Source organism: Hyperoodon ampullatus, assembly GCF_949752795.1.
Source record: "Hyperoodon ampullatus genome assembly, chromosome: 9".
Taxonomy (NCBI): domain Eukaryota; kingdom Metazoa; phylum Chordata; class Mammalia; order Artiodactyla; family Ziphiidae; genus Hyperoodon; species Hyperoodon ampullatus.
The window spans coordinates 74,431,970-74,576,148 of NC_136922.1; positions in this window are offsets into that span (position 1 = coordinate 74,431,970).

Here is a 144,179-nt window from a genome sequence, read left to right on the forward strand (position 1 = left end):
TTTGTACCTCTTGATGAAAATCTTGGGCAGTCATGATGTATTTATTCAATGCAGTAACAATCATAGGAAAAAGACTAATAAAAACCTGAATTCTTTGTTAGCTGACTATCTACGGTTCTGTATCCTTTAAAACATAAGTGGTCATTTTAGAGATGTTAAAATAGTCACTTCAGGTGAAAAATACATTAAATTGATCTATTAAACAGATGCACAGAACATAATTAAATTAGCAAAAATGTTAGAAGAACTTATAGTGAACATAAAGCTTTTTTTAATGATGAAATTGTTCTAACTGAATTTTTATAAAGTTTTGATTATGTTTCCTGGTCAAATATCATTAGCATATAATAAAGGTATCATGTGGCATACATCTGTGTCAAAATTACTGTGGGCTTTGGGGTTTCCTCGCTGGGACTAATACATAGTTGAGCTAATTAGTCTTCTATTGTTCTTTTAACAGCAAGGCCAATGAGATATTCTTATTTAAAATGGCAACATAAGAATTCTTTTTTTTCTCCAGTGGTCATATTTCATAGGAGGTATTTTTTTGAGCATGATATTTTAAAATCAGGTATCTTTTAATAAAGCTAATTTGTAGGTAATTGTAGGACTATATATGTACATGGTAAATTATGAATGCTAGAATATTAATGAACAAATTATAACAAGTTTCTCTTCCCTTTATTAAGCATTAAAATGCGAAAAAAATCCATAACAATTGTGATGGTTATGGCTGATGCCCTTTTGACTGTTGCAATTTTGAAGATAACTTTAGTCAGCTGGAAAGCATATGTTAAAAGGGAATAGCTCAAGTGAAACAAATTCTTCTTGCTTTTGTCTCCAGGTGAACTGCACTGTGAAAGGACACAAAATGCGTATGCATTGCCTGAGAGAATTGCAGTATGAGATAAGGTGTATCTGTCGGGTAACTGAAAACCTCTTTCTACTACCAGAAATATTAAAAAATTGGAAAAGCCTGTTAGTTTTTTTTTTTTTTAACAAGTGAAACAAGTCATTTGGTTAAAAAAAAAAAAAAAGCTTCTTTGTAGGCATATACACTTTTCATGTGAGTTGTCCTGGTAGATTTCCTAAAAGCTGATGCTAGAAGGCAAATATTGCTACATGAAGGAATGTATGACTACTCAGGTGTGTGAAATGAAGTGCAGCTAAAGCACATTTTTAAAGAAAAACCGGAATCTAAGAAATGAAGTTCTTCATTATTTTTTATCTTATCTATTAAAAGTTTTCATTACAGAATGAAAATGGTTTATTGCTTCGCTTTTTGCATTGCTTTTCAATGTAGTTTCTCTAACATGATTTGGTGACCCTTCTTCCACCTTCTCCCCTTAGCTTGAAAGATTCTACCTTATATTATATATATATATATATATATGAAATATATACATGTATTTATTAGAGTAGAGACAGGTCACTGCTTTCAATTTGTTAAGAAATGTTGTCATGAATTGAGATATCAAAATATCTGTACATAATGCCAGCTTTCAGCAAAGGTCACATTTTACAGTCAGATTCTGACAGGAAATGTACAGCATAACTTCACATATTATCTGTTTTCACACAGTAGAACGTGATATTATGTTGCTTAGGTAGAAAACACATCTGGTAAAAATTGCTTTTGTTGATGAAAAATGCAATAGTCCAGGAACTTGGGATGTATATGTTTCTTAAATGGATAAGCATTAAAATATGAATTACTGGCTACTGGGGGAAAATGTATTTTGAACATTCTGAATTTTTAAAATTAAAAACAATGCAATAAAGGGCTTCTCCATGTTCGAGGTAGGTAATCATGCTCTGGTTCTGGTGCTTTAAATTTTTAATACTGATTTCCAACATCTGACAACTAAATTTAGTGTTCCTTTCTTATTATCTTTCCTTTCACTGTTCATTTTCCTCTTCCCCTTGGCCATGATTTATTTCTACTCTTCTTCCATCGTATATAGTCTTTCCTCTTTTCCCTCTAACTACATAAACAAAAGCAAGGTTAAAATTGTTTAGGGAAAACTTTGCTTTTACTTCATATTTTCCTACACATGACGTAAACATTTCTAAACAGTTAAAGAGCCTCTTCTGTCCTAAATCCAGAGAAAAACTGGGTCCATTTATGTATTTTAAAGCAGAGTGTATGTACCTAGATTTATTTTGCTACACTGGAATACTGAACAAAGAAACCTATGAATTTTTTTTAGACTATAAATACATATTTCAAATGATTGCCAATGTGATCATAGGGTAAAACTTAATTTGCACAATTTGCTTTCTACCAGTACTTGACTGCCTGGAGGGGTGGGATAGGGAGGGTGTGAGGGAGGGAGACGTAAGAGGGAAGGGATATGGGAACAGATGTATATGTATAACTGACTCACTTTGTTATAAAGCAGAAACTAACACACCATTGTGAAGCAATTATACTCCAATAAAGTTGTAAAAATAATTTAAAAAAAACTCAGAACCACTGTCCTACACTTGTGGATCAGTATCACTGCCTTTTCTTGTGCAAGATGATATATAATCATTAAAGAGAGAAAATTTCATAATTATTTTTCTTGACTGATAGTCTTCCAAATGGTAGTAACTTAATACCATTATATATTAAACACTTTTAACACAGGACATATTTTAGTTTATCTAGTTCTCTGAATTCTAAATCATGATTTGTACACCCACAGGTGACATGTTAACATGAAAATTTCTCATTCATTTTTTTAAGAAAGCAGCCAGAACCACCAAGTAATTTTATAGTCTATCTTGATACCGCTTATTAGCTTTCTGATTTTATCAAAATCAGCCAACTTTCTCAAAAGAAAATATAAGCAGAAAATGTGACATGTCAAATACTAGATGTTCAAGCAGAGAATAAATCCTTTTTAACTTTGAAAAAGGAACTAAACAATGTCAACTAATAAATTAGAGTTCACCTTTTATTAAAAATAAATCAGCTAGAGTAATTTTACAAATTGACATACTGATAATTATAAGGTACATATAGATAGAGAGATGAAGCTTACTTTTCCTTGAAATACTCATGGATATCTCAAAAGTTACTCTCACACCTAACCATCAGCTATTGATATCAATTTTCTACTAGACTCCCACTAAAAACTCTCACTTAAAAAGCCTGAGCTCAGTTGCTAAAAAGCAATAACAACATTGAAAATAAAGTCTGATGGGTGCCCTAAAACCAGATTCTATAAGAGTTTATTATTAATTATAAACAAAGTATCATATAAATCATATTCATCAACCCAGATTGCCTTCACCCTCTGTCTTCCTGGACCGCATCATCTCCACCTGGGGCAGCCAACAAGTCACTGGCCACTTTGTGCAATCCGGTAGACCAGTCTTACATGCCAGACTTTTGGTTTCGCCTGCAATTCCTGGATCTGAATAAAATACACACTTCAGCCATTCTAAGCAGCTGCTAAAGGATCCAGATGATGCAACCTGGAAGTGTGGGACAGTTAATTCTCCCATGAGTAAACTTCGTTCAATGGAAAGTGAAATACAAGGAAGAGTATGCAAATAAACCCCATCTTCTCCCTCCATTTCATGAACTGCTCTGAGGATGTTTGTCCATAAAGCTCTCCTGAGACCTTGAACATGCCCAGCAGAGGCACCTGTTGAGGGGCTGTTGTGAAGCAGTTGTCAGTGTGAGAATGTATGACTTTGCACTACTTGGCCTCCTTCATTACCTCACTTTCCTTATACCTCACTCTTGCTGTCCTGGGTTCATGCAACCCAAATAATCCTTGCCTTGGGCTCTGATTTATAGGAAATCTGGGATGAACCACACATGTGGCTGGATTGAGAAAGACACAATTAGACATTTCTAATTTGATACTCCTGGCTTCATATTATGTAGTAATTTTCTTTTTCTTGAAGAAAAGGTATGTCTACATCCAGATTCAAATATTCAGAAAATATATTAACTGAGTAGTTGGGGAAGTGTTCTGCTTAATGTGGGTCAATCAGACTTAGTATCTACTCTGAATATACATTCTATTGAAGAAGAGAGAAAGAGAGAGCAAATCCATGAATACACCTGGACTGGTGTGGAAGGAGGTAGGAGGGTGAGAAGTACTGATAGTAGCAGTACTGTGGAAAAATCACCACAAGTAAAACTGGAAAGATAGAAGAGGAAACATGAATAACTTTGATAGAAGAACATGCTGGCAGGAAATTCTAAGTTTTCATGTACACTTTACATTCAGCAGGACAGATACCAGGAAGTAGGAATACTGAAATATTTCATCATAGAAGACAACTAGTAGAAATCTTTTTGGAAACTGAGAAATAGACTGGGAGCTGAGAACATAAATTTACCCTTGATATGTAGCAGAGAGAAGGATATTTGTCACAGAAGAAGAAAACAAGAATATTCAAAACAACCCATACACTATATCTAATGGGAGATATGGAATTTGAATATAGTACACTATTTTGGGAGATGTCTTAAAAGAAAATGAAATCTCACTATTGAAATGAGGAACAAGGTAATGAAAATGATACTTATAAGACTTAAAAGCAGAAAATATCTCTGAAAATTATCTAATAAATGGCCAGAAGAAAATTTCAGGAAAAAAGCATGGCATCTGCAACAGATTGCCAGGAGGCATGGCATTTATGAAACAGGAGTTGGGATTCATAAAAAGAAAACTGAATAATATTAAAAGGCAACAAGATAAGAGGGAAAGACAAGTTGTGATCAGGAAGGACTGCAAGGAAATAAAAATGGAATAGCAGCCCTGAGCAGAAGTGATATTGCAGAAAATAGAATCAGTGATATAAAGGATATATTTTAACAGCTCTCCCAGACATCAAAGGAAAAGGAAGAAAATACACAAAATAATAAGAAATAAAATGATAGATATCTAAGAGAAAGACTGGAAAGCCAGCATATAGATAATTGTTGTGTTTGAAGAAGAAACTAGACCAAACAAAAATGATGCAGTAATTGATGACAAAATATGAGAATAAATCTCCAAGCCAAAGAGAAACTGTGGAACAGATTGAAAGAGGGTCACTTCATTCCAAACCAAATGAATGCAGAGACCCCCAGGCATATCCTAGTTAATTTTTTGATCATTAAGAATAAAACCAATTCAATCGCCATTCAAGAGGAAAATGAACTACCTACAAAGAAAAAAAAATTTTAGCCTTCAAACTCTCCTCTACAACACTAAATCCCTGAATATTGTAGAATAACAGCTAAGGAATTTTTAGTAGAAAAACTATATAACCCAAGATTTTTATAAATACTAAAGTTGTAATTTGTTAGCAAAGGCAAGAGAATAGTATTCTTGGAATTCAAATGTACAAAAAAATATGCAAAAATATGATGTTGAAATTATGTGAAGATTAATTCCAACCTACCAGGAGATGAATCAAAATTAAGAGCTTAAGAACTGTGAGAACATTGTGTGCCAAATATTACCCTTGTCTCTCAGCTCTAAGCCCAGCTTTCTATAACCAGCTTTATAATTCTGAAGCTGGGACTCTGCAAACTACATTTCTCCTTTACCAGGTGGCAATGCCCATAGGGGGCGGTTGAGGGAGACTAGGAAGCTGGAGCAAAGAGGAAGGACTTGTTTCTTCCTGTTTGCTTATTGTTCCTGTCAGCGCCTCTCAGAAACATCACTTCACCTCAGAAAGGGCAGTTGGTTCTAGTAGGCTGCTTCATTCCACATTCCCAGACCAGCCTCATTTTGCCACAGAGGGGCCTTCCTCAGAGGTCTGAATCCCATCTTTGGTGGGATCCCTTCTCTGAGAAAATGGAGTGTTGGCAGTAGTCAAGAGTGCCATCTCTTCAGAGGTCAGTGTCCTAGCTCTGCAGGTTCAGATGTTTCCAACATCTTTCTTTCATTCTTCTGGCTTAGAGTTGGTTGCTGCTTCCTGCCATTACTAATTCACATTGCCTCAGTGTTCTTGTTTGCCTTTTTAGTCCTCCAGTGCCTGTGTAACAACTTTTCCTATATTACATTCTTTCAGTTAAAATAGCTAGTGTGATTTCTATGTTCCTGACTTGACTCTGACTAATATAGTACTTGCTATCACATCAGAATGGGATTGGTTTGCTGTATCCTTGATCTTGAATTCAGAGCTGAGCTCCTGCCAACTGGACATAGGTATACCATGCCACCAGGACTAAACAAATTATCACCTATCACTGATGGTAATGGAATTCTTGCTGACAAAGTATTTTGGGGAATCAAATAGCTGCTGAACTTGACTGTTACAGAAATAATATGGCTATAGGACGAAGGAGTTGGAGAGTTCCTTTTGGCTATATTAGAGAACCTACAGAAAGAAAATGTCAATCTCAGAACTTTAAGTTCCCAGTTCAAGCCAACGTCAGAGAACCAAGGAGATTCTGTGATGACCCTAAAAGAAGCTTATTTCTTATAACTCCAAGCCCATCCTCATTGAAAATTAGACTCAAGATTTAATTGGGTATGTTGCATAATTACAACATTGAATGAATTCAAACTTGCTAAGATTTTCATGCAAAGGTTTGGGCAATTATATTTGGAATATCAAAGTTGAGGACACATTGGGGGACTCAGAGGAAGATGAGACTCTTGAACATCCCAAGGCTCTCTCGGTTTCCCTTAACAGTAGAAGCTATCTGTCCTCCTGTATCTTATCTGAGGATACTAGCTTTTGTTGCTTGAAGACCCAGTAATAAGTTCCTTTGGCGAAGTTGCTCTGCAAGGGGAATCATGATTTTCTCAAGATCCATTCCAACCCTCTTTGTTGTTTTTAGATATAAAATTAGAGTCCCATGTTGCTTATTCCAGGGGGAAAAATGCAAAGGTTAACCTGGGGGGATATGGATGGGGATGGATTCTAAGGGTCTTAGACCAAATGGAGGAAGGAATATAATGCTGGATTGGACCAAATTTCTTGATATGGGTGCATTTACTGACATTTTGAATTTAATGGATTAGCTTATGCAGCAGAAAATGGCCTCAACAGTTTACTTGTTTAGATAACCAAGACTTGGATTCAGTACTGACCAAAGACCTAAATGTAAGGCTGGGCACTAAAAAACTCTTAGAGGAAGACATAGGCAGAACACTCTTTGACATAGATCACAGCAATATCTTTTTTGATCCACCTCCTAGAGTAATGAAAATGAAAACAAAAATAAACAAATGGGACCTAATTAAACTTAAAAGCTTCTACACAGGAAAGAAACCATAAATAAAACAAAAAGACAACCTATGGAATGGGAGAAAATATTTGCAAATGAAGCGACAGACAAGGGATTAATCTCTAAGATAAACAAACAGCTTGTGCAGCTCCATGTCAAAAAAACAAACAACCCAAACAAAAAATAAGCAGAAGATCTAAATAGACATTTCTCCAAAGAACCCATACAGATGGCCAAAAAGCACATGAAAAGATGCTCAATATCACTAATTATCAGAGAAATGCAAATCAAAACTACAATGAGGTATCACCTCACACCAGTCAGACTGGCTATCATCAAAAAGTCTACAAACAGTAAATGCTGGAGAGGGTGTGGAGAAAGGGAACCTTCCTACACTGTTAGTGGGAATGTAAATTGGAACAACCACAATGGAGAACTGTATAGAGGTTCCTTAAAAAACTAAAAATAGAACTACCATATGATCCAGCAATCACACTCCTGGGCATATATCCAGAGAAAACCATAATTAGAAAAGATACATGCACCCCAATGTTCATTGCAGTACTATTTACAATAGCCAAGACATGGAAGCAACCTAAATGTCCATCAACAGATGAATGGATAAAGAAGATGTGGTACATATATACAATGCAATGTTACTCAGCTGTAAAAAAAGAACAAAATAATGCCATTTGCAGCAACATGGATGGACCTAGAGATTATCACACTAAGTGAAGTAAGTCAGATAGAGAAAGACAAATATCATATGATATCACTCGTATGTGAAATCTAATTTTAAAATGATACAAATGAACTTATTTACAAAACAGAAATAGACTAACAAATATTGAAAACAAATTTATGGTTACCAAATGTGAAACATGGGGGAAAGGATAAATCAGGGGCTTGGGATTAACATACACACACTACTATATATAAGATAGGTAACCAACAAGGACCTACTGTAGAGCACAGGGAACTCCACTCAATACTCTTGTGATAACCTATATGAAAAATGAATCTGAAAAAGAATGAATATATGTATATGTATAATTGAATCACTTTGCTGTACAACTGAAACTAACACAACATTGTAAATCAACTATACTCCAATAAAATTTAAGAAAACACAAATGTTTAGGGATATAAGAATATTAGAATAAATTCATCATGGGAAAGAGGAGAGGGGAATGGCTAGGAGTGGAAAAGTATTGAGTCAGGGTAAAAAAAATGGCTCAACCAAGATACCCCTCCCCCCATAAGGAGGCCTCCTAACTGTGGCCCTTGTGCTAGGAATACAGATATGCACACGAGAATGTTCTGGTCTTGAGGGGTCTGGGGGCCAGCAACGCCCTCCAGAAAACTGTAATGCACTGACAGTGCACCAAGTCTGGTGTGGGGGAGGAACATTTTCCCCATGTGGTCAGACAGAGCCTTTGTAATTGCCTATGGTTGGGCCTAAAAGATCACATATAAGATTTTGACCTGGAACTGAGCTTCTCAGAGACCAGTGTTGATCCTCCCAATAGAGGTGGGCCAGACACCTGGCTGTAGGTTTATTGTACGCCTTCTGTCTTGGCTGGGGCAGAGATCTGCCCTCATTAGAATACACCCTTATTTTGGATATGGATTTTTTTCCTTGTCCACAAGGCTTCTACAAGCCCCATTATTCATGAGCTTATAAATGCCTTATTCATTGCCATGGCATAAGCAACGTTGCTCCTGGCCAAGGAACTCATTTCGTAGCAAAATAAATGTGGCAATGACTCATGTATATGGAATTCACCAGCATTATCATAAGCCATGTAATCCAAAAGCATCTGGTTAGATAGTCACCCAATGATCAAGTCATGGCACTAAAGGGGTGATAGTAATCTGACATTTTTGAAGATTAATCTTACACGACGTAGTATATACTCAGAAACAAAGACCAATAGCATTGTTTCTCTCAAAGCCATAATATGTGAATCTAGGGATTTAGGGATAGAAGTGAAAGTGGAGCCTCTCATTATTAAAACTAACAACACACTTGCAGAATTTTTGCTTCCTCTTCTCCAATTTTGATCTCTGCTGATTAGAGATCTTAGCTTCAAATGGAGAAATGTTTTTCACCAAAGAACACAGCAAAAGCATTGACTGGAGGTTGGAAATAGTAATGAGTATTAGTAACAATTAAAGGGTTGAAATGATTAGATTATATATAAATCTGGGTTTAAAACTAAATGTAATACAGTAATTACTCTTAAATGAAAATCTATATTATTAAAAATATGTAATACCTATAATCACTATCAGAAATACCCGTAATATTGTCAAAGCTTGAGTAGTGTGTATGTGTGGGGAATTATCAGGAAGGGAGTAAAATTTTCCTGATTAAAGAAGATTCAAACAGGGGCTTCCCTGGTGGCACAGTGGTTAAGAATCCACCTGCCAATGCAGGGGACATGGGTTTGAGCCCTGGTCAGGGAAGATCCCACATGCTGCAGAGCAATTAAGCCCGTGTGCCACAACTACTGAGCCTGCACTCTAGAGCTCGCGAGCCACATCTACTGAGCCCATATGCCGCAACTACTGAAGCCTGCGCGCCTAGAGCCTGTGCTCCACAATAAGAGAAGCCACAGCAATGAGAAGCCCATGCACCGCAACGAAGAATAGCCTCCGCTCGCGGCAACTAGAGAAAGCCCGTGTGCAGCAACGAAGACCCAACGCAGCCAGAAATAAAATAAACAAATCTATTAAATAAAAAAGAAGACTCAAACAATTAAATAAACTTTAAAATGCTCTTGAGAACTTTGATATCTTTTATAAGGGTTATAAACTGTACACATTTTCTAAAGCATTGGAGAAAAATTTTTTTAATGAATGTAAAAGATATATATAATATATACTCATATATATATAATTATTTTCCTCACATAAAATGAGAGAAATAATAGGAAATAAATATATTTACAAATTAAGCATATAAATGATTAACCTAGTAAAGGTATATCCCTTTAAACTACAGATGAAATTGGACTTGACTCATCAAATTGGTTCTAAGATTTGATTTTAAAAATTAAATTCAACTACATGTTGTTCTTGAGACATTCTAAAACAGACACAAAAATTCAAAGCAACACAATAGTCAGATTATGTCAGGCAAGTGTAATAAAAAACATAACATGTATTCATATTACACTGAATGTATAATACATAAAATGAGAAAAAGTCACTTTATCTTATAAGGAGTATAATTCAAAATTATGATATGACTATCATGGACCACTGCATGTGAAAGAAAATTAACATATACATACTATCAATATACATTCTTGTAATGATATATATCATACATCCATTTATATAATATGAACATTATAACAATATTAACATAATATAGTATATTATATCATATTTATTTCAGTCACTTTAGCTGCTTCAAACTCCTATCTTTGCCTCCTCATCTCATAGAGGACCACGATGCTCTGCTTGAACTCAAGTTCCCTACGCTGGTAAATTAGGAAATTACCCCTTATACAAGTGGTCCCCAACCTTTTTGGCACCAGGGACTGGTTTCGTGGAAGACAATTTTTCCATGGACCAGGGTGGATGGATGGTTTGGGGATAGTTCAAGCGCATTACATTTATTGTGCACTTCATTTCTCTTATTATTACATTGTAATATATAATGAAATAATTATACAACTCACCATAAGTAGAATCAGTGGCAGCCCTGAGCTTGTTTTCACTCGCCACTCACTGATAGGGTTTTGATATGAGTCTGTAAGCCATTGATTTATTATGGTCTCTGTGCAGTCAAACCTCTCTGCTAATGATAACCTGTATTTGCAGCCACTCCCCAGTGCTAGCATCACCACCTCAGCTCCAATTCAGATCATCAGGCATTAGATTCTCATAAGGAGCCACAACCTAGATCTGTCGCATGCGTAGTTCACAATAGGGTTTGAGCTCCTGTGAGAATCTAATACCACCACTGATCTGACAGGAGGTGGAGCTCAGGCAGTAACGCGGGCCATGGGGAGCAGCTGTAAATGCAGATGAAGCTTCACTCGCTTGTCCACCACTCACCTCCTGCTGTGCAGCCTGGTTCCTAACAGGCCATGGACTGGTACTGGTCTGTGGCCTGGGGGTTGGGGACACCTGCCTTAGACAGAGAACTGGAACAAGCGTGTGTTCACCTTGTGAATTTCTCTGCCTCAGAGATTGTGTTCTTGTGCTGCCTACTGTCCAGTGCTTAAAGGAGTTGGTTCGTTGATACTTTCTTACTGAATATATATATTTGTAATTATATGTTTTAAATTACCTCAAAAATGTTATGCAAATCAGAAGAAGGAAACAACATCCTACTAAATTTCACAGAAATTAAAAAACACATGTTCTGAGATAATATGGTACTTCATTAGGATATGTTTTTATTTCTCAGCTTTGAATTTTGCTGAACAAGAAAAGAACTAGAAAGGTTATTAAAAAGAAAAAGAAAAAAAACTTGGAAAGGAATAAGGAATATTTCAAATCCCCAGAATAAAATATACTAATGCTTAACCAGTAGCTAATCTATAAAACTTATTTTTCTAACTCCTTGAATTGAGGACTACAGATTTTAAGAATTTGTACATAATGTTAAATATAATCTGAAATACTAATAGGCATAATGATTTCTGTGTTGATATACATCATTCACTTAGTACTTGCCATATGTCAGGCACTGTGCTATATATACTATAGGTGCATCATTTTACTAATCCTCATCACAACTACAAAATGTAGGCAAAATTATACTCATTTTAATCCCATGAGGAAACAAGCATAACACATTTAAGGAAGTTACTAAAAGTCATTTCCTTTGGTAAAGTAATTATGTCCTTCTGGAGATATATTAGAATTAATATCTTTATGTGCACATGCACCTGAGGAGGCTAGTGGGAAGGTTACTTACAAGACCTCTTAACTCCCTCTCCAGATGGTCCTGTTATTCAATGGATTTCAATATTCCAAATAATACTAATGGAAGCTTCTTTATATTTATACTTAGCAAAAGTACAAAAGGGTTCAAAGTGATGCTAAGACTTAGGCATTAAAGTGGTGACTACATCCATTCTCCTATTACGTTATTCTCAATATACTTTACAGGTGGTCTTGATTATTTTATCTGTTACAAGCTACACAGTATGTGACTCTGCCTCAGGATGAAGAACATGCTCTGGATTCTACAACCACATTAGAAACAGAACAGAAGCACCAGTCTTCTGGTGCTAAATTTATTGTCCAGACTATATGGATAAATAACTCCACATGTGCAAAAGTCAACAATTATTTGGACCAGGACAAGTTGAAAAGGAGTTTCAGAGATGATTGTAGAGAAAAAAAAAAAAAAAAAAAAAAAAAGAGAGAGAGATGATTGTAGAGAAACTTGAGTGAGATGATTGTAGAGAAACTTGAGTGAATAAAACCATCGCAGTCAGTGGGAAACCTTAAATATCCAGTTCCCAGATGAAGATTTATTAAAATTCTTTCTGACTTTGGCTGATAGAATGAAAAACAGATTAGAGAAAATAATTGTAGGTACTTTTAGAGCCTAGATTAATTGGACATATTCTCATAACTCTGTGACATACTATTATGGTCAGCCACATTTTGCTGGTGGAAAAAATGAGAATTAAATGGTATATGATGTATCCAGGGTTATACACCTTGTAGGAAATGAAGCTAAAAGCTGGGTCCAGGTAGCATGTAGTACTCTTAACCACTACACTGTATGGCCCTGAAACTCATTAAATACAGGAACTGATACATTAAAATTTTTATATCTTTTTCATTGTTTATGTTATCAACTGAGATAAATTCTAACAATGTTGGGTAGCCACTTTGGTGATAAGCTTTCAACTTGCAGTAAATGTTTTCTTAGGCAATTATTTGCTAATCCTTTCTTCCCCAGTGGTACCCTGCCCTTATTTCTAGCCTCATTTCTTACTACACTGTCCTACTTTGAGCCGTCTGAGAGCTTCCTGGAACCTATTCTCCAAAAAGCATAGAGAGGAACCCTACTTAGTCTTGATTTATTCCTGTTTTAAAGGTGTTTTAGGTTTGAAAACTTTCAATTATGTCATGAATGGGGAAACCTCTCTTAGGACCTAGAAGAGAAAAAATACAGTGATTTTAATTTTTTTGCCTCTTAAAACAAGAAGGAAAGAATAAAATTATTTTTCAATTAAAGGCTCTATCTTGGCCTAAGGAGTTGAGACGTTCAATCTCTGAAGAATTCGGCTTCCCAAGAGTGGGAATGTCAAATTTAGGTTATAGAATTCACTTGAATTAAAGCAAATTAGAAAATGCATAATTTCACTGGATTTATGTCATTTTGTTTTGACAGAAATTTAGTTATATGCAACTGCACGCTTTCTTCACACCACAGTCACACAATCATTTCTCATTAAAGTAACTGGATAGTCAACAATTTTTTTTTTTTGCAACATGGTAACAGTTATTTCAATTAAATTAATCCAATCCCAATCACTGATTCATTTGGGAAACAGTAGAGTCACTTGCCAAACAGAAAACAAAAAAGTGGGGGAAGCATTATATAATTAACTAGGGCATTATGTTAAAAGAAAAACAACAAAAGAGAACTATATTGGGATATCAGAATACATGTTTCTCTGCCTAGGTAGGTGGTCTTTGATCACTTTTTTCCCTCATTCAGCCATAACCTATGCACCTTCTCTCGACTTCTCATGTCTCACCTGTTGTTCCCAAGCCAATTCTGGCAGAGGCGGGTAAAAATTAAGGCTCCTTAGTAATCAGCTTTCCCATTCTCCAAGTCCTGTGACCAAATAATACGTCATTCAAGCTTGGATGTTTTGTCCAGGACAATTCTAAATGGAATGGGACTCTGAGATAAGAGGCAAAACGAGGACAAACCCGGACTGTCCCAGGCAAACCCTGGAGAGAATTTTAGCTGCAATTGTGTATTGTACAATTTTGCATTGCATGGGACCTACCATGTGCTGTTAAAAGTCCCTCACTGCTCCCTCTGGAGTTTGGTTCCTTCAGTCTCAGTGACTAGATATTTATGTCGCTTCCAAGTCTCAGCTCTTTTCATTTCCATTTTGTCAGCGTACGCCATTAATACTGAGTTTTTGCCTTGACCTTTACCCTCAGATTTGGTCCAGGAACATTATGTTCAGTGCGAAAATCTTGCTGGGAACCTCAGCCTAAGAACTTGCCAACTTGCCTTAAACTCAATAATCTGCTTTTGCACTAGAACTTTACACTTAAGTACGAACCCAGAGGCTGAGACCTGTCCCCTCTGACTAGTCACTTGCCTGAGACTTGAAGCACTGTGTATCCTGGTTTCTGTTGTTATTGTACTTTTTTTTTTTTTAACGTCTTTATTGGACTGTAATTGCTTTACAATGGTGTGTAAGTTTCTGCTTTATAACAAAGTGAATTAGCTATACATATACATATATCCTCAATCTTCTCCCTCTTGCGTCTCCCTCCCACCCTCCCCATTCCACCCATCTAGGTGGTCACAAAGCACTGAGCTGATCTCCCTGTACTATGTGGCTGCTTCCCACTAGCTATCTATTTTATATTTGGTAGTGTATATAACTCCATGCCACTCTCTCACTTCGTCCCAGCTTACTCTTCTCCCTTCCCATGTCCTCAAGTCCATTCTCTATGTCTGCATTTTTATTACTTTCCTGCCCCTAGGTTCTTCAGAACCTTTTTTTTTTTTCTGACTTACTTCACTCTGTATGACAGACTCTAGGTCCATCCACCTCACTACAAATAATTCAATTTCGTTTCTTTTTATGGCTGAGTAATACTCCATTGTATATATGTGCCACATCTTCTTTATCCATTCATCTGTCGATGGACATTTACGTTGCTTCTATGTCCTGGCTATTGTAAATAGAGCTGCAATGAATGTGGTGGTACATGACTCTTTTTGAATTATGGTTTTCTCAGGGTATACGCCCAGTAGTGGGATTGCTGTGTCATATGGTAGTTCTATTTTTAGTTATTTAAGGAACCTCCATACTGTTCTCCATAGTGGCTGTATCAATTTACATTCCCACCAAGAATGCAAGAGGGTTCCCTTTTCTCCACAATTTCTCCAGTATTTATTGTTTGTAGTTTTTTTTTTGTTTGTTTTGTTTTGTTTGCAGTACGCAGGCCTCTCACTGTTGTGGCCTCTCCTGCTGTGGAGCACAGGCTCCGGAAGCGCAGGCTCAGTGGCCATGGCTCACGGGCTCAGCCGCTCTGCGATATGTGGGATCTTCCCGGACCGGGGCACGAACCAGTGTCCCCTGCATCGGCAGGCGGACTCTCAACCACTGCGCCACCAGGGAAGCCCTGTTTGTAGATATTTAATGATGGCTATTCTGACTGGTGTCAGGTGATAACTGTAGTTTTGATTTGCATTTTTTAATGATTAGTGAGTGATGCTGAGCATCCTTTCATGTGTTTGTGGGCAATCTGTATATCTTCTTTGGAGAAATGTCTATTTAGATCTTCTGCCCCTTTTTGGATTGGGTTATTTGTTTTTTTGATATGGAGCTGCATGAGCTGCTTGTAAATTTTGGAGATTAATCCTTTGCTTCATTTGCAAATATTTTCTCCCATTCTGAGGGTTGTCTTTTTGTCTTGTTTATGGTTTCCTTTGCTGTGCAAAAGCTTTTAAGTTTCATTAGGTCCCATTTGTTTATTCCTGCTTTTATTTCCATTTCTCTAGGAGGTGGGTCCAAAAGGATCTTGCTGTGATTTATGTCATAGAGTGTTCTGCCTATGTTTTCCTCTAAGAGTTTTATAGTTTATATAGTTTGATAGTTTCTGGCCTTACATTTAGGTCTTTAATCCATTTTGAGCTTATTTTTGTGTATGGTTTTAGGAGTGTTCTAATTTCATTCTTTTACATGCAGCTGTCCTGTTTTCCCAGCACCACTTATTGAAGAGGAGGTTCTCCATTGTATATTCTGCCTCCTTTATCAAAGATAAGGTGACCATAGGTGTGTGGGTTTATCTCTGGGCTTTCTATCCTGTTCCATTGATCTATATTTCTGTTTTTGTGCCAGTACCATACTGTCTTGAATACTGTAGCTTTGCAGTATAGTCTGAAGTCCAGGAGCCTGATTCCTCCAGCTCTGTTTTTCTTTCTCAAGATTGCTTTGGCTATTCAGGGTCTTTTGTGTTTCCATACAAATTGTGAAATTTTTTGTTCTAGTTCTGTGAAAAATGCCACTGGTAATTTGATGGGGATTGCACTGAAGCTCTCGATTGCTTTGGGTAGTATAGTCATTTTCACAATATTGATTCTTCCAATCCAAGAACATGGTATATCTCTCCATCTGTTGGTATCACCTTTAATTCCTTTCATCAGTGTCTTATAGTTTTCTGCATACAGGTCTTTTGTCTCCTTAGGTAGGTTTATTCCTAGTTATTTCATTCTTTTTGTTGCAGTGGTAAATGGCAGTGTTTCCTTAATTTCTCTTTCAGATTTATCATCATTAGTGTATAGGAATGCAAGGGATTTCTGTGCATTAATTTTGTATCCTGCTACTTTACCAAATTCATTGATTAGTTCTAGTAGTTTTCTGGTAGCATATTTAGGATTCTCTATGTATAGTATCATGTCATCTGCAAACAGTGACAGCTTTACTTCTTCTTTTCCGATTTAGATTCCTTTTATTTCTTTTTCTTCTCTGAGTGCTGTGGCTACAACTTCCAAAACTATGTTGAATAATAGTTGTGAGAGTGGACAACCTTTCCTTGTTCCTGATCTTAGAGGAAATGGTTTCAGTCTTTCACCATTGAGAACGATGTAGACTGTGGGTTTGTCATATATGGCCTTTATTATGTTGAGGTAAGTTCCCTCTATGCCTACTTTCTGGAGGGTTTTTATCATAAATGGGTGTTGAATTTTGTCAAAAGCTTTTCTTGCATCTATTGAGGTGATCCTATGGTTTTTCTCCTTCAATTTGTTAATATGGTGTATCACATTGATAGATTTGCATATATTGAAGAATCCTTGTAGTCCTGGGTGATCATGGTGTATGATCCTTTGATCATGGTGTATGATCCTTTTAATGCACTTGATCATGGTGTTATGATCCTTTTAATGTGCTGTTGGATTCTGTTTGCTAGTATTTTGTTGAGGATTTTTGCATCTACGTTCATCAGTGATATTGACCTGTAGTTTTCTTTCTTTGTGACATCTTTGTCTGGTTTTGGTATCAGGGTGATGGTGCCCTTGTAGAATGAGTATGGGAGTGTTCCTCCCTCTGCTATATTTTTGAAGAGTTTGAGAAAGATAGGTGTTAGCTCTTCTCTAAATGTTTGATAGAATTCGCCTGTGAAGACATCTGGTCCTGGGCTTTTGTTTGTTGGAAGATTTTAAATCACAGTCTCAATTTCAGTGCTCATGATTGGTCTGTTTATATTTTCTATTCCTTCCTGGTTCAGTCTTGGACGGTTGTGTTTTTCTAAGAATTTGTCCATTTCTTCCAGGTTGTCCAATTTATTGGCATATAGTTGCTTGGAGTAACCTCTCATGATCCTTTGTATTTCTGCAGTGTCAGTTGTTACTTCTACTTTTTCATTTCTAGTTTTATTCATCTGAGTCTTCTCCCTTTTTTTCTTGATGAGAAAAATGGTTTATCATTTTGTTTATCTTCTCAAGGAAGCAGCTTTTAGCTTTATTGATCTTTGCTATTGTTTCCTTCATTTCTTTTTCATTTATTTCTGATCTGATCTTTATGATTTCTTTCCTTCTGCTAACTCTGGGGTTTTTTTGTTCTTCTTTCTCTAATTGCTTTAGGTGTAAGGTTAGGTTGTTTATTGGAGATGTTTCTTGTTTCTTGAGGTAGGATTGTATTGCTATAAACTTCCGTCTTAGAACTGCTTTTGCTGTATCCCATAGGTTTTGGGTCATGTTTTCATTGTCATTTGTTTCTAGGTGTATTTTGATTTACTCACTGAAATCTTCAGTGATCTCTTGGTTAATTAGTAGTGTATTGTTTAGCCTCCATGTGTTTGTATTGTTTACAGATTTTTTCCTGTAATTGATATCTAGTCTCATAGTGTTGTGGTCAGAAAAGATACTTGATATGATTTCAATTTTCTTGAATTTACCAAGGCTTGATTTGTGACCCAAGATATGGTCTATCCTGGAGAATGTTCCATGAGTACTTGAGAAGAAAGTGTGTTCTGTTGTTTTTGGATGGAATATCCTATAAATAACAATTGTCCATCTTGTTTAATGTGTCATTTAAAGCTTGTGTTTCCTTATTTATTTTCATTTTGGATGATCTGTCCATTGGTGAAAGTGGGGTGTTAAAGTCCCCTAGCATGACTGTGTTACTGTCGATTTCCCCTTTTATGGCTGTTAGCATTTGCCTTATGTATTGTAGTGCTCCTATTTTGGGTGCATAAATATTTATAATTGTTATATCTTCTTCTTGGATTGATCCCTTGATCATTATGTACTGTCTTTCTTTGTCTCTTGTAATAGTCTTTGTTTTAAAGTCTATTTTTTCTGGTATGAGAATTGCTACTCTAGCTTTCTTTTGATTTCCATTTGCATGGAATATCTTTTTTTTTTTTTTTTTTTTTTTTTGTGGTACACGGGCCTCTCACTCTTGTGGACTCTACCGTTGCAGCGCACATGCTCCGGACGCGCAGGCTCAGTGGCCATGGCTCACAGGCCCAGCCACTCCACAGCATGTGTGATCTTCCTGGACTGGGGCACAAACCCATGTCCCCTGCATTAGTAGGCGGACTCTCAACCAGTGCACCACCAGGGAAACCCTGCATGGAATATCTTTTTCCATCCCCTTACTTTCAGTCTGTATGTGTCCCTAGGTCTGAAGTGGGTCTCTTGTAGACAGCACATATAGTGTCTTATTTTTGTATCCATTCAGTCAGTCTATGTCTTTTGGTTGGAGCATTTAATCCATTTACATTTAAGGTACTTATCCATATGTATGTTCCTATTACCATTTTCTTAATTGTTTTGGGTTTGTTATTGTAGGTCTTTTCCTTCTCTCTTCTTTCCTACATAGAGAAATTCCTTTAGCACTTGTTGTAAAGCTGGTTTGGTGGTGCTGAATTCTGTTAGCTTTTTCTTGTCTGTAAAAGTTTTAATTTCTCTGTCGAATCAGCATGAGATCGTTGCTGGGTAGAGTAATCTTGGTTGTAGGTTTTTCCCCTTCATCACTTTTTATATGTCCTACTCTAATTCTTACCCATCATTTTTTTTAGTAAGTTTCTATCAAATATTTCTCTCTCTCTCTCTCTCTGACACACACACACACACACACTTCATCCATGGCATAGGTCTCCTTGAGGGGGCCATCATTTGGCTCACAGAGCGACAACTTTTACTAACAACTTTCTAAGATTATGGTAGGCATAGTTGGGAATATAGAGATAAATACAGATTCACTCATGGCAGGATGAAACTTCCCTGACAACACCCAGAGTCAGTTTTTTTGTTTGTTGATGGTTTCTAAAAGTTTTAACTGGTTAAAGAGCCTGGTTTAACTGCACAAGAGAAGGGCATAAAATCCTTATTGGAAACTTCTGCTTTGAGTTTTCCTAAAGACAAGATTTCTCCCACAGACCTTTCTCAATTTAGATCCAAAGTACAGTGCTTGTGTGTAGAAGGACACTTGGGAGCTAGCGTCTGGATGTCTTTCTTACCCCAATGCTTGCTTGTACTTTCTCTTACAGCACTTTATCTTTTGCCTTTATATTAAGGCCTTACATGAGTATGCTCTGCAGAGTCTGCAAGTTATTTAAAAACCTATAGATGGAAAATCTTTGCATCTTTAATCCTTAAGAAATCTTCCTATATGCAGATCTTAGTCTCAGAGTCTGTTTCACAGGAAACCCTGTCCTATGAATGTAACAAAGTTTGGAAAGTATAGTAATCAGATCAGCTCTGAAGTTTTTGACAACAGAGAAGTGGAGATTGTTTATCTAGGGTTCTCTAATCTTTTTTCATCTTCTTCATCTTTGTTATCGGTTGAACCGTGTATCTCCCCCCAATTCATATGTTGAAGTTCTTACCCCCGGAACCTCAAAATGGGACTGTATTTGGAAACAGGGCCATTGCAGTTATAAGTTAAGATGAGGTCATACGGGAGTAGAGTGGACCCCTAATCCAACATGACTGGTGTTCTTATATAAATGGAAAATTTGGGCACATGCACATGCAATCACACACACACAAACACACATAAATATATACACACAGAATGTTATGTGAAGATAAAAGTAGATATCAGGGTGATGCAGCAGAAGCCAATGAATACCAAAGATTGACAGTAAACCACCAGAAGATAAGAGAGAGGCATGAAACAGATTTCTCCCTCACAGCCCTCAGAAGGAGCTATCCCTGCATGACACTGATCTTGGACATCTAGCCTTTAGAACTCTAAGACAATAAGTTTCTTCTGTTTAAGCCACTCAGTCCATGGTACTTTGTTACAAAAGCCTTAGCAAACTAACACAGTCTTTGCTGAAGATTTGAATTCACAGTAAGGTAATTCTGATTTGTTTACTCGTCACACAAACAAAAAAGTAGCTATACCAGAAGCCAAGGTAGCAAAGTGTCAGAAATGACTTTGGAACACTGGAATTGAAAGAAGTTTTATAGATAACACAAATTTTTGTATATTTGAGTTTGAGGTAGTGATGGGATGCCATTCAGAGGATTCACAATTTAGGTTTAGAGAAGGGCTGAACTTAGAGAGGTACATATGAGAATAATTTTTATAGAGGCAACTTTTGAAGAAATTGGATTGTTAATCATTAACTGTGGGCTGGACCAGGAGCAAGCCCAAATATAATTTAGAGGTAGTTTCTGTGGGTAGTGCTAGAGGAGTTGGGGAGATGCAACCCCTGCCAGTCAGCAGCTATAGTTTTCCAGCCATTAAGGAAGAGAGTGATTTACCCAAAAATGTTCAAGAACCAAATTTCATAGTGAGAAATAATGCAGGTTCTAAGAACTTGGAGCTAAGGCCAAAAGTATAGTATGAAAAGTTCAATAGAAAACTCAGGTTAAAATTAGTTGGCGCCAAGACAGTTCACTGGAGGAAAGAATAATCTTTTCAACAAGTGGTGCTAGAACTGGATATCTATATGCAAAAGAATAAAGTTGGGCCCATATATTACACCATATGTAAGCAGTAACTCAAAATGGATCAAAGACCTAAATATAAAAGCTAAAACTATTAAACTCTTAGAAGAAAATATAGGCATAAATTTTTATGACCTTGGATTAAGCAATTGTCTCTTAAATATGATAGTAAAAGGATAAGCAACAACAACAAAAATAGATAAATAGACAAAAAATTTAAACCTTTTGTAGTTTAAAGTATACCATTAAAAAAGTGAAATGACAACCTACAGAATGGGAAAAAAACCTTTGCAAATCATATATCACATAAGGAACTTGTATCTAGAATATATAGGGAGCTATTACAACTGAGTAATAAAAAGACATAATTAAAATATGGGCAAAAGATCTGAATAGACATTTCTACAACAAAGAGATACAAATGGCTAATAGGCACATAAAAAGATGCTCACATAATGAACCCATATAATTCCCATCAGGGAAATGGAAATCAAAATCAGAAGATACTTTTGCATAAATTAGAATGAATATAATTAAAAAGAAAAGTAATAGTAAGTGTTGTTAAGAATTGGAGATATTAGAACTCCTACACACTGATAGAAAAAAAAGTAAGCTGGTACAGTCACTTTGGAAAACAGTCTGGTTTTACCTCTAAGGGTTAAACATAGAGTTACCATATGACTCAACAATTCTAATACTAAGCATATAACTGAGAGAAACAAAAACATAGTTAACATAAAAACTTACACAAATATTAATAGTAGCATTATTCATAAAAATCCAAAGTGGAAACATCCCAAATGTCCACTAACTGATGAATGGATAAACAAAATGTGGTATATCCTTACAATCAATGCATTTGACAATAAAAAGAAATCAAATACTAATTCTTGCTACAACTTTGATGGACCTTTAAACATTACGGTAAGTGAAAAAGTCATTCAGAAAGGACCACATATTCCATTTATATAAAATGTCCAAAATAAGAAGATATATGGAGACAGAAAGTAGCTTGCTTAGGGTTGGTTGCCTGTGGGGGGCAATGAGGATGGGAAATTATGAGTAAGGAGTGTGGTATTTCTTTTTGGTGTGATGAAAATGTTATAAAATTGCTTGTGCTAACATAAAATTGTACACAACTCTGTGTTATACTAAGAACCACTGAATAATATATTTTGGGTGAATTGTATGGTATGTGAATTATTTCTCAATAAAAACGTTTTTTAAATTCTAGTCAAGAATGGAGTTATAGTGAATGTAGACACAGAGAGCATGTTTCAGGAAGGGGGTCTGCTAAACAACAGGATCAGATAGACACCAAAGACATAGTATTATGCTGCTAATTGACAAGGAATGTGTAAGAAAATATCTCTTCACTAGCAAAGATACACTGCTTGTTTTAGTCCATTCAAGCTGCTATCACAAAAATACCATAGACTGGGTAACTAATAAACAACAGGAATTTATGGGCAGATTTGGGGTCTTGTGAGGGCCACTTCTTTGTTCTCAGACAACTATCTTCTCCCTGTGTCCTCACATGGCGGAAGGGGGAAGAGAGCTCTCCGGGATCTCTTTTAGAAAGGCACTAATTCCTTTCATGAGGGCTCCATCCTCATGACCTAATCACTTCCCAAAGGCCCCATCTCCTAATACCATCACCTTGGGGATGAGGATTTCAACTTATACATTTTAGGGGGACACAAATATTCAGTCCATAGCACTGCTTTAGTGAGTAGTCTCAATAAACATGAAAACTATACCTTTTAAAATAAATGCCAACCGTTCTATATTGAATCTCCTCCCTCTTATCTTTCCTAAACAGGGTTTTAGCCAGATTCTATAACTTTTCTGCAATTTTTGGCTATTAGAACAGTCTATTTCTGGCATTCAAGAATTAGCCACTTAAGTTTAAAATGTAAATCTCACACCCAATGTCAAGCTATTCTCCTCCCTTCTCCCCAGAACAGGCTGGAGCTGGGAAGGAAGAAGCTCTTGTCTGGTTCTCAGAATTTTTCTCTTCCTCTTCCCCTTTGACCTGTTTTCTACCCCCTCCTCACTTCTCCCCTACCTCTTCTCTCCACGTTTTAGTTGTGGCTGTCTCTGGGGTGGTGATGAAGGAAATGAAGGAGGAGCAACTGTGCCATGTTTCAGAGAAGATTCCTAGGTGCAGAAATGAAGAGCCTCAGGAGCTTGCCCTTAGCACCTTGATGAGGACTTGACCTGCAGAAAGGTTGGGTCATTTCCTACCCATGTGAACTGGCCTTTATTTACTTTTTCTCTGGTCTCTTCCCAAATACTGGTATTGGCTTCTATGCCCAAAGGGTCACAATCTTCCTCGCCTGCTGCTGAGACTTCACCCTTATTCCTTATGTTATTTTACTCAACTCTTTGGGAAAAATGTTTTATTTAAGCAATCTCCACTCTACTCCCAATCCTATGACTTAGATATAAGCTGTTAGTTGTTACAGGTTGTTAACTCTAGCAATTTATTGTGAGGTTGTTACATAGAAAGTATTGTACTTGCAGAGTTGACTTTTCCTCTTCCTGTTTTGTCTTAATTTGGGCAGTGTAGAAACTGAATTGTCAAAGACATCAGCAGTTACTGTCACTCTCAACTCCCATCCTCTTCTTTGCTCCTCCTTCTTCTTAATCTGCTGTTTTCTCCTGTTTTTCATTGCTTTCTTCAAAATATCAGATTCCAGCTGAAACCCTATTCAAATCCAATGAAATCATTGGCAGCTGGAAACTGTGTTTCTGTGTGTGTGTATTTTCTGATTAATTGCTTCTTTCAGTAGAGTTCAACCACTTTATCCTGGTGGTGGCATGTTGAATACAAAGGCACGCTAAGTACTAAATAATTTATTTCTAGCTCTTTCAAACACTACCATGTTCTTTGGTGACTTGGGCAGCAGTGGTGATTATATTTGTAGACTTGCCTTCTTTGTCAAAACTGGCAGTGGCTTTTTTGACACAACTAAAAATGACACTGACAGTACAGAGTCCTTGGGGTGGCCCACAAGTGTTTTGTTTTGTTTTTTTAAGAAAATAAATGTCACAGTACTGTGGAAACAATCACACTACTGGCACTTAAAATCATACCTCAAAATGCCAAGGTAAAAATAACTTGGGACAACAGATCAGACTTTAAGAATACTGTGGGAAACAGTGAGATTGAAACTATACATTTGTAAATTCTTCCACCTAATTCTCCCAGGCTACCTATATAGGGTGTAGCTACTCAATTTATGAGCTGGACAGGCATGAAAAATTCTTGTTTCTCTATGCCCTCTTTTAGTAGACAACTTTGGATCCACAATTGGTAACTTCTCCAGATGCCAGCCAACACAGATTTCTGGACAACTTTCAGAGCTACAGAGGAAAAGTGGGAACCCACAAAGTGGGAAGGGACCCTTCAATACCATTTGTCTTGAGATTCTGAAGTATGACTCTCACTTAACTACCAGCCAGAGAAGGCCACATGCTGGAAGAGGCACACAAATGAAAAATGAAAAGACTTTTACTTATTTGCATTCCATATACATTTGGGCAAACACACTTTATTTAACCATTCTTGAGTTTACCTGACCATGATAGACATAACTGGAAGGAGAAATTGAATCTTATTTTTATAATTTAATACTAAATATTTTTACCAAAGTAAAACAAGGAGAATGCCAACCCACATGAAGAAATTACACCACAGCATGAAATATACTAAGCCCTTGAAATTGGGTTGCACCTTCAACTACTGACCATGTTTTCCAACTAACTGCCCTTCTAAGTGCATGAAAAGAACAGGCCTGCATGCACTCTGAGGAAGTAAGGTTAAGAGTGTGGGCATGGTTACAATAAATCTTTTATTTTCCTTAAGGGAAAGTGAGAACACAATCACCCACCACCACAAACTATGTAGTAAAGTTTCCCACATTTGGAGAAATTGCAGGGTTCGGTATATCTGGAATGTAATGCATAAACCTCACCCTGGGAAAATCACCCTCATGATCAGGTAAGTATCAAAAAGTCCTTTTAGTTTTCCAGACTTGAAGTCATACCTTTATATCTTCTCTGGGACAGAAGAAAGTCTACTACCTCACTTTATCCCCAACCCTGGCTCATCATAGCTAAATATCCCAGATGTTTCTAACTCATCTATCTTCTTCCACTTTCTTCTCTCTCAGTCTTTCATTTTCACCCTATGTATCTATGTCAGGTAGACTAGCTTTCCCGAACTCCACCCATCTTAACACTCCTATGCTTAAGAATCAAATATGGCTCTTTGTTGTCCATCACATCAAGTACAGTCATGTTAGCCTGGCACTTTATTTTTCACTGGTCTATCTACCAGCACCCCTTTCCACTCCCATATCTCCACCTTATTCTACACATTTCAAGGTCTTTTCCACTTTCTATCTCTCTCACCTCATCTCCACCAGGAGTGCACCTCTATCTACTTTGCTCCCTCCTCCAGTGTTTCTCAACCATGGTACCAAAATTTCTGTTGCCTGGAGAGATTCTGATATGCCCCTCTTTCCCTCACCCCATTAAGAATCATAGTCTTTGTTTATCCTACTACATAGGGATTTGTAAAGCTTTACTTTCCTTGATTTGCATCATGAAAGCCAAAGTCACTGGTTTTGATCTCTTCTTAAATATAAAATTGTTGTAATATCGAAGATTTTTTTTTCATATAACACCCTTCCTCTTCACTTCGAAGAAGCTGATATTCTCCCTCCTTTGAAAATCACAAACACATTTAAGTCCTTGCATGTCAGCATAATCTCAATCTTCCCTAAATGTCATCTTTATTCTCCCTTCTTTGAACTTTTATGGCACTTATGACATATACTTATTACTTATTTCAGGTGTGTTATTTTTAATTCTTCAATGAAATGAATAAACTTCTTAAGAACAGCAGTCATGTCATATTTCTCAATATTTTCTTCTAGCCTAATGAGAAGCATATGATAAATATTAAATTTCATATTATCGATTATTCCACTCAATAATTGGAAATATCTATCATAAAAATGTGCCTGTCTGAATTATGACTCCTCAGTAGTGTTTGTAAAAACCAAACACACAGATAATCCATGTATTTATGAAAGGAAAATTACAGTCTTCAGGCTCTGGGCAAATTTTTTACACATGAAAAATACTCAGAAAAATAACATTAGGGATAATGAACTGTATGTTTCTGAGTTGGATGAGGTTTTCAAAGTAATCACTACCATATATTTAGTGACAAGTTCTCTCAGTGCCTAACAGTTTCTGGGAATCTGTGGATGGTTTACTCATTAAACTGTTGCTTACAATCTACTCCCAACTTGTTTTTCCTACACTAATTTATCCCTTCACAAATTATCTCTTGTTCAGAAAAAAATGTATATGAGAAATACTTTCCACTCATCTTGCCAAACCTGTTAAGAAACATTCCATTTGTTCTTCCAAAGCTAATGTTTACCTTTTCTAATAGACATGACTTTCATCTGAAGTCTGATATTTTACAAGTTTTCATTTACCATTTTAGAAGTAATATTTTGCCCATGTTATACAGGTATTCACCACCATTACTTTCACTGAATTCTGTATCAAATATGATTATGAAACAGATCACTGGAATATACTGATAAGAAACAAATTATTTTCAAACTACTTTAGCATGCACTTAGAGTACCCTGCGTTTTTACAGGTATGTGGAAAATTCTACACTGTTGGAAGAATGCTTTTTTCTTTTTTTTTGAGAAAACAAGCTTTGTTTTCTAAATAAAGTTTAATAATATATTCAGAAATGATATTCTCCTGTCCTTGGTTTTCAAGTACTTAAGGAAAAACAAATGACTTCTGGAATTTTGTTTACTTACATGGGTTTTGAAATATATTACTCAATAAGGTCTTTTTTCCTTTTTTAGTAAAAAGAGTAAACATTTTTCATTTCTTGATAATTCAAGCACACTTACAACACATTCACTTGTTCTTTCATAGAGCACCAGGTTTGACCTCATATATGTGTAACACATGATCTTCTAAGATAATGAATGTTTTTAAGCATTTTTTTGATTTATGTTGTTGGCTCACCAACCATTCCCAGGGAAAATGAGGTGGAATACCTCCAAATATGACCTTCTCACCTTCCTCCTCACACCTCTCTTTCCTGCCAAAATCTTGTTTTCACAGTTGTATTTTGTTACTGATGTTCACTCTGTGTGGTCCCTTTCTAACAAGAAAATAGAGAAACACCCTGGTTGATTTTCTTTCTTACTGTAATTCGAGACCCTTGGGAATTTGGAGGGCCAGTGATTTGCTCTCCATGGCCCTCTTTCTTTCTTTCTTCCATAGAGCTCAGCTTATTGGATGGATATAGAACATCAGGTGCCCATGACTGGGGGATGGAGCAGATGCTTACCCCAGTGCTTTTCTCTAGGTGTGTCCACATGTGCAGTCCAACCATTATGGATGAATTGTCAGATTAGTCAGTGAAACAATTTGTTCTTTCTAATGAATTAATTGGCTGGTTAGTTAAAATAGCAAGCCACGGTCCTCAACTGTTAGGATAAAATGGTGATTTGTATAAGGATAACCTAAATTATTTATCCAAAAATGTAGAGCAGTGTCATGCTCTGTATGCATCCTGGAAAATACAAACGTAATGTCATCTGGCTCTGCCATTGCACAGAGAGCATGTTAAGTGGACATTCTTGCTTTTAATTTATCATTCATACATACTGTATGAGTGAAGCTTTAAGTGAATACTTCTAAAATATTACTGTGTTGAAATATAGATCAATGGAACAGGATAGAAAGCCCAGAGAAAAACCCATGCACCTATGGTCACCCTATCTTTGATAAAGGAGGCAAGAATATAAAATGGAGAAAAGACAGCCTCTTCAATAAGTGGTGCTGGGAAAAGTGGACAGGTACATGTAAAAGAATGAAATTAGAACACTTCCTAACACCATACACAAATATAAACTCAAAATGGATTAAAGACCTAAATGTAAGGCCAGACAATGTAAAACTCTTGGAGGAAAACATAGGCAGAACACTCTATGACATAAATCACAGCAAGATCCTTTTGGACCCACCTCCTAGAGAAATGGAAATAAAAACAAAAATAAACAAATGAGACCTAATGAAACTTAAAAGCTTTTGCACAGTAAAGGAAACCATACACAAGACAACCCTCAGAATGGGAGAAAACATTTGCAGATGAAGCAACTGTCAAAGGATTAATCTCCAAAATTTACAAGCAGCTCATGCAGGTCAATATCAAAAAAAACAAACAACCCAATCCAAAAATGGGCAGAAGACCTAAATAGACATTTCTCCAAAGAAGATATACAGATTTCTAACAAACACATGAAAGGATGCTCAACATCACTAATCATTAGAGAAATGCAAGTCAAAACTACAATGGGGTATCACCTCACACCGGTCAGAATGGCCAGCATCAAAAAATCTAGAAACAATAAATGCTAGAGAGGGTGTGGAGAAAAGGGAACCCTCTTGCACTGTTGGTGGGAATGTAAATTGGTACAGCCACTATGGAGAACAGTATGGAGGTTCCTTAAAAAACTACAAATAGAACTACCATATGACCCAGCAATCCCACTACTAGGCATATACCCCAAGAAAACCATAATTCAGAAAGAGTCATGTACCACAATGTTCATTGCAGCACTATTTACAATAGCCAGGACATGGAAGCAACCTATATGTCCATTGACAGATGAATGGATAAAGAAGATGTGGCACATATATACAATGGAATATTACTCAGCCATAAAAAGAAATGAAATTGAGTTATTTGTAACTCAACTACAAATTAATTGAGTTAATTGAGGTGGATGGACCTAGAGTCTGTCATACAGAGTGAAGTAAGTCAGAAAGAGAAAGACAAATACTGTACACTAACACATATATATGGAATCTTAAAAAAAAAAAAGGTTCTGAAAAATGTAGGGGTAGGACAGGAATAAAGACACAGATGTAGAGAATGGACTTGAGGACATGGGGAGGGGGACAGGTAAGCTGGGATGAAGTGAGAGAGTGGCATTGACATATATACACTACCAAATGTAAAATAGATAGCTAGTGGGAACCAGCCACATAGCACAGGGAGATCAGCACGGTGCTTTGTGACCACCTAGAGGGGTGGGATAGGGAGGGTGGGAGGGAGACGCAAGAGGGAGGGGATATGGGGATATATGTATATGTATAGCTGATTCACTTTGATATACAGCAGCAACTAACACAAGAGTGTAAAGCAATTATACTCCAATAAAGATGTTAAAAATAAATAAATAAAATAAAATATTACTGTGTTGAATGAGATTCAAATTTGGAAAAAAATCAGTTCTTTTAAAGGAGCAGGAACATTGGAAGTTAAAAAAAACAAAACCCTAGAAATTATGAGTTTAGCTTAAAACTTGGTCATTAACACATCCCTTTGGTATATAACAGAGAACAATACATTCTCACATCGCTACAGTGCCCTTGGTTCTGCAATCCTAGAGCACTTAATAACAAATACAGTTCAAATTAGCAACAGAGCAATAGATTTCCTAAAGGAATTACTGTAGACAAAATAAAGGAAAACAAATCAGCTTAAAGTTTAGATTGAAGAAATGAACCATGGAGCTTTCTTTATTTAATTTGACAATGTCTTCCAAGTCAGAGGCCATGTGACTACAGATACACAACTGAGTTAGAAGCTGGCTGCTAAGAACAACCACAACATAACTGATCTTCATATTATGCACTATGTACAGGCACCAAGAGCTTAGTGTACATTAACTTCTTCAGTCCTCACAACGACCCTGTGACGCAGAGTATTAGTTTCTTTGTGATGCTATAACAACTTGCCACAAGTTGAACGCTTAAAAAACAGAAACCCATTTTCAAAATTTTGGAGGCTAGAGCCCTCAAATCCAGCAAAGATGCACCACCTCTGAAGGCTCTTGGGGAGAATCCCTTCTAAGGATACTTGTCATTGGATTTAGGGCTTACCTTGATATTCCAGGATTATCTCCTCATCTCAAGATCTTTAGCTTAATTATATCTGCAAAGACCGTTTTCCAAATTAAAGTAACATTCACAGGATCCTGGGATTAGGACATGAACATATTTTTTGGAGGCCACCATTGAATGCACTACAGGTAGGTAGTATTACTACCTCCATTTGCAAATGAAGAAAATGAAGCACACTAGCCAACATTTATTGGACTACATGCCAGGCACGATATTGTTTTATATACACTATACTGTCTATTTAATGTTCATAAACATCCCATGAGATAGGTACAATTCTTATTATTGGCATTTTACAGATAAGGAAACTGGAGCTGAAAGAATTTGCTTAATATCTCACAGTTTATAAATGATGAAGCCAGGATTCAAATGCAGGAATGCATGATTCTAGAGCCTACAACACTCCAACACTGAGCAACCCTATTCCTCCAAATTCTACCATGTACATTAGGAGGATCAAAGGGGGTGGGAATATTACAGGGTATTAGATAAATTATGATACTTCAAATTGCTACTCTGCTACTTACTTGCAAGCACAATGACCTTTTGGAATTAGTTTCCTTAAACATAAAACAGAAATGTTCATTATAATAATTTACCTATCTCACAAGTTACTCCTTCCACCCCATGAGTGCTGAATATTTTTTATTAATGTTATTGAGGGATAACTTAGGTACAGTAGACAGCACCCACTTAAATTGAACATATTGTTCAATTCAATATGCTTTGAAAGTTGTATATACTTGTGAAACCACTACCATAGTCTAGACACAGATTTCCACCACTCCTAAAAGATGATTCCTGACCCTTTGAAGTCTATCCCTTTTTCCATCCATGACTCCAGGCAACCACTGATCTGCTGTTCCATTTCATTAAAATTCAATCATATGATCTATATTCTGGGTCTGGCTTCTTTCACTCAGCATAATGTTTTCAAGGCTCATCTGAGTTGTTGCACGTATCAAAAAATCTATGCCCTTTTATTGCTGAGTAGTATTTCATTGTATGGATACAACACATCTTTTTTTATCCATTCACCTGCTGATGGACATTTGGAGTATTTCCAGTTGTTAGCTATTGTGAATAAAGCAGCTAGTTATAAGAATTTGTTTACAAATTTTTGTGAAAACATGTTTTTACTTCTCTTGGGTAAATAGCTAGGAGAAGAGTGTCTGAGTCGTATGATAGGTAGAGGTTTAAATGTTAAAATGCCAAACAGTTTTTCAAATTAACTGCACCAACTTACATTCTGACCTAATTTGTTAAACTTGGCGTCTTTGGCAATCAAGAATGTATAAGGGGCTTCCCTGGTGGCACAGTGGTTGAGAGTCCGCCTGCCGATGCAGGGGACATGGGTTTGTGCCCCGGTCCGGGAAGATCCCACATGCCGCGGAGCAGCTGGTCCCGTGATCCATGGCCGCTGGGCCTGCGCGTCTGGAGCCTGTGCTCCGCAACAGGAAAGGCCACAACAGTGAGAGGCCCGCGTACAGGAAAAAAAAAAAAAAAGAAAGAAAAAAGAATGTATAAGAAGATACCAAAGTAGTCCAGGTAGATGATGGTAAGGGCCAAACTAATATGGAGGTTTTTAAGGGTGGAGGATTTGTCTTTAAGAACTATCTTCCTTGGAGGAAAATATGTATAAAACCTGGTGATTTACTGTTTATTGAATGTATGCCATGAGGAATGAGTAAAGAAGGCTCCCAGTTTGCTAGTAAAGCCTGTGGTCTCAATTTGAGCTTATACTGTATCCATACTTGGTATACATACTTGGCTTTAAGACAAGCCCATGATTGTTTTGTATACAAGTAACTCACCAGAAGTCTATCTGTGGAAGAGACATGGAGACCTCTTACTAGTTAGAGAGTCATAAGGGAAGTACATCGCAGTAAGACCCACAGATTTGATTCACTAACAAAGACTTATTTGTTAGAGAGGGGAAAACAGCTTATTTTCTGTCTCTCAGATTTATATTTGGCTCCTTTTCCTTTGGACTATTCTGTAAATTCTAGGGGGGGAAATCGTTTAAATAAAAACTCTGCAAAATCTGTAAAGGATCAAGAGCCATTGCCATTTGGCCCTCTTTGCTTTGTCTCATCTGATTTTTGTTTCTCTGTTTCCCCTTCCTACCTTCTTTTGAGCTGATAGACTTTGGGAATTCAATGTTAATTCTTCTTCTGACTTTTAGCTATACCTCCATGCATTTTTTAATGGTTGCTCTAGGGATTATATTGTGCATCATCAATTTATCAGAGCCTACTTAGAATTAATATTCTACTTCTCATAAATTATAGGTAACCTGAAATAGCATAGTCCTATTTACCTTCTCTTCTTTGTGCTAGTGTTCTACATATTAACATGTAAAAACCTCACAACATAAGTTACTTTTCCTTTAAAGAGTCTTATGATGTTTAATTTGAGAGAAGAAAAACAGATATGATATTTTGTAATCTCCCACATATATGCCATTACTGGAGGTCTTCATTACTTTCTGAAGATCAGAACTTCCATCTGGTATCTTCACCCTTCTGCCTGAAGAGCTTTAGCATTTCTCATAGTACAGATCTGCTGGTTTCAGATTCTCTCCATTATCTTGAATATTATCTTAAAGTTATCTCAAAATATCTTCATTTACTTTTGATTTTTGAGGGGTATTTTCACTGGAAATAAAATTCTAGGTTAACAGATTTTTACGTTCCTTTCATTACTTTGAAGATCATCCAATTGCTTTCTGGCCTCCTTTTTTTCTTTTCTGATTAGAAGACAGATATCATTTGTATCATTAGCCCCATGTGTGTAATGTGTTTATTTTTCTCTGGATGGTTTCAAATTTTTCTTTTTGTCTTCAGATTCAGCAGTTTGACTATATGTACTCAGTGTGCTTTTCTTGGCAATAATCCTGCCTGGGTCTGTTGAGCTTCTTGAACCTGTAAATTAATGCTTTTCTTCAACTTCAAGAGGTTTTTGGTCATTATTTCTTCAGTCTTTTTTTTTCTCTACTCCATTCTCTCCTCTTCTGGGACTCTAATACCATGTATTTCCAATAACTGCTTGATTTTATCCCACAATTCACTAATACACATTAATTTTTCTTCAATTTTTTCCTGTTCTTCAGATTGTATAATTTCTATTGATCTGTCTTTCTGTTTACTGACTTCCATCTGCTATCACTAATCTGTTGAGTCAATTCAGTATTTTTTAATTACAGTTATTGTACTTTTTCAGTTCTAAAATTTCAATTTCAGTTTGGGTTCTTCTTTATAGTTTTCTTTTCTCTGCCATGATTTACCATCACTTCATTTATTATAGCTATAATTTTAAGTCCTGAACATATTTATACTAGTTGTTTGCCTGCTGATTCCAAATTTAGGTCATCTTGGGTTCAATTTCTATTCACTGCTCTTTTTCCTGAGTATAAATAACTTTTTTCTGTTTCTTCATATTTCTATCAGTTTTTGACTGTGTGCATTTGTCCATGAATACAAGCAGTTTATATTATATATATCGATAACATAATATATAACCATATTATATAACATTTATATAATACATTATAGAAATACTTGATCCTCTTATATTTCTCTGAAGTGTGTTTATTTTGTTCTAGCTGGCAGTTAATTTGGCTGAAGCCAAACTTTGTGGTCTTTCAAGGACTGATTACCTGCTAGCTTTCACCTAACTTTGGTTCTTCTCCAATGTCTTCAAGTATATATATTTTTTAATATTTTGTCTAAATTTTATATTGTTATTTGTGGAAGGATTAGTCCAATTAACCTATGATACCATTACCAAAAGACTGATGATTCATCCAGTACCATTTTAACAGTTTATAACATGAAAGACAGATATTTGCTCCCCATTTGCCCTAGAACCTCATGGAATTTTAGTGCATTTGTAGTACTATTTATGTTGCTACATCAGGATCACCAGCAATGTGATGGTGATCCTGATCACATCCTATTAGCATCTCACAGAACATACTTTGGGAAAAACATGTTATTTTTTTCACTTGAATATTATGTTGTCATTTTTGGGTTTTGGTGTCATCTGTCTACTCCATTAGATCATAAGCCTCTCTTTCTCCTTTTTCCTCTTTAGCAAAGATTAAAGCATCTGACACCTAATAAGACCTTAATAAAAGCTCCTTGAGGCAAGAACTAATCTGCTATAATAGAGATATGATTGAAGTACTAGGAGCCCAAGTGATGTAACTCTCCCTGGAGAAGCTAAGGATTTTTCTGAGGTGATATTGGGTCTTAGAGGAAGAATAGAGTTTGACAGACAATGTGGTAGGGCTGTACCTCTTAGGTAATGATGAACCAACAAAATCTAAAACCTAGAGAGTGACAACTTTAATTTAATTCGCTTTAATTTTAGGAAGTTAGGTCTGCCAACTGTTTATAGGATCGATAAGAGACAGAGGGAGGTACATGAACAGTAGGAGATTATTCCAATTGTTGAAGGAAAACATAATGATTACAGTAGTGATCAAACAAAGAAAAAGTAATAGTGATATTTGAGAATCATTTGTCAGTTACTTTCAAGTAGGATTTGGTGACCAGTCATATCTGGATGGTGAAGGAGAAGAGAGTCAAGATTGAATCAAGGATTTCATCTTGGAGGATTAAGAGAAAGGTGATTTACTCATTCATTCAACAAACATTCAGTGACTACGGCATTCCAGACATCACTGTCCTAGGTCCTGGGGGTGTAGCAGTGAATAAAATGACAAAAATACTTCCTCTCTGAAGGGAAGTTGTTTGACAAAAATAAATAAGGAAAAATGTGTAGTATGTCAGATAGTGTTAGGGATATTGAAAAAAATAAAGGAGGGGAGGAGGATAGGGGATGTTGCTAGTGGATTACATTTTTAATAGGTGGCCAGGGGAGATCTTGCTTAGAAGAGATCAAAAAAAGAGGAAGATGAGAGAGTTAGCCATGTTGATATCTGGGAGGAGAGCATTACAGGCAGGAAAAACAGCAAGTGTAAAGACTTTGAGATGTGTTCAGTAACTGAAGTAAAGAAAAGAGTCTTAGTAACAGATGTCTGTGTGAGTAAGTATATGTGTACAATAATGAGAGATGTTGGCCTCTCTTTTACACAAGCTAGGTGTGGAGTACCTAAAGGAACACTCAAATGTATCCAGACTAACTTATAAGGCTCTATCTAGATCAGGAGCAAGATCTGTGCAGGAGAAAAAATTTGGAAGTCATTGTCAAATACAGTAAGTACTCCAAATCCAGGGCTCATTCCTCCATACCAGGAGGAAGCAATTTAAATAAATAGTACTTTTGTGTGAAAAGTGTCAATTTGTGCCATGTTGACAATTGCACTTAAAAAAAAGGTTTGGATTTTAGAGTTAGTCTTGAGGTTGGCACACTCCATGGACTTCCTAAAATGAAAACACATGGTCACAGAACTATAAAGAAAGCTCATATAAGCCTAACCCTTACATGCTAAAATCATGGGCTCAGATGTGGGTTACGCTCATCATCGAAATGTCACTTGTCCTATGTCATTAGTGTAGTTGACATGAGGGTGCTACTTTAGCTTCAACTGTGGTAGGAAAGCAGGCCTAATGCCCAGGGACATCTGGTTTAGAAGTGCATTGGAACTCCAGAAGGTTCACTCCAGATTTGCACAGCCTAATATGCTCCTAGAACTGGAAATGGGACATTTTTTTTCCACTACCATTTTGACATCTAAGAAAATAGGAACTTGCTAAGAACAGGAACAAAAAAAGTCTTCTCAATTTATTACCTCATTCTTGAGAGTTATAATTATTTGACTATGTGTAATAAACATTCAGTGCAAACAAAACCGAGTGCCTGATGAAACACCATGCAGTTTATTCATTCTTACCCTTTTTTTTCCTGCCATTCATTGAATAGAGACTTTGCTACAGAGAAATTCTTTCAGGGTTTCTGTACACATGCATGTTACAGGAAGAATTGTGTTTGGGGCAGCCCAATAATTGCTTCAGAATCTCATTAAACTTGAATATATATTTATTTGAATCTCTTTCCTGCAGGAGGAGAGTGGGGATAGGGTAGACGAGTGGGTGGCCTACTTTGGAGTCTCCCACAACAGGGTGGGAGAATCACGTTCAGGGCTGAAGCAAAAGCAAAGAGTGTACCTGAGCAAAGATTTGCCAAACCAGCCCTGGATAATGGACAAAACCAAAATCTAAGCAGGGAAATTGAGACTCACACTGCCCAGAGAGACTAGAGGTGGGACAAGGGCAAGTGCAAAACTGGGGCACAGAGTCAAGAGTTTGCATCCTGGGAGAGGAGACAGAGCATGAACAGGTCAGGACCAATGAGGAGTTACTGGGATTGGAATCCAACAATAAAGTAGATATCAGCTGTCACTTGTGATTTTCTATTAGGGAGCATAGCACTTAGACAGGCTGTTAAGGATTTGTTAGTAAATGTGAGCTACTCATTTGTAAGAGACATTGGGATAGTTATGATCTTTTGTATAGATTATTCTTTTCAGTTTTTTTTAGTTTCATCTCAGAACCCTTTGCTCTAGGTTTTTCCTTTATCTAGAATGTCCTTAGCACCTAGCCATCCCATGAATGGCATTCCTACCTTCCATTCAAACCTCACCTAAAATATCACTTCGAGAAGCTAGACTACACAGTAAAAAAGCCATCTAGAACCTCCTGTGTAACATCTCTTTATAGGATCTACCAACACTAGTTGCCTTTTCCTTTTTCTATTAATCTCTTCTTCATTTCCTTCCTTTGTCCACTTCCTCACAGTAGACTGCAAGTTCCATGAGAGTGTGGACCTTGGCTGACTCATTTACTATGGTAGCTTCAGCACACAGAAGAGTATGTGATTTTAGCTAAATTCTGAAAAAAGACAAGGATGTCCACCCTCACCACTTCTATTCAACATAGAAATGTAAGTCCTAGCCACAACAATCAGACAAGAAAAGGAAATAAAATGTATTCAAATTGGAAGGGAAGAGGTAAAATTGTCATTATATGCAGAGGACATGATACTATATATAGAAAACCCTAAAGACTCTGCACAAAAACTTCTAGAACTGATAAATGAATTCAGCAAGGTAACATAATACAAAATTAACATACAGAAATTAGTTACATTTTTTAACACTAACAAAGAAATATCAGAAAGGGAATGTAAAAAAAAAAAAGTCCTTTTAAAATTGCACCAAAAAAAAAACCCCCAAAAAACCAAACCTCTGAAATAAACCTGACCAGGGAGGTGAAAGACTTCTAGGCTGAGAACTATAAAACATTAATAGAAGAAATTAAGGATGATTCAAAAAATGGAAAGATATACCATGCTCTTGGATTGAAAGAATTAATACTGCTAAAGTGGCCATACTACCCAAAGCAATCTACACATTTAATGTGATCCCTATCAAATTACCCATGACATTTTTCACAGAACTAGAGCAAATAATCCTAAAATATATATGGAACCATAAAAGACCTAGAATTGCCAAAGCAATCCTGAGGAAAAAGAACAAAGCAAGAGGCATAATCCTCCTGGACTTCAGACAATACTACAAAGCTACAGTAATCAAAACAGTGTGGCATATGCACAAAAACAGACATATGGATCAATGCAACAGAACAGACAGCCCAGAAATAAACCCACACACCTAAGGTCAATTAATCTTTGACAAAGGAGGCAAGAATATAAAATGGGGAAAAGACAGCCTCTTCAGCAAGTCGTGGTGGGAAAGTTGGACAGCTGCATGTAAATCAATGAAGTTAGAACATACCCTCATACCATGCACAAAAATAAACTCAAATGGCTTAAAGACTTAAACATAAGACATTACAGCATAAAACTCCTGGAAAAGATCATAGGCAAAACATTCTCTGACATAAATCATACCAATGTTGTCTTAGGCCAGTCTCCCAAGGCAATAGAAATAAAAACAAAAATAAATGAATGGGACCTAATCAAACTAACAAGCTTCTGTACATCAAAGGAAACTATAATAAAACGCAAAGTCAACCTATGGAATGGGAGAAAATATTTGCAAACGAGGCAACTGACAAGGGTTTAATTTCCAAAATACACAAACAGTTTATACAACTTAACAACAAAAAACAAACAAGCCAATCGAAAAATGGGCAGAAGACCTAAATAGACATTACTCCAAAGAAGACATACAGATGGCCAGCAGGCACATGAAAAGATGTTCAACGTTGCTAATTGTTAGAGAAATGAAAATCAGAACTACAACGAGGTACAACCTCACACTGGTCAGAATGGCCATCATTAAGAAGTCTACAAAAAACAAATACTGGAGAGGGTGTGGAGAAAAGGGAAACTTCCTGTACTGTTGGTGGGAATGTAAATTCATGTAGCCAGTATGGAAAACAGTATGGAGGTTCCTCAGAAAACTAAAAATAGAATTATCATATGATCCACCAATGTCTCTCCTGGGCATATACCCAGACAAAATTATAATTCAAAAATTTACATGCACACCTATGTTCATAGCAGCACTATTCACAATAGCCAAACACGGAAAAAACCTAAATGTCCATCAACAGATGAATGGGTAAAGAAGATGTGGTACACATATACAATGGAATAGTAATCAGCCATAAAAAAAAGAATGAAATAATGCAGCAATATGGATGCAACTAGAAATTATCATACTACAGTGAAGTAAAACAGAAAGAGAAAGATATCACTTATCTGTGGAATCTAAAATATGTCACAAACGAGCATATCTACAAAACAGGAACAGACTCACAGACATAGAGAACAGACTTGTAGTTGCCAAGGGGGAGAGGGGTTAGAGGAGGGAGGTGTTGGGAATTTGGGGTTAGTAGATGCAAACTATTACATGTAGAATGGATAACAACAAGGTCCTATTGTATAGCATGAGGAAATATATTCAATATCCTGAGATAAACCATAATGGAAAAGAATATTAAAAAGATATACACACATATATGTATAACTGAGTGTCTTTGCTGTACAGCAGAAATTAACATAACATTGTAAATTAACTATACTTCAATTTAAAAAAAAGAAGAGTGATTCTTAATATTCCTCAATAAAGATTTTAATCAAAGCATACATGAATGGATTATTGCTAGACTAACTAATGTTCCTTAAATTTGCTTAAGTTTTTTGCATACTATAAAAAGGAGCTACCAAAGGATCCTGCTGCCCTATCCTAGGAGAATGGACCAATATTAATATTCTGCCAAATTGTCAGTTGTCCCTTAAAGGTATCTATTTTATATCATAGGAAATAAGTTGTGCTAGTCATGCATTTCTTAGTAGTAAAAAGCTACATGAAAGACCACTCCTAACTCTTCTTATTTATTCTAACCCTCCAGCATTATATAACTTTAAGATTCTTCTAAGAAAGGGGAAAGCAGACAACAACTGGACGGTCTTGGGAAAGCATCTCCTTCATTCTCTATCTGATATTTAAGTGGTTGATATGAAGAATACCAAAGAAAGAAATGTTAGTTAGGATTCTCATACACAGAAGAGATTTAATTTTATTTCTAAATAAAAAGGATTAGAATCTTTTAAAAAAATGTATGTGTACCTGACCATTTAAAGAATCTAAACCTAAACTCTTTTCTAGCCTCTGCTTTACCTATTTACAAATTCTCCACCCTAACCCTGAGATTCTCCACTACAATCACCTGGGGGCACTTTTGCATATTTCAGATGCCAGCCCAGGCTCACAGGTTGAACTGATCTGTGTGAGGCTAAGGCATTTACACAGAGCCTTAAATTCTTGACATAGCTAACTTTTAGAAACAATAATTATTGTTTATGATAGGGAGAGATTGAACATTATATAAATATCTTTAAAATGTTGTCACAGCAGATTTAATGATATAAAAAATGTTGATGACATATAGTGTGAAAAGCTTAGGTTCACATTAAAGAACAAAAAGCAAAGGTTAAAATATATGTATTATTTTTAAAGTTTCCATAGCATGTTCTTTACTTTTCACTCAAAAATAAAGTTAGCAGAATTTGACTTCTCTGTGATTCTTAATTGGTTTTAGTTTATGGACTGCGTGTGAACCATAATACAAAAGAGAGAGAGAAAGTTGTCAGGACAAGTATCATTGTCTGGGATTCCTCTTAGGATGGATTTGGATGCTGAATTTGGAGGAAGCTCACCTTAGCCAGCTTTCTTGAGGTGCAGAGCTTTTGGAAGACAGACCCGCTGACTGGAGAGGAAGTGGACAATGGGCATATGTCACCATTATCTTAAACTCTGGGGTACAAAAGTTTTTAAGTTCTAAAACCTCAAATGCTACTAAAAATGGAACAGATGATAATCCAGCACCTCAGGCACCTTGATCCAAGGAAGAACAAGGAGTAATTAAATTTGCCAAATAAAACTGAGGAGATTCTTTCTTCCCATATTTAAGAGGGTACAGGGAGAGAGAAGTCCTCAGTCTTTTGTCATTCTTTCTTGGGCCTGGGTCTGATTCCACAGGATAGGAGGAGTTCTGCTGTTGCCTATTAAGGTCTGTCATCACTTGTGTTTTTAGACTGAATTCAGAGAAAAACAAAACATCACCCCTGGCAATTTAGTAATGATTTGCTCTGACTGACCATATTTTAAAGGTGAAGTAGTTCAGGCCCTGGGAGATTCTGGGACCAAATAGAATCTGATACGGTTCCAGCTGAGCCCATCACCACGACCACGTACTGCGTCCTCACCTCAGACATGTCTCAGAGTAATTGTCTCCCAACCAAGCCAAGTCAAGGGGGGCCAAGTCAAAACACTAAGGGAGGGAACCTATGAACAGAGGACAAACTCTGTCATGTGAGTTCTAGAGAGACCTGTAGTGAGAAGGTCCTGGATGCCAGGCCTTGCTCCCTCAAGGTTGAATACACACTGACCCTAGGCCTGGCCCAGCATAGCTTACTAATGTCCTAAGATTTTTAGGAATCCAGAAAAAAACCTAATCTAATCTAAACTAATCTAAACCACACAGAGCTGATGAGGTTGAACTTTAATTATGTCCATTAGCGTTTTGTCAGGACTCAGAATTTGTGTCATAGTCCCAACTGATGGAAAGCAAGTGTTTGCAAAGACTGAGGCAGGAAGACAAAAGTTTAAATCTTTCATTAAAAAACAAAGACACTTTAAACAGTGCAAGTCCTCAATACTGGGCAGTAGGGTAGTGTATGTTGGGAGAATTTAGACCTTAGAGGGAATAGGAATACATATGAAATAACCAACCCAAGACTTCTCACATCTGCATTTTCTTTGGAAGACTTCTACTCAGTAAAAAACCAGGTATTGCTTTTCTATTCTATTCTAAATTTGGTCAAAGTTTACAAACGGTGAAGCTGCAGTTGAAAATTCATTTTTCCAAGAGTAATGTCATTAGCAGAAAGACTTTCCTATAAGGATAGGAACCAGGAAGCGAACGTTAATTTTAACTTTCTAAATTACAGTTTAAAAAAAAATCCAGAAAGAAAAAGTGGCTGAAACATTAATGCCACATGCAAAACAGAGCAAACAAGAAAGAGAAATTTATTTCCCATTTTGAATGGGTAATAAGACTGAGAGGAGGAGAAAAATAACATTATATGGTAGGTGGCAATTTCTTTCAAACTAGTCATATACTAAGGTGTAAAACTGTACACAGTTTGGAGAAGTCTGCTGATTCTCAGATACTCAACTGGTTATGGGCAAACAGGTTAGTATAAACCGACTGAACAAAAGATGTCATCGTTTTTCCTCATCAAATTAAAGAGGGTTGTAAAAGTAAACTTTTTAAAAAACATCTTGGCAAGCGTGTCTCACCTGCTATCGAGTTGGATCATTGTGATAGAACTTGCAGGTAAACATCATGCTACATTATGTATTTAAATGGATATCACTTCTTTTTTTTCATTTGGCTAGAAGATGGTAATCAGCAGACAAGTGCTCTCCCGATGCTTATAGGAGGGAGCAAAATAGGAGATCAAATGCTTCTCACCCTCTACAAATAACTGTCTGCAAATGTGTGGGTCTGTCAGAATTCCAGAAAATAGTGAACATTTCCCAGCTGGTGAGGCACTGCTCCTTTGACTCTGATGTCTGCCTCTTACCACGGCGTGCAAATTATTTAGCAACTGCCACATTATTTATAGGTATAAATTGCACAAATTAATCTCATAAATAATTCATTTGGGGGGTGTGAATTAACAGTGTAGCACAGTAAAATAAAAATCTATTTTTGCAAAGCAGTTATCGATTGCTATTGTGAGTTAGATATGACTTTTTTCCCCAAACAATACTTTTAGAACACTGCATGTGGCCTTTTAAGGTTTAGAACCAAGATTCTGCAGAATGAGGAGAAGAATACAAGTATCCAGAAAATCCAGGGGAATGTCCTAAAAGATAGAGAATTGTGGCAAAAAAGGGGAATTTCTGGTGAAATTGTCCAGATAACTGCCTCACTTTTCCAATTCACTTTGGGTATATAGGTAGACACTCCCATAATAAGTAGAACTTTTTAATGTGGACAAATAAAAATGTCTTTTTTCTTAGACAGAGCTCTGAAATATACAGACTCATAGGTAGAACTACTTTGGTAGGGAAGAGAGCACAGAGTGACAAGTTGTCAAACTATTTTACCAATCAAAAAATAAGAATCTGACTCAGGTACCCCATAGATCATTTTTAAAACTTGAGACAGAAGGAAGAATCTCACTTCTCCACAGTAAGACATAAGAATGTCACCACGGACCTAAGAGAAAGACAGTCACAAGTTTGTTTGCTAGTAGACTCCTAGGGAGCTGAACACAAAAATCCAATAAATAATTAGCTCTCCTGTGACAGGCTTCTGAATTACTGTGATACATTAATTGGACAAAATTAGCATGAATTAAGGCAAATAAGTATAACATGTAATTTATTACTTACTAAGCATGGTGCTGCAGTGGAAGCTTCGGATTTCCCTTAAGATTGCTTTAACAGCTATAATGCATTCCTTAATTTACTCTGTGGAAAATCAATTTTTTCAGAGTTCATTAAGCACCAATATGTTACAATGCAACTCTCTAGAGCATAGAGCCTCAATACATTATGCAAATCCATGCCAGTGTGGTACCAATATGTAAATAGCAGTAATATTGTCAGCCTCCTATTGATAAGTCTGACCAGAATGAGAAAACTTAGAACTTCTTGAACCTGTTGACTTTGTGTGTGATGGGGCTGTGACATGCTGTCCTTTGCTGACTATCATGCCAATATTTCTCTGCAAGAAGCATCAAAGCTTTTGTCAATGGCTGGTAGCAGTGTCATTTCTTTTTAATTCCATGTCTTCTTGTCTATGCCAAACAACAAGTCAACAAGTGTTTAGTAAGTATATAGTTTGGGCTGAGTGCAGTCATTTTTAAATTTTAATTGATTATATATACATGCCTCATACACCTCATTTGAGCCAGAGAAATAAGTGAGGCTAACAAAGCCACAATTTCCTGGAAATACATATCAATTCCCCAATTTATATACCACTAGTCTATATAGGTTACATTATTAACAATAAAAAAATGCAACACCTGATTTGACTGAAAATAAATTTGTGAAAAACACTATGTTCAAGACAAATGTAATCTAATGCAATTTGCTTGGCTCAAAAAATTATTATAAAAATGCATATCTGCAATGTCTGGTTTTCAAAGGGTTGATGATTTTTGTGCCCCGGTAGATAACAGCTCTATAACCCTTTATGACTTTTTTCAAAAATTTTTTCCAGTTTAATTTCTAATTAATTTCCAATATTTATTTCTCTGGATTATTCATAGCATTTAAAAAGTCAGCTAAATCTCAGTGTTCAGTGGTAGGATGTTACAGACTGAATTATGTCCTTCTGAAATTTGAATGTGGAAGCCCTAACCACCAAAGTGATGATATTTGGAGATGGGGCCTTTGGGAGGTGATTAGGTTTAGATGAGGTCATGAGGGTGGGGCTTTCATGATGCAATTAGTGTCCTTATAAGAATATAAGAGACAATAGAGAGCATACTTGTGCTCTTTCTCTCTCCACCATGTGAGAACACAGTGAAAATGTAGGTATCTGCAAGCCAGGAAGACAGCTTTCACCAGAACCCAACCATGCTGGTACCCTGATCTCAGGTTTCTAGTCTCCAGAACTGAGATAAATAAATTGTTGTTGTTGAAGCCACCCAGTCTATAGTATTTTGTTTTGGCAGACTGAGCAGAACATGATATAGAGTAACATTTGGAACAATCTAAATGCATAAATAAATTATGTTTATTAAAAAATATTATGTAGACTATTATTCCTTTCATTTTTTGTTTGTTGGTTGGGTTTTTTTTTAAATTGAAGTATAGTTGATTTATAATATTCTGTTAGTTTCAGGTGTACATCATAGTGATTTATTTTTTTGCAGATTATATTCTATTATAGGTTATTACAAGATATTGGATATAATTCCCTGTGCTCTACAGTAAATTCTTGCTGCTTCTCTATTTAATGTATAGTAGTTTGTATCTGTTAATCCCATACTCCTAATTTGTTCCCCCCACACCCGCTTTGGTAACCATAAGTTTGTTTTCTATGTTTGTGAGTCTGTTTCTATTTTGTATATAAATTCATTCATATTATTTTTTAGATTCCACATATGAGTGATACCATATAGGATTTGTCTTTCTCTGGCTGACTTATTTCACTAAGCTAATACTCTCTAGGTCCATCTATGTTGCTGCAAATGGCAATATTTTGGTGATTTTTATGGCTAATATTCCATTTTGTGTGTGTGTGTGTGCGCGCGCGTGCGCGCGCACATGTATGGGTGGGTGGCTATGTGTGTATAACATATCTCCACATCTTCTTAAGCCAATCGTCTGTCAATGGGCACTTGGGTTGTTTCCATGTCCTGGCTATCATAAATAGTGCTGCTATGAACATTGGGGTGCATGTATCGTTTTGGATTAGAGTTTTGTTTTCTGGATATATACTCAGGAGTGAGATTGCTGGATAATATGATAGCTCTATTTTTAGTTTTTTGAGGAACCTCCGTACTGTTTTCCACAGTGGCTGCACAAATTTACATTCCAGCAGTATAGGAGGGCTCCCTTTTCTCCACATCCTCTCCAGCATTTGTTTGTAGACTTTTTAATGATGGCCATTCTGACTGGTGTGAGATGATATCTCATTGTGGTTTCGACTTGCATTTCTCTGATGATTAGCAATGTTGAACATCCTTTTTATGTGCCTGTTGGCCATCTGTATGTCTTCCTTGGAAAAAAAAATTTTTTTTTTGGTTGAAGAATACCATACATATACATAGAAAATTTTCACAGAGCACATAAATCTAAGAGTCAGTGTGTGACTGACTCCTTGGTTTTCTGTAATGAACTTGCTTTGTATTATAAGGCCTAAATATTATTTAAACAAAAAGGAATACTATAAGAACATATAGAATTTTTTCCTACTGAATTTATTTCTACTTCCTCCGCTGCTCACTTGTTCCCAGCCAAACTATCCCTGCTCTTTCATGGTACACACCACTCAAGATCAAACACTGAGGCCTTTACACTTGCTGTTCTCTCTGCCTAGAGTTCTCTGTCTCCAGGCAAACTCTTGCCAACTACCTTACCACTTCCATGTCACCTCAATTAAATGTCACCTCAGTTGGGCCCACCCTTCTCCTATTTATAAAATTGAAGCATCTCCCACCGACTGCAACCTCATCTCCTTAACCTGCCCCGATTTTTTCCCCTAACAAACCATACATTTTTCCTTACTATAATGTTACCATGCTACACAATTTACTCTTCATTACCTTTGTTTATTATCTATTTATGTTTACAAGAATGTAAACTCCATGAGGGCAAGGATATTTGTTTGTTTTGTTCACTGATGTATCCCAAAAGTCTAGAATAGTATGTGGCACATAGTAGATGTTTAATACATATTTTTTTTCTGAGTGAATAAATACATTTTTAGTCAAATATGCTGACTCTGGTTGTTTGGTTTTGTGTGTGTGTGTGTGTGTGTGTGTGTGTGTGTACACACTCAGGGAGAAAAGATATTTAAGTCCTGCTAAATCTGTAAAATGAGAGAAATAATACTTGCCATACTGGGGTTGTCATAAAGATCAACTTACATAAGGGATGCAAAGTGGTTAGCACAAAATGTGTAACACAATAAGCATTCAATTAATGTCATTTCAGTTTATTTATCATCTGGTTGTCTATTGTTGGAAGTAGGCTCTTTAGTATTGAGCAAATTACCCACATACCATTTATGCTGAATTTAGTTTTTTGTTTTTTTTTTTCTAATTAATATCCCTTTCTGGACAGTTAAATTGGCCCACTTTTTTACTAATATAAATATCTACATCATTTATACTTGTTATTTTTTCATATGCTCTTTACCTTCACAGCACTTAACAGTTTATAATTATGTATTTATTAAAATGCTGGCGGGGCCTCCCTGGTGGCGCAGTGGTTGAGAGTCCGCCTGCCGATGCAGGGGATACGGGTTCGTGCCCCGGTCCGGGAGGATCCCATATGCCGCGGAGCGGCTGGGCCCGTGAGCCATGGCCGCTGAGCCTGCGCATCCGGAGCCTGCGCATCCGGAGCCTGTGCTCCGCAACGGGAGAGGCCACAACAGTGAGAGGCCCGCGTACCGGGAAAAAAAAAAAAAAAAAAAAAAAAAAAAAAATGCTGGGCTTCCCTGGTGGCGCAGTGGTAGCGAGTCCGCCTGCCGATGCAGGGGACACGGGTTCGTGCCCCGGTCCGGGAAGATCCCACATGCCGCGGAGCTGCTGGGCCCGTGAGCCATGGCCGCTGAGCCTGCACGTCCGGAGCCTGTGCTCCGCAACGAGAGAGACCACAACAGTGAGAGGCCCGCGTACCGCAAAAAAAAAAAAAAAAAAAAAGAAAAATGCTTAATGTTCATTTTCATAGTGCCTATAATTTTAGTGAAGATAGGTACTCATGTAATTTGGTCACCTTTTATGTTTAGAGCCTGGCAGTGTGCTTGGCACATAATAGGTAATATCTTTGAAATAAGAGGAACACTAAAAATCTAAAAATGAATTAGGAAGTACAGGCAGTAAACTCCTTAACATTAGTCTTGGCAGTAATTTTTTGGATGTGACACGAAAAGAAAAAGCAACAAAAGCAAAAATAAATAAGTGAGACTACATAAATGAAAAAGCTTCTTACAGCAAAGAAAACGATGTACAAAATGAAGAGGTAACCTATGGAATAGGAAAGGAAATTTACAAACCATACATCTGATAAGGAGTTAATATCTAACATACATAAAAAACCTCATATAACATGATAGAAAAGAAACAATCTAATTAAAAAATGGGTAGAGGACCTGAACAGACATTTTTCCAAAGAAGGCATAGATGGTCAATAGGTATGTGAAAAGTGCTCAATATCACTAATCATCAGTGAAATGCAAATAAAAACCACAATGAGATACCACCTCATATCTGTTAAAATGGCTATTATCAAAAATAGGAAGTGTTGGCAAGGTTATGGAGAAAAGGGAATGTAAATTATGCACTGTTGGTGAGAATGTAAATTGGTTCAGTCACTATGGAAAACAGTATGGAAGTTTCTCAAAAAATTAAAAAGAGAACTACCATATGATCCAGCAACTCCATTTCTGAGTGTTTATCCAAAGAAAACAAACAACACTACCTGAAAAAATATGCACTCCCATGTTTATTGCAGTATTATTTACAGTCACCAAGATCTAGAAACAGCCAAAGCATCTATCAATGGATGAACAGACAAAGGAAGTGTGATCTATATCTGTATCTTTATCTATATAACAGAATATTATTTAGCCATTAAAAAGAATAAAATATTGTCATTTCAACAACATGGACAGACCTTGAGGGCATTATGCTAAGTGAAATAAATCAGACAAAGGAAAACAAATACTGTGTGATTTGACTTACATGTGAAATCTAAAAAACAAACAGAAAACAAAACCAAGATCATTGATACAGATTGGTGGTTGACAGAGGCAAGAGCTGGGGTTGGACAAAATGTGTGAAGGGGTTCAAAAGGTACAAACCTCCATTTATAGAATAAGTAAGTCCTGGGGATGTAATGTACATCATGGTAACTAGAGTTAATAATACTATATTGTGTATTTGAAAGCTGCTAAAAGAGTAGATCTTAAACATTCTCATCACAAGAAAAAAAATTTTTTGTAACTATATATGGTGACAGAGGTTAACTAAAGTTACTGTGGTGATTACTTTGCCATATATATAAATATCAAATCATTATGCTATACTCCTGAAACTAATGTAATATTGTATGTCAATTGTATGTCAGTAAGTAAAAAAGAAAGCAAAAAGTGAAGAAAAATTTAAAAATCTAAAACTTTGAGAAAATTACTTAAAGATTCTTGAAAGATTATAAAATGTTTTCATGTTATACCATTATAATCAATACTTTCTCCACATATATTATTATTAATTAAAAAAAATAAACTAGCTACTCCACTTAAAGGTGGTGTGGACTTTCTTGTTTTCAGCCAATTTGCTTTCAGCCAATTAGTCTGAAATAAAAAGATTCAAACTCTGTATAATTCATTGGATTGGTAGCAATATTTTCTACACTGCAAAACACTACCTGATTGTAAAGTATACTGAAAGTGATTAGCTACTTAATTGTCCACAAACTGGTCATCATGAGAGTCACCAAAAAAGATCAACATTTTGGGGGAAAAAATCCTTTCCTTATCTTATGTGATAAATAACTTTCCCAACGGTTTTAGTAAATAAGTGCTGGCTGCAGCAGTGAACACGAGGTAAGCTAGTCTATCCTTTAACTGATGGAAAAATTGGGATGAGGACTTCAAAATTGTTGCATTTCTCAGTTAGATAGAGTTCATTAGAGTATGCTATAATTTTAGCTAGAAATGAGGCAAGTTTGGGGGTAGGTGAAATTTTTATTATTGAACAGTTATGTAGCTTTTATTTTATTAATTTTGAAAGGGAAATGATGGCAAGCATGTAGAGATTAAAACTGATGAGAATTAGAAGAAGTTAACTCATAACTCAAAAAATTTTGAAAACAGAAAAAAAAATACTAGACTTAGTAAAAGTAAAAATAATACTGCTAACCAAAAAACAAACAAAACAAACAAAAAACAAGAAAAAACCTCTTCTGAAATAAGAAGTTAAAAACTTCAGAAGTAAAAGTAAAAAAAATTTCTGCTAAATTCCATATAATGTACTTGCCTTCAAGAAACTAGTGGCATCTTATCTCAATGACTAGTAGACATCATGTTTTCATCACTGAATGCTTAGTACCTAAAGGAGGGGTGGGTCAGGAAGCTGGCTGGAGAACTAATCTTTAAAGAGTGTCACAACCCTATTAGGGCACCAAACTATCTATGCAAACACACCAAGATGGTTAAAATTATATCTACATATTTCCTCTCAGGAAGAATATTCTATGAGACAGAAAGAAATATTTATGATGGACTGAAGGATGGAATAAAACATAGTGGATTCTCTTAGGCAGTGAGTATAGCTCTCTTTGGGCTTTGGCTTTGCTGAATGAGATGTTCATCTATGGAACCAAACTGATTCACCTGGACTATGCGGATGAACTGAGCTCCATCTCAGTCTAACCATCCAGAATGATGGTCGCTTTCCCTTTTCCCTCATGAAATTTTCAGCCTCTACTCTAAATAAATGGTGAACAAATGTCTTAAAAATATCACTTTTAAAAGACATCCTAGTGGTAATGACTTGCTCTAGCATCCCACTGCTCTTTTGTCCCCACAACACGTAAACACTGTTAAACTGACGTTTTCTGGTATAGTCACCACCACACTGGAATGACTGAGGCAGTTTTCAAATCATCTGGGAAGAAACCAGGTGTTAAAGAGGCGGAGGGAAATTACATTTGCTTGTGAAAGGTTTGATTCTATGACTTCATGACTTTATATGGACAGAGATTATGTGGGAATATCCTGACACCTCTAGAATGTTTTAACCACAGCTAGTTAAATTTTGACAATAAGAGCCCATAAATATTTATTTTACAATGTAGGCTTTGTGAATGCATTTGGTAAGCAAATATGATGACACGTGTAACAAAGCATGACTCAAAAAGTATTTATAGGACAGACTGTTAGGGTATATCGTATCAGATCTCTGATTTATAAGGAGCAGCTAGAAATGAATTTATATGATAAAATACAGCATTTACTGCCTGTGGAGTATATAAAATACTAACCCAATCTGTACTGGAGAAGTTTATGTGACTTTTATTACAGGTACTTGGTTGTTTCTGTGTGCTTGACAGTTATTTTTTAGGGTCCTTGTAATATTCATTTTAAAAATTAATCCTCTCAGATTGGATTAAAATCTAAGTATCAGGTAAGTTACATATATTGTGAAAGATTACACTGTGAATGAGAATGTTTTTATAAGAGTGTAATAGCTATGAAATCTTTTTATGATTTGTCATCTAAGTAGTGCTGTTAGAATGAAACCTTTTAAAGATGCCTAATTTCTTGCTTTCCAAGCAAACTTTTTCTTTTTATGTAACTATGCATTCTGAAAGTGCTTTGAATAGTAGAATCTTTTGATCTAAGATTAATAACCACATCTGTTATTTGTTTATTTATGTGTTTAATAATAATGTTATATTTGTATAGTACTTTTAACGTGCTTTCACATCTATTATGACACACTGTGCTTACAAAAGTCATACAAATAAATCACTTCTTACTTAGGATCATTTTATATAGGCTTTTAAACATATAAACTTTGAGTCAAATGTCTGGATTCAAATACAGTCTTTGCTTTCCACCTACACAGAAGACATATTAGAATACATAACATTTACTGAGCACTTACAACTCCTAGCCATTGTGCTTTATATAGTTTATTCAATTTAATCCTCATGATGACCCCTGGCATGGGCACCTTTACCGTTTTTTTCTTTATAAGTTAGGAAATTGAAGTTTAAAGAGATTAAGTAATTTGTCCAAGGTTACACAGCTTGTAAATGACAAAGCTAGTGATGGAACCCTGGCCTGCCTGATCCCAACCCTGATTATACTCGAAACACTTGACTACATCTCTTTAACCACAGTGACTAGGGACATGGTTCCCACAGAATCACACTTTGTTGTCAATGATCCTGCCTACCTGAAATCTATGTTGTGGACTTTATGGGAAGCTACATGGGGAGCTTCACATTTAGTTTCTTTCTTATGACCATCACTTGCCTTTGCAAGAAGATTTGCCACAGGGTTTTGTCATGATCTCCATTCTAACAGTACCCAATCAAAGAGAAAGTAAAAGTGCTAAAAAGAAAATTTTCCACTTCTCAGTGTTAATGTTACTGATTTTCACCCCTAGGGATTATTTCTGGTTCTAAATGAGGGAAGTCAGATTCAGACGTATTCGCCCACAGTATGATAAAAGAGGAGTCCTAGGGTAAACTAAATAGGGCAGCCCAAGGAAGCACAGTGTGACAGAGACATTCAAAGGTGCTGGGTGGAGAGCCATGAAGACAGAGCTGACTGTCAAGTCTGAATGGGAAATAAGAAAATTATCAGGACTAGAGGAAAGCTCTGGGAAAAGGGCTTGGATGAGCAATTTAGTTCTAATGAGGCAGTGGTAAATGTGGCGAGGAATGAAGGTGAGCAGAGAGTAATTAACATGACCAGGCCCAACAATGTCCTAGGAACTTTATATGTGTGTCCTGTGTGAGTCACACAATAACCTTGTTAGGTATGAGTAAGCATCCCCTTTTTATAAAGAAGGAATGGACTCAGAGAAACAAAGTCATTATGGCTAGCATGGGGTATTATATTTAGGCCAATGACTGACAAGACCCTACAGCCCATTCCTTTTCCACTGCCCTGAACATAAGACAGTAGTTATATAGTGCCTGTAATTAACAAGTAAGTACATGACTGCTTAAAGGAAACATGCAGGGCTGAACATTAATATAGTTAAATAAATGGTCCAAAATGTTCATGCCTTAATAGAAATAAAAGCAAAAATAAACAAATGAGACCCAATTAAGCTTACAAGCTTTTGTACAGCGAAGGAAACCATAAACGAAATGAAAAGACAACCTATGGAATGGGAGAAAATATTTACAAATGATGTGCCTGACAAGGGCTTAATTTCCAAAATATACAAACAGCTCATACAACACAAAAACATAAAAAACAACTCAATTGAAAAATGGGCAGAAGATCTAAATAGACATTTCTCCAAAGAAGACATACAGATAGCCAGCAGGCACATGAAAAGATGCTCAACGTTGTTAATTGTTAGAGAAATGCAAATCAAAACTACAACGAGGTATCAGTTCACACTGGTCAGAATGGTCATCATTAAGACGTCTACAAATAATAAATGCTGGAGACGGTGTGGAGAAGAAGGAACCCACTAACCAATGTAAGTTGGTGCAGCCAGTATGGAAAACAATATGGAGGTTCCTCAAAAAACTAAAAAGAGAGTTGCCATATGATCCGGTAATCCCACTCCTGGGCATATATCCAGACAAAACTATAATTTAAAAAGATACATGCACCCCTATGTTCATAACACTTCATATTCACAATAGCCAAGACATGGAAACAACCTAAATGTCCATCAACAGATGAATGGACAAAGAAGATGTGATACATATATACAGTGGAATACTACTCAGCCATTAAAAAAAATGAAATAATGCCAGTTGCAGGAACATGGATGGGCCTAGTGATTACCATACTAAGTGAAGTAAGTCAGAAAGAGAAAGATAAATACCATATGATATCACTTATATCTAAGTGAAATTAAAGTAAAACCATAGATCTTAAAGTAGAATCTAAAATATGACACAGATGAATTTATCTACGAAACAGAAATAGATTCACAGACATAGAGAACAGACTTGTGGTTGTCAAGGGGGAGGAGGAGTAGGGGAGGGAATGATTGGGATTTTGGGATTAGCGAATGCAAACGATTATATACAGAATGGATAAACAACACGTTCCTACCATATAGCAGAGGGAACTGTATTCAATATACTGTGAGAAACCAGAATGGAAAAGAATATGAGGAAGAAGGTATATATATGTATAACTGAATCACTTTGCTGTACAGCAGAAATTAACACAACACTGTAAATCAACTATACTTCAATTAAAAAAATGTTCATGCCTTTAAAATTTTAAGCAACTATTTTAAGTCATTCTTCCTATCAATCATTTTCATGAGTTTTAACTTCTGTTCTTTGACCACCATACATTATAAATCCAAATTGTCTGTAAATCTAGACAGACCCAGAACTAAACACTTCATAGTTATACTAGAGTCCTCCTTCATCTCTCACATTCAGTTGGAAGCCAAGTTATATGAGCTTACTTCTAAAATGGCTCTTGAAAGTTTCTGCTCCTTTCCATTCCCATATCTAATATTCTTGGAAATGTCATTGTCATCTCTTATCTAGACTGTCAGATGCCTGCTAACAAGTTTCTGAGCACCAATCTTCCTTTACCCAATCTCTCCTCCTAACTGCCAGTCTACTGAACAATATATTCATGACGCCCTCTTACAGAAAAATTCCAAACACTATAGCATGGAAAATAAGGCTTTTCACAATCCAGCTCTCATCTTTTTTACCAGCCTCATGCCTTGCTCCTTTGTTCCTAAACAGTAATGCTTCTGTCCACCTGGATTTCTGTCAAGAGCTTTGAACTTTTGAGGTTTTACCCTGTTTGTAAGCTAACAAGTTTACCTATAGTAGTTTCATGAGTTTTGTCAAAAGACAAGAGATTCATGGGTCAGAGACAAAGGAGCAGTAGTCAGAATGAGTGTGTTTTTATTTTGTTTCTGTGTTTCTTGCATTGGTTCCCAAAGCCCCAATTACCACATAGTGACACACAGGACCGGGTGACACCTGCACACGCAATGGATTGCATTTATAGGGAAACAAAGCTTACCTCTCTAAAATGTCTCTTTGGCATGAAGATTATTTTGAGCTAAAAATAATCAAGGCCCGAAAGACTCAGGAAGAAACTTTGACCTTCCTCCTAAATGCCTGAAGAATTTAGACAGAGGGCCTATTGCAGGAATATAACAACCACCAGAGATATTTGCACTCAATCTGCACGAGGTGTGGTGGGGTTAACTCGTGGAGATCAGAGTCCACTCTCTGTCCCATTGTCTCTGCATAGCCCAACAAACCTTTGTTTACCAAACATTTGCTTTTCCATCTCCATGGGAATTGCCTCCCTCCCCTTTGAAGTCCCAACCTCCTCTTTTGTCTTTAGCTGAAGATGATATTTAAGGTGAGGGTCTCAGCCACTTTGGCAAGTTACTCAGTTTTCCTGGGTCTCTGTCACATATACATGTTATTAAACTTTTGCTTGTTTTTTTTTCTGGTTATCTGTCTCATGTCAATTTAATTCTTAGACCAGCCACAAGAACCTAGAAGGGGAGAGGAAAGTTTCTTCCTCCATGTCACACTACAGGAGAAAAACTCTGGGCTTAGGGTTATTAGTATTTTATAATGGACAGCTTTTGCTCTGGAGGGAGACATTAATTGCTGTGCGCAGGCTTTCTTTAGTTGTGGCGAGCAGGGGCTGCTTTTTGTTGCAGTGTTTGGGCTTCTCATTGCGGCAGCATCTCTTGTTGCGGAGCATGGGCTCTAGGCGCGCAGGCTTCAGTAGTTGTGGCACATGGGTTTAGTTGCTCCGCGGCATGTGGGATCTTCCCAGACCACAGCTCGACCCCGTGTCCCCTGCACTGGCAGGCGGATTCTTAACCACTGGGCCACCAGGGAAGCCCCCTCACCAGCTTTTTTGACCTGATCATTACTCATGAAACAAATGAGCAGAAAAGATCCCGTTCTGAGACAACCAGCTTCAATGACCAAACTGCCTTGCTAACAGTGTAGACAAAGGCAGTAAAGGGGGCAGAGTTGGAAATTCTTTTGACTTGACATTTGAGGAAGTCTTTCCAATGCTCAGTAATATCAGATCCTGTGGATGAATGGAAGGTCTTTCAAATATCTGGAATATAAGCCCACTGTTGGGTAGTTTTTCTAATAAAAGGTAAAGCACTGTCAAAATGTAAATTGTTTGAAAAGCAAAACATATGACACAGATGATTTCAAAGCCCATAATGGTAGAGGCAGAATCAAGTGATCTGACAAGCACATCAATACCATACCTAAAAAAGCGTCAACAATGGTGAGGTAGCAACAATAGCCCCAAGAGGGCAATCAGAGTTGTGATGAAGTAATCTGCTAGCAATGTGAGCGTGCAATGCCCCTTGCAATGTGTCCTCTCTCACCACGAGACAACTGGATCAACTCTGGGCAAAAGCCACAGTCTGCTATGCTGTGGGAGCACCTGTGTCTGAAAATAGCATCTTTCACTTTGTGCTTAGTCTATGACTATGGACGTTTCCATTCCCATTAAGATGATGGATCCACTGCAGTCATGATAATCTAGGTCTTTCAGGTTCTATCAGCAACTTGATTCCAGTCGGTCTCAGAGAACTAGTACTTCTGGTAAGCATCTATAGGAATGGAACAGACGGTGTGATCAAAAGCCACGATTTTTTCCCACAGTTCACAACCTCAAAGAGGAATTTTTTTTTTTTTTTTGCGGTACGCGGGCCTCTCACTGTTGTGGCCTCTCCCGTTGCGGAGCACAGGCTCCAGATGCGCAGGCTCAGCGGCCATGGCTCACGGGCCCAGCCACTCTGTGGCATGTAGGATCCTCCCGGACCGGGGCACGAACCCGCGTCCCCTACATCGGCAGGCGGACTCTCAACCACTGCGCCACCAGGGAAGCCCCAAAGAGGAGTATCTTTTATCTGCTAGTCTGTAGTTTTCCAACTGGCAGACCAAATATTGGCAACAGCCCAAGAATCAGTAAAAATATATTAACAAGATGCATCAAGGGGGGTAGCGATGAGAGCAGCTTTGCATCGTGCCTGCTGAGCGGAACGACCAAATCTATTTCAGTTCTGCAATCACGGGTGCTGAGCTGAAAAACTCCATCAGTTCGGTGGACAAATGAAGATCCAGGCTAGCCGAACCATCAGGGAAGCAGGCTTAGGCATTTAGGACGATCTCTGTGAATCGAGAGACCCACTGAGTCAGCAGCTGTGGTTCAGGTGGCAGAGTGGGAAAGAAGTGTCCCCCAAGAGAGGGAGAGTTGCCACTGATTCATCTAAAGCTGATCTGCTGTAGCCAGACTGCTCTGTTCTTGGCTACAACATTTCTATTTGACAAAGAAGGCCTGTTGGGTTCTTTCCATCTTGTCAGTCATTGAACCTAAGCTGGCCCACCCCCAAAAGCTAATATCAGACCAGGGAGTTATAAGGCCTCCTCAGGTTAGGCGATCAGTTTCAATAGGAACCTAGTGGAAAGTAATAGCTGATTTTTCACAGGATATACCTGCTAGTCATGTCAGGGAGTTTACCACACTTTGCCAGAGGCTCTCATTGGCTAAATCATCAGTCACAGAGACTTAAAGCTCAAAGAGATCATGAGATCTGCGGGGCTCCAGAGATAACAGCATTTCTCTACTTACAGCTCTTCCTAAGAAGACTCCCCACAGGCACTTTGGGATGGAGAAGCACACGCTTATATCATATCAATTCCTACTCTACGTTCAGATGTAGAAGCAACAGAAATACTGAATTAGCCCAAATGGTCCCACTCACAATGTCATACTTCCCTCCACATCCGTGAAAGCTGCTCAAATCTCATTAGCTTGCAGGTCGTGCATGCAGAAAAGGGAGACCGTGGAAAGTTTTTGCCTGTCACTTACTATTTTCCCCAAACACCATCTACCATCATGCTCTGTGCTATGGTTCATGCGATCCTCTTTTCCTGATCCATCCTTCTCACCTCTCTCCATCTGGCAAGTTTCGTCTCTTTTAGAGCCCAGCTCAGGTGCAGCCTTCTCTGTGAAGGCTTTGCTTACCACATCCACTGGGCTGCGTATACTGTTTTCCCTTGTGTGTCCCCATGGCCCATTTCTGTCATGGTCAGAGTCCCATCGTGTTCTCATTATTTGTTTACATGTCTCTCTGCCCAACTAGCCTGTGAGTTTTCAGAACAGGGGCCACGTGTAACTTATTTTTTTATCTTCAGTGGCTGGTACTGGGTTTTTTTTCACTGAGCACTCTTCTGAATGTTGGGATGAGTACTGAAAAGTCAGTTCACTTCTACTGGAGTAGCACCTAACTTACTACTTTCTACTACTCTTCAACATCAAACAAAAATAGGTCTTGATTCTGTCCTGTTATCCAAATGAATATGTTTCCTGATCAAAGCTGAGTACAATAAAATAATAATACTAGGAAAACAAAGTTAAGGTTTATAGATCAGATTGTTGATACGAGACTGAAAATAACAGGATTTAAGTCAATGCTGCCTGTATTACCTTCCTCACAGTTGTGCTTTAGGATCAATAAGATAATATACATTAAAAACATAAAACGCTATAAAAAGGTTATTAGTACCACTGATACAAATGTTACATAATTAGTGCTCACTTTTCCTGGGTCCCCATCCTGACTCAGTTACATGCCATGTGGTTTTTTGGGGCACGTATTGTTACCAGACACTGTTTTAAGCTCCTTACATGTATTGTACTAACCCATTTAAATTCTTCAAAACAATCTAAGGTGGATGCCATGACTATTCACCCGATAAAGAGGGAAACGCTGAGACAGAGAAGATACCTCGACCATAGCTAATAGGTAATAGAATCAGGAAACAAACTTGGTCTGGCCCTAGATTCAACTCAGTGACTCACAAATACATTCTGCTTATAATATTGTAAATGCTCAATGAATGTTTATACAGCATTGTTATTATTAATTTGCCTATCAGACCTAATTCTTGCCAAATGAGGTCTGCAACAGGTTTGATTTCCAGTTGCAATTTTTGATGCCATTGTCTATACTCATCGCATGTGAGTATCTATCTCCATTTATACCGTCTCCACCAGAATAGGATCACCAGAATAAGTGATCGATGAGCCTGATCCCTGCAGATATGTCACCTTCAAACAATTCCTGAAGCTTTAAGTGGAAAGGAATGATCATTAACTACCTCAATGCACAGACTATTTTAACCAGATTTTACAGCTCAATTTAAAATCTAAAACAAACTACAAATAATTGTGGTAAAATGTATATGTGTTGAATTTTAGTGGCACCAAATCCTTTTGAAAATAGGACATTAGTAAATAGTAAAAATGAATTTTTTAAATCAGTACTTTCTTCCCTGAGTGTTTATAATGTTTTACTAGTTTGGGTCAGTGTGTGTCTCAGTCTATCTTTAATCTCCTTTTGTCTGTTTTCTGTCATCTTCTAAAGTTCCCCAGGCCGTCTATGTTCAAGGTCTAACTTAGCTGCTGCTTATTTGGGGAATAGTTCAGTCCGTGTTGCTTTGCTTATTGCAGAGGCTTCCAGACTTCCTTCAGCAGTAACTCAATGTTTGCTTGTTCCTTTTATTACTAGGGCTTCCTGTACTACTGGAAAACCTGTTCACTCCCTCATATTTCACGATTTTCTAATGGTCTTTTTTTTTTTTTCCACCGCGATTTTTGTGTTTTTTCTGCTGTTTTCAAACAGGATCTCATGGTATATACTTCTCCTTCGTGAGCTTAACTACTTTGTTTCTCTCCTGGCAAAATACTTGGTACTTGCACAAGCTCCACTGGTTGACAGAACCTTCTTTTACTGATTCTACAGCATGGGACAGACTCTCACCCACCCTTCCCTCTGGAAATTGTCAGTTTTGAACTGGAAAAAACTACTGTTGAGCAGAATCCCCAGAAAGTCAGCTGCCCTCAGGAAACAGCAAAACTGAGCCTGCTGGATGCTTCCCTTTCCTTTATTTTGTCAGTACACTCTGGCTAAAATAAAGTGGCTATACATCCAAAGTGTGTGGTGATACATCTAATTTCTTCTATGTGTAACTCTTTGCCATACATTACTATGGTTTAAAAAATATATAAATTCAAATAAATTTATTTTTAAAAATTTACATCATAATAAATGAAACATCTCTGTATGTTATAGACATAAATATGCAGTATGTTTTTATTCCACAGTAGGTATATATTTGTGAAACACAGTGAGGGTCACTTTGGTCTTAAAAGTAGGGAAAGAAGGTAACATGAATGACCTGTCTGTAGTTCTCTTCAGCCCTTCTCCACTTTATTGAGGGAAGTGGAAGGGGAAAATGTATAACTAGAGAAGGGAGCCTGGAATGTTTGCATCTTCTCAAAGATTACAGTAATTATGATCAACAAAGTAGGCTTATTTTATTTGGCCTACATGCACTTTTTTTTTTTTTCCAGTTAGGCTTATCTTCAAAGGATTGTTTTAATAGTTGTGAAAGTTCAAACTCTCACACTTTAAATAAATAAAACATTGAAATTACTGATGCGTACACAATGGTTTTACGGAAAACAAATCTAACCAAAAATTGGCACCAAATACAGAAAGTTCCATCATCTTGAGCACTGCACACGGAGGGTCTGGGAGGGACAGGGCAGGAAAGGGTGGAACTGTGATATCCACAGCTACAGAAATTAGCTCTTTCTAATCTCCACAAGGGGTGGCAAAGATCTGTTCTACTAGTTTCTTCAAACATGCTCCTGAGGCCTTCCCACGTGAGGGTCTAGCCTTCCACTAATTCCCTTTGTCATAATTAAGCCCTGGATATACTACAGAATCAGCTTTTTATTTTCTTTCTTTTCAGTTTCTAAATTACATCCTTATCATTTCAAAGGTCAAGCTTATTTCCCATTAGAATGCAGGCACTGTTGAGACAATAATGACACTTGACAATATCCTTTTGTATGATAACCCTTTGAATAATACTTCCAAATGACAAAAAAATTACAAAAAAAAAGTTAAAAACACAGCTCTTTGTGGGTAGGATGGGGTGCCATCTAGTGTCACCTGTCATGTCTTCTTGTCCAGCAGTAGCCCACAAGCCTAGGTACAAAGACTTTCCATTTATCATAATACTGGCAGAGCCATTGACGAAGAGATTGAGTAATATTCTCCAGGAAATTGGTTGTATAACTGATCAGTGGGGGCTATTACCTTGACTCCCCATTTTTGCTACATCATGCTTGATGGCTTGTACCTCAGGACTGATTCTCAGTGCTGACAGTGCTGAGTTCAAGAACAACTAGCCTCCTTGTCCCTGAGAGCTTTATGGAGCTTTAAACATTTTGAACGGTTGCTTACATTTAAAAGTAGTGATTTTCCAAATGCAAATTCTAAATGTGCATGTTTTCTTGAAAGTCTGGCACATCAGGGCCTCTGAGTTCCAGCTGCCACAAAGGATGGGGCTGAATAATATGTCCCTTTAGATGGGACATTTATTCATTCAAAGGAGGCCAACCCATCCTGCATATGTCTGGACAAGCCACTGTAGGCATTTGAGTTTGACACAATTGACATTAACCATGTTTTTAAGAAAAATTTAACTGAAAAATAATCGAGATAAAATATGCATGCTTTTGTGTACACTGCACTGAATCTTTACACACTAAATAAACCCGTAAAATTGGCATCAAGATTAAAAAAAAAAAAAAGAATGTTGTAAGCACCTAGAGATTCTTGCATGCCCCTTCCAGTGACTACTCATCCCCCGAGAATATTACCTTGGGAACTTACCTCAACCTAATAAAGGTCATATATGACAAATCCGCAGCCAACAGCATTCTCAATGGTGAAAAATTGAAACCATTTCCACTAAGATCAGAAACAAGAAAAGGTTGTCCACTCTCACCACTATTATTCAACAAAGTTTTGGAAATTTTAGCCACAGCAATCAGAAAAGAAACAGAAATAAAAGGAATCCAAATCGGAAAAGAAGAAGTAAAGCTGTCACTGTTTGCAGATGACATGATACTATACATAGAGAATCCTAAAGATGTTACCAGAAAACTGCTAGTGCTAAGCAATGAATTTGGTAAAGTAGCAGGATACAAAATTAATGCACAGAAATCTCTTGCATTCCTATACACTAATGACGAAAAATCTGAAAGAGAAATTAAGGAAACACTCCCATTTACCACTGCAACAAAAAGAATAAAATATCTAGGAATAAACCTACCTAAGGAGACAAAAGACCTGTATGCAGAAAATTATAAGACACTGATGAAAGAAATTAAAGATGATATAAATAGATGGAGAGATATACCATGGTCTTGGATTAGAACAATCAACATTGTGAAAATGATTCCACTACCCAGAGCAATCTACAGATTCAATGCAATCCCTATCAAACTACCACTGGCATTTTTCACAGAACTAGAGCAAAAAATTTCACAATTTGTATGGAAACACAAAAGACCCTGAATAGCCAAGGCAATCTTGAGAACGAAAAACGGAGCTGGAGGAATCAGGCTCCCTGACTTCAGACTATACTCCAAAGCTACAGTAATCAAGACATTATGGTTCTGGCACAAAAACAAAAAGATAGATCAATGGAACAGGATAGAAAGCCCAGAGATAAACCCACGCATATATGGTCACCTTATCTTTGATAAAGGAGGCAGGAATGTACAGTGGAGAAAGGACAACCTCTTCAATAAGTGGTGCTGGGAAAACTGGACAGGGACATGTAAAAGTATGAGATTAGATCACTCCCTAACACCATACACAAAAATAAACTCAAAATGGATTAAAGACCTAAATGTAAGGCCAGAAACTATCAAACTCTTAGAGGAAAACATGGGCAGAACACTCTATGACATAAATCACAGCAAGATCCTTTTGGACCCACCTCCTAGAGAAATGGAACTAAAAACAAAAATAAACAAATGGGACCTAATGAAACTTAAAAGCTTTTGCACAGCAAAGGAAACCATAAACAAGACCAAAAGACAACCCTCAGAATGGGAGAAAATATTTGCAAATGAAGCAACTGACAAAGGATTAATCTCCAAAATTTATAAGCAGCTCATGCAGCTCAATAACAAAAAAACAAACAACCCAATCCAAAAATGGGCAGAAGACCTAAATAGACATTTCTCCAAAGAAGATATACAGATTGCCAACAAACACATGAAAGCATGCTCAACATCATTAATCATTAGAGAAATGCAAATCAAAACTACAATGAGGTATCATCTCACAACAATCAGAATGGCCATCATCAAAAAATTTAGAAACAATAAATGCTGGAGAGGGTGTGGAGAAAAGGGAACACTCTTGCACTGCTGGTGGGAATGTAAATTGATACAGCCACTATGGAGAACAGTATGGAGGTTCCTTAAAAAACTAAAAATAGAACTACCATATGACCCAGCAATCCCACTACTGGGCATATACCCTGAGAAAACCATAATTCAAAAAGAGTCATGTACCAAAATGTTCATTGCAGCTCTGTTTACAATAGCCCGGAGATGGAAACAACCTAAGTGTCCATCATCGGATGAATGGATAAAGAAGATGTGGCACATATTTACATATTTAATGGAATATTACTCAGCCATAAAACGAAGTGAAATTGAGCTATTTTTAATGAGGTGGATGGACCTAGAGTCTGTCATACAGAGTGAAGTAAGTCAGAAAGAGAAAGACAAATACCGTATGCTAACACATATATATGGAATTTAAGAAAAGAAAAATGTCATGATGAACCTAGGGGTAAGACAGGAATAAAGACACAGACCTACTAGAGAATGGACTTGAGGGTATAGGGAGGGGGAAGGGTAAGCTGTGACAAAGCGAGAGAGTGGCATGGACATATATACAGTACCAAACGTAAAATAGATAGTGGGAAGCAGCCGCATAGCACAGGGAGATCAACTCGGTACTTTGTGACCACCTAGAGGCGTGGGATAGGGAGGGTGGGAGGGAGGGAGACACAAGAGGGAAGAGATATGGGAACATATGTATATGTATAACTGATTCACTTTGTTATAAAACAGAAACTAACACACCATTGTAAAGCAATTATACTCCAATAAAGATGTAAAAAAAAAAAAAAAAAAAAAAACATTACTCTGATGTCTAACCAGCTGTGGTTTTGACCATATTTCCAGAATGTTTCCGAAGTGTTTCAGTATATTATTTAATTTGATCCTTACAACACTGGATAGGAGGTAGGTTTGGGTAGTCGACCAGATAAAGAATACTACTTTATTTATTCTGTGCCATCTTTGTTTGCCTTCATCATGACATTCCATATTTTGGGCAGTATATTTTGTGAATAACCTGAATAAAATCCACCTGTAAATCCTCCTCTCTTGCTAAAATAACTAAACTTGAGATGTTATGTAACAGATAATAAAACCCGACCCACTGAAAGTGCCTGTTATTTCAAGCAGTGGGAGATTCCACTGTGGTCGAACTTCTCTTTCCCCTCAAGCTTTTATTCACGTTGCTTGTTTGGAGAGCCCCTGGGTGCTGCTCTGATTAGAAGTGAAGAATACACTTGTTAGAACATTTGCTGCAGCTGTAGGCTTGGCTCTCAAAGTTCATATATTACTGGGGGATTGCCATGCCTCTGAAAATACACAAAGCATTATTGTTATGCTTAGCATGAGCCTTGTAATACTTCCATTTGGGGAATTTATTTTGATGGAAATAGCTCATTAGACCAGAAAATACCTATTTTGTTTTCATTTCATTAAAAAAAAAATCTGTGCATGTTTGCATAGCAGGTAGCGTTAAAAACCCAGTATAGCAAGACGTTAGCTGTTTTCTCTTCCCTTTCAAGAACAATAACAGCAAGGGGAATTTATATATAATATGCTGTAATTTACTTGAATATAATGAATGCATACAATTCTGCATCCTCAAGTATTAATTTCATTTACTGTGTTGTTCATCATTGCTTGTTTCCTCTTTAGTTCTTCTAGGTCCTTGTTAAATGTTTCTTGCATTTTCTCTATTCTATTTCCAAGATTTTGGATCATCTTTACTATCATTATTCTGAATTCTTTTTCAGGTAGACTGCCTATTTCCTCTTCATTTCTTAGGTCTAGTGGGTTTTTACCTTGCTCCTTCATCTGCTGTGTGTTTTTCTGTCTTTTCATTTTCCTTATCTTACTGTGTTTGGGGTCTCCTTTTCGCAGGCTGCAGGTTCGTAGTTCCTATTATTTTTGGTGTCTGTCCCCAGTGGCTAAGGTTGGTTCAGTGGGTTGTGTAGGCTTCCTGGTGGAGGGGACTAGTGCCTGTGTTCTGGTGGATGAGGCTGGATCTTGTCTTTCTGGTGGGCAGGTCCACGTCTGGTGGTGTGTTTTGGGGTGTCTGTGGCCTTATTATGATTTTAGGTAGCCTCTCTGCTAATGGATAGGGCTGTGTTCCTGTCTTGCTAGTTGTTTGGCATAGGGTGTCCAGCACTGTAGCTTGCTGGTCGTTGAGTGAAGCTGGGTCTTGGTGCTGAGATGGAGATCTCTGGGAGATTTTCACCGTTTGATATGACGTGGAGCTGGGAGGTCTCTTGTGGACCAGTGTCCTGAACTTGGCTCTCCCACCTCAGTGGCACAGCCCTGACTCCTGGCTGGAGCACCAAGAGCCTGTCCTCCACATGGCTCAGAATAAAAGGGAGAAAAAATAGAAAGAAAGAAAGAAAGAAAGAAAGGAAGGAAGGATAAAATAAAATAAAGTAAGATAAAATAAAATAGTTATTAAAATAAAAAAATAAAAAATAATTAAGAAAAAAATTTAAAAAGTAAACAAACAAACAAAAAAAAACAGACAAAAAATGGACGGACAGAACACTAGGACAAATGGTGAAAGCAAAGCTATACAGACAAAATCTCACACAGAAGCATACACATACACACTCACGAAAAGCGGAAAAGGGGAAAAAGTAATATATCTTGCTCCCAAAGTCCACCTCCTCAATTTGGGATGATTCGTTGTCTATTCAGGTATTCCACAGATGCAGGGTACGTCAAGTTGATTGTGGGGCTTTAATCCGCTGCTCCTGAGGCTGCTGGGAGAGATTTCCCTTTCTCTTCTTTGTTCGCACAGCTCCCGGGGTTCAGCTTTGGATTTGGCCCTGCCTCTGCGTGTAGGTCGCCTGAGGGCATCTGTTCTTCGCTCAGACAGGACGGGGTTAAAGGAGCAGCTGATTCGGGGGCTCTGGGTCACTCAGTCCAGGGGGAGGGAGGTGTACGGATGTGGGGCGAGTCTGCGGCTGCAGAGGCCAGCGTGACGTTGCAGCAGCCTGAGGCGCGCCGTGCGTTCTCCCAGGGAAGTTGTCCCTGGATCACGGGACCCTGGCAGTGGCGGGTTACACAGGCTCCCGGGAGGGGAGGTGGGGATAGTGACCTGTGCTTGCACACAGGCTTCTTGGTGGCTGCAGCAGCGGCCTTAGCGTCTCATGCCCGTCTCTGGGGTCCGCGCTGATAGCCGCGGCTTGCGTCCGTCTCTGGAGCTCCTTTAAGCAGCGCTCTTAATCCCCTCTCCTTTTGGGAGGTCTGAGGTCTTCTGCCAGCATTCAGCAGGTGTTCTGTAGGAGTTGTTCCACGTGTAGATGTATTTCTGATGTATCTGTGGGGAGGAAGGTGATCTCCGCATCCTACTCTTCCGCCATCTTCTCCTGAATCCTCAAGTATTAATTATAGAGGAGTTTATAGTAATTTATAGTGTATTAGAAGATTATTTTTTTATGAAAACTTGGCCAAAGCCAGTGGTAACTCTACCTCTCATTTATAATAATGGAATAACTGCACTGAAACTTGATTTTTTATTCTAATCAAATAATTGAAAAATAACATTTAACATACCCCAAACATGATGAACTCATTAAAAAGCTTTTTATTTGTTATTTTACAATATTTAAAATAATTACCGTGTTTTAAACAAAATTTTAGCCATTATTTTCCTTAGTTCTTTATAGACTAACAAATAGTACTGGAGTTGTTTCTTCCATTATGTTACTGTATATTTCCAAATAAACTGGAAGTATATTGAATTACAGCGCCCTGGTGTTTCTATTTAAGAAACTTTCTATAATTGTAAACTTACATGGTATTGTGGCTCTAGAAGTAATAGGTATTTTTTCCTTCTATGTAAAAGAAGAAGAAAATTTTCCAGGGTTGGTATAAGGAAACTGAATCAGTTGTTGAATAGGAACAGGTAGATTTTATAGTCTTTTTTTGGGTGGTTTTACCCTATTTATCCCTACCATATTTGTAACTCTCACCCTGATCCTAATTTTGTTCTAAGATGTGGGTGTAGTTCTTTTCTGGCTATTCCACTCTGATCACAGTCTTTACCTTTGTAACCTGCAGTGCAGCTAAAGTCAGACATTCAGACAGGAACTGATTAAAGGAAAACAAAATGGAAATAAATTAGAAGTATTGATAGATAAACTAGACTATTTGGCTTATGGGGTAGAACTTAATTTCAGCTTGTAACATTTTATTACCAGGATACCATAGCCCTTTTCTGGGTCCCCACTTCCCTGTCCTTATAGGACAGAGGCCATGTCTGATCACTGCCCCTTGTAAGCACCTTCAAAAGCACCTGGAAGTCTCAAAGTCAATAGGAAGATCTATAGGGAGAAATAGAGTTGTTTCTTTCTTTCTTTCACATCTCTTATCTAAGGACAAGAAATCACTCTTTTGTGAGTGATTGATAGATGGGCCTCAGGAGAGTCTTCATCTACCAATAGAAGCAGGCCCTTGGCTTGCAGCCTCCACAGGAGAAATATTTAATAATATCACCCCGGGGTCCCTCAGGCAGCCACTTTAGTGGGCACATGCCCAGGAGCTGCTCCTGCCCTGTGCTCCCTACCTCTGCCTTTCACTTCCCAGCTGCCAAGATCTTGGAAGCTTTGAAGCTCAGCAAAGAAGGGAAATCCATTGAGAACAGTCTGTAAAGTGTCAAGCAATATCCAGATATTACCTGTACTCTGCCTGTCCCCTCCCTGAACCTGGGATTCCTTCCACAAAGTGAGTGGTCCTGGGTCCCACATTGGGTTTGCTCATTTGGTTGATGAAGACATATTGACAGAGCTATTGTTGCCGTGTGGCTGACAGGGTCTTGGTGCTCTGGCTGGGTGTCAGGCCTGAGCCTCTGAGGTGTGAGAGCTGAGATCAGGACATTGGTCCACCAGAGGCCTCCCTGCCCCACATAATGTCAAATGGAGAAAACTGTCTCAGAGATCTTCATCTCAACGCAAAGACCCAGCTCCACTCAACGACCAGCAAGCTACAGTGCTGGACACCCTATGCCAAACAACTAGCAAGATAGGAACACAACGCCACCCATTAGCAGAGAGGCTGCTTAAAATCATAATAACTTCACAGACACCCCCAAACACACCACTGGATGTGGTTCTGCTCACCAGAAAGACAAGATCCAGCCTCATCCACCGAGCACAGGCACCAGTCCCCTGCACCAGGAAGCCTACACAACCCACAGAACCAACCTTATCCACTGTGGGTAGACACCAAAAACAACGGGAACTACGAACCTGCAGCCTGCAAAAAGGAGACACCAAACACAGTAAGTTAAGAAAAAAGAGAAGACAGAGAAATACACAGCAGATGAAGGAGCAAGGTAAAAACCCACCAGACCAAACAAATGAAGAGGAAATAGGCAGTCTACCTGAAAAAGAATTCAGAGTAATGATAGTAAAGATGATCAAAAATCATGGAAATACAATGGAGAAAATAGAAGAAAACGTTTAACAAGGACCTAGAGCAACTAAAGAGCAAACAAATAATGATGAAAAACACAATAAATGAAATTAAAAATTCTCTGCAAGGAATCAATAGCAGAATAACTGAGGGAGAAAAATGGATAAGGGGCCAGGAAGATAAAAGAGTGGAAATAGGGCTTCCCTGGTGGCGCAGTGGTTGGGAGTCTGCCTGCCGATGCGGGGGACACGGGTTCATGCCCCGGTCCAGGAAGACCCCACATGCCACGGAGCAGCTGGGCCCGTGAGCCATGGCCACTGAGCCTGCGTGTCCAGAGCCTGTACTCCGCAGCAGGAGAGGCCACAGCAGTGAGAGGCCCGCGTACTGCAAAAAAAAAAAAAAAAAAAAAAAAAAAGAGTGGAAATAACTACCACAGAGCAGAATAAAGAAAAATGAATGAAAAGAATTGAGGACAGTCTCAGAGACCTCTGAGAGAACATTAATAGCACCAACATTCGAATTGTACGGGTCCCAGCAGAAGAAGAGAAAAAGAAAGGAACTGAGAAAATATTTGAAGAGATGATAGTTGAAAACTTCCCTAATATGGGAAAGGAAATAGTCAGTGAAGTCCAGGAAGAACAGAGAGTCCCATATAGGATAAATCCAATGATAAACAATCCAAGACACATAATAATCAAACTATCAAAAATTAAATACAAAGAAAAAATATTAAAAGCAGCAAGGGAAAAGCAACAAATAACATACAAGGGAATCCCCATAAGGTTAAAAGCTGATCTTTCAGGAGAAATTGTGCAATCCAGAAGGGAGTGGCAGGACATACTTAAAGTGATGAAAGAGAAAAACCTACAACCAAGGTTACTCTACCCAGCAAGGATTTCATTCAGATTAGACATAGAAATTAAAACATTTACAGACAAGCAAAAGCTATGAGAATTCAGCACCACCAAACCAGCTTTACAACAAATGTTAAAGGAACTTCTCTAGGCAGGAAACAATGGAGAAGGAAAAGACCTACAATAACAAACCCAAAACAATTAAGAAAATGGTAATAGGAAACTACATATTGATAATTACCTTAAATGTAAATGGATAAAATGGTCCAACCAAAAGACATAGACTGGCTGAATGGATACAAACACAAGAACCATATAGATGCTGTCTACAAGAGACCCATTTCAGACCTAGGAACACATACAGACTGAAAGTGAGGGGATGGAAAAAGATATTCCATGCAAATGGAAATCAAAAGAAAGCTGGAGTAGCAATTCTCATACCAGACAAAGTAGACTTTAAAACAAAGACTATTACAAGAGACAAAGAAGGACACTACATAATGATCAAGGGATCAATCCAGGAAGAAGATATAACAATTGTAAATATTTATGCACTCAACATAGGAGCACATCAATACATAAGGCAAGTGCTTAAAGCCATAAAAGGGGAAATCAACAGTAACACAACCATAGTAGGGGGCTTAAACACCCCACTTTCACCAATGGAAAGATCATCCAAAATGAAAATAAATAAGGAAACACAAGCTTTAAATGACTCATTAAACAAGATGGACTTAATTGATATTTACAGGACATTCCATCCAAAATCAACAGAATACACTTTCTTCTCAAGTGCTCATGGAACATTCTCCAGGATAGATCATTTCTTGGGTCACAAATCAAGCCTAGGTAAATTTAAGAAAATTGAAATTGTATCAAGTATCTTTTCTGACCACAACACTATGAGACTAGATATCAATTACAGGAAAAAACCTGCAAAAAATACAAAGACATGGAGGCTAAACAATACACTACTAAATAACCAAGAGATCACTGAAGAAATCAAAGAGGAAATCAAAAAATACCTAGAAACAAATGACAATGAAAACAGGACCACCCAAAACCTATGGGATGCAGCAAAAGTGGTTCTAAGAGGGAAGTTTATAGCAATACAATCCTACCTGAAGAAACAAGAAAGATCTCAAATAAACAACCTAACCTTACATCTACAGCAATTAGAGAAAGAACAAAAAAAACCCCAAAGTTAGCAGAAGGAAAGAAAGCATAAAGATCAGATCAGAAATAAATGAAAAAGAAATGAAGAAAACAATAGCAAAGATCAATAGCACTAAAAGCTGGTTTTTTGAGAAGATAAACAAAATTGATAAACCATTAACCAGACTCACCAAGAAAAAAAGGGAGAAGACTCAAATCAACAGAATTAGGAATGAAAAAGTAGAAGTAACAACTGACATTGCAGAAATACAAGGGATCATTAGAGATTACTACAAGCAACTATAGGCCAATACAATTGACAACCTGGAAGAAATGGACAAATTCTGAGAAAAACACAGCCTCCCAAGACTGAACAAGGAAGAAATAGAAAATATAAACAGACCAATCACAAGCACTGAAATTGAAACTGTAATTAAAACCCTTCCAACAAATTAAAGCCCAGGAACAGATGGATTCACAGGCGAATTCTATCAAATATTAGAGAAGAGTTAACGCCTATCCTTCTCAAACTCTTCGAAAATATAGCAGAGGGAAGAACACTCCCAAATGCATTCTATGAGGCCACCATCACTCTGATACCAAAACCAGACAAAGTTGTCACAAAAAAAGAAAACTACAGACCAATATCACTGATGAACATAGATGGAAAAATCCTCAACAAAATACTAGTAAACAGAATCTAACAGCACTTTAAAAGGATCATACACCATGATCAACTGGGGTTTATCCCAGGAATGCAAGGATCCTTCAAAATATACAAATCAATCAATGTGATACACCGTATTAAAAAACTGAAGGAGAAAAACCATACTGTCATCTCAATAGATGCAGAAAAAGCTTTTGACAAAATTCAGCACCCATTGTTGATAATAACTCTCCAGAAAGTATGTATAGAGGGAACTTACCTCAACATGATAAAGGCCATAAATGACAAACCCACAGCCAACATCATCCTCAATGGTGAAAAACTGAAACTATTTCCACTAAGATCAGGAACAAGACAAGGTTGCCCACACTCACTACTATTATTCAACATAGTTTTAGAAGTTTTAGCCACAGAAATCAGAGAAGAAAAAGAAATAAAATGAATCCAAATCAGAAAACAAGAAGTAAAACTGTCACTGTCTGCAGATGACATGATACTATATACAGAGAATCCTAAAGATGTTACCAGAAAACTACTAGTGCTAAGCAATGAATTTGGTAAAGTAGCAGGATACAAAATTAATGCACAGAAATCTCTTGCATTCCTATACACAAAGGATGAAAAATCTGAAAGAGAAATTAAGGAAACACTACCATTTACCACTGCAACAAAAAGAATGAAATGCCTAAGAATAAACCTACCTAAGGAGACAAAAGACCTGTATGCAGAAAACTATAAGACACTGATGAAAGAAATTAAACATGATACAAACAGACGGAGAGATATACTATGTTCTTGGATTGGAACAATCATCATTGTGAAAATGACTCTACTACCCAAAGCAATCTACTGCTTCAGTGCAATCCCTATGAAACTACCAATGGCATTTTTCACAGAACTAGAACAAATAATTTCACAATTTGTCTGGAAACACAAAAGACCCCGAATAGCCAAAGCAATCTTGAGAAAGAAAAACGGAGACGGAGGATTCAGGCTCCTGGACTTCGACTATGCTCCAAAGCTACAGTAATCAAGAGAGTATGGTACTGGCACAAAAACAGAAATATAGATCAATGGAACAGGATAGAAATCCCAGAGATAAACCCACACACCTTATCTTGGTCACCTTATCTTTGATAAAGGAGGCAAGAATATACAATGGAGACAAGACAGCCTCTTCAATAAGTGGTGCTGGGAAAACTGGACAGCTACATGTAAAAGAATGAAATTAGAACACTCCCTAACACCATACACAAAAATAAACTCAAAATGGATTAAAGACCTAAATGTAAGGCCAGACACTCTAAAACTCTCAGAGGAAAACATAGGCAGAACACTCTATGACATAAATCACAGCAAGATCCTTTTGGACCCACCTCCTAGAGAAATGGAAATAAAAACAAAAATAAACAAATGGGACCTAATGAAACTTAAATGCTTTTACACAACAAAGGAAACCATAAACAAGACTAAAAGAGGACTTTCAGAGTGGGAGAAAATATTTGCAAATGAAACAACTGACGAAGATTTAACTTCCAAAATATACAGGCAGCTCATGCAGCTCAATATCAAAAAAACAAGCAACCCAATCCAAAAATGGGCAGAAGACCTAAATAGACATTTCTCTGAAGAAGATATACAGATTGCCAACAAACACATGAAAGTATGATCAACATCATTAATCATTAGAGAAATGCAAATCAATACTACAGTGAGGTATCATCTCACACCAGTCAGAATGGCCATCATCAAAAAATCTAGAAACAATAAATGCTGGAGAGGGTGTGGAGAAAAGGGAACACTCTTGCACTGTTGGTGGGAATGTAAACTGATACAGCCACTATGGAGAACAGTATGGAGGTTCCTTAAAAAACTAAAAATAGAACTACCATATGACCCAGCAATCCTACTACTGGGCATATACCCTGAGAAAACCATAATTCAAGAAGAGTCATGTACCACAATGTTCATTGCAGCTCTATTTACAATAGCCAGGATATGGAAGCCAGCTAATTGTCCATCTACAGATGAATGGATAAAGAAGATGTGCCACATATATACAATGGAATATTACTCAGCCATAAAAAGAAATGAAATTGAGTTATTTGTAGTGAGGTGGATGGACCTAGAATCTGTCATACAGAGTGAAGTAAGTCAGAAAGAGAAAAACAAATATTGTATGTTAACACATAGATATGGAATCTAAAAAAAAAATGCTTCTGAAGAACCTAGGGGTAGGACAGGAATAAAGACACAGAATGGAGTTGAGGACAAGGGGAAGGGTAAGGTCAGATGAAGTGAGAGAGTGGCACGGACATATATACACAACCAAATGTAAAATAGATACCTAGTGGGAAGCAGCCACATAGTGCAGAGAAATCAGCTCAGTGCTTTGTGTCCACCTAGAGGGGTGTGATAGGGAGGGCGGGAGAGAGATGCAAGAGGGAGGAGATATGGGGATATATGTATATGTATAGCTGATTCACTTTGTTATACAGCAGAAACTAACACACCATTGTAAAGCAATTATACTCCAATAAAGATGGTATAGTAAGTAAATAAATAACATCACCCCTCCCCTCCACAGTCATGCAAAAGATGCACATATACAGAAAAGGGGGCTTGTTTTGTAATTTTAGCCCCTGTAGGAAAACCTTTCACTTTTATCCTACAGAGATCTACCTGTGTGTTCCTCGCTCTCCTCTGGCAGAGAAGGAACAGATTTAGCTTAGCAAGGGATAAAAACTTCACTGGCTTCCATTAAAGGCTGATTAGCTAAAAATCTTGACAAAATATGTGTACAGCTATGCAACAAAATCAACTCTGGTCCATCCAGATCATGGAAGTTGGTTCTTTGCACCAACTTTCTCTCCTTGCTGGGGAGGGTGCTTGCTTCAGTCTGTGCCCCATGGTAGATGGGGGTATTTCTGTGACCAGGTTTCTACCAACTTTGTAAGGGGTGGGTAGGCTCTGGTTCCTTAGATTAAGGTAGTATGTGTTAATTAGGTCTCTTTTGATTGCAATTTACAGACACCCAATTCAACCAGATGAAGAAAGAGAAAATCCATTGGTTTAGGTAGCTGGGAACAATACAGGGTAGTTCACACTTTCATAGAAGAATATTCAATAATGACTGGAACCTGAGACCCAACCTAACCTTGTTTCTATTAGTCTCTCATTTCTGCAGCTCTCTGCTTGGTTGCATTCTACATACAGTCTCTGTCAGTTCTGCTACTGAAAAAGAGCTCATTTGCCGCTACATCGTTTACTTATTCTAGGACAGGACTGCTGGTTTTCATTATGTCATTTTCAGGAGAAAAAAAATCAAGTACCAATTTATTATTTAATGCTCTCTGAGGGAATGGCCTATCTGGATTTATTAAATGTTCTATTAAAAATAATTACATGTATTCCACATTTGTAGAGATATATAAGTATAACAACATAAAAATACATAATTCTACATCTATATGAGAAAGAATGGACCTTTATTATTTATTTCAAGCTGAGTCAAAAGATGCTGCTGAAATCCCACTCCTGGGCATATACCCAGACAAAACTATAATTCAAAAAGATACATGCACCCCTATGCTCATAGCAGCACTATTTATAATAGCCAAGACATGGAAACAACCTGAATGTCCATCAACAGATGAATGGATACAGAAGATGTGGTATATATATACAGTGGAATATTACTCAGCCATATAAAAGAATGAAATGATGCCATTTGCATCAACATGGATGCAACTAGAGATTATTATACTAAGTGAAGTAAGTCAGACAAAGACAAATACCATGTGATATCACTTATATGTGGAATCTAAAATATGACACGAATGAACCTATCTACAAAACAGAAACAGACTCAAAGATGTAGAGACCAGACTTGGTTGCCAAGGGGGACGGGGTTGGGAGGAAGGACTGGGAGTTTGGGATTAGCACATGCAAACTAGTATATATAGGATGGATAAACAACAAAGTCCTACTTTACAGCATAGGAAACTATACTCAGTATCCTGTGATAAACCACAACGGAAAAGAATATGAAAAAGAATATATATATCTACAACTGAATCAAGTTGCTGTACAACAGAAATTAACACAATATTGTAAATCAACTATACTTCAATAAAATAAAAAGATACAAAAAGGATACTGCTGAGCTTGGAGTCATTGTTCTGATCAAGAGGAGGCTGAATTCAGAATTTACTTAGAACCAAGTTCCAACAGATATTTAGAATACTGAGAGAACAAAGTTATATATTCATTTGACAAGTTGAATCACCCATGAAACAAAATTGTTACTAATAAAATTTTGGGAGAAGCTCCTGGCAGCTGGAGTAGGGTTTATCTTTAGACTAGCAGCTCCTTAACAAAGCGTCATCTTCCATCAGGCAAAGGAGGTAGCTGTCCCTGCCCACAGAGTAAGACTCCCAGATATGTATAGTTCAGTGACCTGAGGTTAGCAGCTAAACTGAGGCTAAGGTGGTATAGATGTAATACGCTGAGGCATCTGTGAGACCAGGCAAACTCATGTCATTTTTTCCCCAGGAAGTACAGTAGGAAAGAAGCAAGTTTCTCTGTTCACATACTCGGATTTAATGCCTTCTCTTTTGCAAGGGCAGATCTTTTCTGACTAAGCATTTATTGGCTCTTTAGGAAAAGAGAGGATTTGAAAAACTCTCTTCTGGAATTTAGGTGGGAAATAGGACCACTGCACTGTACATTGCATTATGTATATTACATTCTGTATACCTTTGCATGAATTAGAAAACGGAGCTCCATCAGGGAAAGGGAAAGCAATCTAGCCTAGATCCAGCTCCCCTACTGCTTTGGCTGAGAGTCTTTGTGCAGTGCACAAACTGCTCAACCATATGTTTTCCTCCCCTAGGCAAAAACTGTGACCAAGAACCACACTAATTACAATTTAGTTTCCCAAATACCACTCTTCAAGTCAATTCCACCTACTCATCAAATATTTTATAATATCATTAAGTTCTAATTACTTTCTAATTCTAATTGCTGGTTGTCTATTCTTTTTTGTTTCTTCTGGTTTAAAGTAAAAGATGTATTTTAAAGAAAGGTCTTTGACATAAAATGGGCCCCATTCTCAAAATAACTATCAAGTAACACTACATATATAAAAAATAACAGTATAGAAAAGGACAAAGAAGAAAGGAAAACCTCTTCCCACTCCTGTCCCATCTTCTAGAAACATCCACTGCAGGACTAGACACTGGAGCTAAATAATTTGTCCAAGCTCTAACCACAGTGAGTAGGGGTTTAACTCCAATAACTTTAACTCAGAAAGTTGCTAAAACTCTACACTCCATTACTTCTTAAGCACTTTCCATCTCTTCATTTTTTCCTTTGGACATTTTTTAAGTTATTGCCTCAGGAAAAAACTCATCTCTCTTACTTTTATTCTCTCTTCCTTTTGCTGATTGAGAATCCCAGATGATACCAGTCAAGTCACGCAAATATAAGAATAAAGCTAATGAAATATCTTCATTAAATAAAATGAAAGTTTTACCTTTTGTAGTGAAATTAGACAATATCAGGAAGAAATGGTATCAACCTTAAAATATATTGAATCCTCTTCAGAATCTATAATGACATCTTCTACTTTCTCTTATAATTAAAATCTTAATTTAATTTACTTAAGCACCAATGTTCAAGGGAAATTTCTTATTAAATTTTATTGTACCTCTTATTTTCCAAATGTATAGCAACTTTTACCTCACTTTGTATGAATGAACTTGAACACTGCTTCAGACTTCTTTCTTAAACCCAAGTAATCTTTTTAGACTACATAAAGTACATAAAGCATGGGACAGAATCATAAAAGCAGCTTTACTTCTATGTAATTGATTGATTTACAGAAGGAGTTTCATTGCATTGTAATCAACATCATTTTCATTTCAGGATTATATTGTACTTATTTAAATGCTTTCTCTCTATGTGCCTTCTTATGCTCTTACGCATTTAATTTTCCTATTGCATATTGAAATTCTCAAGAGCAGAACCTCTTTCTACTTGCTTGGTTTACAATATAGATTATTTTGGCTTATTTTTATACAAGTTTAATAAATTTTAATAAATTTTGTTATAGCATTAGCTATCAATGTGAAGAGCTTTTCTGTAAGACTTATTTTTAATAAAGTGATGTGACATATTAGAGATTTATTTAGGATGAGTATTTAGTAAGTTTTACTAATTTTATTCAAAAAAATTTAGTGATAAATTTTGGGAGGAAGTTGGGTGGAAGCTTCAGTCCAACTCTTAGCATCCTGTTCCTTATTCAGATCGTGGCTAGCCTTTGTTTTCCTGCAGCATGATTAAGAAGAGTGGGACCCAGGAAATCCTGGTCTGCAGAGCGAAGGCTCCTTCCTTGAGGTAGAATGTGCTCTATGAACCAATGTAACTTACTTTTCCACATTCAGCTATGAAGCAAGGATGTCATTCATTGTAAATATTACTAAGTTGTTTTCAGATTAAAGGTGGACTTAACCTCAATATAGTTATGATTTTTAAGTTCTGATATTTTTAAGGTACTTGATCATCCCCATTGGTATCACTTTTTCTCTTTTATACACTGTATTTTATGTATTTATGCATTTTTAACTTGCATAAACACTATGTTACTTTAGATCTTATATTGTTTCCTTTTTTCTTTCTTAACACTGCATTTTTAAGATCTATCCACGTTTGCTCTTTGCATTTCTAGTTCATTGCTTCTAAGCAAGGCAAATTTTTTTCCAGTTTGCATTCACCATATTTTACTTATCTACTCCGTTACTCATGAACATCTTATTTGATGCCAACTCTGCCACTACCACTAATGTGACATGTTCTTCTAAATGTCCCCTTAAGCAATTGTGTAAGAGATCCTCCAGGGATATATCCCACAGAGGGACTGCTGGGCTATTGGTTACAGCACTCAGATTTTCACTAAGTACTGCCAGATTGCTCTTCAGAATGACTGTACTAGTTTTATTTCCATATTTTGGCTAACTCTTGGTATTACTCCACTTTCTAATTTTTACACATCTAATAAATCTGAAGTGGCACTTTAATTTGCATTTTTTCTAGTAATTAGGTTGAGCCTTTACAAACACTTCTTAGCTATTAATGATCCCATCTGTGAATTCCTCTTCCTGTCTTTTGCTCAATTTTTTTCTATCAGGTTTCCTGTCTTTTCTTGCGCTTTTGTAGGAGTTTCTTTTGGAGTGGGGATATTCATCCCTAATTAATTTTTGTTTTTAAAAGGTCTTCAACCTTCTTGGTCTGTCCATCATAAGTCTATGGTAACTGATGAAAAGAAATCCCAAAGTTTAGTTTAGTTTTCTCCTTGCTGAGCTTTTTGGATCTTGATTAAAAAGTCCTTTCTCATTCCAAAGTTACAAAGATTTCCACCTACAATTTCTTTTATTCTCTTTACATTTCCACTAATTTTTCATGTGAAAACATTATTTTATTGAACTTGAGCAGACGCGACAATCTTTCCTCAGAGTGAGCACCTCCATGATGGGGTAAACCAAGTTCTGTCCTTGGGTAAAAAGCCCATCCCGGAGTGAACCAATTTTGCTTATTTAACTTGAATTTAGACTTTAAGAAATGGAAATGTGAGGGCGATTTTTAAAAATATCTGCTCTTTCTTAACATAGGCAAGAAAGCAATTGTGAAAAGAGTTCATAATTCTTGATCTGATTTTGTGCCAGGAGCCAGTAGAGAGAAGACGGTCTTTAGTGCAATCAAACAGCCTCAGAGAAAAGTTCTTAAGGTAAATGTTTGTATTTGCTTGGTTCAGAGGAACCCCATTATGGAGCACGAGTTTAAGTAGATTCCCTGTTGTGTGAAGAGCATTATAGTTTGCAAACACTTTCCATTCTTTCCCAGCCCCTTTTCATTTTGTGCCTTTCAAACAGTAAAACAAGCAAGTATTTCAGAGCTGTTGCAGTATTCAAGTTGTGGCTTCACAGAAACTCTGAGCATATATTTTTGCCCTACATTTTGATTTTCTGTGCATTTGTTGTCTCTTTTGGTTCTTAAATTAACCTAATTTATAAATTGAGTCCTATTTGTCTCTACTTATTTTTTATTGCCTGAAATTTGTGTCAAAAAACTCAGAGGATATGGCCCCAGAGGAAACAACCTATTTCCCAATTTTAGATGTTAATTCACTACGAAATTTCTTGGATTCTTATTTATTTATTTTATTTTCTGGATCCTACAACTCACCTTGGAAGTAAGGTCTGGGAAGAGTGTTTCTCAGGAGTATTAGCCTACGCACTAAAGAAAATATATACATACATGGAAAACTTTCACAGCTCATCTGACATTTGTCTTCTGGGGAGTTTGATTCTTTCATGCACCTGCCACTCGTGATAGAGCCAGAACCCAGGGAGCAGAGCCCAGAAGAGGAATAGGGGTACTGACACAGCGACCTTCCAAGCCAGCTGTGCAGTCACCCCTTATCTTCCAGCTGTGAGGAAGAAGCTCTGTAGCAGCTGCTTGGCACTGAGTGCTGTGTCCAGACTGGCTCGGGCAGGTGGCCTCTTTACTTGTCTGCTCTTTGATTTTTTTCTTTTTCCTTTTGTAAGCACAGATGTGTGCTCAGATGCGAGACAGCTGCTCAAAGGACATCTCCGAATGAAAAGCAACTTTTATTCAGTCATTGGGGTCAGTTCCTCAGATTTCATTAGTCTAGTAAATATTTATGGCATCACTCAAAAAAATCCTTTGTTACTAACCTGGGTATTTTCTCAATAAGGTTACTGTGAACAAGACTTTAAAAAATTAATATCTTAAAACTATTCTTATGTTTAAATATACAGTTTTAATCATCTTCCTCCTGCCAGGGCTGGTCCTATAACTAACTTGTATTAGTTAAGGGGTGTAGAAAGTCCATTCTGTTCATAAATATTTCACCAGCTTGTTATGAAACCTGAAATTCCTTCCAGAGGCACTCTTTTAGTTAAGGTGTGCTTAACAAAATTCACATGCATGGATTTTCTTACCACTTAGTTATCTTATCTCAACCCTGTAATGGGAGAGCATCGTGCTGTGAGCTAAGGGGGCAGGAGCCATGGGTTAAGTAAGGTTCCTGCCCTTGAGATGCTTACTGTCTGGAAAGGAAGGCACATATACTGAAGATAAAATAACGAGGGAAGGGAGCATCTCTGTAGATCATTGCATCTATTTGTGTAAATCATTGCAGCTGTGTAAATCATCACATTTATAGGAGTTTAGAAAAATCTCCCAGGGCTGGTCCTCAGAGAAGGGTTTTTGAATGCCTAGGCGCTGGAGCCTGACCTTGATGGAAGGTAGGGCTTGGATAAAGAGAGAGAAGATAAAGGATATTCTAGGCAAGGAACAAAGGAAGAGGTACAAAAGTTAATAATGTGCCCTGGAAACAGAGGACAGACCAGGGTGACTGGAACGGATGAGTTCACCTAAGAGGTTCCCGACAGGGAGAGCATGCTGCTGAAGACTGTGTAACAGGGTCAAATAAGTGGACATTTCTCATCATCTATTTTAGCTCTAACCTATGAAAGCCTCACTTTTTTAAAATACATGTAAATCAAAGAGAATCATTCTATTTATTATTTGAGCCACAGAAAGAATTAACAAAGCTGTGTATGGATGACAACCAGGGCTGCTCCAAGCAAAACTGTGAACACATCAATCTGTCCTTGATTCCCGGCTACCCTCTTTTCCTAGGAACCCAATTTATGTCTCTATCTGCTGACTCTTCCGCTGGAGATGGTCTGTCTGAATGCCTTTGGGGTTAGCCCACTGTTTGTCCATCCAGAGGGTTTTTAGCAGAGAAATTTTGGGGAAAATTCCTGAGCCCTCACCTTCCTGGTCTTCTCTGCAGCACTGACATTTCTGCCTTCTCCCACTTTTCTGACATAGTGCCCTCCTGTATGGCGATTCCCCTCATAAGAGATTCACCATTGGATGTGGGAACCCTTCAACTCATCAACAAAATCCTCACCCATACATCCACGCTCAAGCTTCCTTCCTCCCTCCTATTGTAAAAGAAGAGGTGTTTCCTTCCTGCCCGAGGCTAATCCTGCCTTCTACAGGTCTGAATCCACTCAGCCAGAAACCCAGGCATCTCCCTTGACTACTCCTCTCTTACCCCTGACATTGTGAGGCATCATGTCCCACTGATTCTGTCCCCCACCTCTTGATGGTCCTCATCCCCACTGTGAATGCTCTGCATCAGTTCACCATTATCACATCCATATTGCTATTCTAGCACCCTTCTCAGAGGCCAATTTATTGCTGAGCTAACTGAAGCTTTAGCTTTAGGGTTCTATACTTCCACAGGTCTTTGCAAATAGCCTCATCTTAGAATGCTGTAGTCTTTGTCTTATAGAGAAGCTACAAAAGGCCTCAGCTTCAGTGCTTACCACACTTGGATCTGACCCCCAGGCCCTACATGCTTTGTCATCTCTGGTATTGCTCTGGATGAACCCATTGTCCACACTGCCGATAGTGTGATTTTTTTGCAAATGAAAATCATATCATGCCACCCTCTTGCTTAAAAACCCTTCAACAGTTTCCTATTGCTTTTAGGTTTCAGGGAAAATTTCCTAAAAATAGCTTTCAGGTCCATTGTGACCTGACCTCTGCTTTTCTCTCTGGTGACACCTTTCATGACACATTTTACACGTTTTGGGGGCATTTTTACATCTACAGTGAGGTAAGCAGGGCAAGTTCTGTCTTTGTTTAAAGATGAGGAAAATAAAACTCAGAGAGGATAAACAATCTTCCCAAGTCTATGGAACAAATGACATACGTCGCTGAGATTTGGGCTGAGTTCTTAAGATTCCATCTGCAATTTATTTTTCCGTTATAACATGTACAGATGTGCTCATTCTGGGACTCGGCTAAAAACAGTGAAGTCTTTATAATTTTGGGGTCACATATTAGTTGATAAGATTGTCACAATTTGAGTTATATGTAAACAAAATTTATTGTTGAATGTGAAAAACTAATCTTCTAATTATTATATTTTCGTTACTACAGTAATCTAAATTTTCATATTAAGTCTTTGCAGGCTGGCATATTTTAGGGCATGTGTTTCCCAAAGAGATGCATTTATAAAGGGGATTGTTCAGCCGGGATGCTTTCAGTTCTGTGTGAAGCCACCCTAATTTCAGAACACTGTACTGACCAAGACAGTCTAAAGCTTGCCTGAACTTTTGCCGTGTTTCTTCTGATAATGGCCCCTGACCGCTCTTTTCTTTTACTTAAAAAAATTGCAATTGTAAATTCTTTTCTCTGCCCCTTTGAGATGTCAATCTTCTCCCCAAATATAATAATCTTGAATAAAGTCTTTCTCACCATTTTTAACAAGTGTTCCATATAGTTTTTCTTTTATAGTGTTCACTTTTAACAGCACTTATAAAAATATGGAAAAATATATCTGCAAATACAACACAGATACTGATCTTGGACCATTTCATTTATGTTCACGTGCCAATATGTTTTTATCCTACTTGCACACAGAAACAAAATTAATGAGTAATTCTCAAAGATCATATACAATATTCCAAAGCACATTGATTTGTTTAGAACCCCTCCTATAAATGGATTCTGACATAGCACATCACTTTGTTCATGCACCTCTTTACCTTCTGCCGAGCATAGATTATTGTCTTGGTGACGTTTTCCTTAGTATAAGAGCAGACAGCATTGTTTTCCTGGCCGATAATGCCTTGAGTTATTTTATGACATGGTTTCATTTGTCTCCATAAAAGCAGGAGAATATTGAGAAGGCTGGAACATAAGAAGAGGCCGTTCAGCCCACCAGGCTCTTTTCCTTTTAATGCACCCTGGAGAACAGTTAATTGCTTCTTGAATGACCCCCAAGGTCTTCCTAGAATGAGCTTGTTGTCTTCTTTGTGGAGGAGACCATCCCCATTTCATTCGAATTCATTGTGACTTAATTATAGGATACATATAATAAATTGGAGGCAATCAGTAATCCTTAATCAAACAGGGTAAATTTGTTTCACATGCAAGACACAATGGGCCCTTGTGAAATAGATGGCACATTTTCATTTACTGAATGATACCCAGATTAATTAACTCACCTGATAGCTGTGGTTCCAATTTCCCAATTGCAACTCGAGTCTAACGCTTGCCCTTCTTTCTTCTCTTTCTTGTTATTCCATAAAACTGCTAGTAATAGACTTTCAGATTCAGAGATTATTTATCATTTCTCTCCACAGATTTTTTTTTGTTATATAAAATAAAGCCTATGTTTATCTATGAATAACACTTAGTATATGTGTATATGTATGTGTGTACATGTATGTATATATGAGCGCACACACACATACACATGCATGCAAATACACGTTAGCTGGAGAAGACGCTGGACTTTATTCTGTTATGGCATTTCTTTAGTTACAGCTCTATTACGAATCTGAGTTCAATGGGTCTACATCCAGAAGGTTACAGTGATTTCCGCAAGCTTCCAGCAGAGCCTAATCACTCTCTAGAGCAGAGCTTTTAGCTGTTTGGTTTCTGGTGGCTGTTTTCCCTGAAAATTACTGTAAGAGATTTAATTGATTTATATTCATTTATCTTGCAAAAGTATGAGGTTTTTATTAGATTTAAGTGTCTGTTTAGTGCCTCTCATTGTGTATCCTGATTACTTTTGGTGACTCAGTGTAACATTTAATAACTATTAGTTTTCTTTTGAAGAGTTCTTAACCAGGAAACAAGAGTTCTTACAACTACATAGATAATTAACTTGAAGCTTGTCTGTCTCCTGAGAGACATCAAATATGTAAATGAGGAAGTTAAGCCTTAACCAGACATGGTAAGGAAATCACTAAAACTTTTATCACATGAAAGCTAAAATCCACAGTTAAAAAATATATCAATATGCTTTGAAGAGCTAATATATGCTTCTTGCTTAGGATTTGTGAAAGTTCCGGGCTTTAAATTCTTTTTCAAAGCCGCAGGAGCTAATCAGATCTATTAACAAAAAACCAAAGCAGTTAATAAGGAAACAAGGGCAGGAACCACATTTAAATGCCTCACAATGCCTGTCAAATTATTGAAGCTCAACACTGAATAAACTTGCACCAAATTTTTCTGTTCTATTTTATAAAATCCTCGTTTGCAATATCTAACACTGTTTCACTCTTATAATGAAAATGCCTCTCAGAGCAAGCCAATACATATCTTTAGTCTGTTCTTATTACTGAAGACTTAAAAAAGAAGGAAGAACAATTCACATTTGATGTTTTAAACTGATTAACCAATCCTCTTCATTTTTCTATACATGCCTGTACTATATAATGTCTCAAGGAAAATATGGAGGAAAAGACCTTTTAAATTTCTCTGCTTATTTTTAATCTGAAGAGAAAACCTTCTATCATTACAAAAACTTTCAGCGACTTGGATAATGTATTTTTTGATATAATTGGTGGATTATGTTTTCTTAAGACAGTTGGAACTAATGAATAGAATGAGTGAAATTGAGAAACTATTTGGAAATTCACAAGAGAATGATTTTCTTGAAAACTGAATAGGTTTTTTTGATTTGGGGGGAAAAGGCAAATCATTTGAAGCTTTTAAAGACATTTACTTGGCTCTCAGTGGGTCCTGCACTTTCAGTGGAATGTGCTTCTAATTCTTTCTTCAAATCTTCAGTTGTGTGTGCAGATTGCATACTGGATAGTTAGAGCTATAGGAATGACATCTAACCTGGGTACAGACCTTTCCCTAACTCACACCTGACTGGATGCTCCTGTGGTTGATGCAGTGGCATGTGTCTCGCTGGAGCAGGTATCTGCTTACATTCACACAGGGCCACTGCTGCTGTGGCTTTTCCCTCTGCAAGTCTGGGCCACGTCACCAGGCTTCACCTGGGCCAGAATCAGGATTAGTATAGAATGTGCATGATTTCCTTAAGGAAATTGTCTAACTCTTATGTAAACACATTAAAATAGCACCTGGTCAGGAATAAAGGGTATTTGTATGCTTGATCAATTCTCTTCAGCCAGAATTTAGTGAGTGCTTCCCATGTCAATGGAGGTGAATCTGATCCAAGGTAAAATGTCCAAGTGAGGAAAGGCAGCATTGAGAAAAGGCCACAATCATGTTTTCTTTAAGATGTGAAAGCCAGATTCACTTCCTTTTTGCCCATCACACTGGTTTGCTACAATGCAGGCATGTGTTTCCCTACATCATAATGTTTCTCCACTTTCCAAGGGATATTACCAGGATTCTAATCATAATATCAATACAAATTTTAATGGCAATTAGTTTGTTTCTTTAAGCTTGTTTCAAGGGTCTCATAAGTACGATGTTCTGAAGAGCTCTGAGTGGCCCCAGGCCTTGCAAGGGTTATCACTGCCATGCCCACTCTAAAGCACTACAGAGGGTGTGAGATGTTTCTCAGCTCACAGGAAGTTTACAGCCTCACCGGGGAGATCAATTTCAAATGATTCATATTTACCAGCTTGTGTGGCATGTATTTAGTTTCCTCTTCCAACCTCTCCTCAATATCTTTTAGATTTCAAATTTTCATAAAAACAACATCCTGCATTGGTATTGTATTTGCCTGTTCATAAAGCTTTGTCATGCTCATAATCTCACTTGATCCATTTGTAGCACAGCTATCTCACTGGCTACTTTTTCTTTTGCCTCATTAGCAGAAGCTAATTTCTAAACCCATTAAATGCACCCTCCTAGAAGTAAGATGAACCAAGCTCATACTAAAAACAACAAAAACGCCATGCTTTTGTAGACAAAAAGAGGACTGCTGCTGTCCTAGAGTGGCAGTTGTGTGATTATTGCATTTTGACTACGTGAGTTGATCTAAGAAAGTTTTGATCGTCCATTCATAAGTTGATTTGTAAAGAACTAGACCCTTTATTTTAATTCTTTCTTCTTTGGATTTCACTTTTCAGGGCCATTCTAGAAAATGCATCATGGAGTGGCTTACTCCCTCTGAAGGGGAAAAAAATCAAATGAATAAAAGATTTGCTAGGCTTACTGCTTAATTCATTCCTTAAAACATTCCTTCCATATTAATGATTTCAAATTTTGCTACAAATATTTCTAATTAAAACTAAACAAGGGATCATTTCAGGGATAGAAAAAGAAGCTTATGGTTCAACATTTGGCCTTTTTTTTTTTTTTTTTGTGGTACACGGGCCTCTCACTGCTGTGGCCTCTACCGTTGCAGAGCACAGGCTCTGGATGCGCAGCCTCAGCGGCCATGGCTCATGGGCCCAGCCACTCCACGGCATGTGTGATCCTCCCGGACTGGGGCACGAACCCGTGTGCCCTGCATCGGCAGGCGGACTCTCAACCACTGCACCACCAGGGAAGCCAAACATTTGGCCTTTTAAAAAGGTAATTTGTTCCCCTTTACAGGAAAGATTTCAAAGCTTTAAATTATTAGAATACTTGGCTTTTGGGAATATAGTAAGGGGATTGTTTTTGGTTAAATTACTGGGACCATCCTTAATAATTCATAACAGCTACATCATTCATGATTTAAGATTGCCTTAGTTAGAGAGGATTTTATCTATCTTACTTTTTAGTTTGAGTACATACTACTGGGTCACAGTTTTCTCTTTGACACTATTGACATCATAACCAGCTTTTCATGTGTCAGATACATAACTCTTATTTATATTTAGATTTATGAGGTTTAGAAAAAACACACAATGCAAACATATAAAATCTAAAAGAAGGCAATAGAAATGAAAACAAAAATAAACAAATGGGACCTAATCAAACTTACAAGCTTTTGGACATTAAAGGAAACCATAAACAAAATGAAAAGACAACATATCGAATGGCAGAAAATATATGCAAACAATGCAACCAAGGGCTTAATTTCCAAAATATACAAATAGCTCATGCAACTCAACAACAAAAAAAACAAACAACCCAATTGAAAAATAGGCAGAAGACCTAAACAGACATTTCTCCAAAGAAGACATACAGGTGGCCCACAGGCACAGGAAAAGATGCTCCACATTCCTAATTATTAGAGAAATCCAAATCAAAACTACAATGAGATACCACCTCACAACGGTCAGAATGGACATCATTAAAAAGTCTACAAATAACAAATGCTGGAGAGGGTGTGAAGAAAAGAAAACCCTCCTACACTATTGGTGGGAATGTAAATTAGTGCAGCCACTATGGAGAACAGTATGGAGGTTCCTTAAAAAACTAAAAATAGGACTACCATATGATCTAGCAATCCCACTTCTGGGCATATATCTGGAGAAAACCATAATTAGAAAAGATACATGCATCCCAATGTTCATTGCAGCACTATTTACAATAGCCAAGACATGGAAGCAACCTAAATGTCCATAGACAGATGAATGGATAAAGAAGATGTGGTACATGTTTACAATGGAATACTACTCAGCCATAAAAAAGAACAAAATAATGCCATTTGCAGCAACATGTTGCAACTAGAGATTATCATACTACGTGAAGTAAGTCAGAAAGAGAAAGACAAATACAGTATGATATCATGTATATGTGGAATTTAAAATAGGGCACAAAAGAACCTACTACAAAACAGAAACAGACTCACAGACATAGAGAAGACTGGTGGTTGCCAAGGGGAAGGGAGGGTGGGGGAGAGATAGACAGCAAGTTTGGAGTTAGTAGATGCAAACTATTATATACAGAATGGATAAACAACAAGGTCCTACTGTATAGCACAGGGAATTATATTCAATATCCTGGGATAAACCATAATATAAAAGAATATTAAAAAGTGTATATATGTGTAAAACTGAGTCACTGCTATACAGCAGAAACTAACACAACATTGTAAATCAACTACACTTCAATAAAAAAATAAAATAAAATATAAAAATGGTATTTTTTCCTGAAATCCACAGAAATGTATCAATTCTAGAATATTGGGGGGGTTGTAATTTAGGTTTTTATTTGGCTATCTAAAGAAGAAGAATGTGCTTTGCAACTATTCTCTTTAATTAAAGAGACACAAAATAATTGATTTGGGAAGAGATATATTTCAGAATATTTCCAGGAAATTTTTAATTTGTAGCTCTTTAGTGAATTGCTTACAATTGTTAGACATAAGGCTAATTAGGCAATAAGTACTAACTCCATCCTTAAGAAAAATTATAGCTGTCATTGGCTATCAGTCTCTTCCCTTGTATTTCTTGCTCAGGATAATCATTTGCAAAGGTATTTGTATTTTGATAAATGGACAAATGAAATATATTTTCCAATATTTTCCTTTTAACATGACCAAGTCAATTGTGAAAAAGGTGAATATAACTATTCACATGGTTGTAAATGATTTTATGATAGAGAACAATAAAGTGCTACAGGTTTCAAATGTTAAATAGATTGCAAAAATTTTAAATGCAACCAAACATATTTTGGCAAACATTTATTTATTGTTGTAGTAACCAAACTAACTATCAGGGAACACACTTGTTTCAGGATTCTAAAAATGGAATAAGGCAAACAGGAACTTAGTAATCAAGTATTGAACACACTGTTTTGGCTACAAAGAGCCAAGGCAACACTGCAATGGATGCCGTACTGTTTTTTAGGGTTGGGTTCTCATGGATGTCTTCTATACACACTCAATGTTGTGTATTAGTCAAACAGTATTGTTTTTAATGCACTATGATTTTAACTGGGGATTTGTTTAATAATTTTGGTTTTAGAGCTTGTTTTGTGTACAAACATACTATCTTTGATTTAATTTTTTCTGACACCATGCCCACTGCACAGTAGGAAAAAAAAGTGTAACTGTAGTTTCGTCCTTTAAAGCACAGGACAAATAAATGTCAAAATCAAATGGTGGTGTCCCCCAAGGGAACACGCACTTCAGTGATGAAATATTCTTCCTTACTTCCCATTGCTATTCCTCTGAACAGGTGAAGCTGCCTCAGGACCTAATCAAATGCTGTTAATTTGCATATAATAAAAACCCTGCCACGAGATTTTAGAATGTACTGAGAAAAAGTGCATAACGTCTCTAAGATGGTAAATTAGGAAGATATGTATACATCTGCTCTGAATCTACAGTTTATAAATACTCAGAATAGTTTGACTGGGCTGAATCTGATATGAGCATCTACTTACGTTGATGATGGGTTAATTGTCAGTTTAAATCTCTGCCTAATAAAGATCCTTGGAAGTGGCTCACTGCTAATTCTTGTGTTCCTTGAAAATACTGCGATATTGATAAAATGTCAGACTCCTTCTTGGGAATGATGATAACAATCAACTTTGCAAAGCAATCATTAAGGCAGCTTTAAAAGATAGCTATAGGAGCAAATGGTTTTCCTGGGAATTACTTGCACTTACATTATAATAGTACTTTTGTTTTTCAAAAAGAAGAATTCACATATAAATACAGGATTTTCTCACCATACTCATCTCCTCCCCAGATTATTTTAAAGAATGTATTTTTCAGGCATATAAATTATTTTTGGAGTAAATTCTTTGAACTTTAGGACCCTGGTTATTTTGATAATTTCTGCAAATTTATCAGGTGGTTTAAAAAAACTCATTTTGCAATATTCTTTTTGAATCTACAGAGTGAAACTGAACCTTTTTTTCATTACAGTTAACATCAAATTCACAAATAAGAAGCATTAAATTCTGTTCCCTAATCCTGACATTATACACAGAATTTTGAAAAATCTCTTCTAGAAACTGTAGAAGCTACCTAGACATTTGAAATACTCTGTTCTCTCTCTATATTTTTTTACATTATGAAAAAGCTAAACCCCCTTTCTATGGAACTGAAATATTCAACTAGTAAAGGAATATACTCGAATTCTGAGGTAATCTCGTTTTTCAGTATTTTAGAGATATTAATTATCATCGCATTTGGCGTGGGCACAGTAAATATTATTTGATTTTATGTAGTCACATAAGTATTATTGTTTTTAAGGACACAATACATTACAGAGAATGATTTGCTGTTCGAAGCCATATGGTCAGAAGGAAGAAGGCTTAACTGAAACACAAGGAGTTGAGGTTAGCCAGAAATTTCCTGTCTAGCTTAGAATTAGCGAAGTTACTCAGGGTCATTTTGGAATTTCTTAAACTGAAATTTTTGAAAGTACAATTGGTTCTCCTTTGCCAATGACACCCTATCTGGAGGGAGAAGAACGGACTAATATTTAACAGTGTGTCAGGGGACTTTCAAGCAAGAAATTTCATGTTACAGGAACTCAGTGTTCTGGAGCTCAAGTTATATCTTCTGTAAAGTAATAATTATGTAGACCAAGATGTTGTGTGAAAGCAAAAATAACAATTATGACAAGAAGAAGAAAGATTTGTCTCTCACCCAATAGCAAGTTTATAAGGACGGTTGGACTATTTTCATTGAATGCCATCATTTGATCACTCTTCTTTAGTCAAAAGAAAAAGAATGCACGGATCTGGGGAATGAAGCCACCGTCTTTGACTGTAACATAGAGAGAACGTAGAGAGAGAAAGGAGTGAAATATGCTGGGGGATTTTTTTTTTTTTTTTTTTTTTTTTTTTTTTTTTTTTTTTTGCGGTACGCGGGCCTCTCACCGCTGTGGCCTCTCCCGCTGCGGAGCACAGGCTCCGGACGCGCAGGCCCAGCGGCCATGGCCCACGGGCCCAGCCGCTCCGCGGCACATGGGATCCTCCCAGACCGGGGCACGAACCCGCATCCCCTGCATCGGCAGGCGGACTCCCAACCACTGCGCCACCAGGGAGGCCCTATGCTGGGGGATTTTAATTCTTAAATTATAGGATTGGCTGGCAAAGACTTATGCTCTGGGGCCTGATGATCCACCAGAGCAGACTAGAGTCCCTATTGGGTAGAGATGATGTCCAACTCAACTTTTTGCTCCCAAAGCCTGCACAGGGCCTGTAGTATATCTGTCCTTTCATTAACACTTGTGGATGAATGAACAAAGTAAACATCAGTTGGTCAGGGTTCCTGATCTTTTGGAGGCTGAGTGCCCTCTTTCAAGGATAGAAGTTGTATTTTTGTTTATTAAGCTACAGAAAGAACTTGGTGTACACATGGATTTAAGGACTTCTTCTCATGATCCTACAGCCATCCAATCTCCTGGATGGAAAGTCCTCTCAGGTGGTCAGAAACCAGATGGTTTTTCTGTGGTTGCCTTCTTCCTTTCATCCTGGAACACTGGCAGGTATTGTACTGCTGATATAGAGAGGAAGGGGCGTTCAGAAGGGACTGATCACCTTTTTCTCCTTTCTCCAAATGAAATGGTGGAGTGTACCTGCTGACAGTACTGGCTTCCCATCAGGATGTGGTTATCTAGCATCTTGATGACCTTCCTTCTCCCTGAGGCTACAAGTAAGCAGTCTCTTGTTCTATGCATCTTGACATGAAGAAAAAGTTTGGAATTCATGAAAGTGCTATTACATAGAGACCAAAAATTAACAGACTCATTTATTTTAAGCCCTTTTTAATAAATCTAACTTCGAGTTTATGCTTTTCTCCCTGCTTCATTATCACTTTCAATCCTTTCTGTCTTCCTCTCTTTCTCATCCCATTTCTACTGTTATCCAGGTTGAAGTAATTTTTTCCTATGATTTAATCTTCTTAAAATATTATTTTACATTTATCTTGACTAATAGAATTCCATGAAAAACCTAGTGAGATGTAAACGACTTATTCTGCTGAAATGTTGCCTTTATATACTATAAACATCTTTGAGTATATTCTTTTGAAATTGGATTTGACATATCTGAGATGTCTACATTTGAAAGACACTACCTGGCTTTGATTCTTTTCCTGATACTTCCATAGTTTCCACCATTGTTTAAGCTTTTATTTTTATTCTGTGGGTTTATTATTTATTTTCTTCCTCTAACTTTTTGATGGAATTGTCTCAAAATTCATGAGGAAAATTTTCTTGGATATTATCAAGGGTTTCAGCTTTTTCCTATTCATGAAAGGTTCTGCCCTTTTTAGAATAACTTAAAATTCTTGACAACTTTAAAATCCATGGTTTTACAATCATTCCTGAGTATATTTTCTCCTTGACACTTTTCTCCATATGGAGGGAAAGTAGGGCAGTAATAAATGATGAGAAAGCTTAACTGCAAACATGCAAGGTTATATTTATTTATTTTATTTATTTTATTTATTAGTATCTGAGGCTTATTATATTTTCTAAACTAACATTTTTAACCAATGCATCTTTTGATTATTTCATTAGTCGATGAATCAATTACCTCTTTAAAATGCCTAAACCCTTTTCCCTAATCTACTCCTTTAAATGTCATGTTCTTTTCCTAGAGATAAAATGTCTGTATCTCATAGTGTTTATACCAAATTAGTCAGGACTCAGTTAACAATGCTCAGTATATATATCCAACCAACAGTTGCTTTACTACACTGCTATTTATTTGGCATTATCTAAACTCTTGAGACAAGTTTCCTTGTGATAAGAACTGAAAAGTGTGTTCTTAAATGTTTCCATATACATTACCAATGCTTTTCAGGACAAGGATTACTCTTAAAGGGAAAAAAATCAAAGGTTTATATTAGACAGTAGTTGTAACTTCCATGTGAATTATTTGAAAAAAAACACATGCTGACAAAGTGGCTTTAATTCAATGATACTTCTAACTTTATTATCACAACAGCATTTACATATATTTGTAAAATGTTAGTATGTAACAATATTTATATACATGTATTTATGTATGCATGTATGTATATATGTATATATACATATATATGTACATGCACGTATATATGTATATACATATATACATACACACACACATAGTGGATCCTTAAACAACATGGGTTTGAACTACGTGGGTCCACTTATAAGTGGATTTTTTTTCAATAAATGCTGCAGTACTACACCCTCTTCAGTTGGTTGAATTGGTGGATGCGGAACAGTGGGTATGGAAGACGAACTGTAAAGTTAGAAGTGGATTTTTGCTTGCGCAATGGGTGGGCATCCCTAACTCCCACATTGTTCAAGGGTCAACTGTGCATACACACACACACACACACACACACACACACACACACGATTACTTTATTATGCTACCTATGGGTCATGCTTGGAAGACTTTTGGCTAAAGGGATCCCTTGCGATCATTTCACAGCTTTCCCCCACTCCAAGAGGATTGTAGCTCACAGGATGGACACTGCAGGTTCAGGAAGCACCAGAGCAGTTAACTCATCCCATCCCACCTCAGTCAAGAGAATAGGCCACTGGGCAGTTTCTTAGTGCCCATTTGATTGGACAAATCCACAGGAAAAAAAAATTAAAAGCAATGGCTTGGAGAAAATCTGGCTATAGGAGAAAATGGTAGCCAGAATTTCTAGACATTATGGAAGATGATTTTCACAATCTTCAGAGGTTTGCTTTTCTCCACAGGGAAAAATCTCATTATTTCTTTTTCCCTTAAACCAGTCCAATTCTGGTATTCAGAATACAAAAGAACTTGTAGCACTTTATATTCTGGTTCAGTAATTATTTAAGAGTTGGACATGAATGTTCTTTATTTGATGAGGATCATGGCAGCAGACACTTCTGGACTTTTGAGACTACTTTCTCTTGTGTTACCACTTGGCAGCTGGGACTGATGCCACTTAACTATTGCTTGGAGGGAGAAATTGTAAGTTGAAAGTGTCACTTGATTTTTGCCATGTGCACTGACAATACAGGAAGAGGGCCTTTTAATTCTTTCACTACATACTTGTTGAGTACATGGCAATGCCAAACATTGTTAGATCATGGAGATTAGGGGTTTTCAAAAGGTATGACACCCTCTTCAAGAAACATAAGTCTAATGGGGATATAGATGTGGAAACAGGCAATTACAATCACTTGGAAGCTTTCAACAGAGAGGTATACAAAATTTGGTGGCAAAATAAAAGAGGTAATCTTATGACTTATTCCATCTACTGACAAACTGAGAAATTAAAGGTGAAGAAATAATTATCTGCCATTTCAGGTCTCTTTCCAGTATATGTAGGTGGCAGGAAGTGCCTGTTGGCTCACTTATAGTGTCCCTTGAGTTGAAAGTTGAGTTTACTCTCCTGCCAAGGACTAAGTGTCAAAAGCATTCCCGAGTCACATCAGTGACTTTTATAGGCTAAAGTTGTCTTTATTACAACATACTGGGTGAAAATATTTACAACTCATACCTCTGATAAAAATACTAGTCTCCAGAATATATAAAAATCTTCAAACTCAGTAAGAAGAAAACAAACAACTCAATTAAAAAAATGGGCAAAAGATTGGAACAGACATTTCATCAAAGAAGATATATAGACAGCAAAAAAGCAGATGAAAAATGCTCAACACAGTCATTAAGGAAATGTAAATTAACACCACACTGGGATACCACTACACAACCTATTAGAGTACCTAAAAATAAAAATCTGACCATACCGAGTATCGGTGAGAATGTAGAGGAACTGAATCTTTCACATACTTCTGGGGAGAACATAAAATATCTCAACCACTTTGGAAAATAGCTCAGCAATTTCTTAAATAGTTAAACACGTACATACCGTATGGTCCAGCTATTCTATGTTTAGACAATTTTCAGAAGGAATATGAAAGCATATGGCTATACAAAGACTTATACATGAATGCACATGGCAGCTTGATTTAGCTGCCCCAAACTGGAAACAACCCAAATGTCTAACAACAGGAGAATGGATAATGTGGTACACCCAGAAAATGGAATACTACACAGCAATAAAAATAATACATTGGTGATATATGCTATGTCATGAATAAGTCTCAAATTATTACACAAAGTGAAAGAAACCAGACAAAAAAGGAACACATATTATATAATTTATATAAAATTTATATAAAATCCTAAGAAATGCAAACTAATATGTAGTGACAGATGTTTGTGCAAAGCATTTTATTTGTGGCATCTAAGAGACACACTTTGGGAATATTTTGCTCCTTAGACCCCTGAGAACAGGGTGGTGTCTGCAGTGAGTGGTGGGAGAGAGAGAGGAACTCTAAGGGGCACAGGGAGACTTTAGGGGCTGATCAGCACATTCATCATCTTGATTGTGATAACGGATTCACCAAACTCTACATATGCAAAAACTTATCAAGTTGTGCCCTTTAAGTATATGCAGTATATTCTATGTCAATTATAACTCACTAAATCTACTTTTTTTAAAGAGCAGTTGGAGCCTTGCTGTATATTGACTGCTAATGTTTGAAAATCAGAAATAAACAAAAAGGATTTTGTAGGAAAAAAATAGATGGAGTTTTCTTTCCTGGCCTCTGTTTTCAGTCTAATATGTCAATGGAATCACATCATTGGTGACATTGGTCGGTTAGATTTATTGAAATGCAGGAGGGTAAATCAGAGATTAATATATTTCTTAAGGGGAGCCTCTATGGTCTTTGGCTGCCTGGGAAATCCATTTTTATGGAAAGTTTCATTGCACTCAATACATCAGAGATTAGAAGCCTTAGCTACCTTTTATTTAAAACATGTTTGCTTAAATTACAACAAGTTATTTCACAGCTAGACATATGAATGCCACGTGCTAAGTAAATTGTACATTATGTAGAAAGTGTTTAAAAATACCCTGAAGTTGTGGAAATATGAGATGCATATAGAGAATGATAATTTGAGCAGTTTCAGTCATATCACTGATGTTAAACCAAGCTTTCTGTAGTTCTTGCAGCAGAAGAGACATATGTCTTAAATGTATTTTAAATATATGCCAAAGCTAACCCTTTTAAGGGCATCATTGAATTGATAATTTCAAACAGTTTGTCAAACTTAGATATGTTCCAGAGAGGGAAGAGAAATCTTGAATTCATCATTTAGTATATTTTATAATGTCATTTTTGAGGATTCATGTTTACTTTGACTGCCTGTCCCACTGTACCCAAAATATTAATAAGTAAAGAGAAACACTTGATTTCTACGTCCTTTTCTTGCACAGCGTTGAATGAGTGTTAAAGCTAATATAGTTCGATACAAGTCATATCCTCCAGTCATCACTTTGTTAATTTGATAATTGCTAAATACTGATCTTAATGAAGTTAATGCGCCTGTTATCTGTAACCATAAAACGTTCCTGATATAAAACAGTTCCACTGTAAATCAAAGAAAAATGATACGGTCACACATATTAACATGTAAGGTGGTGAACAAATTTAGTTGAATTACATGACACTGTCAGCTCTGTACAGAAAATTCTAATTTTGTGTAGAAGGTCTTGATTTCCAAGCTCTTTACTTGAACAAGAAGATTTAATTTATCTGTTATTTTATGAAGCATTTTTATGTGTAGAAAACGTGCTACTTGTTTGCACATTCTGGTTATGTGGCATTCTTACATGATTTCATGCTTTGCTGATAGAAAATTAGACCCTTGTGTATTATAAAAGAATAGAAGATAGCTATAGAATCAGGATGCAATTGCCTGAGGACATTCTGTTGACAGCTAGAAATATATACAGACAAACCAATGTCACTGGATGCTAATGTGAACTATACCACTGATGAGTACTGTAAATCCCTCTAAAAGGAGAAGCCCAAACCCTTTTATTGAACTGGGGCTTTTCCCTTAAACTTTGACTATGAACGTAATTTCTATACTTTTGTACAATGAAACAATAATGAATATTTTATAATTACATTATGTCTGTGAATTCATAAATATGATCCCAGAGGCTGATCTATGCAGATAAAGCCACATATAGATATAATTCATTTCCGTTATTTATGTATTAGACTAATAATATGGTGTCTTTCATGCATACTGAAGATGAATCATTCATTTCTTGGATTAGTTTGTACCATGCAAGTCCTTACATAATAATTTCCTTGTCTGTTAGAAGTTTTCAGTTTTCTCTGATGTGAAATTGAATGAGAGGTATACTGTAATTTAACAATAATATGTATAAGTAATAATATCTCTAATACTACCTTATAAGAAACTCTAGAAAGAGACCTCACAACAGCCCTAGAAGACAGTGTCTCTGTTGGTCTTTTTAACCTTCCAAGTCAACTTTAATAACCAGCACAAACACTCTATAGAGTAAACCTTAGAGCAAAGGTGTGAATCTGAGTCCAGTGAGCCAAATTCTAAAAGAATTTCCTTGCTTCATTCCCATGTGAGACTATTTACCTTACATTTCAGAAAGTATCTTGTTGCCTATCAGCATAGAGTGAGGATAAATTGATTTTGACTGCTTCAGCTCTACTTCCAGAAGCTTGTTATACTCTATAACTTGTGGCTGAAATATTGGAAGAAAAAATGTACAGTAGTCAAGTCTAGAGGTCTCCTCTGGTGCTGTTAACATTCTTGGTGGGTTTGGCACCCGGCGCAATTTTCCATTACAATGCAGCTATAATATGAGCGGAAACATTTTCTTTGACCAAACAACTGTGTAGGCAGTCTGTGTGTAGTGTTCCTTGAAATGAGTCTGGAAAAACAAAACAAAGCCCTTCCTTGTTTCTTCTAATTGTCACACTCTGAAATGAACTGTAAGTGAAACCTGGTAAGTAGAAATGTCAGCACTATTTGGTTTTCCTACAGCAACTGCTTCTCGGTACTCAGTATCAAAGAGCAGTATTCTTCCAGGTTTAAGAATTGACTGAAAAGAATACAGAACAGTCCTTGAAAATCATGGCAATTATTCTGAGCAAAAAGACTCTGGCCTAGAAATCCTGTTGCCAGTAGATGGTTTTGGAATTTTTGTTTGGGGCGTGAGTAAAACGGATGAGCTAGGAGCAGCTCTTCACAAGAAAATTTCTTTGTTGCTATCCTAGGCTGACCCCACTTTGTAAGACCGCCATAGACAACTGCGGGAACACGAATTGAGCAAAATGATCAATGAACCACAAAACCTCCAGGGAAAGAAGATCAAGGGCCCCAGTGAGCATTATTCCCCATTTAAAATCAAATGATGTACTAAAATAGAGTAAGGGCTAAATGTACAAAACATCCTCAATATGACACAGTGGAGTGCTTAAAAGTAAATAAAATTCACATGGTTTGTTTCTATTTCAAATAAATTGCCTTTTCTAGATTGATTCAGCAACTAATCGCCCTAGTTTTAAAGTGGGAAAACAGTTTTACTAAAAGTCATGAAAATAACTTTGTATATAACTAAGCTGGAAGGAATCAGTTTCATTAACAGTTAGGTAGAATGATTTTACCTGTAAAAATATCTTGACATAGAAGGAACATATTTGCAAACAAAAATGAAAGAAAGGTGACACTGAAGACTTAGCACAGTATCTCCCGAATCCCTCAGTACTATTGTTTTTAACTGATGAGGCAGTTAAACAGGCTCAGCTGAAGAAAACTTCTCAGGTTTTCCTTAAATTGAGTCTTTCTATGATTACTGACTCGACCATCTTGTGGGTCTTCTCATCTCATGGCAGTATTATCAGTCTTTAATCCCAAATAGTATCCTGCTTTATTTGAGCTCACCAACTCTTACCCCATTATGTTGTATTCTTCCCTCTTAATTTTCTTAAAAGAGTGTATTATTACGTCAACCTTGTTAAAAACATTCCTATTACCTCCAGGCAAAAGTAAAATCACCTCGTCTAAAGGTCAAAGCCCTCCACAATCAAGCGTAAAGTACCCATCACAAAATCTCTTTTCCTCCTGTTACTGCTTTGATCACTGGAGCTTAAAGCATTTTTCTTGCTTTCTAGTTTTTGATTTAGCCATAGTCTCTTCAAACTGCCTTCCGTCTTCTCTGCCTAAACAAACAGTACTTATTCATTCTTTCAATGAAGAACAATACACACACTGTGTGTCAGGCCCTGCGTGAGGCAGAGAGGAGACAGTAGTGAACAAGACCAACACAGTGCCTACTCTCAAAGAATCACGTTCTCGTGAGTAATTTAAAGGGGCAGAAGATACCCTGCTACTCTTCAAAAAGTGATTGTGACAAGTGCTGTGAAAGAAATAAGACAGATTCATGTATGGTGACCAGTAGAGTTACTTAGACTGGGTGATCAGGGAGATCCTTACTGAAGAAGTGACACTTGAACTGAGAACTGATTGCAAGAACAGCCAGCCACACAGAGCCTGGAAGCAGAGTTTTTCAGGGAATGACAAATGTCCTAAAACAGAGAATAATCTGGAATGTGCATGGAAAGAAGAGAAAACAGTGAAACCCAAGAGGAATGAACTGAACTTCAGAGAACTCTTAATTTTCTGTGTCAGGTGTCTGGAACTTACCCTGAACTCTTGAAATATTCTGGCATGCTACTACTGAACTCTTGTTGCCTTTTATTTGGATGTGTCACTGACTTGATTAGACTTTGAGTTTACCTTATGATAAAATAACGTCACATTATGAATGATTATGCAGCCTCACAGGATATTCCAGAGTATTATACACGGGGTAGGTTTTTAAACATAGTAAAGATGCCAAATCTTCCTAAGCCAATGTACACATTTAACATTATTCCTATCAACATCCAAGCAAGACTTTTTGTAGATATAGAAAAAGTTATTCTAATATTTATGGGGAAAAACAAAGGAACTAGAATAGCCAAAATAAGAAGAGGTTGGGAGGAATCCAATTACCCAATTTTTAAGACATATATCTACAGTAATCAGCACTATGTGGTATTGGTGGAGGGATAGACACATAGATCAATGGGACAGAATAAGAATCTCAGAAATAGACCTACACACATTTGGCCAACTGATTTTTTGACAAAAGTACAAAAGCAAATCAATGTAGGAAGGACAGTCTTTCAACAGATGGTGATGGAGCAATTGGACATCCTAGGCAAAACAAAATGAACCTTGACCTAAACCTCACACCTCCTGCCAAAATTAACTGAAAATAGTGCTTCCCTGGTGGCACAGTGGTTGAGAATCCACCTGCCAATGCAGGGGACACGGGTTCGACCCCTGGTCCGGGAAGATCCCATATGCCGTGGAGTAACTAAGCCTGTGTGCCACAACTACTGAACCTGCACTCTAGAGCCCGTGAGCCACAACTACTGAGCCTCTGTGCCACAACTACTGAAGCCGGTGCTCCTAGAGCCCATGCTCCACAACAAGAGAAGCCACTGCAATGAGAAGCCCACGCACCACAATGAAGAGTAGCCCCTGATCACCACAACTAGAGAAAGCCTGCACACAGCAACAGCAACGAAGACCCAACACAGCCAAAAATAAATAAATAAAACAAATAAATTTATTTTTAAAAAATTAACTGAAAATATATCACAGGCTTAAATGTAAAATATAAAATTATAAAACTTTTAGAAAAAATTGGGGAAAATCTTTAATATCTAGGGCCAGGCAAAGAGTTCTTAGACTTGACACCAAAAGCACAATCCATAAAAGGAAAAACTGATAAATTAGATTTCATTAACACTTAAAGCCTTTGCTCTGTGAAAGACCCTTATAAGAGGATGAAAAAACAAGCTATAGACAAAGAAAATATTGGCAAACTACTTATCCAGTTAAGGGCTAGTATGTAGAATATATAAAGAACACTCTAAACTCAACAGTAAAAGACAACCAATGACCAAAAGGCATTGACAGACATTTCACTGAAGCAGGTATGTAGATGGGAAATAAGCACCTGAGAAGATATTCAACATCATTCGCCATTAAGGAAATTCAAATTAAAACCACAATGAGATATCATTACATACCTATCAGAATAGATAAAATATAAAATAGTATAACACAAAATATGAGAAATGTAGAGAAGCTTAATTATTCATATGGTCCTGGCTGGAATGTAAAATGACACAGGCATTTTGAAAACAGTTTGGCAGCTTCTTAAAGAATGAAGAATGCTACAACCAAATGACCCAGTCCCATAAAATACTCTCCTAGGCATTAATCCCAGAAAAACAAATACTTATGTTCACACAAAAATCTATGTTTATAAAAGGTATATTTTTAATAGCCCCAAACTAAAATCAACCCAGATATCCTTCTAAGGTGAATGGTTAAAAAAAACAAAAAAACAAAACTGTAGTACACTCATACCATGGAGTACTACTCAACAATAAAAAGGAACAAATTATTTATACATGCAACAACTTGGATAAATCTTGAGAGAATTATATGAGTGATAAAAGCCAATCCTGAAAGGCTTATATTTATATAAATGTTATATGTCCTATATTATTCCACTTATATAACCTTGAAATGACAAATTTCTAGAAATAGAGAATATATGGTTATCATGAGTTAAGGAGGGCATGGGGATGGGATGGAAGTGTTTGTATTTATAAAAGGGCAACGTGAGATATCCTTGTGGTGATGGAATTGTTCTGTATCTTGACTGTATCAATGTCAGTATCCTGACTGTGATATTGTTATATTTTGTTCTATCGCCATTTTTCTTTCTACCAATTTGACTTTTCTCCATCCATGTGTGAATATGTCTTCTTCCTGCTTCCTGGATTTTTTTCTCAGCTTGTTTCTCATTTTATGATACATCCTCTGCCTAAACAAGTGCATTCATGCACATGATCAGAGCATGATTGAGAAACAATAAGCATATTCAAAAGGCTTTAACCAGACAGAGTTAAATAAAGGGACGATTTCCAGAGCTTCATCAAGAGTTAAAGGAACCAATGAAAGACAGTGAACAGGTTGCAATCAGAAAATATTACCATCCCTAGGCCTGCAGGTGCAAGAGAAGGAATAATGATACTGAGGCCTAGAGAGAGCTGGAGGTTGTGTCGGTGGACATACTGCAATCAGAGAATGTATAATTGCACATAAAACACGACAAATTACCATCTGCATCTGAAAGAAGAGGTTCAATTCAACCAGCCACTGGGTGGCCAAACTGTCCTCCTTATGCCCAAGAATGGTATAAATCTGTTCAATCAGGGATTTAATTAGTGCTGCCCTTTGTTTTGGGTGGATTCCAGGTGTGCTAGATCAGCCTTTGTGAGGAAAAATCTATGTCGTTGGTATGATACCTAGTTCCCATCCCCGCTGAGATGGACAGCATATGGCCCATTGATGAAGCTTCAGGGTGGATGGGAAAAGAGTTGACTTACATGCAAAGGATGGGTCATGTAAGTCTATACCTGATTATTAAGAGCCTCCTCTACCGTGGATGGCTTCTGCTGAATATTTGGTCAGTCAAAATTCTTCACTCTGCTTACTGTGCAAGGTTTTTCACATGAATCTCCCCCAGATATATGCTGTCAATCTTCCAATCTTGTCAGATCATGGTAGACATTCACTTCTAACTTTAAATTTCAGGTACTATTTTTCTGGGCACCCTTTACCTTAATATTTTCCTCAGCTTTCGGCCTATTATTTTTCTCCTTTGTAAGGTGTCATATTTTTATGAGTACTCTTTCTGACTACTAAAATGCTAAAGGAAGAAAACTGCTTTAGTGCAAGGAAGTGAGTTCAAGCATTTACCAAGAAATACTTGGTTAGGTTAATTTAATGTATAACTCTTATCTATATGATGTTTCTATGCTTTATATATTTCATTCAGTATAGAGAATGGCAAAAGACATTTCAAGGGTCCCAGGGTAATGAGTGGTTCATGCTTTTCATAAAGATGTCTAAATGATATAAAATGCCAAATACATAAATGCTATATTTTTTCAGGAATAAAGGTAGAAGATGAAGACAGAAAATATGTTAATTATGTATTAATTGATATATTCATAATGTTTGCTTTAATCAGTTTGTATTGAGGAAATCATGACAGGCTTGTGATCTCAATATTAAGCTCATTAGCATCTGTCTTTGACTTAGAAGCCTTTGGAGTGATGACTTCTATGATTTCATATGACACATATGATAGTGCTACTGTAGACTCTTGCTGTTTTATTCTCTTCCAGGATTATCTTGCACAGAACTCAGAAACCAAATTTCAGATGGCAAACTGTTTAGTGAGAAGTCTAATTTTTATCCACAAGCATGGAGATAGGTCATTGCTCTACTAGACTGGCCAAATATTGTTGAATTTTATATTGGATCTAAAAATCTTTTAATATTATGTCACTAATCAGCATTAACCCTAACCCTAACTTCAGGGTTAATATCTTAATAATAGTGATTACTTCACAATCCTCTAATACTGATTTATCATTCCATGGTCAATTATTTTCTTTTACACTTACACTGGGTCTTATACAATTAGGAATTGAAAACTTTTGAGCTAGAAAGCTCCAAATCCATCATATAAAATGACTTTTTGGATACTAGACATAGATATGTTTACAAGATGATCTAAATTCACACAATAAAATGCAGGCATTTTTCTTACATTAAACCTATCAGATACAAAAATAAGAAACACTCTGAGAAACAAAATAGAGACATTGTCACTAGCAAACTTCCATATACGTGGTTCCACCTTATCCCTGGTTCTATATCTTTGGATTCAACCGATTGCAAATTGTGTGGTACTATAGTATTTACTATTGGAAAAAATCCAGGTATGAGTGGACCTGTGCTGTTCAAACCCATGTAGTTCAAATGTCACCTGTCACCTGTGACATTTACCAAAATGTGACAGAGGCACAAAGTGAGCAAATGTTGGGAAAATGGCAGACTAGCTTGATAGACTTGCCTGATGCCATAAATCAGCAATTTTTAAAATATGAAATGTCAATGATGTGCAATAAAGTGAAGCACAATAAAATAAGCTATACCTATATTTCCCTTCAGTTCTATCAATGTTTTATATACATAGTTATTATAAAGTTGGGCGCATATATATTTAGAATTGTTATATCTTCCTGTTAAATTGACCCTTTTGTTACTATATAATATCCTTTGTCTCTTATGGATGATCTAGAAAAAATTTGATAAATTCCTAGAAACGTACAGCCCACCAAGATTGAATCCCAAAGAAATAGGAAGTCTGAACAGATCTACATATGGTAAAAAGATTTAATCAATAATAAAAAGCTCCCAACAACAACAAAAAATCTCAGGACCAGATAGCTTCACTTGTGAATTTTACCAAACATTTAAGGAAAAATTAATGCCAATCTTTCTTAAACTCTGCCAAAAAATAAAAGAGGAGGAAACACTTAGCTTTTTTTTTTTTATGAGGCCAGCATAACTCAGACAAAGACACCACAAGAAGGGAAAATTACAGGCCAATATGTTTGATGAATATAGATGCAAAAACTCTCAACAAAATGCTGACAATCCAAATTCAATAGCACATGAAAAGGATCATGCAGCATGACCAAGTGGGATTTACCTGGGGTGCAAATATGGCTCAACATATGAAAATCTATTAATGTGATATATCAGAATGAAGGATAGAAAAACCAAATGATCATCTCAATAGATGCAGAAAAAACATTTGACAAAATTCAACACCTTTTCATGATAAAAGCTCCAACAAACTAGGAATAGAAGAAACTTCCTCAACATAATGAATGCCATCTGTAAAAGTCCACAGCTAGTATATTCAATGGCTAAAAACAGAAAGCTTTTCCTCTAAGATCAAGAAAAAGGTGAGGAGGCTCACTCTTGCTACTTCCATTCAACATATTTACTGCAAGTCCTAGCCAGAGCTATTAGGCAGAAAAAGAAAAGAAAAGAAATACAAGGTATCCAAATTGGAAAGGAAGAAATAAAATTGTTACTGTTTGTAGATCACATGATCTTATACACAGAAAACTGAAGACTTCACAAAAAGCTGTTGGAACTAATAAATGAATTCAGTGAAGTTGCAGGATAAAAAATCAACATATGAAAATCAATTTTGTTTGATTTTTGAACTACCTGAAATAATGAACTACCTGAAAAGGAAATTAGGAAAACAAACTTACAATAGCACCAAAAAGAGTAAAATATTTATAAAGAAAACAACTGAGGAGATGAAAGATTTGCACACTGAAAACTACAAAATATTGATGAAAGAAATTAAAGAAGATAGAAACAAATGGAAAGATATCCTATGTTCATGAATTAGCAGACTTAATACTGTTAAAATGTCCATACTAGCCAAGGTGATCTACAGATTCAGTGCAATCCCTATCAAAATCCCATTGACATTTTTTACAGAAATAGAACAAAAAATTATACATTTAATATGGAACCAAAAAAGACCCCAGATACCAAAAATGATTTTGAAAAAGAAGAACAAAGCTGGAGGCATCACACTTTCTGATTTCAAAATATATTACAAAGATACAGTAATTGCAACAGTATGTTACTGGCATAAAGACCCACATATAAACCAATGGAATAGATAAAAGAGCCCAGAAATCAATCCATGAATATATGGTCAACTGATCTTCAGCAAGGGTGTCAAGAATACACAATGAGGAAAGGACAGTCTCTTCAACAAATGGTATTGGGAAAACTGTATGTCCACACGCAAAAGAATAAAATTGGACCCTTATTTTATACCATACACAAAAATCAACTCAAAAAGTCAAAAAGATTTAAATGCAAATTTGCAACTGTAAAATTCCTAGATGAAAACATAGGGAAAAACTTCATCATATTGGTCTTGGAAGTGATTTCTTAAACATGACATGGGCAAGAAAAGCAAAATAGACAAATGGGAATACATCAAACTAAAAAGCTTCTGCACAGCAAAGTTAACAATCAACAGAGTTAAAAAAAAACATCTTATGGAATTGGAGAAAATACTTAAAAACTATATATCAGATAAGGCATTAATATCCAAATATATAAGGAAATCCTATAATTTCCTGCCATATTCAGCAACATGGACATGTTTTCCTATAATCCTGCCACATATGTGACAGCATGGATGACCCTTAAGGACATTATGTTAAGTTAAATGAGCCAGCAATAAAAGAACACATACTGCAAGATTCCACTTATATTAGGTATCTTAAACAGTAACTCAGAATCAGAGGGTGACGGATGCCAGGGGCTGAGGGAAAGGGGAAATGGAGGGTTGCTAATCAACAGGTATGAAGTCTCAAGTATGCAAGAATGGTAAGTTCTAAAGATCTGCTGTACAATTTATCCATATTCTTACTATGTCTGTTGCTCTTCATTCTTTTGTGTAAATCCAAATACTAATTTCCATCTGGTATAACATTCTTTCTGCTTGAAAAATTTTCTTTAATATTTTTTTGTAGTACAGAAGTGATGGTGTTGAAATTTCTTTCCTTTTTTTGTCTGAAAAAGTCTAAAAGTCTTCATTTTGCCTTTACTTTTGAAATATTTTTGATGGGGTTAAAATCCTAGGTTGACAGATTTATTGTCATTTTAAAGACGTTATATCATTGCATTACGTATTGTATAGTTTCAGCCAAGAAGTCTGCTATAATTCTATCTGGGTTCCATTGTATGTATGTGCCTTCCACCTGGATAATTTAAATAATTTCTCTTCACTATGTTTTAAAAGCACTTTGATTGTGATGTAATTTTCTTTGTCTCTAACTCTGCTTGGAGTTCACTGAGCTTCCTGGATCTATATGTTTATTATTTTAATCAAATTTGGAAAAAGTTCAGCCATTAATCCTTCAAATATTTATTCTTTATTCTGTCCCCTTCGTGGGACTCCCAGTACATGTTAGACCACTTGGTGTTATCTCAGGGATCACTAATCCATTACACATTTTTTTGTTTTCAGTCTGCTTTCTGTTTCTGGTTTGTTAGTTGTCTTGCTATACTTTCAAGTTCAGTGGTCATTACTGCTGCAAGATCTGTTCTACTCTAAACAAATTTTTCATTTCAGATATTTCATTTTTCATTCATAGAACTTCCACTTGTTTCTCTTTTATGCTTCATATTTCTCTCCTCATTATGTTCCTGTTTGCCTCAATTATTGGGCATAATGGGTATATTTATCATAGATCTTTCAACATCTCTTTAATTTAGTCCTCTCAGTCTTTTCTCGGTTTGTTTCTAATGATTGAGTTTACTCCGAATTTGGGCAATATTTTCCTGCTTCTTTGCATGTGAAGTAATTTTTAATTGTATGCTGGATGTTGTAAATTTTATGTTGAAGGTACTAGATTTTAAAGAGTAATGTCATTGTTCTGGCTGGACACTAACATGCTTGAAGATTAATTTGATTCTTTCTAAGCTTTGTTTGAAGTCTTCTGAAGACAGCTCTACAGTAACTTTTCTCTATATTTAGTTTATATTCTTCTTAAATCTCTACTTAATGTCCCATACATTCACTTTGTTGGACTGGAACTCAAATGATTCTTTTGTGTAAACTTTAGGAACTGTTTGGCTTCTAGATCCCCAGAAATTGTTCTTCTCCCAGATTTTGTTCTTTTGCTTAGCCTTTTAAAATTTCTCCCAATGCATGTACAGATCAGTATACAGACAAAGACTCAAAGGGACCCATTTTCCTATTCCTGTAACTCTTTCTCTCCTTACCTCTATTCTCTAGGATACTCGGTTCCACCATTTGTAGCTACCTTATCCTTCCTGAAACCCAGTCTCTGTCTTCTCAATTCAGAGGGACCACCGGACTTTGATTTTCTCTCCCCTGTGATTGAATCTGAACACTGCCGCTAGGCAGAAAACTAGGATGATCACAGAGCTTACCTCATGGATACACTTTTCCAGAAATCTTAGTCCTGCACTGCCTGCTTATTGTCTGAAATAGTTGTCTCACATATTTTTCCAGTGTTCTAGTTTTTTTTTTATGATGAGAAGATAAGTCAGAATTCTGTTACTTTCTCAGGGCTGGAAGCAAAAGTTCAGAAGTATGTTCTTATAGTTATTGTTATAAACCATCCAATTTTTTTCCAAAAAGGTCAAACCAATTTATATTACCACTACAACGACTACTTCCTGTACTAGAACAGCTTCACTGAATTTTCATTAGTGGATTTCTATTTTAATAGCACATCTTTACATGAAAATATGTATATATGTGATATATGTGTTTCCTTTATGACTCATACTTCATGAATAAGTACAGAGTATATGCTAACTGGGATTAGCATCAAAGTTCATGTGGTTCTGTCTGTTTTTTTAGGTATGGTTGTTATCATCTCTGGGAAAAATTATAGAAACATACAGTTGATTATGGAACCCAGAGGCATTTTACTAATGTGCATCAACACAGAATGAGGCAAACATTGTTACAGATTTTCAGAATGTGATATTTTCTTGAGTAATTAAAACATACTGTTTATTTCATGTTCTATATTGTATTAATAAAAATATATTAAAATCATCTACCTTGTTATGGTCCTTCACTCATTAAAAATAAATTTTAAAGTTTCAGAAATATATCAGACATTGTAGAGAGTAGAAAAAGGAAAACAAGGAAAAGGTATTGTCCTTAATAGCCATAATTATATTAATAGTTATATTAAAGATAACTACTGCCAAAACTTGGAGCATTATTTTTTATATATTTCTTATACAGCTGCAATCAGACGTCATAAATAATTTCATATTCTGCTTTTTCATTTAATAAATAGTATAGTTTAAAAGTTTTAATAATTATCTTCTAGAATCAGAGTATTTTATTTTATTTTTTAACATCTTTATTGGAGTATAATTGCTTTACACTGTTGTGTTAGTTGCTGCTGCATAACAAAGTGAATCAGCTATACGTATACCTATATCCCCATATCCCCTCCCTCTTCCACCTCCCTCCCACCCTCCCTATCCCACCCCTCTAGGTGGTCACAAAGCACCTAGCTGATCTCCCTGTGCTATGCGGCTGCTTCCCACTAACTAGCTATTTTACATTTGGTAGTGTATATATGTCAATGCCACTCTCTAACTTCGTCCCAGCTTACCCTTCCCCCTCCCTGTGTCCTCAAGTCCATTCTCTACGCCTGCATCTTTATTCCTGTCCTGCCCCTAGGTTCTTCAGAACCACTTTTTTTTTTTTTAGATTCCATATATACGTGCTAGCATACGGTATTTGTTTTTCTCTTTCTGACTTACTTCACTCTGTATGACAGTCTCTAGGTCCATCCACCTCACTACAAATAACTCAATTTCATTTCTTTTTATGGCTGAGTAATATTCCATTGTATATATGTGCCACATCTTCTTTATCCATTCATCTGTCAATGGACAATTAGCTGGCTTCCATGTGCTGGCTACTGTAAGCAGTGCTGCGATGAAAATTGTGGTACACGACTCTTTTTGAATTATGGTTTTCTCAGGGTATATGCCCAGTAGTGGGATTGCTGGGTCATATGGTAGTTCTATTTGTAGTTTTTTAAGGAACCTCCATACTGTTCTCCATAGTGGCTGTACCAATTCACATTCCCACCAACAGTGCAAGAAGGTTCCTCTTTCTCCACACCCTCTCCAGCATTTATTGTTGGTAGATTTTTTGATGATGGCCATTCTGACTGGTGTGAGGTGATACCTCATTGTAGTTTTGATTTACATTTCTCTAATGATTAGTGATGTTGATCACCCTTTTATGTGTTTGTTGGCAGTCTGTATATCTTCTTTGGAGAAATGTCTATTTAGGTTTTCTGCCCATTTTTGGATTGGGCTCTTTGTTTTTTTGATATTGAGCTGCATGAGCCACTTGTATATTTTGGAGATTAATCCTTTGTCAGTTGCTTCATTTACAAAGATTTTCTCCCATTGTGAATGTTCTCTTTTTGTCTTGTTTATGGTTTCCTTTGCTGTGCAAAAGCTTTCAAGTTTCATTAGGTCCCATTTGTATATTTTTGTTTTTATTTCCATTTCTCTAGGAGGTGGGTCCAAAAGGATCTTGCTGTGATATATGTCATAGAGTGTTCTGCCTGTGTTTTCCTCTAAGAGTTTTATACTGTCTGGCCTTACGTGTAGGTCTTTAATCCACTTTGAGTTTATTTTTATGTATGGTGTTAGGGAGTGTCCTAATTTCATTCTTTTACATGTAGCTGTCAAGTTTTCCCAGCACCACTTATTGAAGAGGCTGTTTTTTCTCCATTGTATATTCTTGGCTCCTTTATCAAAGATAAGGTGACCATATGTGTGTGGGTTTATCTCTGGGCTTTTTATCCTGTTCCATTGATCTATATTTCTGTTTTTGTGCCAATACCATACTGTCTTGATTATGGTAGCTTTGTAGTATAGTCTGAAGTCAGGGAGCCTGATTCCCCCAGCTCTGTTTTTCTTTCTCAAGATTGCTTTGGCTATTTGGGGTCTTTTGTATTTCCCTACAAATTGCAGAATCACAGTATTTAATATAAATATACTTTTGTTGGATCATTAACTATTTATGGCATTTTCAAATGATTTTAAATATAAGTACTTTTAGTATTATCTTTGTGAGTTAAAATGTTATTTGTGATTTCAAATCAGTACTACAGGAGGTATAATTAAATGCTCAGAGGTGTAAACTTTTAAAAAGATAGTCAATACACAATGCAAATTTCTTTCTCAAAGTGATAAAACAATATATACTTTTACAAATAGTACTGGTTCATTCTCTGCATTCAAATTAGCTTTCATTGTTACCTTTTTCAAAAAAAAAATCCAGGTTGAAATTGCATTTCTTACCTGACTCTGGTGAGTGTACATTCTAACCAGTGCTGTATATTGGGATTCTGGATTGTTCAGATCCAGATAGACAACTCTGAAAGCTCTGGGTGTTTTCCATTCTCCAGTGCAATTAATGCAGCCCCACTTGAACCTATTTTGTTCAAGGGGGTCTAAGTATGTAAACTGACTTAAGCCTGTAATATAGGTGAGGGACTCTGGCACTTTATTATCCTGGCGGGCCTCTGTGTTTCTACATCTAAAGTTGTTATGATTATACAGATTAGTAGCCTCTTAGGGACCTGCTGGTCCATTTCAGACTTAGGGCTCAGTGATCAATTAGCCAACACCAAAGATTCTTGCAATTCACCCAGGCTGATACTAAGCAGGCCTCATTTCCTATCATGACGATACATGGAATATGAAGCCTGTGGAGATTTTTTCTGTTACCCCAAATTTAACTTCTGCCTCAAAAGATTAAGTGGAGGGTAAGTGGACATAGTTTATAGCTGAGAATAAAAGGCTTGACTGCTTCAGCTTCTAATTTTTGAGGAATATCAGAGGATATCTAATTTTAGAGGAGAACTATCCACTGCAATGCAAAATAACCTAATAAAGTGAGTGTAGAGTAAGTGTTCCCACAAAACAGGTAGAGCCAATATTTCACCATCTTACTACGAAGCAAATGAGAGAGGGAGAAAGGGCTGTGCCTTCAGGCAAGGAAAAGTGATTGTGTCAGATTTTGGGTCCCTTCTTCATTTCTCTCTTTCCTCATGAAGAGGTGGAGGATCCCCAACTCAGAGGTGTAACAAAAGAGACGTTTGTGAAATTGGGAGATGCTTCCAGAAAGGGTAGTAAAGACAATTGGCTTGGTGTGTGAAGCTAGGAATACATAGAAGTGTTCTGTGCCAAATTATGATTTAAAAAACCAAACCAGGGACTTCCCTCATGGTGCAGTGGTTAAGAATCCACCTGCCAATGCAGGGGACACAGGTTCAAGACCTGGTCTGGGAAGATCCCACAAGCTGCAGAGCAACTAAGCCCGTGTGCCACAACTACTGAGCCCGCGAGCCACAACTACTGAGGCTGCGTGCCACAACTACTGAAGCCCATGCACCTAGAGCCCATGCTCCACAACAACAGAAGCCACCACAATGAGAAGTCCGTGCACCGTGATGAAGAGTAGCCCCCACTTGCCGCAACTAGAGAAAGCCCACGCGCAGGAACGAAGACCCCATGCAGCCAAACAATAAATAACTAGATGAATAAAATTTAAATAAATAAATAAACAAACCTCCCACCCACCCACCCACTCACCAAACAAAACCCCTGTGATACGGAAAACCTAACAATGGAGAAGATGGATGGCAAAACCCAAACCCAGGGCCACTTAGCTATAGGTAGAGATGGTACTCTAGAAGTTTTGGGTATTCTCTGTAAAAATAATAATAGAGGGATATTTTATAATCTATGAAAGAAGACATAATATAAAAGGGAATATGTGTGTTCTGCTAGTGGAGGCTCAGGGAAGAAGTAACAGCCCCCTGTGAAGTTTTACTAATGTCTAGAAGTCAAGTAAAATGGAGGACTGCTCACAAATGCACACTGTCTATGCCAAGACACCCACAGTGGACAGAACACTTATGTAGTAAATAGATTACAAACAGTGATGACTAATCGACCATTTATCTCCATTATTTCATTCAGAATCAAAAATGACCAATAGAAGGTGACTCCCTATTTCCCTTCTCCAATGTGTGCCAAAAATAATTTTTTCCTTCTTGAGAACAGTGAGGAGTAATCTTGGTAAAGAGGGCATGCTTGCCTTCAAATCCGACAAAAAGCACATCTAAATTTTCTTTGTGAAAATAGAAAGAGCTGACCAAGTGATGTTGAATATCTTTTGTTTACACATGGATCCCTTTCAAAATCAGTAGAGATATTACAATTTATATCTAACAGTAGAGTACCTCTTCCAAGTAATTCCAACTGTAGTGTTGCATTTGTGCTCTCTTATTAATCATTCAGGAATTTATTCGAGGTTCCACTTTGGGACTGTACTTACTATAGATATCTGTCCTAAATCAGATCTTTTTTTTTCAAGTAGATCCTCTTTTCTAATCATGAATGGCAAAAATGAAAACATATACCACTTCATCTGTCAAATCAGATAAATCAACGATGAATAGAATGGTAACAGATGTAAAAGTCAGATTGCTCTTATTTTCAGTGATTTATGCTCTCACCTATTCCCTCACTCATTAACAACATGCCTTGTGTATATCAAACTACTAACTATCTGAAGATTCAGTCTCTGAGGATGGAGCCAACTTCCTGATGTTAACTGTTCCATGACTGTTAATACTATTCTACAAAAAAAGTAATCCTAAAAATGGCAGATTTGAAATGTACTATATAGACCATCTACTTTAACAATTTTATTTCACAGAGGAGGAAACCAAAGCTAAAAGATTTGCCCATGATCATTTACTCTAAATGCTCTCATTTTTCTTCTTAAATGTGTTTATCCTTGGAATTAGGATACCAGCTTTGAAGCTAACTGAATCAGTCACATAATTTAGCTTTTCTATACCTGTCTTACCTTTCTATGAAATGGGAATAATAATCTCTACTTTCTTTCACAGAGGAATTTTATGAAGTGTTTCAAATGTATGCAAAGAATATAATTCCAGAAGACAATTATTACTTGGATTTTACATGAGGATTATTACTTGTGGTTATGTCTGTCTTTAGGTTGTAGAATATTGGATAAAGCAAAAGGAATTAGTGTTAGGTAATGGAAGACATATATGACAAGAATCTGTACATCTGCAAGATCACAATAGGGCCCTTAGGCTACAACTTGAATGACAGCCATGGGATTTGATGTCTAATCTAGCACCCCAAATTGAGTTGTCACCTGAATTTGGGTGGGGAACTAAATGGGGGAAAATCAGAAATTATGAATACCTTGGTCTGTCAACTACGTTAGGAGGCATTTTGCTTAATCATGTCTGTAAACCTTTTCTGAGTCTATCATTTTGGAAAAAATAACTTTTGAAACAAATTGTTTCTTCCAACAGTTACTCCTAGATATTAGACTTTTTCTGATCATGGCACACTTTTTTCTTACAATTGAATCATTTGAACACACAACCACTGAATGGGTTCTGTCTTAAAGTGATGAATTGTGATTGGCCTTGGAAACTGTATATTTTAAAGGGACCGTTGAATACATATAACCTATCTGACTTAGCTGAAACCACTGTTAGTGTTGAAAACTACCAACTTTGTCTTCTTTAAGAAGGAAGGAAGGAAGGAAGGAAGGAAGGAAAGAAAAGAAAGAAAGAAAGAAAAGAAAGAGAAAGAAAGAAAGAAAGAAAAAGAAAGAAAGAAAGAAAGAAAGGGGTCAGTTTTTCTTCTCAAAAAAGACTTTTTATAAAAGCAGTAAGGTAAAGGCATGAAGTGTGCTTATCGTGCTGTAATCACACCCCAGGGGGAATGAGGGGTGCGCTACAGCACCTCTTGCTTTGTAATGACCCAGGGGTGTGATTATCTTATGATAACCACACTCCCTGTCATGCCTTATTGCTTATATTTTCCACATGTCATAATGAATCCTGAAGCACTTTCTAGGTCTCATAGCAAAGGCAACGACTTTGAAGTATAGGAAGTAGCCAGCTTTCCTAGGTACACATAGATTAATACTGTATACATTAGGGGGAATTATGAATGACTACTTTAAGGTGCCGACCAAGCCACGAATATTGGGGAACTTTATGCTTTATGCCTTAAAAAAATCTTATTTGGGCTACCTTTAAAAAAGTTTTTATCCCCCTGCAATTTTGATGACTATTAAATTATTCTGTTTCTACAAGAAACATTGTCTGCCTCCAAAACCACCAGAGAAATAACATCTATGACAGAATTATCTTGCAGTTACTTCATATGATGTTTTACTATGAAAACTCGAGAATGGCAAGCTTTCCAACACAAAAATTAGTTTCACTGGATTTTAAGTGTCCAATATTCAAGAATTACAACCATTCCTGCTACAGATATCTAGATCTTCAGGTGTACCATTTAAGGGAGGGACATTGAGGGAAGATTTTAATTTATTCCATATGATTAAGGTTCTTTATTTCTTTTTTTTTTCTGATGTTAGATTTGTAACATTAGCACTAGTCATTGTGTAGATTTCATCTTACTTGGAGATAATTTAGCTTTGAGATTCTCCATTGCAACTGTTAATATAGTCAAATTAAAATGAGTAGGGTTGAGCTTCCCTGGTGGCGCAGTGGGTAAGAATCCGCCTGCCAATGCAGGGGACATGGGTTCAACCCCTGGTCTGGGAAGATCCCACATGCTCCAGAGCAACTAAGCCCGTGTGCCACAACTACTGAGCCTGTGTTCTAGAGCCCACGAGCCACAACTACTGAAGCCCTTGCACCTAGAGCCTGTGTTCCATGACAAGAGAAGCCACTGCAATGAGAAGACGGCGCACCACAACGAAGAGTAGCTCCTACTTGCCGCACCTAAAAAGAAAGCCCGCGCTCATCAACAAAGACCACCCATGCTCAGCAACAAAGAGCAAACGGGGCCAGAAAATAATTAATTAAAAAAAAAACCCCACCACTTTTAAAAGAAAAAATGAGTAGGGTTAATAGTAGACCTATAGGGAAGAAGAGACATCAAGAGTAAGAGATTTCTGGGGCTTCCCTGGTGGTACAGTGGTTGAGAGTCCGCCTGCCGATGCAGGGGACACGGGTTCGTGCCCTGGTCTGGGAAGATCCCACATGCTGTGGAGTGGCTGGGCCCGTGAGCCATGGCCGCTGAGCCTGCGCGTCCGGAGCCTGTGCTCCGCAATGGGAGAGGCCACAACAGTGAGAGGCCCACATACCACAAAAAAAAAAAAAAAAAGAGTAAGAGATTTCTGAATTTAGCAGGAGGCGCTAATATAATAAAACAACAAGGTAATAAACTAAGCAATTATTTTTGAGGCAACTTGCATGACTATCATACCACAGAGTGAATCTGCACATCAGGGAGAGGTTTCCAAGTAATTTTGTAACCTTTGAAATGTACAGAGCAGTCAAGATTTAAGTCTTACTGTCTCTTGCCCAGAAAAATCTGCAACACTCTTTTTATCCTGTCACTGTAACCTAGGTGATGAAGATGGTAGCCTTTCGCTGTGACCACTGATGAGTTGATTCAATGTTTGTGTCAGCTTCAGGATCAACCCTGTTAACCCATAGGTCACTTCAAGGAAAACTGTGTGTCGAAAGTGACGATTATTTAGCCGCCTACTGCATAAGCAGAGTCTTCTGATTACCATAAAGGTCAAATATGCACATTTTGACTGGTGGTAATGAGTAGTTTTAAAGATGTTTTAGCCTTTTCTTAATCTTGCAGTGTCACTAGACTTTTATTGTTATGCACCAGAGAATGTGCCTCTAATTGTACCATTTGCCCTACTGTAGCTTGTACATAGAGCCAGTAGGGTGAAGTTACTTGTGATAACCGTCTACCACATGTCCTAATAATTATTAGCCTTCAATAAATTGTATAATAAGGTAACTCAAGTCTGCAGAAACCAAAGGTTCTTAAAAAGTTGAAAGCAGTATTTGAGTCTCATGTATCAAATTCTAATAATAGTGGAGAACAAAACAGAAAATAAAAATATTTTTCAAGGTGTGAAAACCTCTTAAGAATTAGGAAGTATAGGATACTTCAAACACTAGAAGTGTGTGCATGGGTGTTTCATATATGTTTGTATATATTTATTTTTAGATGATTTAAAGCTTCACTTTTAAAAAAATAGGCTTTTGGGGCTTCCCTGGTGGCACAGTGGTTGAGAGTCCGCCTGCCGATGCAGGGGACACGGGTTCGTGCCCTGGTCCGGGAAGATCCCACATGCCCCAGAGCGGCTAGACCCGTGAGCCATGGCCGCTGAGCCTGCACGTCCAGAGCCTGTGCTCCGCAATGAGAGAGGCCACAACAGTGAGAGACCCGCATACCGCAAAAAAAAAATTTTTTTAAATAGGCTTTTGTCATTCGAGTCATCCAAAAATTAATATTTGTGGCAAATTTGAACAAATGACATCAACTGAAGTTGCATATAAAAATTAATTTTCTAGAGGAGAAGTGATAGTGGCATTTAACATTTATAAGAATTGTGCAATATCATTCCACATTTAAAGGAGCCAAGCAATTAGTTCTTTGGGTATTTTCAAAGAAACCAGTTTTAAAGTTGACAAGTTCGAGTACTCCAAAATACCATTATACACACACAAAAAATGGAAGAGATATGTAAAATACTACTTAAAATATAAATCTCAACCAAAATCGGATGCTTCTTAGTAAACTGAGCAGGAATAAAACAATTCCAATTTTTTCCTTTGTATTTCAATGACCTCTCTGATTTTAATAAGGTCACTAACTAACCTTCTTGATATTCTCTATTTTAATAACTGTCAAGCTTTTCAAAATCTAGTAAGGTGAGTAAATACAATAGAAAAACTAAACGTAGCTGGAGGAAACAAATTGGAACGTATGACATATGAGACTGAAAACATAAAAATGTAGGTTAATGCTTCAAATTTCCATCATTTTTAGATCTATTTAAGTTTTTTAAGATGATGAAAATATGTTAATATAAGAATATAAGTAAAGTAGATTCCATGTAAGCATGAAGGTAATAAGTGGATTTAGTTTTAGCTGCCTTTGGACTTTCAGTCTTATTTCCCTAAATTATGGTAACATGTTATGCTGAAGCTAGTAGTAGAATGACTCCAAAGTAAAACTGTAAAATTTGAATTTTAGTACCATTTGAAAAAGAATTTAGCATTTTCTTTTTTTTTTTTTTTTTTTTTGCGGTACGTGGGCCTCTCATTGCTGTGGCCTCTCCCGCTGCAGAGCACAGACTCCGGACGCGCAGGCCCAGCAGCCATGGCTCACGGGCCCAGCCGCTCCGCGGCACGTGGGATCCTCCCAGACCGGGGCACGAACCCGCGCCCCCTGCATCGGCAGGCAGACTCCCAACCACTGCGCCACCAGGGAAGCCCAGCATTTTCATTTGATAAATTAATGATCGTCAATAAAGCTTATCAAACACTTAAAATACACCAGGCATTGTTAATTTAATTCTCACATAATTCCTGCTGTGTTTGCTGCATTAATTTATGTGATTTGATCTGAATTTATGTGTATTTCTCTGAGTTTACATTCTATCAAAAATCTAGTTTAAAAGTGAACATATTTGTACTGCATACCACTGAAACACCTATGACCAAATTTACATTTATGCCTAGGACGGGCCAACAAATCTTACTTAAATTTATAGGAGTTCCAGTCACATTTGAAATCCATTTTCTTAGTTACAGAAATGGAAAATGGTAAAAGGTGGGGATTTAATTTAAAAATATATTGCTTATTAAATTTTTTGTAATATTTTAAAAATTGGGGGCAAAGAAAACCCCAAAATGTGAAGATGTAATATATTTTAGTTATTAATTTGGTATTTTTCTCTTTTAGCAACTTGTGTGGAAATGACGCAGTATAAGTAGGCTTACTAAACTTAGGAATGTGATTTTTCTTAAACTGCCTATTGTACACTTCAAATTAGTAGTTCAGATAGTCTACTATTTAGCACTGGTACTCTATTTAGGGTGTGGGAAATGTTGATTCTTGATTTTTTTCTTTTATAATATTTTACAACCAGCTACTTAGAATCCTTTCCCTAAACCTTACACCTATAAATCTTTGATGCCATTATATGTGTGTGTGTGATTTAAAAAAAAATTAATAAGGCTAGTGGACAAATACACTAATACAGATATTCAAAGAGAAATGAAATAAGCTTTAACTAGTTTTCATACATTCAGTAATAGGTAGATTGCTTCCTTACACTTTCTGTGCACTTTGTTTTCCATTGAAATCTATGTTTTGGTCTGTACATGATTAAATTTTTATGTACAGAGAGTGCTACCATCCCAGTGTTATGCTGGATTCAGCTTGTTCCAGCCCAGAAGAAGTGATAGCTAGATTACCAGGAATTTTACAAGCCAGTTGTTAAGTATTTCTGTTATTAAAAATTTAAATTATATAAATTCATAAACTAATTAAAAACAAAAGTAGTAAATACTAAAAAGTGATAACATCCTAATTATTTTACTACCTTGAACTATTATATATGTTCCTAAGGTTATTTACATCTTTTGTATCTATATGGTGAAAATATTTCTAATGGTGTGCTACTACATATATCTTTCCACTCTCTGTTCAGTGACTTTATGTTGTAACTTAAAATTGGCCATGGTGGAAGTAATTACACCTTGGAACTTGGTAAACACTACAGATCAGGGCTTGGTTTACTGTTTTGTGGATTGTCTGGGTTTAATAAAGTAATGGAGAAATGTCAACAATGCAGATTAAATTTAAGAAGTGTTATATTTGTAGCTGTTACATTGTGAATAGTACAAAAAGTTGAGGAAATATTTTTCTAGTATTTGAAAACTATCATCCAACTCAGCAAAGTAGTCGTTCACATCACTGACGAATGAATGAAATTCTGATTTAATGAATACATTTCTATGAATATTTGTTCATTGTTTCACTGTTTTCTTATTCATAAATGTAAATGAAATTATCAAGCAACATTCAAGTTGGAACTACATCAGTTTGACAACTGTGACCATGGGTTGGCTATGGATTATAGCTGTTTGGCAAAAATTATAAAAAGAATTGTGTAAAAATCAGTTGGCTATATAGAATTTGCCAAAAGCTATGACCTAGTTTATGGCTTTCTGTAAATTATCAGTAAAATGTAGAACGAACTTATGTAATACACACACGTGTGCGTGCTCGTGAGCATACACACACACACACACACAAACACACACACTTTTATCCCCCTGAGAGCCACTGTGTAAGAGAGATCCAGAGAAATCTTAACTTAGCAAGAGCTTATTGCATTTCTTAGGATCTACAATTATTAGAAAGTTCTTTGTATTAAGAAAATTCTGGTGATTAAACTGCTATCCATTGATCTTTGGGGGCTACATTAAGTAAACCATTTTTCAATGGTGGCCCTTCACACCTTTGCCCTGATGTTACCACATCCCTTTTTCCACTGGGAAAAATAGCCCTAATTCCTCTACCACAACACTCATGAACTGATTTCTAAACTATTACAAGCTAAACAAGCCCTTCTTCATGTATTTCCATGAGGTCAACGATATGATTAAAATTAAAAGTAAAAAATTAAACGTGTATTTTTGAAGATAACAGTGAAAATTTATCTCTTTTTCAAGGGCACCATGTTTCTATTCATCCAATATTGCACTGACTAACTTGGCAAGTATTTGACCAGTTATATATCTTATATTCAACTAAAATCTTCAGGCTTTTTAATATACAAACTATTGTCAAGTCAGGTGGCATCTATTCTGATTTTAACATTTTAATATTACCTTGATATTTTGAAGTTGATGCTTTAAACCTGGATGAAAAAATTATCCTCTCACTCCAGTAGGCCTCCTATACCATTAGAATTTAGGGATGATATTTTTAAAGTATTTTGATAATATTACAACTTGGGATCCAAGAATATTCAAATTTTGCCCTTCCAATCACTTATATCTCTTCAGAGTTCCTGAGGAAACTAAGTACAATAGAAAAATGGAATCAATGTTACACTTTATTAATAGTTACACAGTCGTATGTAGCATAGGCTATAGACCTGAGTAAGGGCATCTATTCTCCTCGTTTTGCAAATTAAACTTGGGATCTGTACTCTCAGGTTGGCCTACCTAAATTGAGAAAGGAGAGTAAAGGTTATGTCTGCAGAGCGGAATCTGGTCTGACTTCCTATCCAGCTGAATGCTTGGAGGAGGCAAGAAAGAAGCTACCTGGCGGGTTCACCTCACAGAGGACAGCCCTGTCCTCCTGGGTCAACTCAGTAGGAAGAAGGAAGAGAGATTTCTGCATTGAGTGTCAGCCTTTAGAGCACAGTAGCCCTTGTAAACTCATGCTTGATAAATATGTTGAACAGTCTGATCAGATTGGCAAATGTCCTTATCTTAGGCATTAAGTCAGAGGAAATAAGTTTGTAGAAAGTGAACAGAAGAGTCCCTTATCCTCACCTGTCTGTGATTAATATTTTCGTTTAACCCATTAGACTTAAGAGCTAAGCTTGCAGTCAACCAGAAATGTGTTGTGCCCCTTGGGACAGGATTTCAAAAGCTTACCAAGAGAGTCCTGCTTTGGTTTTTGTGAGGCTGCCCAATCTGCCATTGCATGCTACCCCCTACCCACCACTATTGGCATTACAACATTTATTCTCCTGCCAATAGAATTAGCATCTCCATTGTTGCTCAGATATATTTGAAATGTGTCTAGCCAGGAAATAAACTGCTAACTCCAAAGCTACAATGTGTGTTATATACACCATTCACCCTTTCTCCACTTTTCCACCTCAAATATGTCTAGCCACCTTTGTCTAACCCGGCTTAACAGAATTTGAGTCAATGAGTCCAAATTACACAATTAAGAATAAATTATGTTTGAATAATATAATACCCTTCCTAACCTTAAATTCACACTGAAATGTTTATTTTATACAATAAAAAATTTTTTTAATGTAAATGTCAACCCTCATACCTCTCTCTCTTGTAGCAAGCCTACCCACGGGGAGTATTTGTTCCCCTCGTCTGTACCCTAAATCTCACAGGGCATATATAAGTAACATTTTTTTTCCTGACAATATGAAAAAAACATGTGTATTACAGTCTGAAGTCAGGGATCCTGATTCCTCTAGCTTCGTTTTTCTTTCTCAAGATTGCTTCAGCTATTCGGGGTCTTTTGTGTTTCCATACAAATTAAAAAATATTTTGTTCTAGTTCTGTGAAAAAATGCCACTGGTAACTTGATAGGGATTGCATTGAATCTGTAGATTGCCTTGGATAGTATAGTTATTTTGACAATATTGATTCTTCCAATCCAAGAACATAGTATATCTTTCCATCTGTTTGTGTCATCTTCCATTTCTTTCATCAGTGTCTTACAGTTTACAGAGTACAGGTCTTTTGTCTCCTTAGGTAGGTTTATTCCTAGTTATTATACTCTTTTTGATGTGATGGTAAATGGGATTGTTTCCTTATTTTCTTTTTCTGATCTTTCATTGTTAGTGCATAGGAATGCAAGTGATTTCTGTTTATTAACCTTGTATCCTTCACCTTTACCAAATTAATTGATGAGCTCTAGTAGTTTTCTGGTAGCATCTTTAGGATTTTCTATGTATAGCATCATGTCATCTGCAAACAGTGACAGTTTTACTTCCACTTTTCCCATTTGGATTACTTTTATTTCTTTTTCTTCTCTGATTGCTGTGTCTAGGACTTCCAAAACTATGTTGAATAAAAGTGGTGACAGTGGACTTCCTTGCTTTGTTCTTGATCTTAGAGGAAATGCTTTCAGCTTTTCACCATTGAGAATGAGGTTAGCTGTGGGTTTGTCATATATGGCTTTTATTATGTTGAGGTAAGTTCCTGCTATGCCCACTATCTGGAAAGTTTTTATCATAAATGGGTGTTGAATTTTGTCAAAAGCTTTTTTCTGCATCTATTGAGATGATCATATGGTTTTTATTCTTTCAGTTTGTTAATGTGGTGTATCACACTGATTGATTTGCAGATATTGAAGATTTCTTGCATCCCTGGGATATATCCCACTTGATTATGGTGTATGATCCCTTTAATGTATTGTTGGATTCAGTTTGCTAGTATTTTGTTGAGTATTTTTCTGTCTATTTTCATCAGTGATACTGGGCAGTAATTTTCTTTTTTTGTGGTATCTTTATCTGGTTTTGGTTTCAGGGTGATGGTGGCCTCATAGAATGATTTTGGGAGTGTTCTTTCCTCTTCAATGTTTTGGAAGATTTACAGAAGGATAGGTGTTAATTCTTCTCTAAGTGTTTGATAGAGTTCACCTGTGAAGCCACCTGCTCCTGGACTTTTGTGTGTAGGAAGTTTTTAAATCACTGTTTCAATTACAAAGCTAGAGTAATCAAACAGTATGGTACTAGCACAAAAACAGAAATATAGATCAATGGAAGAGTATAGAAAGCTCAGAAATAAACCCACACACCTGTGGTCAATTAATCTATGACAAAGGAAGCAAGAATATACAATGGAGAAACGATAGTCTCTTCAATAAGTGGTGCTGGGAAAACTAGACAGCTACATGTAAAAGAATGAAATTAGAACATTCTCTAACACCATACACAAAAATAAACTCAAAATGGATCAAAAACCTAAATGTAAGCCTGGACACCATAAAACCCTTAGAGGAAAACATACACAGAACACTCTTCGACACAGATCACAGCAATATATTTTTGGATCCACCTCCTAGAGTAATGAAAATAAAAATAAACAAATGGGACCTAATTAAACTAAAAAGCTTCTGCACAGCAAAGGAAACTATAAACACAATGAAAAGACAACCCATAGAATGGGAGAAAATATTTATAAATGATGCGACCAAATAGGGATTAATCTCCAAAATATACAAACAGCTCATACAGCTCTATGTCAAAAAAAACACAACCCAATCAAAAAATGGGCAGAAGATCTAAATAGACATTTCTCCAAAGAAGACATAGAGATGGGCAAAAAGCACATGAAAAGATGTTCAACATGACTAATTATCAGAGAAATGCAAATCAAAACTACAGTGAGGTGTCACCTCACACCAGTCAGAATAGTCTCATCAAAAAGTCTACAAATAATAAATGTTGGAGAGGGTGTGGAGAAAAGGGAACCCTCCTACACTGTTGGTGGGAGTGTAAACTGGTACAACCACTATGGAGAACAGTATGGAGGTTCCTTAAAAAACTAGAAATAGAACTACCATATGATCCAGCAATCCCCTCCTGGGCATATATCTGGAAAAAAAGCGTAATAGAAAAGATACATGCACCTCAATGTTTATTCCAGCACTATTTACAATAGCTAAGACATGGAAGCCACCTAAATGTCCATTGACAGAGGCACGTATAAAGAAGATGTAGTACATATGTATAATGGAATATTACTCAGCCATAAAAAAGAATGAAATAATGCTATTTGCAGCAACATGGATGGACCTAGAGATTTATCATGCTAAGTGAAGTAAATCAGGCAGAGAAAAACAAGTATCATATGATATCACTCATATATGGAATCTAATTTTTGAAAAATGATACAATGATCTTATTTACACAACAGAATTACAGATTTTGAAAACAAGCTTATGGTTACCAAAGGGGAAACGTGGGTTGGGGGGAGGGATAAATCAGGAGCTTAAGATTAACATACATACACTATTATATATAAGATAGACAGACCAACAAGGAACTACTATATAGCACAGGGAACTCTACTCAATATTCTATAATGACCTATATGAGAAAAGAATCTGAAAAAGAATGAATATATATATATATGTATAACTGAATCACTTTGCTGTACACCTGAAACTAACACAACATTGTAAATCAACTGTACTTCAATAAAATTTAAAATGTGTATTATAAAGAGATCAAACAATATTCAGAAGTATACGAAAGAAATCCTGCCACCATTAGATGTCACCATTAATTCTGTAGTGATGAAACTTTTCAAGTATCTTTCATATATACACAATCATTAATATATCCCCAAAATAGGAACACATTGTACATTTACTTTTATTCTTAAATCATGTGAAAAAAAGTATAGCATTTTTTACTTTTAGCTTTTCCCTCCTCAGTTTCTTCACAGTCATCTCTCCTCCTTCCAATGCTATATCACATATTAATAACTTGGTGTGCAGTCCCCATCCCCTTATCTATGATCAAATAATCATATATAAGTATTGTATATGGTCTTTCTATCTTTGATGGCAGCTGAATAATAACTACTCTTTTCACTGCCTATGTTCTAAACAAAATGAGAAATACAACAAAAGAAGCAGCAAATGGAGGACAACAATGTCATGTCTATACAAGGCTAAACTGGAGAATGTGAAAGACAAATGGATCTGTTGTTTCAGATTCAGGCTGACTTAACCACCCAGTAGGAGGTGCTGTTCAGCTGGGGTCAGTTCCCCACCTTGTGTGTCTCTGGGGAAGGCAAAGGCCTGCCCTGTTAGATTTAAGGTACAGAGGAGTAGAGACTGGAGAATTAGCCCTCCCCATGGGCAGGCTCACTCCATGACAAAAGCGACATAGTGGCTTAGCAATGGCCTTCTCCATGGCCAACAGCTGCCGCTGGAGTTACAGACCAGCACAACTTCTCCTAAGAGTCCTCAAGCCCCAAATAAACAAAATGATGGATATTAGTGAAATATGTACAGTTTATATTTCCCAAGTTTACTTACTGATGCCACTTTACCTGCCTGGGAATCATAATTAGAGATCCTTTAACATGAGAGGAAGGTCATTAATAGCAAACAACAGTTTCTCCTAAAATATGGGTCTGGATTTCATTTTCCTGTCATTTAAATAGAATCATAGTTTTACACACCCTTTTATTCTTACTTTTTCACTCACCAATACATTAAAGAAATCTATCAATATTTACAGGTATGGACCTAAATCATTGTTTGTAATAGGTGTTGTAATAGGTGCAGGCTATTCCATGGCAGGGATATACCACGATTTGTTGAACTACTTACTGCAGTTTTTTTTGTGATTGCTTTGCCTTATACAATTTTAATTTTTATATAGTTAATGTCTATCTTTTATACAATCCGATATCCCATTTTAATCAAAAAAGTCTCTCTCTCTATATATATATATTCTTCTAGAATTTTTGAGGCTTTATTTTTACACTTAAGGCTTCACTTTATCTAGAATGGGGTGAGTTATAAACAATAAACTATATTACTACTATAAACAATATTTTTTTAAACACCTTCATACATGAGTCTTTAAGGTGCTGGTTTTGTTGTTGTTGTGGGATATATTTCTTGGAATGAGACTACTGAGTTGAAGGACATGTGTAATTGTAATAGAAATTACTAGGCTTTCACATGGATTGAAACAGTTCACATTTCCACTAGCAATGTATAACAGGATGTACTTGCTTGAATACCACTAGCACCAAATATTCTCACTTTTCATATTTTCTGATCTAACAACTGCAATGTGATAGCCTCCATTTATGTGCTGGCTTGCACACTGAACTCTCTGATAAAAATTTACTTTATTGGAGAGGATTTTCCAGTCTAATATATCTATAATAGCCAACCTCCCCAATCATCATGCTTTATATGTTTATCCTGATTTTTAAATTTTGTACCACTTGTCTCTGGGTTACATGTTTTTATTTGTATATTGTCTCCTTCACACCCAGTTAAAATATAAGTTTCATGAGACTGACTTTGTGCTTTTTTGCTTGATGTTGCATTCCAAGCATCTATGATTCAAATAACAGTTAATTTGCATTGGCCTGTATATAGGTTGAGCATTTTTTCATTGGCAACTGGTCATTTGGATTTGCTCATTTTTGAATTGCTTTTTCATATCATTTAACCACATTTTTAATCATTTTATCAATTTCAAAGTGTTTTGGGTATATTATAGATATTATCTTGCCTATGCATTACAAATATTTTCCTCATTTTTTTACTTTATGATCACTTTGTTTTTTATAGTTTAAATTTTTCTCTAGCAAATATCTCTATCATTTTTAAAAATATATGCTGGATATCCTATCTTAATTACAAAGATTTATCCAAATATGTATTTTTTAAGGTTTTATTTATTTTTACATTTACAAGGCTTTATTTTATCTAAAATGGAATTGAACCCAGCTTTATTTTCTTCCAAGTGGATATCTACTTATACAAGCAACATTTTGAAGTTAATCATTATTCTCCTCTCACTGGGATTATCATGTTTATTATGTATTAAATTCCTTACCCACTTGAATCTCTCTCTTGGCTCTCTATTCACTTCAATTAATATTTGTCGATTTCTATTTTTATTAAATACCTTTTTTTTTTTTTTTTTGCATTACACGGGCTTCTCACTGTTGTGGCCTTTCCCGTTGCAGAGCGCAGGCTCCGGACGCGCAGGCTCAGTGGCCATGGCTCACAGGCCCAGCCGCTCCGTGGCATGTGGGATCTTCCCAGACCAGGGCACGAACCCATGTCCCCTGAATCGGCAGGCGGACTCTCAACCACTGCGCCACCAGGGAAGTCCTAAATACCTGTATTGGTTATTTTAATAACTAAAAAAGTATCTCTACTTTTATTTTTTAAATAGTTCTCATGAAGTTACTATTTTATAGGAATTTTTATCTTATTAAAAACACAGCACTGTTAGGTGTTTACTTATATTGCATTTAGCTTATTAATTTGAGGGATAATGTACATGTTATGTTATAGTAAATCTTTCAATTCATGTGTATTAGTTACCTATTGCTGTGTAACAAATCATCCTAAAATGTACCAGCTTAAAATAACAATTATTAGGTATTATTTCTCAGTTTCTGTGGTTTAGGAATTTGGGAGTGACTTGACTAGAAGGCTCTGGCTTGGGGTCTCTCAGGAAGTTGCAGAAGATGACGGCTGGGAGTAGAGTCACTTAAAAGTTTCCTCACTCACAAGTCTGATGCCTGGGCTGGGAAGGATTGCCAATGTCACATTTTAAGACGGGATATTTGTTGTTGTAGCTGTCATTAGAAATCACCACCTCCCACAACATGGTATATCTTTTCATTTATTCTGCCCTTGTTTTATGGGCTTTAGTAGAATTTGAAGTTTTGGTTTTATAAGGTCCTGCACTTTCATGTTAAATTTATTCTCAAATATTTTATAATTGTTTCTATTGAAAATGGAATTATTTTAAAATTTCTATCTTCTTTTTGCTAGTATAAAAAAAGTTACTAGCATTTAAATGTATTTAAATATTTGACTTAATAAAGCCACTTACCACATTTCCTCAAAATTCAAGTAGTTTTTAATAGAATCTTTTTGGTATTCTTAGATATTCAGTAATATTATTAGCAGAAAGAGATAATTTTCCAGAATGATACTGGTTAGTTTTTCTCCTATATTCTAGACAGGAGAATCTCTGAAGAAATGTTGAGTAATAGTGGATGGCAAGCATTCCGTTCTTGTTCCTTATTTTACAATAAATGGTTTTGTTTTATCAGGTAGACTGATGCTTGCTACCGCTTCTGCTAAATAACCTTTTATATTTAATTTCTTTCTATTTCTAGTGTATTTAACTTGCCTCAAAAAATTAACAGTATCTGTATTTTACAAGTTAGATGGAACTGTGAAGCATCTGGTCTTAGATTTTTTTTTTAATCATTAAATTTTTAAATCACTATTTCAATCTCTTCTGTGTACTTTTTCTTATTTTCTACTCTGCCTGTATTCACCTTCATTATTTATATTTTGCTAAGGAATTATCAATTTCTTCCAGGTTTTCCACTTTATTTCTAGATTTATATTTCTCATGTGTTTATCTACCAGGTTATTTATTTTTTATGGATCTTAGGCTGAGAGGTTAATTTAATCACACTTTTTAGAATTTCTTAAAACTCTGTAGCTCATGGTTCTCTACATTCTCTCTAATATTAACAATGCCTCAATCATGGTGATTTTGTTATCTATGCAGATGATCCTCTCAGGGCCCTGTCTTCATGTCTCTTCCTATAATGCACTAATTCCATTCATGAGTGCTCCACCCTCATGATCTAAATTATCTATCAAAGGCTCCACCTCCTAATACCATCACTTTGGGGATTTGGGCTTCAGCATATGGATTTTGGGGGTGCACAAACATTCAGTTCAGAGTACCTGAACATTCAGAGAGAGAGTGAGAGTGAAAATAAGCATAAGCTAGTAACAGAGAGTTCTCATGATACAGCAAGAGGGCCCTGGCTCTCCAGGACACCTCCCACAGTACGCTCAGACCCATAGGATTAGCAGCTCCCTCCTTCCTCACAGGAGAACCAGTAAGAGAATAAGCAGATAGAGAAAATATGGGGCAGGAGGTTCAGACGAGCCACCCTCTTTTTTAAGCATTTTATTTTCTATAATTCACTGCAGTTATTTATACAATTCTTAGTTTTCTTACCAAATTTACAAAATGATTAGTACATTTTGGATATGATAATTCAAAAAACTGAGTTAAATTGAATGTTCAAACACCCAGTCTGTATGCTCTGCCTTTTTAAAGTAGAAGTATATTGGGAGATATGATGGTATGTTTCATAAATCAAGATACACTATGATTATTTCATTTCCCTAACTTATTTTGAAGGGTGTATGAAACATTTTATAGCATATACTAAAATTTTATGGAGAAATGAAGTTAAGGCCACTAGTTTGTGTAATGTATATAATATTCAAAAAATAATTCTATACTTCCTTATTAGCAAGCTAGTTTTTCCTTCTACACCATGTGTACTATTAAAGCTAATCTATGATACTAGAGTCAGGAAGAAGGAGGACATTCCTGAGTTAAAATTCTCATTAGAGAAAAGACAAAAGAAAATCCTGTCTCTTAAAGTAGAGTTGAGGGACGATACTTTAAAGATTGAGGGCAGGAGCAAAGGGAAGCAAGTGGTAAGATGCTTGTGTTCTGACCTCCCTTTTCTGGCATGAAATCTGAGAGAGCTGAAGATTGCATAGGTAAATTGAGAGCAAAGGGTCTTTTTTTTACATCCTGTTGGGAGTTGGTAGCACCGGGTAGATGGGCCGGATGAGTAGGTTTATCAAATGGGAAGATGTGGAACAGCATCACTGGGCAGTGAGAGAACAAGAATGTGAGTAAATAGGCCCTACTGCTCTTGGCTTCCTGAGGTATAGAAAGGACCTAGAAGGCCTGGTGTGCCCTATGAGAGAACTGATTCTAGCTGCCAGGGAGGCTGCCAGGGTGACTGCCAGAAGAGGTGGAATTAAATAGCTGTAAAAGTGACACTCTAGCCAAGTACCGTGGGACAGTCTGCCTGGGCAAAGGATCAGTTCCATTTGGACAATTTATGGTCAGCTGATGGCTGACACAGGTTGAATCACCAATAAGAACGGCCAGTTCCTGATGAAGCTGAGACGGAACAGATGACCAGGCCATGAACCTTCCACTCCCCTGTTGCCTGAAGTGCTAGGTTTTCCCTTAAACCTCTACTTCATATCTCCCTTATATCATGCAAGCTCCAGAGCCAGATATTATGGTCTGGAGGGGCCTGTTTTTATCATGATAAATCATAGCTGATAGAATTTAGTAAATCCTCTTAAAATAATAGCACGGCTGGCTAGTATGTTGCCTTGAAAAATCTCATTTTGAATGCCAAAAGTGAAATACTACTTTCATACAAATCCCAATATCCCACTAAGGAAATGGATGCTTTAACCCACAAGGGCAAGCATTTACGTGAAAAGAGAAGAGATTCATTAACAAGTTTCAAAAGATCATCTGCTATATTTATTTTTGAAACTACTTAGAATATCACTAAAATACTGTAGCTGTGCATACTATTTATTATACATAGAAGCAAAGATGGCTGGAGCTAAAAGAGATGTTATAAATTATTTAGTCCAACTTCAGACAAAGAAGCTCAGATCCAAAGAGGTTCAGGTAACATGCCTTGGGCCACACATCAAGTATAGAATTAGCCAGGCAAGAACCCATTCTTGATTCTCATTCTAGTGCCTCCTCTCCTACCTCTTATCTCCACAAATTCAATGATTCCTTATCCTTGAGCATTTATCCATCCATCTGTAAGTACTGCAAGACACAATGCTTCATTGATTCTTCTTTTTGCAGATTCAATTTCCTGCTTAAATTCTGTCTCTAAAAGGGGCTTGCGCAAAGAAGACCACTGGGCAAATTATACGATGATCCTAGTAATTTAGAAACATCATGACAATATTAGACTTCTTAATTCTATTTTTTTTTAATTGTGGTTATCCAGAGAATTCTCCATTCTGGTCAATAAATTTTCATGGTAATGGTTTTGATTTTTAAAGAGACTTAAATGTTTCTTTTAAAAGGAAGACCTAGAAAATTCTTCAACTATTATTAATTCTCAGAAAATAATTTAATTGAAACTTACTGAAGCTAATTAAAAGGATAATTTCTCATTTTGCTTCGTGGTCCCATGGACTTAATTCAACCAAAGAAGTATTTTATTTTTTTGGAGGTAACTGTGTGCTCAGAGTCAGCATCAGGGGAACAAGATGAGAAATGTCCTCATACCTCTATTCTTCTTATCTTATGACAAAAACATCTTGTACTAGTTTACTTCTTCTGAATAATTGTATCCTTCCTCATGCATGCTTTAATGAGTCCATTTTGGGATGCTACTGAATACCTTTATTCTTAATTTTTAAAAAACCTTGGTTTGTACATGTAATAATAATCAAATGTAATTCAGCAAACATCTATTTACTTTTATTTAACATGTGATAGCCCTATGTGGCAGGCACTACTGTAAACGCTTCAAAAAGATTAATTCAGGTACATACTATTATATTCCAGACCTCCCCATTTTATAAATGAAGAAACTGAGGCACAGAGAGTATAAGCCAATAGTAAAACTCAGGTATTTGCTTCATAGTCTTAAACACTGGTTTTTAGGAGGCAAGCCTTAGGTTGGTGCAAAGGATACCAAAATGAATGAAGCATTATCTGTGCCCTCAAGAAACTTGGCTAATGAAGCACTCTTGGTAAAGAGAGATGTATAAAAACAATACTGTTTACTGTGATGGAGATGTAAAAAGTGCTGTGAGAAAATAGAAAAAGACTTTCAGAGGAAGTGACACTTAAGTTGTGCCTTGAGAATGAGGAGAATTTTATCTAAGTACAATGTTATTTAGGCAAATGTTAAAAAGAAAAAAGAGGGAGAGCAAATCTCAGCCAGTGGAAAAATGCAAGACATATTCCTAGAAATATTCATGGAGCGTGCCTGGGAGTTGAAAAGAAATGATGAAAAGAGAACATGAAGAGTTAAGAGTGGGGCCAGGTTGAAAATGACATTCTATGTGACAGGCAAAATCCTAAAATTATCCTGAGGTGGGGGTAGTTATCTAAGTTTTTTTCACATATGAGAAATATATGATCACTTCTGAGTTTTAGAACAAGAATCTAGCAGTAATGTGGAGAACTGAGGAAAGACTGATAGTCTGGCTAATAATTAAGGGGATACTGCATTAGTCCAGGCACAAGACCATAGGGCCTAAATAAGAATAGTGGCTATGAGAATAAAATGGAGGAAAATGAAAAGAAATATGGGAAGACAAAACAGGTTTGCAGAACAAGAGAACTGGTTCACTTTTGGAAATAGTGAGTTAAAGGAAAATATGCCCTAAATGTGGTTGCAAATCCTGATGAAAAAGAGATCAGGGCTGTGATGTAGATTTGGAATCATCAGGATTTAGGACAGTGGGAGCTGTGAGAGTAGACAAATAGGGGAGGGATGAATGCAAAGTCAAGAAATTATGGTAAAAGATAATAAAATCTAGAAGAAGAAAAGGTAGTTAAGAAGGGCCATCATGGGAAAAGAGTATCTGAAATCAGTGGGGGGAAATTTTTTAAAGAAGGAAGTGGTTGTCCATCTTAAATGCAGCAGAGAATGTTAGTAGGATGAGGGCCGTGAAATTTGGCAGTTAGGACGTCAATTCGTGTAAAATCCCTTTTTGGCTTGGATTCTTTAGTCTCGATGTGGTTTGCTGAATAACGGCGCCCATGGATGTCCATATTCTACTCTCTGGCATCTGTGAATGTTACCATATATGGCAAAGGGGATTTTGCAGATGTGATCAAGTTAAAGATCTTGAGTTGGGGAGAGTAACCTGGATTATCCAGGGGGGCTCAATGATGTAATAACAAGGTCCTTTTAAGAGGGGAACAGAGGGAGGTACTATTACAGAAGGCCACAGCGTGAGGACCGAAGCAAGGTACCGTGTTGCTGGCTTTGAAGATGGGGCCATGAGCCAAAGGAAGCAAAGAGTGAAGTTTTAGAAGCTGGGAAATGCTAGGAGATAGATTTTCCCTCAGAGGTTCCAGAGGGAGCACTGTCCATCTGTCTGTCTGTCTCTTTCTCTCTCTCTCTCTCTCTCTCTCTCACACACATACACACACACACACACACACACACACACACTATTTCCCCACTGCAGCCTAAAGCAGAGCAAAGTTGAGGGGAAGGGGCAAAGCTTAATGTTGGACTGCACTGAACTTTTCAGTATCCAGAATATGAAACAAGTTGTTAATACACAAGAATGCCCAATATGCCTGAGATTTCATGAAAGAGTAGCAGATGAGATGGTTGGCAGTGGGAAAGAACAACAGGGGCTGCATTTTAGTACTCCGGAATCCACTTCATCCAATACACGGCCTACACTGCAAATGATGTCCTGTCATTGAGGCCCACCAAGAGTGGCCAACCTACAGGTCGAAAGTTTAAAGGAAAGACAAAAATAGGTGGATGGTGGGAGATGACTAAGCACACGGGAATGAAATTTCCCAGAATCAGTAGATTTAGATGAATGCTATTAAAAACAATCGTAAATAGATACAATTCTTAAAAATGAAGAAGTGTGAAATGAATATTAAGGAAAATGCAAAATTTAAGACCCTACCTATCAGAGGTCACAAACTCAAATGTCCACCAGCTTCCAAGTTTAAGAGAAAGAAAAAAAAAAATTAGGGCCTCATGGAGCCCTTGGTAAACTGGAGAACACATGACATCTAAAGGGAACAACCAGTCATTGCTACAAGAAAGAGGTGACTCTCCAACTTTTGCCGGATTTTCCGGTTTTTAAAAGGAGAAAAAAATTTTTAAATGAACCTTAACTTTTTTTTTTTTTTTTTTTTGGTACGCGGGCCTCTCACTGTTGTGGCCTCTCCCATTGCTCAGCGCAGGCTCCCGACGCGCAGGCCCAGCGGCCACGGCTCACGGGCCCAGCCGCTCCGCGGCATGTGGGATCTTCCCAGACCGGGGCACGAACCCGTGTCCCCTGCATCGACAGGCGGACTCTCAACCACTGCGCCACCAGGGAAGCCCCAACCTTAACTTTTATGTGAAATCTTCTAATTATTAACTATAGGCACTCTATTAGCTTTTTTATAGCTGCTGTAACAAATTATCGCAAATTTAGTGACTTAACACGATTTTATTCTCTTCCTGTTCTGGAGGTCAGAAACCCGAAATGGATTGGAAGGTCAGTGTTCCTTCTAGAGGCTCCAGGATAGAATCCATTTCCTTGGCCTTTTCAGATTCCAGGGGACACCTACATCCCTTGAATCATGGCCCCCTGGTTGCATGTTCAAAGCCAGCAGCATAGTATCTTCAAATCTCTGTCTCTCTTCTTTCATTGCACTTCCTTCTGACTGGTTCTGATTCCTCCAGTGTCCCTCTCAGAAGAACCCTTGTGATTACACTGGGCTCACTAGGATAATCCAGGATAATTGTCCCATTTTAAGATCCTTAATTTAAGCATATCTACAAAATCCCTTTGGCCTTAGAAGGCAACATTCACAGGTGCCAGGGATTAGGTCATGGACATATCTGAGGGCCATTATTCAGTCTATCACAGCGACCAATACCAAAATTACAGTATGTTAGTCAACATAAAAAGGGCTAATTGAACACTCCAAAGATAAATCCATCTTGCAAACTGTCAATTGTAATTTTTGGAAAATTTCCCTGGGTTCTTTACAGTTTATTTTATTCCTCTTGTGGTATGTTTACACAACAAAGGGTTTCAAATGGAGAGAGGCTGTGCAGAGAAAAGATAAATTTAGATAGTGGAGTTTGTTTTAACGTAATTCTGTGAACCACTGTGTGGGCATTACTCTTGAAATATTGTTTGTTTTGGTTAAGGACTTTTCAAATGTATTTTAACTGAATATATTCAGAATCATTTGAATATGATTTTTAGGGTATTTGACTACAATATTATTTGTGGTTTTTACCTAACACAGCTGTCAGTCAAAATAAATACTAATGATTTTCATCTGGAGAAATATTCTAATTTTTATTGAAGTTTATCACATTGGCAAATCTCCTAAAATATTTTTAAAAGCAACATAGCAACATGTGGGGTATTTTACCTCAGTTGTGCTTTTAACGTTTTGTCAGGTCTTTTTGGTATTATACAAAATGACATGAGATTTCTGACAACAAAGTCACCATGGAGGACAAGGCAGATGGTCCCCTAAAGAATTCATGTGCCGCTTCTATCTTAGAAGCAAGTTTTGTCTGAAACAGAAGAAAAACCTTTGGTTCTCTAGTTAATTACCTCATTATGTTGTAGGTACATAATTCTGTTGGAAGAAACCAACCTAGTTGAAGGGAAATCACAAAATATAATAGATTATGTATCCAAACCATGCAAAAATATTAAAGATGTTGACTTTACGTAATGAAGGATCTATATTAACGTGAAAGAATTTAAGCTTAGGCAACCAGTGCTTCAGTAACGTTTTAATTTCTCCCCACATAAAGATCCTCTTTTGTTTGTAAATAAAAAGGGGAAATATTTCATTGTGGCATGTCCATCTGTTACCTGAACAATCAGTGAGGTCCTGCAGTTAATCACAACCTTTTCTAATGGGGTTTAAAGTTAGAGATGTACTCAATTTTCTTGTACACAGATATAAAACATTTGCTCACCAAAACCAACTCATTCTCTTAGCCTTGTGTTTTGCTGCCAGTGTGGGCTATTTCAGCACTCATAGATATAGATATCCTACTAAGTTGCATTTCCAAAAAGGCCTATCTTCTAAATGGGTGTCTGACTTCTAATGGTAAATATCAGGGATGTGAGAGAGAATTCAAAAGCAAAATCTGTTTGATTAGAAAATATTCAGGGAAAAATCATCTCCCATTTATTTAAATTGACTGCACTGTCATATACATATATATCATAAAATTGTGGGAGGGAAAACCCCCTTGAAACTAGTTTGATAGCCGAGATTATCTCAGCTTTCTCCTGAGAAGGGTGGTTCAAAACCATTCTAAGAGCCTCATGTTCCTTAGCAGAACCACCTGTGCAAGGCCAGATACTTCTGAGCTGGGTGACATGCTGAAAGAGGATTAAAAATTATACCTTAGGAGCCTCCTGAGATGACAATTTCAGGAACTGCTCCTATGTAACAAGCAGATAAAGGGCCATGCATTTATGAAGTAGACTATTCCTGAAAGACTTGCTATTTTGCTCTTCAGAAGAGGTTACATTTCCATCTACTCTTAGAATGGCCAATGATGTTGGGAATGCTATAAAACCATGCTTTTGTTATGGAATATTTTGGAAAGCCACATTTTTTTTAACAAAGAAAACTGTTTTTGTGGATGCCAGTGATACTTCCCAGAGGGGAAAATACGGCGTTAAAAAAAAAAAAAAACTTCCTTAATTTGAATATACCTGGAACTTCTGATTAGGATCATAACTTCAAGAAAAACAAGGGAACAAGCATGTGAAGCCTGCACATATAAATACAGATGTGTGTTGTTATGTATTTGTTGGTTAAAGTGTGTGGTACTTAATGGAAGGTGATTATTGTTGGGATACATCTGAAAATGCATAAAACTGCAAGGGAATGTGACTTGACCACTGGAAAAAAATATGAAAGATTTTAACTTTTGCTGATTATATTCATTTCTAATCCAACCCTAAAAAGGAAGCACCCTCTGCTGGATTATGTAAGATATAACTGTGACCCAAAAAAGGAAAAGAAAGTGAGAGTCTAGCTATAGTCAGAGAGAGAAATTATTACTGTGTATCCACATATATTATGGTATCTACTGCCTGACCTGAATCTAAGACAAACATTTAGGAGACTGAAAATACAGCACTTATTTTCTTCATTTTAGTATGAGTAGCTAACATTGGTGAATAGGATGTGTATGAAGGCATGAGAGCTTTAGGGAAGCTGATCCTTCCAGGTTAAAACAACAAATGAAATACACAGTCTAATACATATTGCAATGATTAAGATACTTCAAACTCAAATTATACTCAATGGTTAAAGATGTAAAATTTTTCAAATTAGTCTTACAAATTCTTCCATATGTGGTGATAAAATGCTAAGTACTTTCCTGATGATAATACTCTAAAAATATTAAGTGAACACCCGAATTATATTAGAAGATAATATTCATTCATTCAACAAACAATTCTTGAAAAACTATTGTTCTAATAATTTTTCTATGTAATCACTCACTAATATTTTTCATCTGATGTTTTTCCAGTTTACCTCTTTGTTAATTAGGCTTTATTTTTGATAAGCAGTATCTGGAAGTATAAGGCACCTTATTTCCTAATTGAATGAATGAATAACTCAAAGACACCTAAACGCAAGCATACATGCCTAAAGCATATATTCAAGTTAGTCTGGAAATGAACAGGCTGTTCTTTGTCTTTGCAACTTCAAATGGAGGCAGAATGTGATTTGTCTGCTCTAGTCAGATTACCCTCTGTATGTATCCACAGAGAATCTACTCTCTACTGATAAATAACAATCTATTAAAGATTTTTGATGCTAGAATATTCTGAAATTTTACCATAGTTAGAAAAGCCAGGAATTTTGGAAAAACAAAACAAAACTTTTCTAGCTTGATGTATAGAATTTTTGGAGAATACTGATCAATGTTTATGTAATAAAGTCTGTATAAAGGTAGCATAATCATGTGTCTTTATAATATAGATTTCAACTCCTGATACATTTATGAAAAAAGAGGCACAATAATATTTAATAAAGTTATTCCTAGGCTGATGCAGAGTGGGTAGCAAAATAAAATTAGAATACAGGTCTCCCTCATTATTTCTCTGGGATTGTACTGTAGAAGATTGGAAGCTACTGGAAAGCAATGACAATGTCTTAGTTTTTTTTTATCCCTAGATCCTAGTTAAGTAGCTAGAATACTGAAAGTACTAAATAAACATTTAATCATCTAAACTGAAATCTAGAATATAAAGTTAATTTGCCTATCTGAAGCATAGGATAATTTTCTCCTTTCTCACAATAACTGTTACTAGCATGTTGAGATTTTTCTAGAACATTGCCGCATTGGTTATTCTCATTCAGATTCCCTCTCTTTCTTTCTCTCCCTCCTTCCCTGTCCCTCTCTCCTATATTTCATACTTCTCCATTTCCTTCACCATCATTTCTTCTGCCAGTGTGTGGCTATTCTTAAATCTCTTTTGTGAAGCACCAGCTCCTAGCACAGTGGCAATCAAAAGGAGACAATAAAAAATCTGTCGATGAAATAATGAGTTTTATGATACTAAATTAAGAGTCATTAAGTTTAGGTAATTAAGGAAGAACTAAGTCCTGCTTTGAAATAATAGTTTAACCTATCAGGAAGGTAAAATTGACAAGTATACAGAATATCCTCAAACAATAATCTAGTCGTATTATTCCCCAAGTTAAAACTTCAGTAGTTCCCCACTGCTACAAGGTTAAAGTCACACGTTTGCATGGTTTATAAGGCAATCATGACATAGTGGTGGGCTGGATCACAGAATTAGTGCAGGTGTGGAGACAGACTGAAACTGCAGTTCTACCTCTGCATCTTGTCAGCTCTATTATTCCACTGAGCTTCACTGCCTTCACCTGTAAAGTTGGATTAATATCATAAATTCTTAAGCACCATTGTGAGGAGCAGAAATAATGCACATAGAGTGCTTAGAAATCAAGAAACTTAGGAAGCTCTCAATTAATGTTAACTATTATTATCATTACTTATCCAGGATCATTTTTTCCATTACCTGGTGGCTAGTCTAATCTCTGGCAATACTATTTCATGGCTCTGAGCCAATAAGCGTACTTTTTCCTTTGTCTATCCTATCACTCTATATGAATCTGGAAAACTCCTAATCATCCTTCAAAACCCCATTGAAGAATATACTTTGTAATGCTTTGGGGAGGGGAGGAGCTGTCCTAAGCAGAGTTGTTATTACTTTCTTTGTGCCAATATTATTCTTCATGTATGATTTCATTATAGCTTTTGTATTGCTATATTGCAATTATTCTACCTGATGCTTATCATGCAACAGTTACTAATAATGTAGTGTTGAATAAATAAATTAAAGAAATAGAACTTTGGTTCATCAATATTGATTATGTGTTAGTATATAACATGTGTTATTAATACTAAGTGCTATAAACAACACAAAGTAAGAAAATATCTCAAAGAGAAACAACCAAAAACATAAAAAGGGAAAGAAAAGAAAGAAATGAGCAATTCATGAGACTGTTAAAGACAGTGTTTCATTTACAAGATATTGCTGAGGTGGAACTGCAAGCCAGGTTAAGTTTAAGATGTGAGAGGGTTTTGGAATGACAGCATGGTGTCTAGACTTGGTAACTAGAACAACGGAAGAATACTCAATAGAGAAACTTAATAATAAAAGCTAATACGGCCTGCTTAGAGCAAAAATGAAAGTCTTTAATCTCTACAACAACCCTATGGGGTAGATTCTAACATCACCATTTTACATATGCAGAAATGAGTGTCCCAAAAGATTATGGGAGTTGCTAAGAAAGTAGATCTTAAATGTTCTCACCACAAAAAAGAAATGGTAATTATGTGACATGATGGAGGTGTTAGCTAACACGGGTCATCATACTTCAATATGTAAGTTTATCAAATGAACGCATCTTAGACATTAAAGTTAAACAATGTTGTATAGCAATTTTAGCTCAATGAAGTTGGGAAAAAAAAAAAGCTGATGGGAGTTGCTTCCAAAGACAGCAACTAGTGAGAGATTCAGGATTTAAGCCAAAGCAGTCTACCTCTAGTGGCCAAATTCTTAGCACTGTACTACACTGCCTCATGTGTAAGTCCATCCTGAGTCTTAGGGTCTCTGTGTGGGATATGATGATGTTGGCAGGAGGACTCAGCCTTAACGTGTGATGAGTCTGGTTACGGACTCTCTTCATGTGAGGCTGACCCTTTGTTGTTGACATCAATATAGTGCCTCATTCAGGCAATTAATATGGCAGTGAAGGGAATGACTCTTGCCTGGAAGGCTGGTGATGGAAGACTTGATGATCTTCTCTATACATTCAGAAGAAAATGGGACCTACTACTCCCAAGGCAAGTTGGATGGCACATGGCTCAGGATGCATTGAAGAGAGTTTCCTCTTTCAAGGTCACTTCTCATGTTCATTAACAAGCTGTCACCTTTATAGAAATATGGGCAGGAGTTTAATATGTTGTCATAGAGTGCCACCTGACCTGGATCCTGAATCACCCTGAGACAGCTATGAGCCTCAAACCCAACTAGGTGGACTTGAGGATACGGGGAGGGGGAAGGGTAAGCTGAGACAAAGTGAGAAAGTGGCATGGACATATATACACTACCAAATGTAAAATAGATAGCTAGTGGGAAGCAGCCACATAGCACAGGGAGATCATTTCAGTGCTTTGTGACCACCTAGAGGGGTGGGATAGGGAGGGTGGAAGGGAGATGCAAGAGGGAGGAGATACGGGGATATATGTATATGTATAGCTGATTCACTTTGTTATAAAGCAGAAACGAACACACAATTGCAAAGCAATTATACTCCAATAAAGATGTTAAAAACAAGAAAGAAAGAAAGAAAAAAAAACCCAACTAGGTTTGTATTCGAAGCGTTGAGATATATATCTAAATGGTATGTCATTTGTGAAAAATAAGGAGAGAAAAAGTGGATCGTACATAGAAAAACCTGGTATTAGTTTAGATTTTGAATTTTTAGATATAATACATAGTATATTGCAACTTAATTAATAGAACTCATATGTAACTATCCAAGATGTGTTGCAAGGCTAGAAGTGACCTTTTATAGACATGCGGAAGAATTTTCAGGATTTAAAAAGTATTCTTTTTTTAAATCTAGGAACTTAATGTGTTACAGTGCAAAGGACACGAGATGAGTACCCAGGAAATTCTAGCTTGTGGATTGTAGTCTTGATTGTGCCACTAATTAACTAGGTAACTTTTGACAAGTTACCAGCCCAGAACCGTGGAATGTTGCAGCTTAGAGGTACATAGAATTCATCTTGTTCACCTTCCTTACTCAACAAACCTAGAAACTGAGGCCCAGAAAGATTAAATAACTTGACAAAGAGGTTACATTTTTGGCCTGTAAAATTCTCAATAGACGATTTTTTGAATAAATGAGTAATAAATAAGTAATTCGTAAGACTCTTATAATTTCAAAATTCTATGATCTTTTGAGGCTTTAAGTTTTAAAAAAGAGAATTTTCCCATCTATATTAGAAATATAAAAATGTGGGTTTTTATGAAAACCCACATTTTCGTATGACTGTGTAGATGTACTTAATAATTTCTAAAAATTGACAGTCTGCCTTAAGTGATTAGGCAGATAGTCTTTAATTCATCTTGCCTGGGGTAATTCCCACTGACTTCAAGCCTTAAATGAGGTATGGAGGAAAATGAGAAATGAGCCCACAGAGTTATAATATTAAAGAATCACAGAGATTTTAACCATAGAGGATTTTGACTAACTCACATTAATTATCCAATTTGTGAAAGAAATAGAAGAATTACAGAGAGCTAAATTTCTGAAAAATGAATACTTCCAGTACCGTCAAATGAAATCATATCTTTCTATTTACATTTCCTTAAAATTTGTATGATTTCTGAAGTGTTTTTTGCTTCTGTGATTGTTGATCTGTGTTTTACAGTTATCAGCTCTCTCAGAAGGCCTGCTTATTCCTTGAAGGAGAGTTTTACCACCAGTGGAGACTGTCCCATATTAGTATGGAAAATGGATTTTTAGGGCAAAACAAAACAAAAGCAAGAAGCTAAAGGAAGGCTCCCCACATACTGCAGTACTGAGGAATGCCCACTCTCCCACCACCACACACACACACACACACATGCACGCACATACCACGGCAGGAAGTATAAAGGATAAAGGAGGGATTGGAAAAGGTTTACTGTTTGTCTAATATGTTCCAGGCACTGTGAAAAACATTTTATAAACCTCCTTGAGGTCTCACAAGTTTTGACAAGTTTGGGTTGTAATCAAGCCCATGTGATCCAAGGGCTGCTTTCAAGGATTCTTCTCTCCCAGGCACTTACTTATTTTTGTACTGGCTCTTTCTGAAATTTAGTTAGACATCCAGTCTAACTGTTGTCACTGTTTCAAAGACTTCCAATATTTTAATTTTATTTCAGTTAAATGGTGTTGGGAACTCCCTCCCTTCCTAATTTAAAAATGTTATTCATCAGTACATTCATTCTGATCATTGTTTTCCTTGTATTCTATATGTTTTGCTTTTCTGAACCAGAGTTTATAATTCTGAAGTGCTTAAGGACTAACCATTTTAATCCAAGAGTAACATGTTATTGTAAAACTTTTATGAAATTATTTAATTGGCCAAAGCAAAAAAAAAAAATGTGAAGAGGACTTGGGGACTTTAGAATATTGATCCTAATTCACCTGTTTGTTTTCAAATTCTTGTCCAGTTGATGAGTCATTTCAGTCTTGCAAAATCTGAGTTCTTTAAAAAACTTTTTTGTACAAATACATGAAAATTGAAAAATAAAATAAATACCAAGACAGAATTAAAACATTATAAAACAATTAAAATAAATGAAAACCATTGATCATATGTATGTATGTTTGTGTATATTTATATCATCAAGATCAATTATGCTCCATTATATGAAAGATGGAGAGAGAGAAAGCCAGAAAACTTGTTAGACGTAGAAAACTTGTAGGTGGTAAAAATCAATATTATAGGACTTGGGTAGGAGTGACCAATTTCTGCCCTTCCAGAGTTATAAGTCCATGTGGCTTGGGAGGCAAATTCATATGGAATGTGGGCTGATTTCTATGTTTTGAGTATCTGAAACATTGTGGTAAGTCAAGTTAGTTTACCTATAAAAAATAACTGTGAAGGTTGCCAATTTTTAATTTCCAGGTGAGAATATGGATCCTGAATCAGATCATTGAGGTGATCACAGGAGATCTTGTAAAGGAGACTAAGTTCCACGGAAAAGATGGCAGGAACCACAGAAATGGTACAGTTCAGAGGAGGAAGTCACAAGGACCTGGAGACCCAGGAAGAAAGGGCTGTTAGAAAAACTAGTAACACCTGGTGGTAATACATTACATACACTATAATCTAGTAGTTTTACAGACACAAGGGGCAAGGGTTGGGGACTGGGTAAAGAAACAGCACTCTATTTCCAGACCCTTCTGTGGCTGAGACTCCTAAAGTCTTGGCTTTCAATGGTTCAGGGGCTGTCGCGCAGGTGGGGTCAATGGATGTTTCCATTTCTCCAAACAGAAATAATGGTATTAAATAAAGCAAATAACCTGGCCATTTGTTTCCTGGCTCTCATAGGTTGGACAAGTCTGAGTCCATCCTCACCAACATTTGTATCTTAGATTGAAAATCCAAGAAATATCCGGTAGGAGAGCAAAGCAGTTATCCTAACCCTGACAATTCCCAGCGCATTAATTTTTCAAAGCTTAAAAAATAATCTGTATTTTAAAGCTATAAGAAGTAGAAGACTTTAAGTGGCATTAGTAAGTTCAAATCTTAGTTTGACGTAATTCTTTACTACACTGGTGCATTTTAATTATGACAGAGAGCCAGCAAAATATTATCAAAAGAGCTCAGACTCTGCAGTCAGAGAGACCTGAATTCAAGTTTATCTGCTACTAATATTTTGGTCTGTGAGCCTCAGTTTCTTCAAAATCAAAATGCGAGATAATTATACTTACTTTGCTGGGCTTATGAAAACAAACACAAATATAGATAAAGTGTCTGGTCCATTGTAGGTGCCAAACTATGAACTAAATCCTGTTTCTATAGGTACAGTATTATTTGGTTTAGTGCTGAACTTTGTCTTGGACAAGAATGATAATTATTAGCTGCTAAGACTGACTAGTAGTCGTATCTACATTTTCCTCAAAGCAGGGAGACATCTGTGGCTCTCAGAGTGTACTGTGTATGAGGCAAGTTTCCTACAGGAACATCAGCAGAGCCCTTGGGAGCCACTTTGGATGACAGTATTCCATGCTTATTCAGCCTATTCCTTCAGTGGATTGTGATGCCACCTCCGTGTGGTCCAGCCAGGTTGGAATAAGCCATCCCAAAGTGCCTTGAACTTTGCTCAAGCTTGCTTATTTTTGCAAGAAATTTCTATGACATTCCTCTGTGTTTCCTTCTCTGCCACATATTTCCACATGAACAGATGGCAGATCCCAACAGTTATATCTACTTAGAGCTAGCTGGTTAAGGTATTTACATAGAGATTTTGCAATCACAGTGGCTACATGTTTTAAATGGGCTTTGAAGACTAATTCAAGGAGAGCCAGACCTTTTCCTGTCACTAGGAAAGACCACATATTGCTCTTCTCACCTCCCCTCTCTCAGGGCTTCAAAACATGACACATAAAATAAAATGCTGGTAAACAACAAGGTCCTACTGTATAGCACACGGAACTATATTCAATATCCTGGGATAAACAATAATGGAAAGGAATATAAAAAAAGAACGTATATATGTGTAACTGAGTCACATTGCTGTACAGCAGAAATGAACACAACATGGTAAATCAACTGTACTTCAATAAAAAATAAATTTAAAGAATACTAAGGTACTATTGTCCACAGAATATGAGAGGTGTAAAATATCAAGAAATGCACTAACATATAATTACCACCCCCAGCCCTAATCTCGCCAGTTTAGCTCGTGGACCCATTAAATCTTCAGCTCTCTAGTATCTGTAGACTATTCACTTAGGATTCCTTGAGGATCCCAGAACATGTTTAGATTGCATACGGAAATATTTCATATTTATGAGCTGAAAACTTCCATTTAACACACACGCCCTGAAGACCTACTCTGTGAAAGACAACTTGAGGAATAAAAAGCAAAATAGGATACAATCTCTGCCATCAAAGTATTTTTCATTTGGTGAAAGAGAAAGCCATGCACACAATAAACTATAATACTAAGCAGAGTTTAGTGAATGTTATAAAGAATAGTCACAAAGAATAGTCACAATGTTGTGATGAGTAGAAATTAATTATAATCCAAGAAAGGGGGGGACTGCTCACAGAATGTGGTCACAATTGAACAAGGGATAAAATAAAGAATTTCA